Consider the following 133756-nt stretch of genomic DNA (forward strand, 5'->3'; position numbering starts at 1 on the left):
GTTAACATCTGAACCTTGTGCAGCTGAGCCACCAGTTGGACCATTTTGTATTGAAGAACTATATGCATCTTCACTTGTGGAATCTCATTTGGATCTGAAGAGTAATGCAGGTACTTCCACGGACAAGCAAGGATCTTTGTCTGAATACATAAAAGCAGTTCTGCAAAATTCAGGTCTCAATTGGGGTGAACTCTCTGGGAAATGTCATTTGTCAGACCAAATGCTTGACTCATCCTTGTCCGATAATGTCGAAGTATGGCCAGACAAGTCCTGTGCTGATCGTAGGCTGATTTTTGGCTACATCAGTGAAGTCCTTTTGGACATATATCAATGCCATTTCAGATGCTCTCCTTGGGTATCACTTGTCAACCCAAGACCTCGACCGGTTCTGTTATCAAAAAATGTGGTTCATGAGGTGTTAAGACATGTAGATTGGCTACTCCTTTCAGAACTACCCCAACAAACATTACAGCAACTTGTTGAAAAGGATTTGGCCGAATCTAGAGTGTGGATGGATACTGGAATTGATACTGAGGAAGTTGTTACCGAGTTAATGGACCACATCCTAGAGGATTTGGTAGCGGACATTGGAGATTGGCTGTAAACTTAAAGCAGTACACGTTGCTTCATGTGCTTCTTCCCAAATGGCATCCACGAAATGGAGGCAGCTTATGCAGGGCAACACAGCTAGTGTCCCATATTTATCGAGACGTGACCAGCCTCTTTGGATGTATATTCTAACCTCACGTTCACTCGTAACTCCTAATTTTGTGTGCAGAACAGCGTGCTGGCTCTAGAAGGGAGTTTTTTTGCTGGTTTGCAAGAGGTTATCGGTCTGGTCTGGTGCATGGATTCAGTCGATGGTCTGGACTCCCTATATACATAGTTTACTTAATACTATCAGTTACAGCTTTTAATTGATACTAGTTTAAATTTTCAGTTCCAAAAAGATTTCCAGCAAGACTGGATGAGCCAGTATACACATACAGCAATATTGGCTTATAGCTTGAAATTCCCAAGTAAATTATTCATTCCACTAGTTTACAAATTTCAGGTATATATTCGTTTTTCATGACATAACCTCTCTTATTTTTTGTCTTTCTTTAATATCTTTTTTTGGGTGAAAACCGGCTCTCTGTTTTGTCTTGATCAATACAAATCAATTCCATAAATGGAGAAAAAGAACAGAGCAGGCCAAGAAACACAAACACTACTATATTAGCCTTGAATGTTCGTTACCCCCAATTTTAACTGCTATGCTATGGTAATAAACAGCAATGTTAGGATGCATTGCTTTTACTGGCGACTTGCATCCCTGGATAGTTACCGTCTGCTATGCGGGCCATGGACATTGTTGCTTGTAAGTTTCAATGAAGTGATGGGACTTCAAAAACTCATTCCGCTTTTTGATGCCAAAGCGGCAGCAAGTCACTTTTCCTTTGGAAACAATATGAACAGTAGTGACAAATGTAATCAAGAGAACAGGCCAAGAAGCTCATTTATCAATCTAAACAGTGGTTTTCTTGTTTTTTCTTTTTTTTTTATATATATATTTGAATTTAACATCTTACTGTTATCGATTCACTGGGATTTGGGACTCAAGAAGAACCAGAAATGGCAGTTAGCAGAAGGCAGAAATGATGTGCTATTCATGTGTTTCAATTCAATTCCCATTATAAATATATACATTAACGGAAAGCTTTAGAGTGTGTTCATGTCCAACATAAACTGCACCATTTGACCTGCAGTCATCTTGGATTTCTTTGTAGTTTATTTCAAAAAATAGCTAGATATGTCAGGTATTCTCCTTATGGCTGGCAAAGCTAGAAGAATTTAATGTCCAACAGAAAATGATTACTAAGATTATTTTAGGCATTTTTTTTTTTTGTTAAGTATGGTATGTTGAACTTTTTTGGTGCATGAGTTGGGGTACCATATTTAATGGATATATGCTTAATGGTGGTTTGAATGGTTGGCTTCTTTCATGTTATGCTCTGAGATGATTAACCCTTAATAATTTGTCCAGACTAGTCATTCATTTGCGGGAAGCAATAATTTACATGTTATGGAATGTCTTAATTCTCTACATTAAAACAAAAAAAGTGAAACTTAATATCAATTTTCCTATATGAGGTAAACTTACCAGCAATTAGTAAGCAATAGCTAATTGGCATTTACTTGTCATAATTCTTAAGACAGAACTATACCCAGTTATGGAAGTGTTCCAAAAGTCATAACCTTTCATGTATTTAAACGCATGGCTGGACTTTGCAAGACAAGCAAGAGAGGACTTGCATCTGTTTCAATTGTTTCCTGACAGACCATGGAAGCTGAGTACATGATAATGCCTGCCGGATACTCTAGGAACTTCATGTTACTATTGCTTGTGCAGATAATGATTGCTCTCTTATTAGGAGCAGATGCAGTCCATGAATGGAGAACATTATCAGAAGAAGAAAACCTGGAGATGGAAAGACAGCTCAAAGTTATCAACAAACCTCCTATTAAGAGTTTCCTGGTGAGCTTAAAATGCAAAAGCACTGATTAAGGGGGTATTTTAGCATCTCTTGATATCTATGGTGTCTGAAAAATATTCTTACTGTTTTTTATTTGATAACAGACTGAATATGGGGATATCTTGGATTGCATTGATATCTACAAACAACATGCTTTTGATCATCCTTTGCTCAAGGATCACAAAGTTCAGGTCAACAATCTTTCCCCCCTATTTTCCCTTTCAAGTTTCATGTGACAATGGAACAATTAATATATAACCACTATAATCACTCTTTTGATAAGCTTTAATTGTGATTATAATACAGATGAGACCAACAAGAATTCCAAAGGATCAGATGATGGGAGGCAAATCTTCGATGAAAACTAAACCTCCACGCTTTCTGCCCAGGAACACAAGATGCCCACCAGGATCAGTGCTCATTAAAAGGACTACAAAGGAGGATCTAATCATGGCCAAGAAAGTAAAAGCTTTAGGATTGAATTATCCAACAACTTCCCGTTTTCACAGCAACGATGCTGCTCCGAATAGCTATGTTGTAAGCAAAATCTATCATAAAAATTCGTTACATATATATATTTTTCCCTTGATCATCAACATGTCTCCCAAGTAAGTTGTTTTTAAAGTTATTTCTATGGTATTCTCTCCACCTTTTTGGTGAGTACAGTCTGCTACTGCTGAATATACCAAGCACAACTTTGGAGCAAAAACAACCATGAACGTGTGGAACCCTAGTGTTTCACCTAATCAACTTAGCTTGGCTAGTATGTGGATTGCCAATGGCCCTGTAGACACACTCAATGTTATACAGTTTGGGTGGGGAGTAAGTAACTGTTTTGAACTCCTTTTCTTGTAGCCTTCAAATCAAATTTCATAGTCAAAAATTAAGGACCCAAAAGATTAGTCATTAATGGCGTTCCTATGGGAATTGATTTTCTGATGTTTTTGCCCTGGTTTCTGGCTTTTGCTTCCAGGTCCAACCACGTCTTTATTCCAGCAACTACACTCGGCTATTCTCCTACTGGACTGTGAGTTTTCCAACTTTCATTTCTCTTTTAACTCTCTATTACCCGTTTGTGCTAATTTTGTTTTATGGAAACAGGTAGATGGTTACAAAAAGACAGGATGCTATGATTATCTTTGTCCAGGATTTGTCCAAGTTAGCACTGAAATAAGCCTTGGTCTTGTTCTGAAGCAAATTTCTACTTATAATGGTACACAAGAAGACATAGAAATCAGAATAATTAAGGTGAGTTCTTTTCATCCGTTCTTTATCTGGGAAATTTCATCTTTGTAAATTTGGTTTTAGCAATTAATAATTTTAATTGTTAGCAACAAATGCTTTTCCTTCAAACAAATTCTATTTTCATGCTAGGATGGAGAATGGTGGCTCCAGTTCTACAGCAAAATTGTTGGGTACTGGCCAAAAAAACTGTTCTCTTATATGTATGGTGGTGCCAATTTTATTACATGGGGAGGACAGGTTTACAGCCCAGCAAATGAGCCTAGTCCTGCAATGGGGAGTGGCCATTTACCAGAATATGGCCATGATGGGAAATCTGCCTACTTCAAGCAGATGCAAATATGGGACAATGGAAAATTTGTTTATCCCGATGGCGACTCTCTAAAGGTGCATTCTGATAGACCTCAGTGCTACGATGCACAGACTACTCATGAAGATGGTCCTCCCTATCCAATGGATCTTTTCTATGGGGGCCCCGGCCACTGTTAACTTGTATGTAAACGATGAAGTAATAAGACATCATGCATTCATACAAAGAGAGAAGGTTTACGCAAATAATTGCTTAACCAATGTTGTTTATTCTAGTGATGATCTGATTTCTGATGAATGGTTTGTTCAACCTTGAAGGCTTTGAGGAAATGAGAAAGTGAGGGAAGTTCTTACTGGTGCAATTTCCAGGTCCACAAACTGTTCCAACGAAAGAACGATACAGAAATCTGGCAGAGTGAATGTATACCAAAACTCTTACTGTTGCATGTAATCTGAGAGGCAGCAATGGAGATTCAAGCGCATGTGCGCCAACACAATGACAAACTTCGAGATAAGTTAATAATTCAATTGCATCCCTAAGGAGATTTCACTGAACCTCCATAATTGATCAAAAAGATGACCCCTGGTTGAATATTTAGTAACAAACTGTGTTAACAGAAGGGCAAACGTCCCCTTTGCTTAAATGTTTTGATACGTTTGTGTTATTACAATGAATATCAACATAACTTCACATCATAATTAACTTTTTATAGTTTAATTGTTTGGATAATTAGAATTAATTATGGTTTACATTATAATGTATTTTGGATTTCTAATGTCATTAGAGATAGTAATTTGATGAGGCTGGATGTAGTGTTAATAGAATTACAAAAATTTTAATTAATAATAGTAATAGATATTATCTTCCAAATAATAATAATAATAATAGAGATTGAATCCCTTCCGGATTACTATCATTACCCGACCCGAGTTGAAAGAGTTGGGCCGAGCTCCAAGGCGCAACATACATAAAGAAGCCAGATTTCCCGGAAAATCCAAAAAGCTACCCGTTTTGAAAGCGCACTGAATCTCATAATTTATTCAACCCAATAAGGAAAAGAGTTTCAGTTAACACTACCTTACTGTAATTTATTTGTAGCCCCACTTCCCGCCAATCCCTCTACCTCACTTTCCCAGAACCCTAATGCCCCTCCGCCTTCGTCCTTAAACCCCTCGCCCACCACCACTACCTCCTATCCAAACAAAAACCATCAAAGGCCACATCCACAGCCACAGCACCACCCTTTCCCTTAAACCCTAAAACTCCCAATGGACCCAAAAGCCGTGAAATCGGACTTGTCCTGATCCAGACTTCGGTTCCCAATACACCCATCTCATCACTCGCCGTATCCGCTCCTCTCAATCTTCTCCCTCTGCATCTCCGGCACTTCCCCTTTGTCCTCTATCACGTCCCTCAACCCAAAAGTCGTTATCCTTTCCGGCGGACCCCACTCGGTCCATTCCGATGATTCTCCTTCATTCGCTGATGGGTTCGTTAAGTGGGCCCTGTCCAATGGGGTTTTTGTGCTGGGAATTTGTTATGGGCTTCAGTTGCTTGTTCAGAGACTTGGTGGTGAAGTTAGGGTTGGGGAAAGGCAGGAGTATGGGAGGATGGAGATTGAGGTTGAGAAAAGTTTGGTCTTTTTGGTGGGAAGAGAGTTGGGGATAGGCAGGTTGTTTGGATGAGTCATGGGGATGAGGCTGGCAGGTTGCCTAATGGGTTTCAAGTGGTGGCTAGGAGTCAGCAGGGGGCAGTGGCTGCGGTTGAGGATCAGGAGAAGAGGTTTTATGGGTTGCAGTATCACCTGAGGTAATTTTGAGTTTATGGGTTTTTTCTATTCGTTGAGTTTTTGGGTTTATTTTGTGTTTATTAAGGTTTGTTTTGATTGTGATATTTGCTATTTATTTTTTGCTTATTGACTTAAAAATAAACAAATGACTAAAATGCAAATCCAATCCCAACATAATTGTTTCTATAGTATAAAAATGTAAAATTATGCATCTTGTTCTTCCAAAAGTTCATTTCTTAATTTTACAAGAATATTAGTATTTGTTTTTTGTATGCAAATGCAATTTTTGCATTTTGAGTAGTAACAGCAACAAACAAATCTGACCTAATTTTTCTTTCTGAGGGTTTTAAGAGTTTTTTTTTTTTTTGGGGGGGGGGGGGGTGTGGGTGGCAGAGGCAGGCAGATTGTTGTGGTTTTGAAACGGTTGAATAATGTTTTGATTGTGTTTATTTAGGTTACACATTCGCCAGAAGGGATGGAGACTCTAAGAAATTTCTTGTTTGATGTTTGTGGAGTGAAGCTGGTTGGAAAATGGAAGATGTAATGGATGAAGAAATTAAGGTGATCAACGACACGGTAGGGCCTGATGATCATGTTATTTGTGCTTTATCTGGAGGTGTTGATTCCACAGTTGCTGCAACCTCGTTCACAAGGCCATTGGAGATAGACTTCACTGTGTTTTTGTTGACAATGGTTTATTAAGGTGAGAAAGCAAACAATTTTCCTTTTTTTTCGGCACTAATTATTGAATTCCCAAATGTACATTTTTGTTATAAGCTTCTATAAATTATTGCTTGTACATTTATTGATTGTGCTTATTTGCTGTAGGTATAAGGAGAGAGAACGGGTGATGGAAACCTTTGAAAGGGAACTACATCTACCTGTTACTTGCGTTGATGCAACTAATCAATTTCTTAGTAAGCTAAAAGGGGTTGTAGACCCTGAGATGAAAAGAAAGATAATTGGAAAAGAATTTATCTGCATCTTTGATACTTTTGCTCAAGAATTGGAGCATAAGTTAGGAAAGAAACCTGCTTTCTTGGTTCAAGGAACCTTGTATCCGGATGTGATTGAATCTTGTCCGCCACCAGGAACTGGAAGAACCCACTCTCACACTATCAAAAGTCATCATAACGTTGGAGGTCTTCCCAAAGACATGAAATTAAAGCTCATTGAGCCCCTTAAACTTCTATTCAAGGATGAGGTTTTGATTCTATGCCCTTGCTGAATGTTTACTTCTATTGAAAGCTTCTTCCTCTTTTGAATTAGTTTCCTTTTTATTTTTTCTAATTTATTAAGGTTCGCCAACTTGGGAGGATATTGAGTGTTCCTGAGCCATTTTTAAAGCGCCACCCATTTCCTGGGCCTGGCCTTGCAGTACGAATCTTGGGTGACGTAACTGAAGGCAATGCCTTAGATATTCTCCGTCAGGTATGAGGTGTTTACATAAGGAATTGCAACCTTGTCTATAATGTGTTACCTTTTATCATGTTTTTCTTCATGGACTTGTTTTTCCCAGGTTGATGAAATTTTCATTCAGTCAATCAAGGATGCTGGCATTTATGACTCAATTTGGCAAGCCTTTGCTGTATTTTTGCCTGTAAAATCAGTTGGAGTTCAGGGTGATCAAAGAACACATTCTCATGTTGTTGCTCTTCGAGCTGTTACAAGTCAAGATGGAATGACAGCAGATTGGTTAGTTCTCATTGCTCAGGTTAACGAAGAGTATATAGTAACAAGCATAAGCTGCAATGTGTCTCTGAGGTTGGGCTGAGTTGAAAATAATTTAACGCACATGGTTTGGCTATTTGCAAGAAGGGTTAGTGATTTGCTGAAATCGGTTGGTAGGGCTACATGATATGGTTTGTCTGACTGGAAGTACCAGAAGCAGTTTAAGTCGGAAATCGTTCAAAGGAGATTGTTAGCATTCTAAAGTAATGATGTTAAAATCTGGCAAATTCAATGTAGATTTTAGTCAGAGGCTTGATAAAATGGGCAACTTCCTAAGTTAATAAAAATGGATGTCCCTCCATCCTCGTAGGCATTACATGTTGGCAGAATATGTGTTGCATGTTACAAGTTTCTCAATATCTAGGAAAATTGCATTTTTCTTTGTCTTATTGACAATGTTTGTTTAGTAAAAAGCCTATGAATTAATCTTTGACTTCCTTTTCCCCCTCTTTAACTCCAAAATCCTGAAATTCTCATTTTTCCTCATGCAATTTTGGAATTCCAGGTACTATTTTGAGCACAAGTTCCTTGATGATGTGGCTCGAAAAATTTGCAACAGTGTTCGTGGTGTGAATCGTGTGGTGCAAGACATCACATCGAAGCCCCCATCAACAATTGAATGGGAATGATGCCATGTTGGATGTCAGTAACAATTCCATAGTTGTGTAGAGTGAAGGTGATATTCATTGTGTCATTGCTTTCAGCTCCAGATGGCAAGAAAGAAAATGAGTTTAGCAGGATTTCTTAATATGAGTACTGGATGCTTAGGGTCTGTGCCCATATCTATATCACCTATTTCTCACAATGAAATTTTTGTCAACACTATACTGTAAACATTTCTTCTAAAACTTCTATGATTATTAAACATTATACTACTTTTGGCAGTCCTATTTTATTTTTCTCTGGTGGTGAATGCTTTATAGTTTTAGCCAAATGTGAAGAGCTTATGTCTCTGAGTGTGTGTGGCCACATGTGTCAGATTGTATATTTTTGTCTAAAGACTGTATCATATGCAAATGAAGAGCTTATGTCTCTGACTTTAATTTATGGAGCTTCTTGGCCTTATGCTTAATTTGCATATGAGAACATATGCAAATGTCTGGTTTGTCCATGCACACATGCATATTCTTAGCTTGTTCTGGTACTTCATTTTTGTTGTTTCTTTATGTTTGTACTTAAAAAATAAAAATATTGGTAATTGAAACTGCATTATACTAAAATTCTTTGCTGACCATGCCACGATGTCTCTTTGTCTGCTGAAATCATTTTCGTCTCTTGGATTCAGTGGATGTAACTATTAGGTGCGTAATACTATTACTAGTGGTTAGTATCAGCTAGGAGGGTTATGTGGTGCTTTTGATCCGTGGTCTCCACCATTAGGTGATTGTGTTTTAGCTTTTAAATGAAATTTGTCTGCAAAAGATAGCTACAAAACTCACTCTCCACCAATCACTCTAAGTATCGTGGTCACCTTGTTGCCATTTTTCCTATGATGCATTTTATTATAATAGTTAGTGGTGGTAAATAATGCCTAATCTTTAACTAGCTTAATCATTTCTGGTATGTGCTAGTATGCTAATCTATATTCAGATTCTTCCACCCTAGATCCTATATGTAACCAACCTACCACTCTTAGACTGCAATCCAATTCAAGGATCTTGTTTTGTTTCCATATATAATAATGTCTGAACTGCAAGATTCTATAAAGCTCCCAGTATTAGATCTAACCCAACCTCCTGAACCCTCGTTTCTATCTTCCCTCTCACAAGCCTGTCAGGAATGGGGCTTCTTTTATGTTACCAACCATGGCATCCCCCAAAATCTATTTAACAAAGTTCGTGCACTTTCAAATGAAATATTTAGCCTTCCTCCAGATACGAAGCTCAATCTCGGTCCATCATCATGTATCAAAACATACACACCCTATTTCATAGCTTCTCCCTACTTTGAGAGTTTAAGAGTTAGTGGTCCGGATTTCTTTGCCTCTGCTAAGGCTTCTGCTAATGAACTCTTTGGCCAAGAGAAATCTGAATTTAGGTAATAATTTATTCAATGATTAGTCTCTTGTTACCACAATTCTTTTCAGTTTATTCATGTGCATTATTCTTTTGTTTTGTTTTGTTTTATCTGTCCTCTTCCATCTATAGTGAGATATTACAACAGTATGGAAACAATATGATGAACTTGTCAAAGAGAATCACTGAGGTCATATTAAGGAGTTTAGGAGATGGTTATGAAGAGAATTTCTATGAGTCTGAATTTGGTGACTGTCATGGATATCTGAGGATAGTAAACTACACACCACCAGATGATGTGGAAGAAAGGGAAGTTGAAGGACTTGGAATGCACACTGATATGAGTTGCATAACAATTGTGTATCAGGATGAGCTTGGTGGGCTCCAAATGAGATCCAAGGAAGGGAAGTGGATGGACGTACGCCCATATGAGAATTCCTTAGTAGTTAACATAGGAGATCTTATGCAGGCTTGGAGCAATGGGAGGTTAAGATCATCAGAGCACCGGGTTGTTTTGAAGCAGTTCATGAACCGGTTCTCTCTAGCATTCTTCTGGTGCTTTGAGGATGAGAAGGTAATCTTGGCACCGGATGAAGTTGTGGGAGTTGGAAACTCAAGGGTTTACCATCCGTTTGTTTGCTTGGATTACCTAAAGTTTAGAGAAAGTAATGAGGTTGGTAATTTTGACAAAATAGGATACACTGTAAAAGATTTTGCTGGGTTAAAAGTCGAAGTGCAGTGATTAGTCATGAATTCTTAAATATTGCTTGTTGTTTGTTTTCTCAATGTAAATGGAAATCCATCATTAGAATTGTGGGGTCAATAATTTACATAATCCAATTGTGAATCATGTGTTGTTGACTAGCAGTAGTATCCTAATGTATTGTTTTCTATTTATTATGTCGTTGGGTAAAAAAGGTGGGGAGGAAGGAACAAATCTTTAGAATTTCTACTTTTTCTTAATTGTATTTGCTTGTTAGTGGATTCGATGGCTTCTTTTGTTTTCCTGCTTTTTCCCCATTTCTCTTTGACAATGTAGCTTTATAGATAAATGTACCACTAATAAAAAAATTCCCCAATTGATACCTAGTTCAGTTCTCTCTACAAACTAAAGCTTTATCCCTTTGAGAGTTGTAGAATTGTCAATAAGATGGTATGAAAAGACTTCTTGGGCCCCAATTCAACGATCCCTGGTCGATATAGCTGGGGATTTCCATTAGGCTGCCAGCTTAACTGTCTGTGCAATTGCTTTATTGGGAAAATGAAACTCTCAGAAGATCCAACTGAATCTTTGTATCTTACTTCAAGTCAAGACACCAAGTTTGCCTAACTTTTTATATTGTGATTAAGATTTTTGATATACCATTAAGCTAACTGATTAGACATAACTAAAGATTGAAAGATCATTTAGTGGAAATTTGAAGGGGAATAATGGCAATCATCATGATTAACATTGCAAAAAAGCCTTCATGCCAGGGCCCCCACTTCACTGCAATAAGCAAAGTCTATTATATGCTCTCTTCAATCATAGTTTTGGGTTTCAAATGGAACAAACCCATTTTTAAACTTTTTTTTTTTTTCAGTTTATTGGGGAAAACAAAGGGCCACCAAGTCGTGCATGCCTCCATCTCTTTTACCCTCTTCTTTTTCAAGCCTTGACTTTTTGAGCTGCCCTTTATCTCCTTTGCCATGGCTATTGCTTCTTTCAATGAAGATGCCCCTTTGCCACCGAAAATTGTTCACCTTTATCACTGCCCTGATTTGGTGGGCCAATTCTCCAATCCTGTATATTCAAATCAAAGCATCCTAATATTCGAGGGAACTGAAGTGAATACACAGTAAACAAACAATCCTTTTTCCTTTTGTCGTTTAACAAACTTTGTTTTATACTTAATCAAAATTACAGCCAAAGGCATGATTGGGACATTTTAAGAGTTAAAAACTACTCATGGTTCTAGTATTAAACAATATTTGCTAGCCTGCTTGCTGAAACCAGAACTGCAGCTCTGTCGGTGACCCTGGTTCCTGTGTCAAGATTCATATTGTATTTAGGGTTCCCCTTGCTATCATTTAACCTGACCCTAAAATTTGTCAAGTCTTTGAAAACTTTGTCAGCCTTTTCTGATGATATTTCCATTTAAAACTCAACTCTTTTTAGACCTTTTGACTACCCAAACAAAGCCCCCTTCTTGCTTTGCTTAAAGCTAGAATACTTTACTTTCTTCGCCAAAGAGAAGTCACTATTTGATTAAACCGAGTTGCCTTTGCCTACCAAACTACATTACATTACTATGACAGGCTTTAGCACATGCAAATTGGCAATTTGAAATTGGACTTAACATCTTCACCCTCTTAAAATTCCATGAACACCATTATAAGTAGTAACACCACCTTATAATATAGTACTTCTGTCTCCAATTAGATATACACCTTAAAATGACTACCCTGAAACCATTGTTACTGGCGTGTGCCTCATGCTGGACAGATGATAATGCTTAATGTTCCTTTCCTGTTACAGTAATAAGGAAAACTTGATTTTGTTAGGTACATGGAGGTGGGAGGTGAGCGTTGTGCGATGGTTGCTCTTTTTTTTTTTTAATTTGGAAAAAAAAGTTCCAACCTTACTCTTTAAATTTACTAACCTTAATCCATTAGAAATTATAAGGCAACTCTTGTAACTCAAATATTCATTTTCTTTTCTTGATGTTATTACAAGCCATAGGTCAAGGTCTGTCATGTAAGCGCCAGATTTTGAAGAAAATTACAAAGGTTTTATTCCCCTTTATTTTACTAGCCTACAGGGAGGAAAAACCTTTTTCTTTGTGGCATCTGTCATCTACAGAACCTTCCATGACGGGATTTTACAAACGAAGCAGGGAAATCTAGACCAAATAACTCTATGGTTTGTCCGGTGAGAAGACATGCTTCAACACTTCCGAGCAACTCTTTGCAATGCTTGCTTGATTGTCCCTGCTGATGCAGCAGTTGATCCTTTGTACTGCAATAAGCACAGACACTTTATTTAGGGTCAATTGTTCAGAATACTTGCGAATGTCAATCATTAACGGATTTGGTTTCCTAAACGTTTTCTTATGAAGCACAAACTAAAGAGTCTTACCTTGGATTCTATAGTCAGGGAGAGAATCCCCTCAGTGGTAGATGACTGAACTGAGTGGCAATCCAAATTGAGAATGCTTAGTGCATCCATTATCTCAAGCAAAATCCCTTCCCTCCAAGGGCACCTAAACTCAATTAGAAAATCCTTGTTGCTCATACTGACAGTTATATTATCAGTTGAACCATCTTTTGATGCAACATAGTCAATCTCTAGCTCTGCTTCATCAATATCACAAGCTTTCCTTTTATTTAAGGATGGCTTCTTTCCATAGGTCATTTTGCTATTGCCATAGTTATCAGATGTTCGCTCTACATGATCCTGAGGTTTTCTTTTCGTTCTTGCCTCTAAATCTGTTAACTCTCTGCAAGATTCCAACTCTTCAACTCTTCTCTCAAGGTCTTGTAGGTATTCTATCGTATCATCTAGTATGGAAACTTTATCAGCCTGCACAAACAATGCCAGTTAATTTCGTAATTGTCATATTAGGAATAACTACGGAGAATGGAAATTTAACTACCTTGCTAACTGAAGGGACCAGCGATTTGAGAATCATAAATCGTTCATTGAGTTTTTCCCTCCGCCTTCTCTCTGACAACACATGGTTTCCACAAATTTCATCAGCTTCTGGTCTCCAAGCTGCATCTCTAATGCCATTATCTTCAGGAGATTCAAGTAACCCTTTATCATGCATCTGAGGAACTTCAAACAATATCTTCTTCAAAAACTTTTGAGCAGTTTCATCTCCTGCTTTCTGAGACTGCACCAAGCCATTTTTCTTCCACCTCATAAAGCTGGATTCCTGGTTAGAGTTTCGAAAGTGTGGCCCCAAAATCAACTGGTGGGAGGACTTTAATAGGGCTGAGAGAACCGTTTGGTAGTGCAGATCATCACTTCGAATATCTAAAGAGGTCAGTTTAGTCTGATTGCACTCTTGAACATCTTGCAAACCATTGTCATTATCATTTTCCCCCTTACAAAGAGGAACAAAGTTTCGATGATCCACAAAGGTTTGAGATATGCAGTCACTGGAATTCAAGGAATGGTGGACACAATTGCTGAACTCCTCCTCCATGAATTGCCAACTTTGTACTTGAGAAGCTCCACCATTTATCCCTTCAACCACAAATGAATCTTCTGCTGGTTGGTTAGGCTCAAAGCCATCCGAACTGTCATCGGGAGAAGCTATTTCTAGTTGTTCACAGCCTAAAAGTGGACTTAATTTGGTGTCAGGGATCTGAGGATCAAGTGCTGGACAAGCACGATCTTTGTCATTTCCTGTACTTCCAGCAACAGGGTTGGATTTATAAGAACCAATTGGGTGTGGAGTATCCAAGAACAAAGCTTTAATGCGCTGAATGAGGCTGAGGTCCTCCAATACCTACAGAAATAATTTTCAACATAACAGAATGACTTGAACCGAAATAAAACAGCAATGGAAGCAAATTTTTCAATGATAATAAACAAATAAAAGTATGGCAGAAAAGTTACCAAATCAGTTACACCAAGCTCAATCACACCTCCTGAAAATGGAAAGCATACTACAGTCTGAAATCAAGTCAAGTGTAAGGATATCATTCAGAAACATATACAAGGAATCTAATCATTCTAGCCCTTTCAAGTTTCCATGTCTACATATGAAGTATTATAATTCCACATTCACCATAAGGCAATGTCACTTGTAATTTATTTCCATGAGCAGTTAGGGTTAAGTTGGCGTGAGAAGGAATCACTGAATACCCTCAGACATGCAGTGTTGCCAAGGTGTAATACAATTATCAAACCAGTTCAAACAAAATTTATCTGACTCATTAACACAACCTTAAAGTCTCCGTTTACATGGTAACCTTTTTTTTTTCATATTGAAATAAAGATAAATTAAGGCAATGGAGAAACCGGATCAATACCTGAATAGATGCACTCTAGAGAGCCAGTTACCAAAGTTTCCAGCCATGGAAAAAGAAACCAAACTGTTATTTCTGAACGTATTAACTAATCTTAAAATTTAGCTAGCATAAAAGCACAGGCACCGACCTTTGCTAGCAGTGATCGACTAAACACTTTGCTCTCTGCATAATGAGCATTGCAAATCCAAATAGGTTGACCACTGGCCAATGTTCTTCCTGGCAATCTAACAACAATTTAGAGGAAGAATTAACAATCAGAAAAATTGATGTTTTCGGTTTGAACGGCTGAGAACAAAAGCATGGAAGAAAGATTACCCTTGGCCAATGTTGAATACAAATGACATACAAACCAAGTAATACCACTCAGTATCTGTAAGATCTTCTGGAGATAATGCTGCCGAAGGTCTTCTAGCCTGAGGACTGCTGTCACCAGCCGAGAGGGACTCATAAAGTTCTCTCAGTTGCTCACTTCTCTGCAAACCCAGTTGGTTGGCGTTCAGTTCTACAGCTTGAACTGTTTTCCTTGTCTTTATATCTCCATTGTAATAACCATCACCCCATTCCAACACCCTGAAGTGTTCACATTGATAGCAAACAAGAATAGGCAGAATCCTTCAGCAAAATACTAGATTGATAGTAAAAATTAGAATAGTTAGAAGGAGGTTCAACTCCAAATGTTTTTGAAATATTAGCATTTGTCATAAGGAAAAGCATAAAAGAATGTCAGAAAAAGAGTAATCTCAATCTATTCAAGGAAATTTAGCTCCTTAAAGAGTTTGACTCTGCACTTTAAACACTATGGCAAAATAAAATGATGTAGCATACTTGAAATTTAGAGAAAAATTAGAAAGAAACAAAAATGTTAAGCAGAAAAGTCCCAGAAGCAAACCCAGTGTTTTCAAAAAGCAGAGCTGAAATTGCTCCTCAAAAAAAAAAAAAGAAAGTGCATGTTAATTTTCTTCTAGAAAGAGGAAAAAAAAAAGAAAGGGGGCCAGAAAAGGGGTAAAAATGGAACATTTTGTACCCTGGCTGTCTAGCCGAAATGGACCAGAAAATTGCATAACTCCACTGAATATTTCTCACAGCAAGAGCAAGCTGTTTCTTCAGGTTCTCTGGCAGTCTCTCTTGATTTTGAACCTCAGTAGCCATTTGCAAGATATCTATACGTATAACCTACCCCAGCCCAATCAGATCAGATGCAAATTGATTCTTACTCTGATTGCTGACTCTTAATTCACCAACACCAGCTCCAATAAAATCCTATGGAATATTCCAACCAAAGCATTTCAATAAAAACATGTGTTGGAGCTCAAGTTCATGGTAGTTTTTCCCCAGAACAGCAAACCCAGATGGGTTTGTCTCATTACTACCCCAAGTTTCCTTGACCAGAAACAACCCAGAGCTCAAAACCCGCTTATTTTTGTTCTTAAAAAAAAAGCTAAAAACTTCAATAGCTAAGACCTAAAAGATGGTGTTTTGGGTAGCTATGAAGCTTGAAAACCCGAGGATAATGGGTGCAGAAAGCAACTGACAATGATCATTAACAGATATACAAAGCTTTAGGCTAAGTTGAAACTAATTTCCCGTTTGTGTCCAGAATAAAAAAAAAAAAAAGGAAAACACTCACTTTGATGGTTAAGAAAAGGGAGGAAAACAACAGAAGAAAGGGAGAAAAATAAAAATTTTATATATAAATGTAGTATCTTATTCCATTATCAAGAAATGCGAACTAAGTTTAATGAACAATGAGAAAGAAAATTCAATAATAAAGACTCGCTCTTTTCAATGGTGTGGGGGAAGTAAGTAAGTACCCAATAAAGGCACGCAAATACACGCACACACAAGCACAGTTTATTTTATTGCTTTCCTTGTTTTAGAGCTTTTAAAAAGAGAGGAAATGAAATGAAAAGGGTTGTAACAAAGGTCTGGGTTCTCAGTATCCTCCCCTAACCCGAGATACAGAAAAACACTTGGTCCTACAACCAGAGGCAACAAAGACACCACTGTTTGCCCTTTTCATTTTTTCTTACTTTGAAGTGGCAATAATTCTTTAAAACAATAAAATTAAAAAAAAAGAAAAGAAAAAACCCAAATAAAAACTAATGGTAATAAGTAGTAAAGCTTTAATGGGAAAATAGATTTAGACATAGCTATGACAAGAAACAAAAGTAAAACGAACTCCCTTTTTCATGGAGCTTCAAGGAAAACGTGTAAAAGAAAATAATCTTAAAACAAGTGTAGCTATTTGGGGGACTCTTTTCTAGTTTGCTAATTCACAATTTTGTTTTTGGATCAAAACCCAAAAAATATATGAAGAAAACAGCATCAGGAAGATTCTTTTCTTCGAAATTTGCTTGCCTTGATCCCAAAGTACAAAGAAGCGAGAAAAAGGAAGGACGGAGACAGAGAAAGGGCGAAGAACGTTGTACAGGAACAGTGGCCACATCAAACATTTTCAAGCAGTCGTCCGAATAATTTTTCTAGGTGGGATTTGGTGAGGAATAATAAAGAAAAAACAAGAATAATTATTATGTCTTGACGTAATGTATTGCTATGACTATGTACGTATTCTACATCAAATCTTTTTGGTCTAGTTTACTCCGTGGTTCCCAGAATTTCAACTCTCAACACAGTTAAACTTAAACTTTCTGACCATAAACTTGATAAGATGTCTATTCTTTACATGGAAACACAAGCTTTATGGATTTTAACAGCATCAACTAATTCACTGGGGCGGTATAATTAAGAATATTCGTTCTGATTCTAGTACTAAATTCCTGAACGTGGGTTGAGTTGAGACCTCCATTTGGTGTGCAAGAAGCAGCTATAAGGAGTGTATGGAGAAAGATTTAAGGTGTCCTTTGCTACAAAGAAAAAGAAAAGTTGCTCCATTAACTGGCTGTTGAGCGGGTGATTACTCTTTTCAGCATGTGCTGGAAATGTTAGTCAGCCAATTAGACTATATAAGAGACAAGCCTGCTGCCCCTTTGTCAACGCATCGCAAGAGTGAACAAAAATAATAACAACAATTATTTTTATATTTTTTCCTCTTTTTTTTTTATTTATCTTAAATATCAAGTGTTAAAGTCAACCTATTGGCACAGACATAGTGAAAACTGGAATATGGTAAAGGGTTCAGATTAAGCATGTGAAAGTGGGGGACAATAAACCTATATATATGAGGAGAGGAATTCATGGAGGAAAGGGGGCATCTTCTTCTCTCAATTTCACACTGCCAAATTCAAAAGGATATAGTGTAGTAGTTCAACTTTTTTATTTTTTGGGAGGTTTTATAAGCTTAATTTGCTTTAAAATATGATAAAATTAAACAGAAAAAAGGACCTTGTAAGAAGTACGTCTAGACACTTTCTTTTCTATACATGGAGATTGACACAAAATATATACAAGCACAAAACAGAAAAAAAAGTCTATAAAGCCTGTCTGGATTTACATAGTACCAAACTGGAGCTTTGCAATTACTAGAAGCATGGTTCTGAAAGATGCCTTGCTGTGGCTGAAAACCCCCCACATTGGGGTTTTGGACGACAGGTTTTTTAGCAAAGAATGTGTCTTTCATCATTACTATCCTGCAAGATTCTTTTTTGCCCTTCTTGTTAACTAAAATATCCATCAAAAAGATAAATTTATTTATAAATACACAATCACGAATGTACTGGTATCATAGACTTCCCCTGCCACGAACCCTAACCCCTGGTCTAACATATATTACTGGAGTATTTACCAGGGTTTGATCAATCTGTCAGGATAGACTAGAAAAGGAAAGAAACCAAAACTTAGCGTAAATGGTTTTCGGGTTTGTTTCCCTTTATGTCTATGATTGGTTTTTAACAGTTTTTTCAGGGCTATTCTCTGCTTTAATTTGTTTTATCCCTTAAAGAGGCCATTTGTTATGGAATCATGCATTATTGGTTTATTTACTATATTGAAACCCCATGTCAGTTCAGCCTACTCCACCCGCACTGAGATCCATTATGGTTACAAGACCTCTGATCTTTCCTTTTCTTTTTGGAGAGGCTAACTAGGTCGATCCATTCCTACCTAAGAGCTTACCTATTGCAATAACAGTACTTTGGGAGAGCAAAATATCCTTTATATTATTTATATATATATATTGCATAAAATACATGAAATCTATGTTGTAATGACATTTCTTTTTATGTGGTTGAGACAATGACTTTTTATGTGTTAACAAATATACCAGTGAGTTCCTCCTGACATTTAAGATTGATTTATTGGCCAAATTATTAGGCTTAATTAATTTGAATATTTTCTTTTACATTGAAATCATTGAAAAAACAGAAAAATGGGTTCTAAGTATGAATCAACAATTCGAAATGCTATTATTGCGTACTAACATTTATGTATAAATGTAGCAGGATCTATTTGGAAAGGATAAGAAGCCCCATTAACATATTTTCATGTGCAAAGAATTCTCGATGCGAAAAGACAGAAAACAAAGGAACGAACTTTAAACAGAAAAAAGAGTAAATCAGCCAACGTTCTATTGTCTTATGCACTTATTTTGGAATCATATCGTTTCCCTACCTTGTTTCAGTCCCCTGATCTCTACAACCTTGAACGTTCGAAAACTCATTATCACTGGTTTTTTCCTTCTTTTTCCCACTTCTTTTGCATTCGATTGGATAGACAATCTATTTACTTACCCCATACACTCAAAATACTTTTCCAAGACCCATTTTATGCCACAACTGTATATCTTCAAGTAATTTGATAGACAAAACATTCACGTGATAAGGAAAATCCTAGAGATACGAGCAATGACAAATTTAGTACAATAACTATTGTCTGTTAATTAATTATTCTATCAAGTCCAAAGCCAAGCAGTTGGTATTAGGTCACTTTCATTTGGTTTCTCTAATCTCAATTCTAATATATTGTGTGTTATATGGACCCTAAACCCTAGTTTCATGTGATCTCCTAGTAAATCCATTTCCCCAAGGGAAGTTAGGTCCATTGTTGACCCTAGCTCATCAAAATTTTAAGAAGCATGTCAGGTTCAAGGATGAAACCTTTTTGTCAGGTTTAAGCATGTCAGGTTTATGCCTGGATTAGAATCTGAAGAATACATACAAAGCAATTAAGCAAAGACTACAACTAAATGGTCCCTAGTGATCTAAACTTAATTTTACTGAAGTGGGGACGTTTCGACGTGTGAGATATGTAGAACCTGCAGCAAAAAACAAGTTCATAGACTTCTCTGAATACCATACAGCAGCTATGCTTATCGTTTCCCCAACCCTATACCTCTTGCATTGCCGACTCCGTGACTTTAATTTGTCATGTTTTGCTTATTGTTGTAACAATAGAATTTAGTGTGAAACAAAGAAAGAAAAGTACTGTTTTTTTTGGGGGGGGGGGGGTTGGTAAGTTGAAACCAGAGCCGACTCTCTCCATATACTGTAGAGCAACTTATTAGTTCAAACGTTTGTATATATTAGACATTGAAATGATCATGTGTGGGCAATGGCATCGAAGTTTCTATGAAGCAAAATTAAAGCTTTTTAGTATTGAAATTCCAGGTGGCTGCTATATATATATATATATATATGCACTTATATCATCATTGATAGCGATAGCTGATCTAATGTCACGAGAAGTGCTGGTCATGCTGACTCTTTTTCTGTGTATAGATAAGCAAGATAAGTCAGTTCAACGTGTATTTTGCTAGTGGTTTTTTGTTTTCTTATGCACTTCTTGAATATGGATAACCTTTACTTTTAAATGCTTGCTCCTTTAATCAAGTACAATTTGACAAATTTGAATCAAGGAAGGGTTCAAATCTTTATTGATCTTTGAATAAATCACAATCCTTGCACCTAATCATTACTAAGTTAAATGCTTATATGATAGTTTTAAATTCTTTTACAAAAAAAAATAATTAATTTAATAACATATGATTAATTACCTTTAACTTGTACTTTAGATCAATGATTTTTATGTTAAATTACTTTTCAATATTATAAATGTAAATTACAAATTTCAAATTAATTTTGGGGTTGAATGTTTACAAATTGGGCACCTTATAACCTTTGATTTGTCTATGAAAAAGTATCAATATATCATTGAATTTTGAGCTTGAAATAATAACATTAATTGTTACACTCCTGCCTTGATGAAGTAAATCCCCCCCCAAAAAAAAACTATGGTCGTTTTCATATTAATGGACCTCCAAACAAAAATCCAATAATTTTACGTGTATATATATATTATTAAATATTTAAGAAAAGAAAGAAAAAGAAAATCAATTTTTTGCTTGCACTAAATGTCAACTCGTACAAAATAAAAAACTTCCAAAAGAATTTATGAACTGAAAACCCCACTTTCCTAAATTGTGATGCAAGGACGACTGATAGGGGAGCGCACTGAAAGGCCTAAAAATTTAGTTTGGCCACAGCACTGAGACGTAGGCCAGTCGTACGTCAATCATAGAGAACTAAAGACCAAACTTCATTTATTACTCCATTTGAAACCCAGATATAAGTTTATAAATTCTATATCTTAAACACACGCAAATTCAATAAAATATTGATATAATAATTTTTGAATTATTTTCATTATCTGAATTCATGCATTTTTGTTTCCCCTCCATCCGTGTGTGACAGCTTTGAGCATGGATTGTTGCTATGATTTTTATATATATATATATATATATAATATTTTTTCTGGATTCTCCTTCACTTGTGTTGACATGTCTTCAATCAAAGGCCGGCCATGCATTTATGGTAGAATGCTGGAGTAGAAATTTTCCAAGCCTTCAAAGTTCCCATGTTTAACTGAAGGACCGGCTTTAGGATAAAGTCACCAAAGCAATAGTTTTAAGTTTCAAATTTTCATAGGTTTTATAATTTTATAATAATAATATAATTAATTATATTAAAAATATATAAAAAATTAAGATAATTTATAAAATATTTATTTATTCTCTCTTATCGAATAAATATTTATTTTTTTACTTTTATTTTTTATTAATTTTTAATTATTTATTCTCTTTTTTCTTAAAAATATCTAAAATTCAAAATAATTAATAAAATAACATATTTTCTCATTTTTGTAATTATATGCCTAATAAATCTAAATATTTTATCTCTTTCTAATTTCCACAATACTATTAATTCTCAACTATTTTTCCTATTCTCAATCAATTAAGGATAATATGTATTTAAAGATATCATTTTATTATTATTTTTATATAAAATTAATTTTTTTAATTTATAATATGCACTTATGAATTTTCTTTTCTCATTTGTTCTTTTTTTCTTAACTTCAATAAAAAAAACCTCATTTTCTTAATTTGACTTAATGCTCAAATAAACCCTTAAGCTATTTATAAAAAATTAAACAAATACTTATTCTTTTATTACATTCAATCAAATTTATGTATTTTTATTTTAAATCAAATAAGTCTTTATGATTAATAATTAATTAATTATCATTAATCAAAATATAATTTATTATTTTATATCCACGTAACATTGACATGATATTGATATGAAAAGTAAAAATTATCACATAATTTTATTATTATGTTTAAGATATCATGTCATCGTCATTTATGATATATCAATATATCACGTCATTAATAATTATGATATTTTACTATACAAAATTAAAATCGTGTAATATAAAAAAATAAATAATATTATAATTAAATCAATCGTTAATGATAAAAATTTATTTAACTTAAAATAAAAATATAAAAATTTATATGATTTAAAATAAAAATATAATAATTTAATTAAAAATAATAAAAATATAATAATTTAATTATTATACCTCTTAATATCTAGGCTGATTGAGCTTCGATTCCCTGTCTTCTTGCTCCTTCCGTTACATGCAGCAAGGATCTGGTACTTTACCATTCTGCCACTTGAAATGACAGCACAGTCTAGCTGTTTGAATTGCCTTTTTGGTTATTCCAACAGGATCCTTGGATTTATATGTTTCCAGCACTTTTCTTTTTCTTTGTTTTCGAAATTTAAATTATAGATTCCTCACTCGATCGAATGTATCTTCAATAAGAAAATGAATGTCACGTGATAGAGTTATCCCAATGGTTCATAAAGGATCAAAATTCATTGAATGATTGAATATATAGTTTGAACCCAGAATCAAATGAACAAATTTTATTTTATTTTTTTCTTTGAAGCCATCCATAAGGGTACGATCTACATCTTTTGTACAACATTTTAATATATAAAAGATGAAGTCCAATGTCGTATCTAAAACATAATAACATTTGTGTTCTGTTTAAAGAAAAATAAATTAGATCTCAACATGGGTTTTGACTCAATTGATAATTCTAATTAATTAATTAATTAATGAAATCACTTTATTCATTTAGCTCACCGTTGTAGTTTAAAAGAGTTTTAAAGAAAAGTTGAGGGTTTAACTTATTCATATTAATTAATCTTAATTAATTAATAACCCCTAAATGGTTCATAAAAGAAGATGGGTCCGAAGTGCCGTGTCAAAAAGGACATAAAGAAAAACAGCCAAAAACTAAAAATTGATGGGAGTTGTTATTTTCATTATCATCTACATGGCTTTGTTTGAATTAAGCAGCATGTGATCTCCCCCTTTCTGAGTACGGACACGACATTCATTTGCTAAAGGTTAAAGCAAATCAATGTAACGCTGGGACATTATTACAAATTCTTTTGATCTATATACGGTTAAATTTTTATGAATTAATAATAAAATTTTATTAATTAATTAAGATAATATTTAATCGATAAATTAATAATTTATTAATTTATACCTTAATTAATATAAAATTAATTTATCAATGTATTTTTTTAAAATATATATTAAACTTAATATATGTATTATGTACAATTTTCTCTTACCATCGAAAACATTATATTAGAGCTTTTTAAATTTTTTCAATTGAATCATATATATATATATATATATAATTTTAATATATAAAAATTTATTAATTTATATATACAATATACATTCAAAATTTCTTGATTGGATCCAATAATAATAATACACATGTAAAGCAGCACGTTCCAATCTAAAGAATTTGGTTTTCTTTCAATTCCCAATAAAAACGTTTTGCTAATTGGAACGTAGTTTGATGCTCACATGCGCGTACGTACAGACAAACAAAAATTGTTCGAGAGATGCGAGGTACAGCTGAATCCGATGGTGTTGGCAGGCAACAAACAGAGAGTGTTGAGAGAATTGAATCAGACAAAGAGCAAAAAGCTAAAGGGGATAGTGTTGTCTGATCTGGACGTCGACCGTAGACAAGACGTGGAACATATTTAAAACTATCATTAATTACAATTGTGGCCATTGCATGAGAGACCGACAATATTGTAGAAAGGAATATGATTTAACCAAATGTAAGATAGAAAAAAGAAGAAAAAAAAGTAGAAAGCTAATGCAATAATCCACCTAGGTAGTGTTACACTGAAGTTTGGAATATTGTGAGGTAGGAATCGGGCCACACCAAATTCATTGCCTACCGACTAGTCAAACCTGGAATTTGCTCTTGGATTCTGGAAGGCGGCTCCCATTGCTGATTTTGGGAGGTGGGTTAGGCTTCCACGTATCTGCATCATGTCACCGTTTAATCTTTCGTGCTTCCACACGTACCACATGTTGATAACGTGTCATCATTTGCTTTGCTTTACGGTAGCTTTACCGTTTGGTTACAAAAGAGAGGACTTTGTGCACATGCAGTGCGAATTGGTTTCCCATCCGTTTTTCTCATCCACCTGCATGCAAAAGGTGTTTTAATAATCTTCTTGTCGCAATCGAATTGTAGGTGGAGACAGCACTATTCGCTTCAAAAGTGAAAACGGTCCCCAAAAATGTTGAACTGTTTTTAAACTTGATTTGAAGTTTATTTATAGCCATCGATGATATCTCACGAGTTCAAAATATAAATATATGTATAATTTTGACATGTTGTGATTTTTAACGTCTCATGTTTGATGTAAATATGATTATTTTTAATATTTCATAATTACTAAGTTAATAGTTATATTTGAATCATTATAAATGGTATCAATGTTTGTATTAATCCGGGTTTGGCCATGCATTACTGAATTACTGAATTGAACTGATCATCAGCTAGAAAAACAAAAGAAAATAGCAATCAACTAGAATCTAATCTACTTATTACTGACTACTTAAACTTGTTATAACTTTCAATCTTACAAGGGTTTCCTTTGTTTTTGTTTCTCTATTACTAGATTGAAGCATACTGACTTTATAATCAACATGGAAACCTCAAAGTTGGCATAAATTCAGCATAGAATTGAAGATAGAATACCCATTTTATAGTATTCTTCAAGTCTGAAAAAGGTTTTAAAAGAAAGAAATTGGATTGGTCAGTGAAGCATTACCATGGTGGGCTTTTAAAAAACAGCATCACCATTCTTGGAGATGGTGTGCTTAATATATTTACTCTGCGGGAGCAATTTGTGCTGCGAATATTCCCCAACCTAATTTGGGTGCTTAATCCCGCATGCTTATATGGGTGTCAAATGTCAATCTTTGAACTTCCTATAGAACAAATGTGATAGTTTATCAGGAAATAGTTATAAGGTGCATAAATTCAGTCGATTAATGCAGTAATGTTTTAGAGCTTTAAGAAACATTGAAGGATGTTAGGTGTTAGAAAGGGATATGCTGGTTCCCATTACTCACAGATGAAGATCATTCGTTAACAACCAGATTGTTTTATAATCGACAAGATAGCATTATTTCAAGTGTTAAAAATTAAATAATGTCAAATTCGTTTCTTGAGTCTCGCTTTGGGTGTCACCTTTCAGGTCGGGAACGATCATGTCAGAGGATCTACCCTGCAAGGAGCTGTAGGAACTTGGAGAATTTGAAACACTGCTCCCATCCCATCCCAATGCTCCTAAACGATAGTTGATGCCATTTTCAGGTTGCAGCAAGTCGAGGGTCTCAGGCCCATGCTGATGAAGACACGTATATCTTACTCTCCATCACTCGTTTCCATTGCAGAAAGTTTCAAGGACATGGTAGTAATGTTGAAGGAGGCTATATAACAACCTGTTTCTGACCAGGACCTTCATCACGCAGCCAATTGAACCTCTCTTAGGTATCTATCACGCTCAGCTAAAGATCTCTCATGATAGACCAATGAAGGAATCGGTAGTTTTTAACATTCAAAAGTTCAGTATCGGGGGATTTCCCATTGATATACGGTGTAAGAAAGATCACCACATGTTCACTTATGTCATTAGTACGCTTTCATAATGCGTACGTTACATCAAAGGGGGGGTCCATCTTTGAATAAAATAAATAAAGGGTTTTATTATCTAGACTTGTTTTTCAAAGTGGCCATTAATTAGCTAATATTCAACCTTAAAATTAGATTAATTATTGATTAGGTAGGCACTTGATGATAGCCCTGACAAAGTGTATAATTAGGGAACATTGTGGCACATGCAACGGTCAGCCAATGCTATTGGCTTCTTAATTATGTTATCCACGCGATTTAATTATGCAGTTTTCAACACGAAAACAATATAATCTTTTGCTTAATTCGAAAAGAAAACTTTTTCCATCTGACGATGATTGAGCAGAATGCGTAAATGCTTTGCTTGCTGCCACTTCACCAAATTCTTTGCTAATTGATTACAAATCTCATCAAGATAAAGTGAAGCCTACGCTACCAAAACATAATAGATAAAATACACCATTTCAAACGGAGAGACTGCTTCATTTGTTGTTGACTTGTTACAATGGCTGCAGCCAATAAACCATGCCTTTCTATCATGGTAAAGGCAAACACTTTCCAAACATGATTATTCCCAATCGATATTCGAGTTCAAAGTAAGAAATTTATTGGTACATTAATCAAAACCTATGATGTTGGAGAAAGTATAAAGACAATGGGCGTTTTTTGTGGTTTTTTTTTTTTTGTATTAAATACGTGAGAGAGGGTAGACTAAGGAGTGAGTAAGGGTTCCTTATACAGAAATCCACTCGCTCCCACCGCTTTAGGCCGACAGGGTGGCTACGAGTCAAAAGGTTTATGATCAAAGATATTGCTTGCGTTTGTTTATGCGGGAAAAGTTACCCATTATAGCGTTTTGCAAGTTGAATTTTGTTCTTTCATAGTCACATTGGAATCCCATAAATTCGAAACTGAAACTTTTTCCTTTCTCAGCGGCAAGATGTATTAACATAAAAAGATTGGGGTCTGAGCCATTGCAAGCTGATTTCAGTTGAATGGGACTCATCGATGGAGCCATTAGTGATTCCTCCATATTTTTCTTTATCTTCACTATTGGTAGGCAGAAAGAACCAATGGTGGAAGGAAGGCAGCATAATCTAAGCCATACCATTTTTTATCCCTTTCTATTATAAGATCCGGGTTTCTTTTAAATTACATAAAAAAAAAATGTAACACAGCCGGAAACGAAGGGGCCAAACCACAAGAAGTGCTGCATCATTGAAAAGCATAGTTCAACCTTCCCCAGACAATGATTTCCTCTAGGCTTGGAGACGAATCCTGCAGATGATTGATGGGATCTTGTTTTTAATCTTGTCCCATCTATCAGATGAGACGTCTGCGTCCGCGACAGACAGACTTTTTTGAACTATCGATGACCTGCGGGCTGTTTGTCTCTTTTCCCACAAGTGTCCAAAACCTCAACAGGCTAAAGGCCCATGACAAAAGTGAGACTGTTAAGGACTTAACTCCGGCCCAAACTGAGCTCATGCAGACAGCCCAATTCCTTTATCCGAACAAAAGGATTAATTATGTGATCACTTCAAATCATTTATGACAGAGCTCTAATGGGCAAAATTCCCGCAGATTGACTTCCTCTCCAGGTAGAGAAATTTAAAGAATCATGTAGGTTTTATGGATTAGTTTGTGCTTACTTTTGACAATCTAATTTACCGGTACACTCGGTTTTTTAAGTTTAAAACAGGCTTTGATTAATATTAGGCATTCCAATAGTCCAAGGTAAAAATTGGTCCTACACAAACACATAAGACAAAAACCAAAGACCTCTTTGAGCAGCTCATCCTCATGAATCATGACGGTCGTAAGAGCTTGTTCACAGCCGTGTCTAGGGCATCTACATTCCTCCTCAGAATTTTTCTTCACAAGCATTAAGGAACCAAGAGAATGCCAAGGATTAAAAGGTCGAATCAATAAATTGAATGCTAACCAAGTTCAATAGTGGTTTACCAAATGCAAGGGCTTCTATGCACTTCAATAGTGGACTAAGGCATCTGCTGCCTCCACATTAATGGGAGAGAGAGAGATGGGATGTGTCCATAGGTCCATTGTGTAAACAGCTGAAATGAGTAGGCGACAAGCCTTAACATGCAAAGCAAGAACACACCAAGACAACTGAAAAGGATACAGCTGCGAAGCTAGACCGTCAATGCCCTTCATTTCCTCATTTAATCTGCAAATGGGCAAAAAACTGCATCAGGAATCAATACAAAAGGCATGATCTCACTACACTTGCTTGACCCAACACAGATCCTACCATCAAATCTAGGAAGAGAATGTTCTGACTTAGAATGAACTCTTCTTTATCTGGCACTCTAAATTATGAGACATTAATTACAATTGTGGTAGATATTTATGACCAATGTTTTAGCAGATGACATAAGTCTACACAAGTGAAAACTTCTATGAACAAACAGAAGATATAAAATAGTAGCATGTTGCATTGACCAATAAAAGAAAAAACTACAAAAGTGGTCAAAGAAACAAGGTCCAATAGTAATGCCCAGGTTCAAATAACAATTCGAAGTATATTAAAACTGAGATTTATTTGTAAGTGACTTTCCCACAAGAGGTAACATACTTATGTGATCTGCAAAAATATTCATATCTATTTCTTATTGAAATATTAACAATGACTGCTACAAGACCTCTAAATCTCCTTTCTCCTACCACCACCTAGAGCAATCTCCGCAAATATACTAGCATTGATGGTTTTCATTATAATGCATACCAATAATTGGATTATATGCTAGATTGATAGCTTCAATATGACATCAAACAGAATGCACAAACTAAATGACCAGCAGAAACAAATGAAAATTATGTTTGCTTCTAGTTTCATTTAATTTCAGTAGTTCCTCAAGCTTAATGCAACAACATCTAAGCAATCAATTGTTTGTATCACAGGTAGAAGATAAGAGAAATAACTGAAAATAAATTTACAGGTTATATTTCAATTTGTCACAACTTGGCAACCCCCGGCCCCCAAATTTTTTCCTCTTCCTTCTCATCTTTTCTCTTTCCCTGAAAAAAGGAGGGTCAAAGATACTACCTGAGACATGAATTTATATAACGATTTCCCTTCGTTGCTGCATCAAGGGCTACAAATCCAAATAACGAGAATAAGTTCAGATTTTATATCAGAATCAGATTATCTATAACAGAATGCAATATTTCTGGAGGGAAACTAAGCCACAGCAATAGCTATATCAGACTCCAGATGACCAATATGTTGAGCACAACGGTGATAAATTAAGTGACAGAGAAAGAACTCCTCACTCCACTTCAACTATATTCTAGGGAAAATGCACATTATGCAAATAATTAGCACAACTTTTCAAGTTAAGACTAATCAACTTAGTTTAGGATAAGAATACAATTAGCTCCATAATGAGTTGTGACAACTCTGGTGCTATGTTAATGATAGAGAAAATAGAAAAAGTAACCATAATTACCTTGGTTTAAGACAAGAAACCAAGGATGTCTATCATATTTTACAACAATGCTCAGTTAATACGCATGATACCAGATAACAAATTTGCCCCCTTATCATATAATAATCATATTGATAATTGAGTGAAGGAAGCATTATGTTTAACATTCTATTTACCAGATTCTTGAAGGCGCCCAGCTGCATCACCAAAGCATCGCATATGATCAACCGAGCCGCTAGTAACCTACCATTGAAGTATTTTTCACATCAAGTACTGACTAAAGAAAGGCATTTTCACATCATGTCATTTATCCCTGAATTCACATAATAGGAGAAACGAAGAAGAGTAGCATTAACAATACTCCAATTCATTGCCACTCAAACAAAGGAAGATATACCTTGACTTTCGATATACAGTCATGCATAACTTCAAAATTCAAAAACTTAAAACAAAAACAGGGGAAATCTACGATAATTTTTTAAATTTTTCCAGAAGTTTAACAGCAACAAAGCAGATTCTTCATGAAATTTGAATCAATTTCACATAAACAGAAAGTAATTTCCCCCAAACCTCAAATTTTCTCGAGAACTAAACAGAAAGTGCCATAAATTTTAAAATAAATAATTAAATATAACTAAATAAAGGCTAAATCAGACCTCAGAGAGAGCCAAACGAAGCGAAGCAAAGAGAGAAGAGAAGCTGTCGGCGATAGCCAGAGAGTCTCTCTCAACTACCTCTACTGCTTTCAAGATGTCGCTTTTGTTCAACAGCGGCTTTGATTCACTACCGTCAAGTCCACGGGCTTCTACTTCAGTCTCCGGAGACGTGGACTCTTGATCCATGTCTCGCCCCCTGATCGTAACTTCCTGTCCCGTTGATTCATCTCTCTGATCTCCCGCGGCAGCTGACGATGATTCTTCCATTTCCCCGCGAATTCTTTATTTCCTCAACTGTGCTATTTAGAGGAGGTTTCGCTTTTCGAGGGTTTTTTTTTTTAATCTTTTCCTTTTGACGTAATATAAAAGACCCCTAAGCTATTTTTAAAAAATTAAATAAATTTTTATAATTTTATACTTTCAAATTTTTATATTTTTATTTTAAATTAAATATATTTTTATAATTAATAATTAATTTAATTAAAATATCATCTCTCATTTTATACCATATGACCTTAATATAACATGTTAATATATTATAAATAATAAGACTTTGACATATCATATTGATACTAATTAGACATAATAATAAGATAATATAATTTTTTTTATTTTTATATCAATGTCAAATTAGTATCATGTAAATACAAAATAATAAATAATATTTTAATAAATATTAATTATTAATTATAAAAATTTATTTAATTCAAAATAGAAATATCTTGATTGAATACAATAAAGGATAAGAATTTATTTTAATTTTTTAAAATAATTTAAATATTTTTTTCAGAGCTTGTTTAGTCTAGCTTTTTTCTAGCTTAAAAACTCTTATGAAGCTTTTATAAAAAAAAAATTATAAGTTCTTTTTTATAAGTTATAATTTTGGTTAAAATTATTGTAAAGGGTGTTTTTTTTTTAGAGAGTTATATTATAATCATTTTTAACAGATAAGGATAATTTTGAAACAAAAATAATTTTTTTTTGTATTTTTAGAAAAAGAGAAGAAAAAGCTCTTTTTTAAAATTTTTATTCTTTAAAAAAAAATATTTTCTTTAAGAGTTTTTCAAAATTTATGTTTTATTTAACTTTTACTTTTAAGAGATAAATAAATTGAAAAAAAGTTAAGCCAAATAAGCACTCAGTATTATACCTTTCTGTTTTTTTAATATTAAAATTTTTACAATATTAAGTTTTGCTCTACAATTTTATATTAGCCTAATGCCTTTTAAGAATAATAGTAAAAGAAAAAGAAAAGGAAAAGTCCATTCCCTTATAAAAATCAAAATTGCTTTAAAGCAAAAGTTCTTAATTAAAAAAATATAATACTTGAAAATATTCATGAATTGTACTAGAGCATTTGACTCATTGGTTAATCCATGATCCCCTGCTTAAAGAATAAAGTTTGAATATCTCCTCTTCTAATTATTAAAAAAAAATTAATAAGTTTTTATTATTCTATTGTGTTTAATCAAATTTATATATTTTTATTTTAAATTAAATATATATTTATATTAACGGTGAACTAATTATTATTAATTAAAATATCACTTATCATTTTATATTCATATGAAACTAATTTGATATTAATAATAAGAGAAAAAAATATTAGATGAATATATTATTATACTATATCATTATTTATTATGACAGGTTAATATATTATGTTAGTAACATGTGATATAGAATAATAAATGTAATTTTAATTAATAATAATTAATTAATTATTAATGATAAAATGCAAGAATATGATTGAATTAAATTTTTTTAATATATTATTTTTTAAAAAATAAAAAACTCATTTATAAGTAACTATTACTGATAAATCTAGTTCTACAGGGAAAAGGTGAAATTATCTACGCCTCCCTATGTCTATGAATTCAGCTTCTATCCAACGTTGGTGGGTGGGTTAAAACCACTAAAACAAGGACTTTAGACTCTAAATTTAGAACATTTCATAATTTTATAATAATTTTATAATAAATTATATTAAAACATATAGAGTTAAGATAATTACTAAAATATCAATTTATTCTCTCATCCTTAATAAATATCTATTTTTCTCATTATTTATCTCATTTCTTAATAAATATCTATTTTTCTCATTATTTATCTCATTTCTTATAAAAAATAGGTAAAAGTTAAAAATTTAATAAAATAACATATTTTTTCACTTTTTTAATTATGTGTCTAATAAATCTCAAGTTTTAATAATAATATATATTTATATTTATTTATCTCCAATAATTATTTTTTATATAAAATAATTTTTTTATTTTAGAAATTAAAAATTTTAAAAGATGCATATATTGTTTTTAGAATAATGTTAATAATTACGATAAAGATTGTTTTTCAAAATTAAAATTAATAAAATATTATTTAAAATCAAATATGTCTCAAGATTAAATGGATTGACTATATTATCAATTGAAAAAAAAAATTAAAAAACCTTGATTAATTATAAAAATTTTACATCTCAAAAAGTTAAAAGAATAAAATTTTAATAAAATTTTATTAAAATTCCTCATTTGAATATTTAACCTTAGTTCTTCAAGATTTCTATCCCTCCGTTGCAGACAATTGAAACCTTGGACTCAGTCTTTTCTTCCCATTATTCACAGTTTCTGCATTTCATTATATTTTTTTTGAGATGTATTCTGCCGCATGCCATAATCAACTAGTTGATGCAAAACTGATCTGGTACGTGACACTGGAGACACCGGGATTCTTTATAAATTCCTTGTACACTCTACAAATTCAGATGGGGGAGCTTCCCTTTGATTTGGACGACGATGTCGCTGAGGATCCCCGTCATGAAGCTTTTGATGAAGAAGAAGATGATGATGATGATGCTTCAAGGCTGCAACTTGGAAAAGAAAATACCGGCAACCGGGATTTGGGTAAAGTGAAAACTGAAGAACCCTGCTGTTCTTCTGGTTTCCTTGGAAGAGCTTTTGCTTGGACCAGGAACTGGTGTTTATGCTTGCTTTCTTGGCTTGATTTAGTATAATAACACATTTTTCACATTCCACTTTTAATAAAGTATGTATAAAATGATAAGTGGTATGTTGATTAATTATAATTAATTTATTTATTTAATTTAAAATAAAAATATAAAAATTAAATAAAAATAAAACTTATTTAAATTTTTTTAATAGATTAGGAATTTTGTTAATATTATGTAAAAAGAATCTACTAATTAGGTTAATGATATTGAGTTTTGATAAAAAAATATTATTAGATATATTTAGTTTTGGACTTTTGGTTTACATATATATATATATATTTTAAGATATCAATTATCTAATAAGGGATGGACTTCAAGCCGCCGCCGTAACCTAAAGGGTTTTTTTCATTCAAGTATTGATACCTAAATACCTAACCCTACTTTGATTTTTACCAAAACTCTTAAATTCTTTGAACCCAAAATTCCACTCGCCATCTTCTTCTGCCAACTCTCCTATCTCTCCTTTTCAAAATATTCTCACTGTTCATATATTCCTTTAAAACATGTCTAATGAAATACCCATTGCTGCAACAAACGATTCAACGACAAGAAACGGAGGAGACTTTGTCTTTTCTCTCGCTCTGAATTCACTGGGACAAGAGACAACTCTGGTAATATCCGTATCACTAGGGTTCGAGCTTTGCATTGAAGCAGAACTAATAGAGTCAGATGATAATTCCATGGAAGACAGTAATAGTACTCTCGACAATGATATCGATGAGTTGTTGGTTGATATCGACTCAAGGATGCGGCCAGCAAGTAAAACAGTCATCGAAGGATTAGAGAAGGTGAAGATTAGAGAAGGGTTAAGCGATGAAAAGTTTTGTTCGGTGTGCTTGGAAGAGATGTCGACGGAGATGGAAGCTAGACGTCTGCCTTGCTCCCATATTTATCATGCTGCCTGCATTGTAGAGTGGTTGAAGAATAGTAATAAGTGTCCCTTGTGTCGCTATAATATGCCCGTGGTTGATTTTGATCTGAATATGTAAAGAATGCCTTGGTGGATCATAATCTGACTATGTTTTCTTTTCTTTCTTTTCTTTGAGTTTTTTTTTTTTGGTGCTCTAACTGATCAGCAATTTATTTGTAATTTTAAATTAATGCAATTAATTAGCTACAAGGCATTCTGCAATTCTAGATTTCACCATGCATGAGTTATATTCATAAATCATGACAGAAGCATCAAACCTTTGAGAAGAAGCCTCTGTCTTCCTCCCTTCTACTGTTCCATTGAAGCAGGTTTTTTTTTGGCCGTTATATAGAGGCAGTTAATTGACCTTTTCCCAAAGGCTTGGCTTAGCTCGTTCCAATACATTGCTTGGATTTAGTGGCGGGGCACCTAAGTAAGTTTACTTATTAGGCCTTTTTTTTTTTTATTTCTAGTGAAGTCATGTGTAAAATGGTTAATACATATAAGAAAAGATATCAATATATCAACGGAACTAGGGTATCAGTATACCAGCAGAACTATCTCCTCCTCCTCCGCTAGTTCAAAGATTCCGAACAACTTTAACAAGATTTTTTTCTTTTCTTTTTTGCTCTTTCCTTTTTTCTATCAAGAAACCCAATAACCCTAAACCCTTCCAAACCCCTTTCTAATCCTAAGTTCTTCTGTTCTTTTCTTTGTTATTGCTCTCCTGCAAATATGACGTCTACGTGGAACACGTACAAGAGGGTTTCGTGGTAATACTCAGACCCGTCTTCATTCGATATTAATGGAAGATGGTTCCGTCGATGGCTGTTTCAATGATGCTGCCATGCAGATGCGGCCTGCAAGTTAAACAGCCATTGAAGGATTAGAGGAAGTGAGGATCGATGGCACAATAGGGCAGTGTGCGGTGTGTTTGTGGAGTGGTTGAAAAAGAGTAATATGTGTTGCCTGTTGTAGATTTTGATTTGAATTCCAGGATGCTTGCTGATTTGAATGTAGAATAATTATATTAAGTTTATGTTTTAGAAGTATTTTCTTTCAAGTACAGAGGCAGCATGATACTAAACTTTTTTCTTCTCTCTAGCATTTTTTATTGTTGCTATATTATGTCGATACCATTACTCCTGTAAAGGTAAATTCTTGCAGATTAAGTTTTGTTATACTGTAGCTAAACTTAAACTATTTGGGGTCTAAATGTGGTAAACCTCTTCATAATTAAAGGTTATATAGCCTTAAGGAATCGTATAAATTTTGATTAATTCATCGTGACCTTTACCTCAAATACATTAAACAATTGAATATATATATATGTATACCTTTATTCTCGGAACCTTGTTCTTTGGAGTTGTACATATCCATCACATGGCATGAGTAACAGGAACTAATTAACCTTGATCTCCTCTGATGCCCATAAAACCTTTACTGTATCAGTGCCCCTTTTTCCAACTCCATCCCACTTACCTTTATAAACCTCTATCATCACTATTCAACGGGTTCCATTTTCTCCAAATCACCAGCAATTCTTATTCTTCAGCTGTGCAAATATATATAATTTGCAATTCTAAATGAAGGAGTGGAATAGCAAAGAATTTGGAAGAATATATCCTCAATCAGACTATCTGCCTTAACAGTTTTTGTTCCAATATTGCAGGTATGATTGATTGTTTGCACCCTTTTTCTCTTGTTTTATAGCTTTGCAGGTTGTGGTGAATTTTATACTTTCTTAACAGTTGGTTTCCGTATTTGTACTTCTTTCTAGCTAGGTTTTATTATGATACCCTGAACACTGGTACTTTATCTTAGTTAAAAAGGCTGGGTCAGGCTACATTTTTTCTGACCAATGATATCAGGCTAAATGCAAACTTCATGACTAAATGCTAGTGCTAGCATAAAGGTTCGGCAAAACCTTTCTCGTGAAAAGATGTTTGACTCATTACATTTACCGATCTTCTTCTTTCTTTTATTTTCGGTTGATTTGACTTCTCTCACACAGTGACTCTGCTCTCCAACACCCTAACGTATCCCCAACAAACTACTATTATTATTGTTATTACAAAAGAACGATGTCTTTTTCTAAGAGAGCTGTTTCATGGTAGAAAACAAGATTGTATTACTGTTACAATTCAAACACACACACACACACACAAAAAAACTTTAGACTTTTCATCAATGCATAAATTTTGTGCCTATGAAAGTGTCGGAACTCGGAAGTTATATGTTGCGTTGTCGTTGGCACATAGAATGTGACATCAAACTATGTTTTCAGATGGAAGGTAAAGGCCAATTGAAGAAAACATAATAAATGGTGGGCCAACTGGCGGTTGGGCACGGACAAGCCGGCCTCTTTATTTTTCCAACTTAATTTGTTGTTTACTAATTACTACTATGACTTCCTACTTCCTTTTCTATTTCTGAACCAACAGCACACGTTGGTCACCTTAGATTCTTATTTTTTACTATAATTATCATTTTAAATACTATATTTTATGACGTGGCAAATGATGCTTCAAAATTAATGTAAGTTTCATGATATTTTTGTTTGGGTTTCATTATTTGATTTATCAGAGAATTAGAGGCTGTCACGATATTTCAATGAATCTATATTAACATTGATTTTAATAAAATATAAACATAATTTATATTTATAATAATCAATAAAATAATTATTATTGGAAATATATAGAAAAAAGAATATTTCGAGGAGTTCAACTGTCCTAATAACATCAGCAAGTGAACAGAAAGACGTGTTATAAAAGTGAACTGTCACGAAACGATCTCCAATACACCGTTCCCCGTTGAGTCAGTTATTTTGTTTGTTTCTATAATAATTCAAATCCAAAAAAATAATATAAAATAAAGCAAATAAAACGACAAAAGCAAAAAACCAAAAGCACGAAGGCGGGAAGTTTACTCCAAAATAGCTGGGCCCAAATCCAAAATTAAACAAAACAACAAATTTAAAAAAGGCTCCGTTATAACCTTTTTTGATTTTTCAAAAAAAATATAAACAAACCCAAAACCAAAGGGAAAAACAAAAAAACGTTGCCAAACACCCTCGTACGGTCATTTCACTCGCTTTCCATTTTCCATTTTCCATTTTCCAACGCAACAAAAGCATTTCCTTCACTTGCCATGCTTCTCTTTACGGGGTAAGAGAAGGGAAAAAAAGAAATATCGGGCGGTTCGAGATTTCGAAATCGCTCGATTTCTGGAATTGATCTGCTTCGATTTTATTTTTGTATAATCACTGTTTGGTTTCTAATCTTTATTTTGTTCCACCTGAAACACTCGAATATCTTTTTTTTTTCCGAGTTATGAATTGTGTTAGACATTTGTTGGATCTTCGAGATCTTGATCTAGTCTCCTGTTAGATTCCTCAGGTTCGTGATTTTACCGTACATTTTGTTCGTACATGTTGTTTTTCTGTTGAATTTAATGTCTTGTTTGGATCTGAATGGATTTCAATAGCTTTCAGTTCAGTGTTTCACAGCTTTTTAAATTTATTAGGTAAGAAATTGCAATGGGAATCTTAATGCAGCATGACGGTTTGAAATTATGATTGTTTGGTTGCTAAGAAAGCAGTGAAGAACGTAACTCTGACTTTCTGTTCTTTTTTTTTTTTATTTTCTTGTTTTTTGGAGAATTGAACACATTTAGTATCTGTTTAGCAGAGTGATTTTATTAAGTTTACTTTATTTAGATGACGTGTAAAACAAGATAAGAATATCTGTTCTTTTATCTTTTTAAAATTTTTCACTCTTCTATCTTCCTTCACTTTCAGTGACAGAAAAAAGCTTGACATTCGAAATGAGTAATACTTTTTCTCTCTCTTAGCCTCCCACTTAATGCGAACAAAATATGTTGGAACTTCGATTCTCATGTGATATTATTTTAAGTTCCAAGGTAGTTGTACAAAATTTGTGCCTTTACTTTCTGCTTTTAGCCGTGAATGGATTAGTAATGCAATTCATTACTTTTTCACTAAGATAAATGTTATTTTTCCCCTTGTAGGACTGAGTCCTATGTTATCAGAAAGATAAGATTTCGGAGAAGTCAGCTTGAACATCCAGCTAAAAAGGCAGATGAGGGAAAACGGTACAGTTAATGGCTTGAATGGAACTCATTATGTAGATACTGAAGAAATGGAGAGTTTTGAAAGCGTGATCAGTGGTAAGTAATCATACCTTATAGCTCTTTCAATATTTTTACTCATCTTCCATTTATTAACTCTGAGCTTTAATTTTGCTAGGTGACTGGCTGTCTTCTCTGGTGGAGTGGTTAAATGGCATGCTTCCTGAATTAAGTTTGCCACTGGATGCAACAGAAGAGGAGTTGAGAGGGTGTTTGACTGATGGAGCTATTTTTTGTACCATTTTGAACAAGCTGCGTCCTGGTTCTATTGAAATGGTTTGATCTCTCTTTTGTTGATATGTTGTTTCTGTATTAGTTTGTCTTCTATTTAGTTCATTTTCCTCTTTTAGAGTTAATCATACATGTTTGCATCTTGTTCTGGGCATTGGACTTCACTATTTGAGCATGTTTTTTCTCCAACTTCAGGAAGGTGGTCCTGTAAATGTTAAGAGGTTTCTGATTGCTATGGATGAAATGGGGTTGCCCAGCTTTGAATTGTCTGACCTAGAGCAGGTATTAATTGACTTGAAGGTAGTTTTTATGTAATCAATGTTCTATTGCAGGGTGGTAGACATGTAAGGTTGGTTAAAACTGAAAACATTTTGCCTACTCATTGATAATGAGATTGTAACCATTTTGCCTAGACATTGATCTTAGCTTGTGTGTGAGGAGCAAGATAAGATTGGCCCCATTTTGGATGTATAATGTTGGTATATTCCTAATAAAAATGAACTGTGGTACTATTATATTTAGTTATTCATCAATCTCAGTGAAAAGTATGAGTGTGTAGGCATGTAAACTTCCTACTACAAACCCTTTGATATCAATTTTGTATTGGTTCTTGGTTGGAGTGGATTTTTTTTTTCTTTCAGATGAGTCTGATTCTTCTATCATGGAATTAAACCTCTATCTGGTTCAAGGTGTATGGTGAACTATCTTAGTTTTCTTTTTGTGCAGGGCCAAATGATGCCAGTATTAGAGTGCCTTAAGACACTTAGGGCATGTTTCAATTTTAACGGGGAGGCTGATAATGTCCAAAATCCTTCCAGGAAGAGATGGAATCTTTCAGGTGAAATTGAAAGCATCCAATTGAAGCAAGGATGTTGTGCTGATCTTTCTGATGCAACAATTTTAGAATTAATGAAATCTAGCAGTTTAGAAGTAAGGCCCTGAACTCCTTCACTGCACGCCTATATGTATTAGTGAACCCCATTTTGTTATCAGATTTTCCATAGCAACTCTTAGTTCAATGTATACTCAACCATTTTCTTTTGCGCAGAATGCCTCAACTCAATCACTGTTCAGTATACTGTACAGGATTATGGATGAAAGTATTGAAAGAAAGAAGGGAGATGTACCTCATGTATGGCTGTCAGAGTACATACAGATGCTTTATTGCCTTAGCATATGTGGATATTTTCATTGTTGTGTCTCTATATCTGTATTGGTCCTTGTGTATCTTCCATATTGTATTTCTTTCTAGTAACTTTTATTTGTGATTTTTCTATTATTATTTTTTTGCTCAGCGTGTGGCATGCCTGTTGAGAACGATTGTGCAAGAGATAGAATGGCGAGTTTCAACCCGGGCAGAAAACTTAAAAAATGTAAATTGCTTTCGGACTTTTTTCTCTCTTAGAGAATATTTTCTAATTTGCTTTGCATGAATAATTAATATTTATATTCTTGGACTCCTTCAGCAAAACAATGTTTATAGGGCCCGTGAGGAAAAGTACCAATCAAGGATAAGAGCACTTGAGACCTTAGCAAAGGGAACTGTGGAGGAAAATAAGGTACTTGACAAATTGTTTAAGGTGTGTGCCTTAGCTTTTTAAGTGTTTTCCCTGCTGATATAATCCTGGACCTGTTTTGCTGCCTGTAGGTTGTTATAAGCCAACTACAGCATTTAAAGGTGCAAGTCTTATTCTTTCCCGTTATACTTAATTAATTGCTAATTTTCAATATTAATTTCGTATTCTAATTCTGTGCCTTTATTTTCCTGAGACTTCCATTGACACATTGTTTTGTGGATTTAATGTCTGATGGTATTTTCTTGATTCTTACATCTGAAACTCAACTGCATCTAATTGTTTGAATTGCTTAACTTGTATTTGCTATTGTTTAAAGGGCAACAAGAATATTTGTGTTGTTTTTGTTCGTTATTTCAATTTATATCGTGTGTGAAATTCCATTAGTGAATAATAGTGAAGTGTTGATACAAAAGAACTTGAGAAGTGGATTTTTCTTGTGAAGGAAAAGCGATTTAGTTTCAGAAGAAAAATTAAGGGGATGATTTTAAATGTACAAAAAAAAACAGGTCCTTGTTTCATGTCTATTGATGTCAAAAGTAACAGAAGAATGAACAGAGACACCAGATAAAGGTGGATTTAATCTTTAAGACCAGCTGGTCTAATTACCTACACAAAAGCTGGAGTTTTCTTGAAGACAGTTATCAATAAAGTTTTCTAATCAGATACTTTTTGAGTGTCCAAAGTTCCACATTCAGGTATTCTCATCCAATCATACTGTCACTTAGAAGACATTGATCTAGTTTTGGGTTTCATTTCTTGTTTCTTATTTTCTAGTTTAGTAGTACTTGTTATTAATTAGGGGATGGGGGAGGCTTGACAGAACTGTAAACTTGAGAGAGCTTGGATTTTTTTTCAACACTTGTACTGAGCTGTGATACTTTATGTTAGCTTAATAAGGAGCTGCAGCAATAGACTATAGTGAAGTTGATCTGATCCCTCTTGTTTGGTGAAATTAAGCTAAGATTGACATGGACGATCTATCTGACTAGGAAACGTTTTTCCCATTCACAGTCTTGATAGTATGTCACTTTGTGGTGCTTTGCAAGGATTTGTTTCTTTTTTTATCAAAAGCCCTATTTTGTCCCTTAACAGTCTTAAATGATTGCTTCCTATATTTCTTGAGAATTGCAGATTGAAAAGAGTAAATTGGAGGAGAAGGGAAAAGTTGAAGAGCAGGATGTGCTTCAGCTTAAGAAGGAGAAGATTCAGAATGACACTGAGATCTCTAGGCTGAGAGAGGAACTAGAAAGCAGCAAAAAGATGCATGAATGGCATTGTCTACAATTGGAAGCCCAGGTTGAGGATGCTAAAGTTGAATTAGAAAAGAAGTTGAAAGAACTTGAGTGTCTTTTAAGAGATTCTAGGAAAGAAGTGGATGAGCTTCAGTCATTTTCTGAATCTAAACAAAAGATATGGGCAGATAAGGAGTGCACTTATGAGAGTTTCATTGATCAACAATTTGTGGCTTTAAAGGTTTGTTGTGTTTGCCATGTTCCTATAATGTGATATTGATGCATAGTCCTATAACATGAGGTTTTACACTGTTTAGGAATTGAGGGAAGCTTCTAAGTCCATCAAACGTGAGGTTCTGAAGACAAAAAAGAGCTACTCAGAGGAACTTAATTACTTAGGTTGTGTGGTTATTCTTGCTATTTGTTTTGTTTGTTTGGCTTGGTCTGCCGTCTCGATATCATTTGCTTATTAAATTGTGCAACTTCTCACTGTGTATTCCCTTTTTTCTTGAGTAGGAATAAAGCTTAAGGGACTAGTAGATGCTGCAGAAAATTATCATTCTGTTCTTGCTGAAAATCGAAGATTGTACAATGAGGTTCAGGATTTGAAAGGTACATTGTATAATCTTAGTTTCTTTAGATTTTGTATCCAAGTAGCTGATGCATATTTCTTATTTTCTCTGTAGGAAACATTAGAGTCTATTGTAGGATAAGGCCATTCCTTCCAGGGCAAAGCAAGAAACAAACAACAATAGAATATATTGGTGAGAATGGTGAATTGGTTGTTTCAAATCCCTCGAAGCAAGGAAAGGACACTCATAGGCTCTTCAAGTTTAACAAGGTTTTCAGTCCAGTAGCTACCCAAGGTTTGAAATTTCATAACCTTTTTCCATTGTTGATAATCAAATTCATCTATTAATTTAATTGCTAGATAGTTTGTCACGATAGTCATGTTTGCTGCTTATATATGAACATTTTTCAATGTGATATGTTTACAGAGGAGGTATTTTTAGACACCCAACCATTGATTCGGTCTGTTCTTGACGGATACAATGTTTGCATATTTGCTTATGGTCAAACAGGCTCGGGAAAAACTTATACAATGGTGAGCTACTTATTCATATTTTTCCATTTATCGTTTGTAGCTTATTTTAAACTTGTGGGCTATATCTGATGCATTTTAATTTTCTTTTTCCAGAGTGGACCCAACGTGTCTTCTAAAGAAGATTGGGGAGTCAATTATAGAGCACTGAATGATCTTTTCCAAATCTCTCAAAGCCGGAAAAGCTCCATTATATATGAAGTTGGTGTTCAAATGGTTGAGATATACAATGAACAAGTTCGCGATCTGCTTGTTGGTGACAGTTCTCATAGAAGATATCCTTTATTTTAATCTTTTGGATTTCAGTTTCTTCTTGTGTTTCTCAGTTCTGATCTGCAATTTGGCTCCATAAATTATTTTTTATTATTGTTGTTTCTTACTCATGGTTGATCTTTATGTTACCCTACTTATTTATAAATTTGCAATCCTCATTCTTAATTTTTATGTATTTGGTCAGAACTATTTACACTTTACTCATTTTCACTTTCTTCCTACTGTTAAATATGTTCTTTGTTTCCTTTGACTTGCACACACTTGGGATTTGGAACACCACCCAACCAAATGGGTTAGCTGTCCCTGAAGCAAGCATGCATTCTGTTAAATCAACCACTGATGTTTTGGAATTGATGAATATTGGGTTAATGAATAGGGCTGTAGGTGCTACAGCCCTAAATGAGAGGAGTAGCAGATCCCACAGGTTATATTTTCACATATTTCCTTTGTATATAACTTGTTACTTGGAGTTCTCTTCCTAATGGGTTTCAGTAAATTATTATGTGCAGTGTTCTCACCGTTCATGTTCGAGGCACAGACTTAAAAACTAATGCTGTTTTGCGTGGTAGTTTACATTTGGTGGATCTTGCTGGCAGTGAACGGGTAGATCGTTCAGAAGCAACTGGAGACAGGCTTAGGGAGGCACAACATATAAACAAATCTCTGTCAGCTCTTGGAGATGTAATCTTTGCTCTGGCACAAAAGAATGCTCATGTCCCTTATAGAAATAGCAAACTAACTCAAGTTCTCCAGAGTTCTTTGGGTACCTTTCAGATTTCAGATTTTAATTTTGCTATTGTGATTTCACAGCATCATTATGCCCAATAATATTCTACATATGTTATATAGTTTCATTTTCTCTTACTGATTAATTGTCCTTTTCTTTTAATATCAAATTGTAGGTGGTCAGGCAAAAACCCTTATGTTTGTGCAGCTTAATCCTGATGTAGAATCATACTCTGAAACCATAAGTACCTTGAAGTTTGCCGAGAGGGTTTCTGGTGTTGAGTTAGGTGCTGCACGGACTAACAGAGAAGGGAGAGATATTAGAGAACTTATGGAACAGGTCTTCTTCTTTTCTCTGCCTCTCCTCATTTTCCCTTTTCCAAAAATTAATATAGCATAGCTGTTGAAACTTAGTAGCAATTGTTACTACCTTGGTTATTTCCATGGGAATGGACAAACCATGAGTTACAGTCCAAAGTTTGACAATGAAAATCTCACTTTCACTAATGAGCCTGTCAACGAGCATCCTTGCAACAGCATATTTTAGTTTGCATTGCTAGCTTTTGTCAGTCTTGATTCTAGCCAAACAGTATGCATGAATGCTTGTTTACAAAGTCTGATTCTCTGTTGGTTTGTGGAGACACTTTAGGGTTTATCCTATTTCCTAAGCTCTAGATAAGATGTACTAGCTTTGGTTAGGAGGAGGAAATTCTTGCTTTTTCTGTCTGTTTCTTGAGGATGCTCAAGTTTCTTGAAGAAGATTTTAACCGTTTTAGATCATTTAATCTGTCATTTCATTTTCTGATCTGTTATTGATCTTGAAGGTTGCATTCCTCAAGGAAACCATCACAAAGAAAGATGTGGAGATTGAGCGTTTGCAGCTTCTTAAGGGTAATGGCAATGGTAGTAAGCACGGTGTGAGCTCACTGAGGTATGGATCTTCCTCTCCTAGGGGACACTCCATTGGGACTCCTCGAGAAAGCCGGAGCCTGTCAAGACGGCAAAGCTTGGGAAATTTTGAGAAAGCAGTTTTTGATGCGGACAATTTCTCAGTTAACAGCGATAAGCGTTCTGAAGCTGGCTCTCATCGGACAATGGATGACTCAAAGCTACACAATGAATCTTCTGTGCAGACAAACCTTGCAGGAAAAGATTTGGATCAGAATTTTGCTGATGATATTGAACTCTTGGGCTTTGGAGATGCAGATTCAGAGGAGAGATTAAGTGATATATCTGATGGTGGACTATCTATGGGTGGTACAGAAACCGATGGCTCAATCTGTAGTGTTGTAGAGTTCACTCTTTTCCCGGAAGTTTCAAAACCTTCTGATAAAGTGGAGAAAGTTGAGAAAGCAGACAAAGCTGAAAAGCCTGATAATATTGAGAAGTGAGTGTCTTTCATCTCCTTGGTTTATCATTTTCTATAGGATCCTGTTTCTGGATCTAGTAGTAGGAACTTGTTAACCACAAGAATCATTGCAATATTTTATAACTTGCTAAACCATCCTTTTCCTTTCCCCCTGTTCTCTAAATTCATGATTATATATAAATTGTTAGCTGAAGTGTGTGTAGCAGTATTGTGCATAATACATATTGCTTGGGCTTGAAGATTCTGTTAGTGAAGCAGGATATAGAACATTTTTTGATTTTTCTGGCTGGTTCATTTGTTGCTTGAAATTAGGTCCATTGCCCCATTTAAGCTTCCAAAGCTGCCTCAAAAAGTAGTGCAAACAAAACCTGTTCGATTGTCAATGTCCAGGAGCTCCTCAAAGGCTTCATCAAGTACGTAATTTTTACATATTCTATTATCTGTTTTAGTCATTTTTAAAGCTAAACTAGCTAAGTAGCTCTCCACTGCACTACTGCCAGGGCTTATTTTGCTGATTTGTGATATAATTTTATCCGAATACCATGTCTGACTGGACCCTTCTCTCTCTGTTTCTTAAATTTTATTTCTTGTCCTCACCCTTTCTTTTTCTCAAAATGTATATCAGGTGCGAGAAAAATTACTGCTGTTGCCACTGCCAGTTCTTCAACAAAGCCCTCGAAACGATGGCAGTGATTTGAATATATATATATATATATATATTAGATGGTAGAAGAAATCTGACTCGGTCTAGTTTGTAATTATGTTTACAGCTTAACTATGCTTATTGCCTGTAGGTTGTTCCTCGCTTCCATTTAGCTTATTGGAAGGAGTAATAGAGAACTGTTCACTTGTAACATACATTCTCAAGGGCCGATATCCGGTTCTCATTATATTGCCTATCTATAATATTGTCTCCCCCCACAAAACCCATCAGATTATGTCTCCAGATACGCTGTAAAAGGTATGGAGTGGGTGCAGAGGGGAAGGGAAGGGAGGAACAACCTCATTGATTGCTTATAAAATAACTAAGAATGATTTAACTGATATTGCATTGGAAGTTTACTATTTAGTTTTAGAGATTGAAACAAATTGCAAATATTATCCATGCGTATACGCTAATACCATATTGTTTGGGAAGAAAGCGGCTCCCAAAACTCGTCAAGTTATTGGTTTGAAACTGTATTCCTAAGGTGTAAGAATATTTTTACTTCTTTCGGTATTATATTAGCGCAGTTTGCTAGTGATATTTTGTGCGTTGCCGTCCGATGGAGGTTGCCAAATGTGGTCTGGAAATGAATATGAGAATCATATTAGAAGGAATGAGTAAAAGCTTTGAGACATCTAGCCGCTGCCCAGCTCCTTATTTATGGGTTGTTCAAATAACAATTAAGGCGAAGCAGGGTCAATTCAACCAGGTCGCCATGAGTGGGACTCCGACATTGCTTTTGGTAGTTCGAATTGAAGGGTAATTATCGACGTCTGGGTGGTGTAGTTGGTTATCACGCTAGTCTCACACACTAGAGGTCCCCGGTTCGAACCCGGGCTCAGACAAGATTATATTTTTATTCTTTTTCACAATTTGTATTTATCAACTAATTAATTAGTTATTTTTCTAATCTTTGTTTGTAAAGTATAAAAAATTTACCATTAAAGAATAAGTTTAAAAATCTTATCCTAAGAATAAACCTAAGAAGAAAAACACAAAAAACTTTCACAAATCATACTTCACCTATTAAACTTGTCTTTTTAAGCCAAATTTATTAACTTTTGATGATTTTCTTTTTAATTTGACTTAGAACAAATCTAACAGAAGAAACCTATTAAGGGTTTTAAAAAATTTTCATAATTTGCATTTCAAAACTATTTGTATTTATCAAACTAATTACTAATTAGTTATTCCATTTATCATAAAATTTAGGTAAAGTCCCTCTAACGTATGCATGTGCACGTGGTTCCAAAGGTATGCACATGGTTTCAATAAGAATCTGCCAATGACATGTTCATGTTGAGTATTTTGGAAAGTTTCAAAAATTATTATTAAAAGAATATTTAGAATTAATTTAGATGCTTTTTCAGATTTTTTTAACCTTTCACTCATCCTATTTACACTCATGAAATTCTGATATAACAGTCACAACAATTATAATAGTGCAGCACAAAGTTCCCATTCCTCTAGTAGTAGACAATATGGAGACCTTCAAAGTAGCTGTTTTTATCACTCTTTTGCTTTCATTTGGTAATTTTTTTTCTTTTTTATTTATTTTTTATACGGACAAGAAAGATTTTTTTTTAAAAAACTAAATGGTTAATCAAGTTTTGTTGGCAAGTCTACTGTTCTGAAATGTGCCATTAATTGAAGCTCAACAAAAACAGTTTAAATGCACAACTAACGATGATTGCACGAAGCAGTGTCGATCCAATCTTAACATTTGTGCTAATGGTTTTTGCAAATATATATCAAGATATCAAATTGTTGTTAAGGAACAAGTTTATTTTGATGTAATAGGTAAAAATATCATGTTATTTTACATGATGAAATAAATATTGTTAATAATAAAATTTATTTTACACGATGAATAGCAAATAAAATAATAAAGTTTTTTTTAATTTTATAAAATTCTGAATAATTGAGTTAAACATACAATGTAATAGAGCAACACAACAAAATTCAAAGGATTAAGAGTACCCATAATTACAAATTCACCTCAAAATTAAAATTTAAGCTTGTATTAATGAATTTACTCCACGAATGAACTTGAATTTGATTTCAGTTGTTTTCCTTTTTATGTTGAGATAAGCTCATGCCATTTACGGTTCTCACCTCACGACCATAGGATTTGTTGTTCTTCACGTGTGGTTCAAGTCTAATATATGCAATCGTCCGCACTGGATATTTCAAGCAATTTCATTATGGGCCACAGGCCCATTAAGCACTGGCAATATTGTATCAAACAGGGAAGGGCAGGGGATACGTTATTTTGAATTTATTTTCCCGTTCAAAATCTCCATATAGGCCCGGCTAAGACCAGCCTTAAACCCTAATTGTCTCAGGAAACAAACATTCCCCCAATCAATTTTCTCGAGAAAATGATTCTCGGCATTCAAAAGTCTCTCCTTCTCCCTCGTAATCAACCAAATTCGTTGAGGTCTAACCCTCTGCAGATTTTGCTTCTCTCTCTCTCTCTCTCTCTAGAACCATTTTAGAGCTTGAAATTTGATTTTCTTTTAATTTTCTTATCATCCAGGGATGTTGTATTGTTAATCAGCTTCTTGAGTAATTTGATATTGGAGGGCCTTTTTTGCTCAATTTACCTATAATAAAAAAGGGGACCAAGTATCTTGTAAGTTTGTTTTTATTTCATTTTCTTTTTTATTCTCGAAATTTCATGTTTGCTGTTTTCCCTTAATGTTATGAATATTTTTTATTGAAACTGTTATAAGAAAATTACTTTTTTGCCCATTGTTTAGATTTTTGGTTAAAGAATCTTTTAAGACTGTCTAGTTGAATAAGCAAGGTTAAAGTTTATTAGCTGTTGACATTAGTCTGTTGGCTGTAGATGTTTGCGTTTGACTGTCCTTTCTACTTTCTTGTTGGTTTTTACTTGTTTGCTTATATCTTTGTCAGAATTTAATGAGGGTTCTGTGTCTGTTGTTAGTTTTTGTTCAATGATCTGTTTTTCTTAATTCTAGGCTGCAGGTTCCTTTTATGCGAGATAATGTTACGATATCTGCTTTTTCAAGGAATTCTTGAAAGATTTTGAGAAAATGCCTGCCTCGAAAATGCCATGTAGAAGTGATCAACCTTCAATCAAATACAGGTGGAGCACAGATGAGGGGGCTTTCTTTGAGGTTGGTAAGCTTGTTCCTGAAGAATATGCCCCTTCTCTCCCTGATAAAAGTAGGAAAAGTAGAACAAAATCTGAAGCCAAGCAACCTGAAATACTGAGCACAGCTGAGCTCATCGCGTCTTTAAACCAGATATGGAACTGTGCAAGCCGTCTTGCTATTTTTCAACAGCAGGCGAATCTGGATAGAAACCATTTTGTTTCTCAGAAAGAGGACATATTGGTCAATCTGGGGAGGGAGAAAAATGGCACGGGATCTATTTCAGCTGATAGTAAGTACTTTTGTGTTGATTTGGGGACAGCTAGCCAACTCCCACCTGTTATGAAGCCAAACTTTGAGTTTGTCAAAATAACCAAGAAGATGTCCATGTTTGATTTTTGTAACAAAAATCCTAAGTGTTCATTTTACGAGGGGCTTCTGTGCTGTGGTACTGACTTGTCTAATGAGCCCTGGAAAGGAAAGGGGCTTTCAGCTGTTGGATTCTCATATAAATTTGGAAATGTATACAAATGGATGAGGGAGATGATTCCTGGTGGACTTAAGTATTATGTAAATGTCCAGACTGAGAACAAGAAATTGAGTAAATATTGCAATGTGGGTGGTGCAAGTAGTGATTCAGGACTCTGCATTTCAGCAGATAGAACTAATCCGACAGATAACTTGCCCACTGAAAATGCTGAACCTTATTCTCTTTGTATCAAATCTATAGATTCATCCATATTGCATGATGCGAAATTGGTTATGGATACAAGAAGAACCACCTCTCTGTGCTCAGATTATTTCCTCACTTCTGTTCAAGAAACCAAGGCAAATTGTAGTGTTTCAAAGACACCGGATTCTAATCTTTGTGCAGATTATCATATAAATGTTTTAGCTTCCTGTAATAGTATATACAAAGAGTGCCAACATCTTAGTGATGGTAATGAGTGCCTTAAAAATGAACAAAAACAACCTGAACTGTTTTCCACTGAGGATGACAGTAGAATGGAAAGTCACTCAACAGCAAGTGAAAAACCCCAATTTGCTCTTGCTAAGCAAGAGCATGCTTTTGCAGGGGCTTTTGCTGGAATATTTGTTAGTCTTTGTCTACATCCTGTTGATACAGTTAAGACGGTCATTCAATCTTGTCGTGCAGAACAGAAGTCAATCTGTTTTATTGGAAGATCAATAATTTCTGAAAGAGGTATATCCTTTGTATAAAATTGGAGGTGATTGAGACTGATCTGCTCATTTTTATTGTGAATTAGGCTTGCCCTGCTTGCTTTCTGCATATTAATTGATGTGATATTTACAGGTTTAACTGGACTATATCGTGGCATTGCTAGCAATATTGCATCTTCAGCTCCGATATCTGCCCTTTATACTTTCTCTTATGAATCAGTCAAAGAGGCTTTGCTTCCTCTTTTTCCTAAGGTAGCATGAATCTTTCAATGTGATTTGGTGTGGATCATAACTCATGGTGACACGCACCAAATTGCAACTGTGTATATTTCTGTCCCTGCATCTTATAGCTATTGTTTTTCAATTTGGAAAATAGGGGGGGAGATATAACAGGGTAACTCTCTAAGTGCAACATTAGCTCAGCCTTTTTTTCTTTTTCCTTTTTTGCAGGAGTATCATTCTTTAGCTCATTGCTTGGCTGGTGGTTGTGCAAGCATTGCTACTTCTTTTATTTTTACCCCTAGTGAGCGTGTAAAGCAGCAGATGCAAGTTGGTGTGCACTATCAAAACTGCTGGTATACCTCCAAGTTCCTGGTACTACCTTTGTCAAGATCAGAAGATCAATATGTTTAACATGTTTAACATGTTTATGTTTCTTTTCTGTTCATTTATATTTTCATTAAACAAGTTCTTCTCATTCTATGTGATTGCTATCAATTTTTCTTCTGGTGTGGTTCAATATTCTTCTCCCCATAATACTCATAATCTATTTCTGCAGGAATGCCTTGGTTGGAATTGTGAAGAAGGGGGGTTTGCCTTCACTCTACACTGGGTGGGGGGCTGTACTCTGCAGGAATGTTCCACACTCAATCATCAAGGTTAGGTCTCTTTACATGTTTCGGTTAATTGTGTTCTGTTCCACGTAACCATCATGGCTGGCTAAAAAATGGCTCTTCAAGTAGTAGAACGTTGGAAGTTCCAAGAGAGAGTGAAAAGGACCTTGCTCAACAAGTTAACATAACGTAGATATAACTCCACAAAGTACAATTTGGTTTGCAATTCTTGGTTCTTTCCCTCCACGACCCTTCCTATCTCTCTTCTCTTTAATATCCAGTAATTCCTTTAATTTTTGATTTCTGAGGCTATCATTGCCTATATGTGCAGTTCTACACATATGAAAGCTTGAAGCAAGTCATGTTGACATCATTGCAGTCCTCTGCTCAACCAAACACTCTACAGACAGTTTGTCTTCTAGGATCTTTCTTTTTTAAGATAACCTTGATATTTTGGCAGTTCAATCTTAGCATTCTTGGTTTCTGTCTTCTGAAATTGCACTTACATAGGAGGTGATGATATGATCTTCTTATTCTGCAGCTAGTTTGTGGTGGGCTAGCTGGTTCAACCGCTGCTTTGTTCACAACTCCCTTTGATGTGGTGAAGACAAGATTACAGACACAGGTCTACAACCTCTATGTATTATTTCATTATAGCCCCTGCATTTTGTTCTCTGCAAAACTAGGCCAAATACTCTTTGAGTGCAGGCTTAAAGGCTGTCTTTCCCAAGTAATTATTATATAGTTCTATGATTGCAAGAACATTTATTTGGATCTCAAATTTTGCTGAAGAGGACACTTTCAATCTTTGACATAAATTTAAAGTGCATAGATTTTATATGATCTAATCTTTCTCTGGCCAAAACCTTATAGTGTGCTTAGAAATAATGAAGTATTTGCTTAAGTTTTGGTCTTTTGGGCAATTTATACAATTAATATTCTTATATCCTACCGAAGTGCTTGTAGCTTTGTCATTGTACTAGATACTCCTGTTCTTTATGTGTTTGTTATAGTTTACTGGATTATTTGTGTTTCTTATGTGAAGGCTGTGATGCAGATACCTGGATCTTCGAGCCAATACAATAGTGTGTATCATGCCCTTCAAGATATAAGGGCACAAGAAGGTTTGAAAGGGCTCTATAGGTAACCCTCTAAGTCCATACGTTTTCACTATTATTAAGTTATATCAGTTTATAACAAAATTCCATTTATATATATTTGGGATAAGCACACACTCATTTGTGAGTCGAGATTGCTTGATATCTGACTTTGTAATTTTTAGTTACTTTTTGTTCAGCGCATCTCTTACAAACTGTTCCAACTGCTATTTTTCAATTACCCTACTAGAGTCCTGCATCCGGTTACTGCATGTATGAGGTGATAATTTTGTTTCTTAAAATGTCGGCCAGGGGATTGATTCCTAGGTTGGTTATGTATGTGTCTCAAGGGGCACTCTTCTTTGCATCATATGAGTTTTTCAAGCAGTTATTCTCTTTGGAGGTGCCACAGTTTATAATTCACAAACAGCACAAGGAAAACGAAGATAATTCTCCGTCACAATTACCATCGCCATTACCATCAGCATCAGCATCAACGGCAAGAAGGTCACCATCACCATCAGGGTTGCACAGTTTGCATTCCTAATTGTCGTGGAGGCATCGTCAGCAAGCTGATGATGACACAAGCATAAAAGCATGCAGAAAAGTGTTTTTGCTAATACAAGAGACCTTTTTGAGGTGATGCCAAAACTAATTGACTTAAGGCAAAGCCTGTAAAATAAAGTGACAAAGATTGTCATCTTGCCATACAGGTTAAGATTCTTTGTGCTAATAGAAGATGTTAATGGAAAATACAGTGCATCAGGAATGGCTGGTGCAAGCAGGCCAGTTATTACTGCCATGTTTTGAGAGAGTAATGAGATTCATTGCTGGTGGATGGCAATTAACCATATAATTGTATCATTAATGTTCCATCACTTTGTAATATGAGGCAACATTTCATTTATAGTCATCAATCAAACAATTTATTTTCTTTGGCGTTACATATTTATAGTGGAGTTATTATGGAAAGTTGTAGGTGAGGGTGGTATTAACTTTGTGTACAGATGCTCAAAGCAGTTGCAATGACTTACGCCAGTCGTTGCCCTAATTTTATGATATCTTGTTTGTATGATCGATATGGTTAAATACTACTAGCAATAAAAAAGAGATAGTTAAATACGATTTTAGCAATCTTTATCTCCGTTTTACACGAATCTCTTAAAGAAAAATTGACGCTCTCCCAATCAAGTCGTTGTAGTATAGTGGTAAGTATTCCCGCCTGTCACGCGGGTGACCCGGGTTCGATCCCCGGCAACGGCGTCTCCTTTATTTTGCTAAGGCTTGCAGGTTCCCACGTTCCTCCATTCTCGAACATTGGGATCTTTTGTAATGACCTCCCATGGGCTCCATTGAATCATGGCCATCAAATATGGTTGCACTAATTATAACCGTTAGATTTTAATCATGCACTGCAATCGGGAGGGAAAGGACTCAAAGCAAAAGGATTTTTCAGTGTGATGATGTATGCGTGTATTCTCAGCAGCAGTACTCTTCAGTCTTAAAATAACTCCGATCATTCACTTTCAATGAGTTAGGAGAAAAAGACAAAAAGTCCATTTCCGCATGGGAACATTTTTCCTTTGAAGTGAATCTATGGAGCTTTGGTGAATGCATCAGCTTCGCTGCATTTACAACATGATAATGGAACTGGGTACATCAGCAATCTTGGGGCCATTCATTTGGTGCTTGAATATACGGGAATGAGTCACGGTGATTCCAACACGATGAAGTCTGCAGTGCAGACAGACTGACAGAGTTGGTTCAGACTCCTGAGAAGAACCGCTCAGTGGTCAGCACAAAGTTTTTACATGTCCTGTGAGCACAACAGTTATTCTGGCAGACGAGTCAACAAACAATCTGAGAACACAGAGTGGATCTCTCAGAGTTGGCAGAAGTACTGAATTATTGAAAATGGGAAATAGTTAAAAGATAAAAGGATAGATAGGATAAAAGGTTAGAGGAACCGGTGAGCAACTTGAAGGAATATGAGAAAAAAAAAGGATAAAAGTAGGTTATTATTATGAAGGATACACAACTTTTTGTGAACAATGTTTTTCACTTTTAAATTACTTTGGCTCCAGACATAGTGAAAGACTTTCAGGCAAAATGTTCTACGATTTACTACTACCCTCAAAGCCTCCATAGCCTCAATATAATACAAGTACAATGAGAGAAAATTTCTATCTCCAGAAGTCTCAATAGCTACATGACTACTTTCCCCCTGCTATCAAGTTACAATATGGACAGTATGGTGTTTCTATTCTAATTCTACTTATAGAAGTGAAGAATGAATCAATAGTGCAGTGAAGAAATTCTTGTGCGAGTTTGTGGCAGAAACTTGCACATCAACCAATCTGTTAACCCATTTGACAGTATTCAAGACAGGCATTTCAGATTTACTGACTAAGATGTCGATCTATGCCGTTGAATATAGACATCCCTGTACAGTAACCCTCGATTGAAATGGCTGAATATTTCACCCTTCTCCATTTTTAGTGCTAACATTTCCACCCCTTCACTTGCTTTCAGCAACAGCCACTCCAAAAGCCACAACAGGTTTTATGGGGAGGCCATTTTAGATTCAACAAGCCAGTTGTTTCAAGTCTAAACGCGAGCAATTGGAGAGAACGGAGGGTTAATCACATAAGATGGTGGGATTGCTTCCACCTTCTTGCTGACTTTCTTCTTCTCCTCCTCTGTGACCGATTCTATTAAGAATTTCACTTCCTCCTCAATAAGCACTTTTAGTGAATTGCAGTGGGACAAATGTTTGCTTTGTGCCTCCCCAGCACAGGCGGAGGTTTCTGTACCATGCAATATAGCAACACAAATGGAAAATGCTTGTAATGTGGATAACTTTGCATGGAAATCAACTGCATACCCTCCCTCAATAGCTGTCATGGTCAATGCTGGTGTATTCTCTTTGGCACCCTAAACAAATATTAAAATTAAGTTAGTCTAGGGAGAGCTTAATCATATCTACAAAATGACCATTAATCAAAATATCTCTGAGAAGCAGAGTGCTTTCTAATTATAAATGTCATGGTAAATTCCATATCTTATTCACATGAGCATCTGAGCAACAACTCAAACCATCTTGATAGATGAGTGATTCAACTTTAAAGATATAACAGAAAAAAAGGGGTGAAATCATTTCCATTTGCTTTCTAGAACCCTGCTAAAAGACACCTAGACATTGTGTATACAAGCATATTTTGTAGTTCATTCAAACACAGTCATAACACTGAGCAGGGATAGAAATAGAGCCCTATCCAGACCACAAGCTGCAGATGGAGCAGAATCTCCAAGATCAAATCCTCTCATCTGGAGTCAGCATCCTAAACCATTTCTTTTAAAAGATATTAACATGATCCTTATCCAATAATCTGACAGTGAAATTTTCATCATGAGCTATGTTTGTGAGAAATTTTCTTTGGCATAAAACTAAAACCTTACCTGAAGAAACAGTTCAAAAGGCCGCTCACTGTCCACCAGTGGTTGATCTTCAGAACAATTTATACTGGGATTGCCAAAAACTACAAGGGGACAGGCCATGTCCCAGCCACCACAATCACAGCCTCCACCCATCCTCCACCTATCCAGTAGTGATGAAGGACCCTGGGTCTCAGAACTAGGTAAGCCATGGTTTCCAGTTGGAATAACCACCTTCACTTTTTCTTGACTCCCGCTGTCTTGTATCTTGCTTTTACTTTCCTCAACCATAGAGACATTGAGCATGTTCAAATGCCTTGCATCACCTATTTTATCCCCTCTTCTGTATTTTAAGCTCTCTCTCGTCTTAAATGGTACTTGAATGACTATGGCTGCAATTTCAAGGTTCGGATGCAAATCGGCAAGTAACCGTGGAGTTGATCTACTTGGGGATTCAAATTCATCACGGTCAGAAGCAAGATTTAAGTGATCTCTAAGCTTCACCAAATTAGAGCCATCATCTGATTCATAACATCCCATGGCCAAGCCTGGACTAGAACAAGTAGAGGTTTTATCAAACCCAGGGGATCCTTGGACTGAAACATGTTGTCTTGCATGTGCGATATCAAACAAAACAAACTCCGTAACCATGGAGTTGTCAAGAACCCCACCATCTTTAATTTCTGAGCACAAACAACAGGAAACTTGCATCTGCGCAACAATTGAAGAATCTTTGCTACTATCAATCAATCCCCATATGCTGGCATTGCTCTTCTTTCTATTGCCAATAGAGTGAAAGGTATACACCCAATTGAAAGCATTATCTGCCTTCCATGTTTTAGCAAGAAACACATCTTCTGGTTGATTCATTGAGAACTCAAAAAATGGTGCCCCATGTTTAACTCCCACCTTCAGACAACCATGTAGGTGAACTGGTGAGATTGCCACTGGTGACTGAACGCTATCTTTCTTGATAAACTGGGAATCCAATTCTGAATTCTGAGGTGAATGTGAGAAGTCATGCAACAAAGATTTTCTAAATGTCCTATTTCTTCTCATGTTTTCCATCCCAATAGTTTTGAAATTATCAGCTTCTGCTACATAACCCAAAGGACTTCTCAGAGACTTTGATTTCATGAATGGATCAAACATCTTTCTAATAGGGCTAAATCTGGCCCTTGAGCTGGCTTTGGAGAACCAATCACTTTCTGATGAAGAGGGTGAATAAGGCACTTCGACCTTAGCAGAGTGTGACTTATGCAGATTGCTAACACTGTCTTTTCCAACAAGGTCATTACCGTCATCTAAAGGACTGACAACAGGTTCACACCCAAAACTAATGTCCCTCTTGCTATCTGTCCCTACAGTTTCCGCAGACTGTTTTCCTCTCTGATTTGAACTTAGACAGATTTCAATGAAGCCATCTGATGTGCATGTTTCTAAGCATGGTTTGGTAATAGATGCTGATTTCAAGTTTGAGCCACAGGACATCACTGGATTTCTTTCTTGTGAGCTTTCCTCTTCTGAGTTACAAAGGGAATCGACAATTCTGAAGGAAAAAGAGCTGTCACTACTACACGATAATTCAATATTTCTCCTTCCCTCGACAGTATCTGTTTTTTTCATTTTCCTTACCTCTTTGGAGCTTTGGTATATGGAACCTCGCTTCAGCTCAGCATTACCTTCTGGCCCAACAGGTCTAGACGGAATGCTCTTACAAGAAGCACTGCAGTAGCGACGAAAGCTGATTTCAGTAAACGCCTCCTTTGCCCTCAATAAATCATCTTTATGACCAGGTTTTCCTTTTGGATATCTCTTTTCAATGTTTGAACATTGTCGAGGAGTAGGAAGAACAGTATTAGGACTCAGACCTAATGTGCAGTTCTTGTCTAAGTCTGAATCCATCTCTAGTCCCTTTGATACATTTACAGTCCTGCAAGAAATGCAAGTCATATAAACATAGGTTTGACATACCAGCTAAACAGAATATTAGCATCTTCACTAAGGCAGGGGAAAATTAATTTCCTAATTAATATTACCAAAGTAGGATCAAGATATGCCCCATTAATTGGCATATGCTTGACTACATATATACAGAAGCAGATTTGTAGTGAAAATTTTAAATCATGCATAATAACAATCAATATAAAATTGATTCATTGTGAACCAAGTCGCCCCATGCTATAGTCTCACGCTTATTTGACCATATCCTATAAACCACCAAAAAGACAATGTTTCCAAAATAGTTGAAAGAAAAACAGCCCTTGTCCTTGTACAAAAGAAAAAATAAAGAAAAGAAGAACAGAAAAATATCAGTAATGAGGCTTCAATTAAGATCTTAATGTTCAAGCAAATACATTGTCAACAACAAACTCAAAATCTCAGAATCACATACAAGCAAAACTGATATGTTCGTGTAAGAGAGAGAGGAGGGAAGAAAGAAAAAAAAAAGAATTATGAAACAAATAATCTCCAAATCTTCTCATCTTGAAGCAGTAGAATAGTGATCTTAACTTTAGAAATAACCTTCATTTGGAAAAGCATGCATCCCATCAACGACTTTAAACTTTAATGTCAGAAAAACTTGAAAAAAAACCTGGCAGTGATTTCATAAAACCAAAAACCTTAAACCAACAAGGAATCTCGTGATCTCTATACACACAGGAAAAATGAGTAAAGTGACAGGGATAAAGGCTATATACAATTATTAAAACAAAAAAAAAACTTTATTTTCACTTGCATTCTAAGCCAACAAAAAGTGGCAAAAAACAAATTGCTAGAGAAAATGGGCATACCCCACTAGATCTTACAGAAGTGATTTCAAAGGAAAACCCAACAAACTGTAAGTAGATGCAATCATACCCCTCAAAACTCTTGAGCTCAAAGTCTCTTATGAATCTACAAGAAGCAAAGAAGAAAACACCAACAACCCTTCTTTAAAGAAGACTCAGACATGACCCTCAAAGAGTACTTACAATTCTAAAAGAACCCAACAAAACAAAAGTACAATGTAAAAGCAAAAAAAAAAAAACACAACACAACAAGAACTGGTCCAATAACTACAAAAGCACAATAGATACAAAAAGTATGAGTTGTTTGAAAGAGAAAGAAACATGAGAGAGAGAGAGAGAGCATGCCTTGCCTGTGTCGTAGATTGTGTTTAGAAAGAGAGTGAGAGTGAGAGTGAAGTGTTAGTATTTGTTTTCTCTCACATGAGCTCTAAGGGAGACAATGAGCTGCTCAGTTTCTGTTCATGTCTTGTAAAAAAGCAATCTTGCTTCAAGTCATCATATGCTTGCTGGCCATGCTGTAGATGTGTGTGATTTTCTCTCTTTTAGCTTTATTATTCTATTTTATTTTTTTTGGCTAAATTACACCTTTTTCAGCTAAAGATTAGGGTAAGTTTTAATGAGGGCACCTTTTTAAAAAGACAATAATAACCAAAAAATGATATTGGTCTCATTTCATTATCATGGGTAGTTTTGGTTTTTCACTTCAGCCATTAATCAAGAGGATTGGTTCCTTGCTTAAAAAGAGGTCGGTGTCTGTATCACTGGCACAGTACTATTATCTTATAGCTTTGGGAACTGCACATTATCAAGACTCGATTCCTATAATTAATTCAACTGTTTCCAACAATTATAATCACTTAAATTAAGGCACTAATGTTATAAATCCGGATCTGCCCCACTGTAATTACAATAAACCCCCTAATAATACATGGTGTGGACCAAATTAATTGACAAAAATACCCCAAATATGTTAAAAGACTAATAATAATGTTCCAACGACTTGGTAAAGAGCTCTACAGTAAAATGGTCCTGGTGTTCAGTAATAAATTTTGGAACCACATTTGTCGTGACAAAGTTAAAGTTAATTATGTTTCAATGGGACAAGAGGATGAAGGATTAGACCCTTCCTTCCTATCTTTCAATGTGTCCTAAAATCAAATTAATGAGGTAGGACAAGACATTCAAGTCTCTTAAATTGAAAGGCAAAATTCAGCTGGATATTTTGTTTTGGGGTGGTAAAGCAATCAACCATGATTTGTTGGACAATTTAAGGACAAAATGCTAAAAGGTTTTAGTGTAAGGTAGACCCAATTTGATGCTTAACTTTGTTTCTGGAAAGACAAGGACAATTATTCAGCTTCAAAAGTAGTTGGAGAGAGAGATATGTGAGAGCAAGTGGCACTCCCTTATAGGAAGTGGGATGACTGGTGGTGAAGGAGGAAATGGTAAATTCAGGGGGCGTGCCTGTCATGGGTTTAGGCGGGAGGAAGCGAACGCAGGGCGGTCGATCACGTCTAACCCACGGGAATCTGCTGCCTGTTTATGTTGGGCATTTCTTTACTCTGATTCTTTGGTTTTTGCTACTTTCGATCGCTTATTTTCTTACTCTTTTGTTTTTTTTTTTTTGGACAAAATATTTATATACTTTATAATTTTTTATTAAAAAAATTTATTTAAATAAAAATCATATAACAATCAATAAATCAAATACTAAAATATATTTATATATTTTACTATTTAAAATCAGTAAATTATGCCTCTGAAGTTGAAATAATTACTCGAGAATTGAGATGGGTGCGGCGGAGATTGCAAAGGTTGGTTGCATGGCTGCAAGGCTAAGAGGATTTTAACTTTTAGTTGGTAAATGAAAAGAAGAAATTCTTGCTATAAAAGCAGCATTAACATTTCGCAATTGGCAACCAGCAGAAAACTGGGCATGGCCGCCATATTTATCCATGCAAAGATTTGATTGATTGCGTGAGCGCCAACCTACGCAACCCCACTCCATAATGTTAAGCCTTCTTCAGAAGGCTCTTGCCACGTTTCTTGGAAAAAGTTGAATAGAGAAAAAGCAGCATCCACTGTCATCCACCCCCATAAGAGAAATCAGAAGAAGAATTTGGTGAAAATGGGTACAAGCACAATGCAAATCATGACTGAAAATTAGTAAATTGATATTTAAAATCCAAGCTCCGGTAAGATTCAATGTTGTTACAATCACTTCGTAAAAGCTAAAGTGCTGCCACCGTTCCTATACATTCAGTCAATTGTAGAAATATCACTTAATTCAACTTGAGTTCTGAGAATAAATTCAGAATTCTTGCTGAAATCTCAATCTTTCCCTAACCTCCATATAGATGTATGTATATGCCTATAACGAAATGACTAACTAATGGTAAAAACCCTGCTCTTTGCTTAACTACAACACTAGGTCACATACACACCATTTAACTGTACAAGATCAAATTTGCTTCTAACACCCAGCAAAATTCCTATTCCACCTTTTTTGTTGATTCAGACTCCCGGGGGCTAACCAGCTTCTTCTCAGGAATTTCAAGCTTAGTCATGACTGATGACTCCCGAGGACTAACCAACTTCTTCTCAAGAATTTCGGGCTTTGTCATGGCTGATGCTCCCATGCGAGCTCCCCTGACAGAACTTGATGGCTCTATTGTAAGTGATGATGCCTCATCTCTAGAAGCATACCAGGAATTCCCACAAGCAATACATTCCAACTGAATCCCCAAAGGAAGTTCAAAGAATGTTAATCTTTAAAGCTAAAATGAATAACTGTATGTACATTCAAGAAAAAATTTACACTGTTTAAATAACCTGGAATTTAGGTTCTTAAACAGCGAGAGACTTTATAGTGAACATAGTAAATAGAGTACTAAGCTGCATGCGGTTACCTCAAGGTATCTAGTCAACATGGCCAGCATAAAATGATGCCAGTCCAACAAACCAAATACTTGCTAGAAATTCCAGTCATAACACTCATGCTTAAGTTAATCCATAATTGGCATCTTTAACTTTTTTTTGTAAGCTTAGTGTCTCTTAATCTCCTTCCCCATCCCTAATATATAATTATCCTTTTTTATGCTTATTATACACTATATGCTCTATCTTGTCAAATTTATAAATATTAACTCAATTAGACATTCAAAGAAGCAAGACCCATGTCTATATCCAATTCAGACAACAATGAAACTATTACAATACCATCTTGTAATTCTGATATATACACCTGTGCCTACATTATGCTCTTACAAGAAGTAATTTCTACCCAAAAAACAATGTCCTCTTGCTCAATAAGGTCAGTAAACATTTAGTCATCAGTCTCAAGGTTTGTACAAAATTCTAAAACTCAAAACACAAGCAGACAAATCTACAAATAAGCATGCATGATCCAGAGAGATGTTGACAACATTATGCATAGAGATCCAAACCCATGTCTGCAGTTTCACTTATAACATGTCTTATACATCAACAAATTCAATAATTAGTGCATGTAAATGTCTAGCTAGACGGAAACACAGAGAAAGAAATACTAGCCCAATCAACTAAGTACCATCAGAGAAATCACAGCTTCTTCTACTTAATAAAGTTATAGGGATTGAATGGGAGAAGAAAGTTTGAGATAACCTGATAGCGGTCTCCATGTCCTGCTTGAATAATGTCCCTTAGGCCGACTTTAAATTCCATGCATCTTGAGCACCGAGCATCAGTCATCTGCTTTCACAGTAATAGAACAAGCAGTGAGCACATGTCAACCATGCAACAAACACTGAGTAAATCTTATGCCTAAACAAAATTCCGGAAGAAAGAACTGACCTGCATGCGCTCTGATTCATCTGGCTCTTTTTTCGCTGTCTCTTCTGCGGTTAAACCCTCCTAAAATTGAAATCATTAGTCACTATATTTTTTCACTCATTATAAACCGACGTCCTAAAGGCATATCAATACAATAAAGTGAGGGATTAATAATTACATGCCATAGTTCTTTATAGAGTTAAAATTGACTATAGATGAAACCACAAATAAGATAAGTATCTACAAATGTGTGTGTGCGTGTGTGAAAATTCTATTTTCCAAACTTCTACAAGGTATATTTCATTGCATTTCTATCACTCTTCTAGATATAAGAGAAAGAATTAAGGTATATTTTGCAAGTAGAATTGGGTATGAAAGAAACAGTCACAAAACATTGTAAGTTTTAACTTTTTTCAGACACATGGCATGAAAAAGTCCTTCATATTGGCATCACTCAGTAGCCATGTTCAAGACATTTCCACCTACATGAAGTAGCTATCAATCTCTATAAAAAAAATCTGTTAACAAAGAGATATCAACAACCAAGTAAACTACACCTTTAACTCATTAGGTGACATGTTAAGTATTGTTGAAGGTTCCAGTTCTCCATTTAATAGACGTCTCGCCAGCAATGGATTGTTCTGCCGAACAGAATAAATGACAAAATCAATATCATCAGAAATGCAAGCAAGGAAAGATATGCATAGTGGTCCATATGTAGAGAGCCCTCTACCTTCAGATTGAACACAAGCTGGCGTAACTTCTGGTTATATTTCTGGAAATCAGAGGAAAGAGAATCATGTGAGGCCTTCTCAAGTGCAGTTACAGCAGGAACAGCAGCATCTGGCCACAGAAAAGACTTGCCACCCTGCAAATAAAAAAAGACAATAAATATTGTCTGAATCATAATATCTCTTTAATCATCAATTACCATTCAATCCTTATTAGTCATCACATCTGGAAAAAAACAAAATGTCCCTACTAGAGAAACTAAACATAGGCAAGAAAACACTGCACACATTTAAAGTCTTTTCTAGAGATCCATTCGCAGTTCCAGAACTCTTAGTGCCTTTTTCACGTTCCACGCTATCAGAACCACCTTTTCCTTTGTCATCGATATCAGGAGAACTACACATGTACTGAACTCCTTGGAGAAGCCTCTCCATCCACTTATCACGATGGGTTTCTCCAGTTAGGACCTTAAATTTTGACAAAATTGTGTAGTATTCAGTGGTATTACTTGTACAGCTTCCAGGAGTTTCAGCTCTGAGATGTTGATCAGACCTGGTAGTTCCTTCATCATCCCTCGAAACATCAAGAGGTGCCATGTTCTTTTTCCTAAGAGTTCTTTTTGCCTTCAACTGATCTTCCTGATCAATAACAGCAGCAGTATCGTCTGTCTCAATGTCAGGGAGATCTCCCAAACGTGATAAAGTTTTCTGAACAAGAAGATCAATCTCATGCTGTTTATTATCCTCATAATCTTTATCAGTTAGTTTCCAAAGCTTTCGCTCCACAGTGTCATAAACTTTCTGCACAATAAAACCTGGATGCTGTTTACGGTTTGGAAGTTGCTTGTGTATGGGAACAAAGTGCACCACACACTTGTGCATCACAGATTCTGCTGGAACCTCATCCCGGTGGAAGCTATAGAACAGCTCTCGTGTATCACGCGATTGCCAGCTTCCCCCACCTTTTCTCTCAGCCTCTTCAGGGCGATAAAACCACTGCCCAGTAACCATAATGCTCCCATCTTTAGTCTGACTAATGTCCTATCAATAGACAAAAGCTCCATTATATGCAAAGGAAAGTGACTCAAAAGCCTTTACAAAGAAAATAAAAAGGAAGCACCAGGCAACACAATTACCTTAATGATTGCGACATAAGGCTTCTGTTCCTTATCTTCAGGAACCAAAAGAACAGGATCCTCCTGTAGACCAGCACTAGTAAGCATAAATAATGACACAAAGATGCAAAGGTATAAATTAGCAAGAAATAAACCCATGTTTCCAAATTACTGAAGGAAACAGAAAAAAACAGAATGCCACCACAATGGGCCGGAAGAATCTTCAGTAGGTTTTCTCAAAGCACTTCTACAAGATAAGTCTCTTAAAATTCACAAAAGATTAGTTCTGCCAGCGTGCACAAAGACCACACTCTTTTCTCACCCTACTGCTATGAGCTCCATCCAGATGCACCAAAAAAGCAACAAAATAAACATAAAGGGCATATTGATTACATTTATCTACGAAGGTAATCACAAAACAAAAAAAAGGAAGCAAAACTCATTAAACCAAGAATCAGTATTTCACTTCAGCTTTCTTTGATCACGATCCCTGAGAAGCCACAGAAAGTATTAACACCATTCACAAACTTGGAAAGGCAAGAACAAATGAAAAATCCCAACATCTATGAAACAAATGTACAAAAAAAAAAAAAAAGCCTTCACTTTTCCCCAATTACAACTGAAAATAACAGAAAACACAAATTGCCAAGAAAGATTAAAACCAACAACCCTTTCCATCAAACTCTTCATAATTAAAAAATGAACCCAGGGCAAGCAAATAAAGCCACTCAAAAACGCAAAAGTACTTGATAAATTCATTAAAAACGTTGAAATCAACTAACCAATCGCACAATTAAACAACAACGAGCAAGTCAGATCATTAATTCATATAAACAGGAGTGAGAAAATTCGAAACCCTAAAATCCCACAAAACATATCAAACAATGCAGCAAAAATACCACAAATACTAAGAAAGGAAACCCCTGAATTCAGAAGGCAAAAAGTTAAACGAGATTCCCAAGGAAGAAAACCCTAAAAAACTAAAACGCAAAATTGCACTTACGAGATCATATCGATTGCCATCAAACTCAAAAGCTTCATAATGACTCCTCCTTCCTCTCCCTTTTCCAGAAACCCTAACAGATTCACCTATCGGCTTCGCATCCTCCTGTACTCCCTCTTCCTCCTCCTCCTCCTCTTCTTCTTCTTCTTCTTCATACTCGTCTCGCCTCTTCTTCCTCTTCTTCTTCTTTAATTCCCTCTTCTCATCCTCCTCATCGTCCTCCTCTTGTAGCTTCATTTTCTTCCTCTTCCTTTCTTGCCTCTTGTCTTCGGACCGAGACCGTCGAGTGGGTAACGGGGCTTCGTCCTCGTCGCTAGTGGACACCTGAGCGAACCTTCGGTTCCCCATTTCCGACCAAGGCTGTTGATTGTCACGGGTTTTTCAAGTGGTTTTTACAAGTGATGATTAGTGGGAAGTTTTGGAAATGCAGAGATTGTACAAACTATAAATTGAAATTTGGGCTTCTCCAATTGTGAGCCCGCCACGCCCAACAATTGCTCCCTTTCTGACGTTTATATAAATTATGGATTTTGGCTTCTGAAGTCGGGCTTTCTTTCTTTGTTATATTACGATTATGCCACTCCTTTCCAGATTCTTCCATAGTAATTAGCAGCTATGGTTACTGGTTAGATTAGACACCCTCTGTTAAATAGAACACGTTGATAGAATTTAATTTTAGGTCAAATTATATAATTAATCTTGTAGTCTGTCAAAATAATTAATTTAATTTATTTATAATAATTTATGAAAATTAAATATCATATTTTTTTTAAATTAATAATATCAATCTATTTTCTTTTAATATAATCTAATTATTTTTCATTTTTTTGTTAACATAATCGTATTTAATTGTAATGATATAATATCAAATTTGATAATATAATGATTATGTCAACGTGATGTTTCCATTCAAATTTCTATTTCTATTTTCCAGTTGATTTTTCGATCTTATCATAATTTAAAGTAATTTCAAAAAATCCAATTCGATTGTGGCATTAGTTTGAGGAATAATTGAATTTGGATTTTTTAATCGTCTCAATAAGCTTGTTCGAAAACTTTATGCAATTCTTGGATGAAGGCCACATTAGTACAATTAAATACCATGTCACATAAATAACAAAAAAAATTTAACAGCATTAATAGTTGGACTGACAAGGTTAATTTTAAAAAATCAATAATTCAAATTTTACAAGTTGCTGTACATGTATTAAATCCATCATTTTGAGAAAATATAAATAGTAACTAAAAATTTGACCTAATTTTATAATATCTAAAAAAAATTATTTCACATTTTTTTTATTGAAATAAATTTTTGAAAAAAAATCATTGAAAATTTCAAAGCCAAATTAAAATCATTAAATTTAATAGAACATCTAATAAGAGTCAATAAATTTCAAAAATTCAAAAATCAAATCAACATTTTGGGATAAATAAAAAACAATATATAAGCACTTAAAATGGTCATCTGAGAAGTTATAACATTTTACCAATCAAAATCCCATGATGATTCCAACTGCATTTGCCAATGTTCATGTATGATATAAACAAATTTCCTTCCTTTTTAACAAGCAAAGAAACTCATTCCAAACAACAAAATGCTCCTTGTTAAACTAAAACAGAGCTTTCTAATTTGCTTACAAAAAGAGTATATTACAACTCACTATCCTATGAACAAAACTTGAATCTATCTGTAATTGTGTCTCCTTCCAGTATTGATCTCCTGGGGATCACTTGTCATGAATCACAATAAAGATCATCCTACTTACAACAAGAATGGGATTCTAGAATTGGGAACGTTGCCATGATTGTCCTCACTGCTCTGAACAATTTCGCTAAGGCTCATCCACGATTTTCTCTTCCTTTTACTTGAAGTACCAACAGTTTTTCCAGCATCTAGTGTCGTGGCATTGTTTTCGGATTCAGCTGGTCTTTTAGACCCAGATTTGCTCCTGTTTCTCTTCTTCCCATCCAACAAAGTCCTACCTCTTGACAAAGGAGTCATTGGACCATCTGCGGTTGGATCTTCAGCAGCTATTGTTGGTAAACTTATTACATCCACCTTATTAAGCTCATCTTTGTTTGTTTCTTTACCTGAGCTGGTAACATTCTTAAGTCTGGACTTGACAACTTTGGGGATTGAAGATGCTTTCAACTTAGGAGGGTACACCTCTTTCATGTGGCCTTTTGGAGTCCCTCTTTTCAGATTCCGATGTGAACAGAAGTGGCAGTTGTAGACCACACTATTCTGAGTCAAAATATGAGGTTTCTTACGTGTATGCCTTGCTTTTGCTCGATTCTTTTCAATGCGGACAGTGCAATTAAAGCCAGGCTGAAGAATTGTCTCACATCTGCAAAACATTAAAGTGAAAATCAAGGGCAGCACATATTTCCTACTGCATACAACATGACAGTAGAGTAAAAGAGAATAGGTTAAGGAAAATTCAATAACCTAGATACTCAAAGTCAAGAAACAGATCTGCCAATCTAATTTTGATATTAATGTCTTTATTCCTTAACAGTAAGTATCGATCAAATCTAAAAGGCTAAAAGAAACATCTAGATAGCATTTCTCTAGCTCATACAAGATAAGACTATAAATAATAAAGTTGTCACCAATCAGTTGATCCATTGAAATGAATGCTCATAAGGAACCCAACATGTTAGTTTATTCGCTTGAAGATCAACATGGGAGAAAATAAATTGCAGATTATGTCAACCTGATTGACAATGAAGCATTATGTATAAAGTTCAATCTAGAACAGACATTTAAAATAGACACGTATGCCTAGTATCAATAAGTAAACAAGAAAGCAAGGCAATAGTTCTTAATATTTTGAATGACAGGGAACCCTTTTTTCCCCTTGCATGGAGCAGATTCACTCATTCAAAACCAGTCACATCTCAGCTCAAACTGGTGCACCATGAACCTCCCTCAACAGGACTTACAACTAGCAAACCCTGCATCAAACAATTTACAAACTTGAACTGGGGAATCCAACAAAGAACCTTTTCCAGGTAGTTGTCAATTTCATGTAGCCGATGCATCTTACCGCGATAGTGTGCATACCAAGGTCTAAAGAGTAAACGCTAAGGTCTATCTAGTGGTTACAGTCAATTGCATTCTGCTATTGAAGTTGAAGCTGATTCAAGGACAATGCAATCCGGAGCATCTTAAACAACTTTTATTTACTTCTAGAAGTTGGATTCTAAAATTTCTGAAGCACATGTAGAGTTCAGTGCCAGAAGATACAAACAAATTTGACTCTTTGAAACTAAAAGGAAAAGAAAGAAATAGTAACCTCTGGCAAGGAAAGAGAGAAGGGTCAGGGGGGATTGATGAGGCCTCCCCATCAGCGGCCAATTGGTGCCCAAAAAAGGAAGCCAAAGAAGGGATTGAAGCTTCGCCACTTGCCCACACCGCTAGCTTTTGCAAGTGCTCGTGTTTCAATATAGCTTTAACGTTGGTCGATCCGCCTTTGGTTTGCTTCCTGCCGCTCGCTTCTTCTCTCAGTGAGATTGTCTTTTGGAACTTTGATGGCCTGTTTGCTGCTCTCTTTACGCCTCCTCCTCTCTTCCCCATGTTTCCGCTTCCTTTCTCCGAAGAATTTCGTCGAACAGTTAATAGTCTAAAGATCTCCGTAAGCTTTCCCAGCGTCCTTCTGTTCGATTTTTGTTTTTAATCTGAAACCTCACGAGAAGTACGCCACGTTAGAAAACAATCTGTTCGTAAAACGACGCTGTCTATAAAACGTGTCGTTTTAAACGTAGTGCAAGCAGGAAAGCGAAGCTCTCATCGTGGAGAAAACGATGTCGTTTCATTTTTCTGCTAATTAAAATTTTTTAATATTTTATATCAATTTACTTGCATAATGTGCAACGTATCAAGATATTCCTTTTTTTTTTTTTTTTTACTTTTCATACATTAAAATATTGAACTAATACTTTTATGATTATTAGTTTTCATTTATTTAAGTGCTTAATATAACTTTCACAAATGATTTTTTCACCCGATTAAAATATACGACATAATCTAGATGTTGTAATAACATAAAACTAGTGAAGCAAGGAAGATCTTGTGAGTACGTCCAAAGGGTAGTTGGCGGAGAAATATTGCGTTTACGTGGAAACCTTTATAAAAGATAAAATCAACAAATTCAACATGCTGTGATCAGCTGACCATAGAAATTGCCGGAACACAAAGCAATTTAATATACCCAAATGATCCAAGCGTGGCACCATTAATTAACTTGAGAAATGCCAGTGGCGATAGATTTGCATGGGGAGTTATGATTTTTGAAACAGTTCATGCAGATAGTGAGCTCATCCCCTCATCTTTAATTTGATAACTTTTTGATGATCTGTTTTTTGAATCCTCTCCAAATTTATTTCCAGGCATTATCTGTGTGACCCCATGCAGCAGTATATCTAAGGATGTTGGGATACCTTCTCAAAGCTTGAATTTCTCAGAAACTATCCCGCATATTTTTCTTCAAGATATGTCATCACATTTGGACGTGGGTGCTGCGTATTGCAGGAAGAGGAGGAGAGGGGGGGAGAGGGTTTTCAAGTTCAGGAGTTTCGGTGAGAATGGTTGTCCTGTTGAGTTCGACGGGTCATTCAGGGATAACGTGAAAGCACTTCTAGAATATGGGCATCTAGAGAGCAATCTATGCAATGGAATGTTGAGCTGGTCGTTTCAGCTCGAAGTCCACCGCCATCCTCCTTTGCATATACTGTTGTTTGTTGTTGAAGAACCGATTGAGGCATCGATTAGCCTTTATTGCAAGCATTGCCAATATGTTGGTGAAGTCTGAATTCTCTCATCTCATTTTTCACTTTCGTCTTTTCTTTATACTAATATATCCACTAAATTGAGCTAGCCAGGAGTACTTCTTTCACATTAATTACTTAGTATGTAATAATTAATATACAATACATAATCAACAATAAAATATGTACGAACATAATATTAATTTAGAGTTTTAGTCACATAGGATCAGGCTGTTGTTATTCATAAATAAAATTTAATTGATTATAAATAATGCTGAATGAACTATCAATTAAATATACTTATTAATGATGAGAAAGAATTTTTATGCATTATGATCATTATCAACTCATTTTCATTCTTTCTTCCAAAAGATTGTTTCCATTGTATTATGATGGATTTTTTGTAACGTAAACAATTGAGCTGAAGTAATTTGTAATTCAGCAAAGGAATTTAATGATATCCTTTTTCATGTTAGCATAAACAAATTGTAAGTAATTTCATCATGGCACAGGCTGGGGTTGCCACATGATCTGCAATAAGAAGTACCATTTCTTGCTACCATCTAAAGACGCCGTAGCTGCATGTTTCAGTTGTGGAGAAAGCAACCTTGATGACCCAAACCCAGAAAAGGGTAAGTTCAATTTAGTGGAATTACAAGGCCATATAATGCACGGTGTCTTTCATTCAAATGGATTTGGGCATTTGCTATGTGTCAACGGGGTGGAGATGGGTTCGGACTTGGCTGGCTACCAGATCATGGATTTCTGGGATCGTTTGTGCACCGGATTGCAGGCTAGGTAATTAGCTTGTTCTTGTACATTTTCTTTGCATACCACTGAGTTCATGAAAAGTTAACTTGGAAAACTGTCGTTGCATAATTTCTTAGGAAAGTGAGTTTGAATGACACCTCAACGAAAAGAGGCATGGAATTGAGATTGCTTCATGGAGTAGCATATGGCGAGCCATGGTTTGGTCGGTGGGGATACAAGTTCGGGCGCGGATGCTATGGCGTGAATGAGCCAATTTATCAAAAAGCCATAGAAGCAATCCAAGGGATGCCTTTGTGCTTGCTAAATCACCATCTCAGCATTTCCTATAATGACATTTCGGTCATTTTCTCCAGGTATCAAGCATTAGCTGACCATTCCATGGTGACCCTGGGAGACCTGTTTGATTTCATGTTAGAGCTGAGGTCACGACTTCCAAAAGAAAATTCTTTTGATTCCTGTAACCCTGCAATCCTGGTGGAGACTAGCTGCAGATGGTCTCCCAAGCGAGTTGAAGCAGCCACTCGGGTGATTGTTGAAGCTCTGAAAAGGGCTGAGTTCAGGTGGGTTTCAAGGCAAGAAGTAAGGGATGCTGCACGAGCTTATATTGGTGACACAGGATTGCTAGATTTTGTTCTCAAGTCACTTGGAAATCACATAGTGGGAAACTACTTGGTTCGTCGTTGCTTAAACCCTGTAACAAAAGTACTGGAATATTGCCTGGAAGATATTTCCACAGTATTTCCAAACCCAGAAACCCTCCTTTTAAGCAATTCCAAAGTAATACCTAGCTGTAAGATTACAAAGGCTCAACTAATGAAGGACATTTCTTTTTTGTTCAAGCATATCTTGAAAGAGCAGAAGCCAACACTGAGCACAGGGATTTTTTCTGCAATACCAATGGCAGCCAGGATAATTCTTGACACCAAATTTCTTGTCAAAGAATATAGTGAAGAACTTTCTATGAAAGTCAAATCAAGCTTGAATGGGAAATTCAAGCTCTTCTGTGCAGTTATATTGAGAAACGATGAAGAGATTGATGAAGGGTTAAAGAAACCAATGCTCCCATGTGAATGTGTCACTTTACAAGAAACTGCTACAATCAAAGACCTTAAGCTAGAGGTGGAGAAGAATTTCAGACAAGTGTACTGGAGACTAAGGAGTTTTGCTGTGGAGACCATAGTGAATTTGAATGCCAAGGGATCAGATTTGGTCCTTGGATCCGTTGAAATGGGTCAGAAAATTGTTGTTGTCGGCAGCAACGATGATCAAACAGGAATGATCATGAATGAGGTAATGATGTGTGAATGGGGACTAAACAGTCGCATTGTGGAATGCCCTTGTGGAGCCAAAGAGGATGATGGTGAACGGTTAATCTTATGTGATATCTGTGAAGTTTGGCAGCATACCAGGTGTGTTAGAATTCCAAATAATGAAGAAATCCCACATGTTTTCCTCTGCAAACAATGTGAGGAAAAGATTATGTTCTTGCCTTCTCTACCATAAACGTAACCCTACACATGTTTTAAGAACATTTATACTATCCTATTTTCTAGCTTTTGAAGTGGAAAGACCCACAATTCAATTGTCTTCTCCAATGTAATTTTTTTTATAAATACTATACAACAAAGATATACGGAGATCATCTTTTATTATATTTACTGTAAATTTAAACGTTTTAAACAAAACAAATACTGCTAAATCCCAAGAATATGTACTAACATAGAAAAAAAAAAGCAAAAAAAAAAAATTTCCTAATGTAGTGAAAAAAATCTTTCCTAGTTCAAGTATGTAAAAATGAGTTTTTATTACCGACAGGTGTACGGCTAGCCGGTCACTTCCACCGGCTTTCTTTTCTACTCCTCTTCAAAGATTTTAAACCACACGCCAAAAAAACGAAATATGAAAAAGAAAAACGAAACCAACTTCTTCTTGTAGGAACAAATACAAAGGGAGATTCACAGATTCTTAATTAAAGAATCTAGTTTCTCTGTTTCTGTTTCTTTGTCTCACATTGGTCCGCGCTTCTTTCCTTCCAGGTTATTCTTTATAATCCATTTTATTCCTTTAATTTGTAATAGCTATAATAATAGCAATCATTGCATGTTTTCTATTTATATAATCTTTTTTAGCCTTTCTCTTGAATTTTCATTTTTTGGGTTTTTATTTGTATTGCTTTTTGTACTTGTTTTTTCTGTTTAATTTGAGAATTTGGTTTGTTTGTGATTATGGGTTATGCCTAGTTTGACTTGACGGGGATGTTAGAAGTATTAGCTTGATAATGAAGTTGGCATTTTTATTGGGAGAGGAGCTGTTTTATTCTTTACCCTTTTATGGTCAAAGAGAAAGAATCATTTGAGAACTTCTTTTGTGCAGCTTTTCCCAATAGCTTGGTCGTTTTTGGATGTTGATGTGTGAATTGGGGTGCATATTTGAGGAAAGTTGAATTTTTCTGGTTCTTGATCAATAATTACCAGTTGCATTCTGCAAAGAACCAAGAAAGATCTGGTGGCATAAGGGGCATTTGTCAAGTTTGAGTTTTAGTCGGGGCTGGACATACTATTACTTTGGTAAACATGGCGGTGATGGAGTCAATTGCAACAACATCTCTTCTTGGGCGTCAGCCTTTGCATGGTAGAATTTCTGTTAGGGATATTTCCTGCAAACAGAAATCAAGTAATTGTCAGTTCCCAGTAACAGAATTTATTGGTAGAAGAATTGTTCTTTCTCATCCTTTACCAAGATTGAAAGTTGATAGGTTAGTTAATTCATTGGTAAAGGCTCGTGCAATAGAGCTGACAAAGGAGGTGCACGCATATAGAGAGGAAGAAAGAACTCAAAGGAATCGGAACTATGGAATTGACACTGGTAAAGATCGAAAACCTAAATTTTGGCCGCCAGAGAATAGAGCTGATCGTCCTTCCTTACATAACCCCTTATTTCGTCAAGAAAGGATGGGTTGTGGTTGGTTTGCTGCTATATTTGAATGGGAAGGAGTTATAATTAAAGATAACCCTGAGCTTGAGGAGCAAGCCTGGTTGGCTCTCGCTGAAGAAAAAGGCAAATCCCCTCCTCCAGCGTTTACACTCAGAAGAATAGAAGGGATGAAGAATGAGCAAGCAATTTCTGAAATTTTGTGCTGGTCAAGAGACCCGGCAGAAGTGAAAAGAATGGCTGCAAGGAAGGAAGACATGTACCAAGCTTTGCAAGGTGGGGTTTATAGATTTTGTGCTGGTTCTAGTGAGTTTGTGAATGTTTTGATGCATTACAAAATACCAATGGCTTTGGTCTCTACTCGTCCAAGAGAAACTCTAGAGGCTGCAATCAGAAAAATTGGAATTGAAGGCTGCTTCAATGCCATTGTGGCAGCAGAGGATGTTTATCGGGGAAAACCCGACCCAGCAATGTTTCTATATGCTGCACAGCTTCTAAAATTTATATCTGAGCGCTGCATTGTCTTTGGGAACTCCAATCAGACTGTTGAGGCTGCCCATGATGCGCGGATGAAGTGTGTGGCTGTTGCAAACAAGCATTGTGTGTACGAGCTTGGGGCTGCAGACCTGGTGGTAAGGCGTTTAGATGAGCTTTCAGTTGTTGATCTAAAGAACCTTGCTGATATAGAGTCAGCTGAATTTGGGTTTGGAGAGCCAAAGTTGGTGATGGAGACAGAGGAGGAAGAAGATAGCCCATCCACCTCAACAGCGGTTGATGACAGTATTTTCTAGTAACCCCCGAAAATTGTACAGATTTAAAATGTGCTTTCTATGATTCTTGATGGTTATTGTTCCATTTATGTGTACAGCAACAGTAGGAACAAAAGGAAGAAGAAAATAATAAGGGTGGTCCGCATTGGACAACCACAAGATTGCCATGGATGTATGGTTTGTATCAAACATGTTTAGAACTTCAAATACCTGTTGATGCTTCTTTCTATTTTAATTCAACATTAACTTGCAAATTGGCCAATTTCTCCATGAGAACTGCTGATAGTGTACAAAAAAATCATCTGCAATTTCTTTACTTCTTTATTTAAAACAAAAAATCCCTATCAATCATTCAGGATCAAACGAATAGTAATTCTGGAGCCCAACTATCAGGGCAGATTGTCAAAGGCTTTAACCTTCACTAACCCAAGTGCAATGGTGGGAAAGTTGCAGCTAGCCATCTACTTGGAGAGCAAAGCAGAGAGCCACAATGTCCTGCCACGTTCCTAATGGAACATTAGCGTTGACTTTTTAGCATATGACTTTTGATTACCGCATCGAATTGTTCAAGTTTGAAGATCGCAAAAGGGCTACGACGCATGGGTCTCTGTCTCTGCCCTCTTTGCTAACGACGTACAATGAATGTGAGCGTGTATTTGCCGCCACAGAAGAGTGGAAGCTACAATCTTTTACAATCAGAAGCAGCCGATTTGTTTTCTCGTGTGACCAAGTAACGTGCACGTAATTACATCTGACACCTACAAAATAATACTTGCTGTGAGTTAAATCATTTGTTCTTCGTAAACGAGTAGTCAATTTGCTATCTCTGCCAATATCTTCTATTATCTGCGCTATCATTGCCCTGCTGCTTTGAATCTTTCCTAGTTTCTGTCTTTTTCTTTTATGGGAGCAGGCAATCTTAATTTCTAACTATTTCATTACTTCAATGCCATGCCACTTTGGTACATGGTTTTTCTAATTATAGTTGATTAATTTCAAGACTTCCCATTCAAATTCGTGACAAGAGTCTTGGTACATTAAGTCTTAATTAAAATCATTCAATTGGGAATTTCAACTTTCTTCATTATCATTAATAATTTTTCTTTTTGAAATAATATTTGAAAAAAAATGTAAAAACTATTTTAAAAATTTTAAATAAATTTTTATTTTTTATTACATTCAATTAAATCTTTATATTTTTATTTCAAATTAAATAAATTCTTACGATTAATGGTTAATTAATTATTTTATATCTATGTAGTACTTATGTAAAAAATTAAAATTTTAAATTAATATGTTATCATATCACATTAATATATCATATTATTTATCATCATGACATATAATATATTACGTCAATACTCTATAACATAAAATAGTGAATGGTATTTTTATTAATAATAGTTGATCAATTATTAGTTATAAAATTTATTTGATTTAAAATTAAATTATAATATTTTAATATAATAAAAAAATTAAAACTTATTTAAATTTTTCTCAATAGTTCAAGAATTTTTTCAATAACATGCTTAATTTTTATTTTAAATTTAAATTAAAAAAATCGTTTAAATTTTAACTATTTGAATATCTTCATAATATATAATTTAACAGTAATTATAACTTATGGTCAAAATTAAAAGTCGTTATTAGTTACCGATTAATCATGCTGTAATCAAATGTCTTTAGTTTCCACCAAACTTTTAAAAGTTTTAAGCGAGCACTTAATTAATCAAAGGCATGATTACGTCTGCGCTTTGGCTTGTTTTATTCCCTTAAAAATTGTCCTAGTTGCAAATTTTGAAACTGCCATCTTTATCTTAAAAAATTGCAGCTGTGATTGTTTTTTAAATTCCACGTGCTTTTCCGAATATTTTCCACTGTTGGTTTTGTACTTTTTAAATCATTTAATTTTGGCTCTTACTTTACATCATGATTCCTAAGTAATTACATTTACTTTTTAATTGCACATTGCATCATCCAATACCTCAAGGTTTCCTGTCTTCTGCTGAATAGAATTATACCTCAAGCTCATTCTTTTGTTGCTAAAAAAAAAATTATTATTTTTTAATAAATAATACGAGAAAAAAATCATAATTTTTTATAAATGAAAAAAATATATATGAAAAAAATCCTTTTGATTTTAACCCAATAGATGGATGATAAGATGATATTTTTCATTTTAAAGATATGTACATCTTATATTAAAAAATAATAATTTACCCTTTTAATCACCCGAAATAAATTCCAAGAGTATAAGTCTATAAATTCTTTCTATATTTGTCTTGTAATGATTTTCGAATGGTTAATTGCAATATTTCTTTTCGGAATATTAGGGGAAAAAAAAGGAAACATATGCGAAATTATATATAAAGTCTTATTTATGAAAAAGGAAAAATAATTCGGGTTAGAGCTGACGCGTCAGCAGCAGAGACAATGGACCATGGAGGAGGAATAAGGTGCGGCAGTATTTAATCAGCCCCCTCCCCCACTCACTCTTCCATAAAAGGCTGAAACCCAAAAGTGAAAAACAGGACTTTCTTTCTTCTTTTATTCGTTTCCACCAAAAAAGTGTTAAGTATCTTTCTTACATTTGCACCTCTCTTTTCCATTTCACTGCGAAATCAGTAAAACTCAGCTCCAAGAACCAAAAACCAAAGAGAAAAAACCCTAGAATTTGATTTGAATCTGTCAAAGGAAAAGGTAATATTACGCCTCATAATTTTTTTTTTTTACTGGGCGTGGATTTGTATATTGACTTCCTTACCACTTAATTACACGTTCACTTCGAAAGGTTTATGTAATTTGTTGCCTTGTTTTCTGCTTTTTATTTTTTGCTTCGATTTGCAGTAATTTTGATATGGAATTGTGTTTTAAATGCTGCATTTGATTTTTTATGTGGTTTTTGTTGTTATGGAATATTGAACTGAGAAATTTTAGTGGTCAGTACTATAGGAGACGAGTTTTAATGGAGAAATTCCATTTCAGTGTTACTAATGGATCATGAATGTAGCTTTTAAGAAGATTACGCGTCTTTAGATAATTATATAAAATATTTAGTTAGAGTTGTAATATATATATCTATATATAACAATACAGATTTATATAATACAAGATTTTCTCTTCATCTAACATGGTATAGAGCCATTCGCAGTTTCACATATTGAATTAGTTCATAATTAGTGGATAATGGGCTGGGTAGTTATTGGAGCTAGGCTTACTGGTTGAATAAGGTTTTTCTTGTGAATATTTGATAATAGCTAATTGTGGTTCTATAACTTGTCACTGAGAGGCTTCAATTGTTTGTTTTCAAGGGACATATCAATGTCACTTTTTTCCAAGGCAGGATCATCATATTGCATCCCTAGTGATATAACATGGGGTAGAACTGGACAGAATGTGGCTTTTGGTTTGGTGAACACTCTTGAGGCTCCTATAATGAAGGAAAAATCTGTCAGTTTTTCTACCTTATTGTGCAACAAGGCCAAGATAGCACGGATCTTCCCTTTAGAAACTGTGGGGTTTGGAAGAAAGAGAAGGACTAGTGTGATTGTTGCAGCAAGCCCTCCCACAGAGGATACTGTGATCGCTACAGAGCCATTGACGAAAGAGGATCTTGTTGCATACCTTGCATCTGGATGTAAGCCTAAGGAAAAATGGAGGTAAAACTTCCCCTTCCTTGTTTTGTTTGGATTAGAGTACTTTCTTCTTTCTCTTTATTCTACTTGAAGATAATAGTTATCATTTTACCATGCATTTGATCCTTGACATGTATTTTAGAATTTCCAAGCTCTTATACCCATGTGTTGCTGTGGTACCTCATTAATGGAAAAAATTGTATACTGTATATTATTGTAAAGTTAATATATTAAAATATAATGTTGACGTTAAATGATAAATAATGAATATTAACATTTTAATATTACGTATTTAAAATTAAATTATTTAGATTCTTTTTTGTTTTTGAATTTTGAACTTTGAAGTAAGTTAATAAATGTTATCAACTTCAATTTTTTTTCTTTTTGTATTTATGTTATAGGCTACAATATTATTTCTAAGATGCAAACAAAATACTTAATATCATCTTTGATTAAATCCTTTTATGATATTGAAATAATCATTAGCTCTTTAAAGGCTATATGATTTAACCAAACTCATAAATTTAATCATCTACAATTTAAAATTAACACTATCAATACTTTAAAAAGTATCCATATAAACTCTCAAAATTGAATTTTTGAACTTTTATTTACTAAATGTTATATACTCGTACACTTATCTTATCAATGATAGAACACATTTTAATGTTATGTTACTTTGAATAGTTAATAATAGTATGTGTTAAAATTATTAAAATAAAAAAAATATAAGATTATTTGTTGGATTGGGCCATTGGATTTGGGGGTTAATGCCTAGTGGTTAAGGAAGAGGATAAATGAGCAGCAACAAAAAAGACAAAAGAAAAAGGAGTTGGGCTTTGACTTTGCCTAACATTCACTAGAAAACCCAAAAAAAAAAAAAAAGGCAATGCAAAGTGAGAAGGCTGGCGGAGATGTGGGGGAGTAAAATGGGAAAATACTGTTGTGGTCACAGTACATTTTTACTCCTCTTTAGCTATATGCTATAATATTGAATTTTGTGCTAGTTTAAATCTTTTAGTTAGCACAATGGTCCCTCATCCTATATCTGTACTTGTTTGCTAATTCAACTATTTGGTTTTCTCAGGATAGGTACAGAGCATGAAAAGTTTGGTTTTGAGTTTAAAACTTTGCGACCTATGAAATATGAACAAATAGCAGAATTGCTTAATGGTATTTCGGAGAGATTTGATTGGGATAAAGTAATGGAAGGTGACAATATTATAGGACTCAAACAGGTAAACTGATTCTCTTTACTTATGATGTTTCATTATGCTACTATTAAATTAATGGCAATGCTTAGCAATTCTATTTAGTAGAGACTACTAGTTCTTATTTTATTTTATTTTTCTAAAATGTTTCTGTATAACAAGCTAGCATCATATTTGTTTTCATGTTGGCTATCTATGGAATTTCTGTGGAACTCTTACTTTTTGTGTGCTAGGGGAAGCAAAGCATATCATTGGAACCTGGAGGGCAGTTTGAGCTCAGCGGTGCACCTCTTGAAACTTTGCATCAAACATGTGCAGAGGTCAATTCACACCTTTATCAGGTCAGTGAAGGAAAAAAAATAAAGGCATATGCATGCAACTGTTTAACTAAGTTCTGCATTCTTAAGAAAGTGCATGCAGAAGTAGCATTCATCAAGAATTCAGTACTATTCATAAGCTCAAGACTTGTGGCCCTAAAGATATGTACTTTGCATGTAACTTTTAAATTACATTGAAAAACTTCTAGTACACTCTATGTCTCCTAATACTTTTGCTATGTAGATGCTTTTCAGAAAGTAACCACTTCTAAAAGTAATTTCTAATGAAGTATTTCTTTTCTTAATTTCTTTGTTCATGCAATCTTTACTTTTCCCAATAAACTTAAAGAGTACACCATGCCTATTACCTTTTACTAGGTTAAAGCTGTTGCAGAAGAAATGGGAATTGGATTCTTAGGGATTGGCTTCCAGCCCAGATGGGGAATTAAGGACATACCTGTTATGCCCAAGGTATAACTGCAATTACTCTTGTGGCTATCAAATTGAATGAAAAATTAGAAAACACAAATTGTCTCATGTATGTAGTCCGAGATTTGTGTTTTCCCCCCTCGTTTCTTTTTTCACCTTTGTGATACTTGATAGTCACTGTTGCAGCTTTAACGTCCTATCAATCTGTTATTGCCTGACATAGTACTTTTGCTCAGGGAAGGTATGAAATAATGAGAAATTACATGCCTAAAGTTGGTTCACTTGGACTTGATATGATGTTTAGGACATGCACAGTTCAGGTAAGATGGGTTTTACATTTTCAGTGATTCAGCCTTTGTGAAGCGGATCCTTTAACTTTTGACACTTTTGTAATTATGATAGGTTAATCTGGACTTCAGTTCTGAAGCTGACATGATCAGAAAATTTCGTGCTGGTCTTGCTCTGCAACCTGTGAGAACATTAATGCTTTCTTTTTTTCACTGAAATTCTCTTCTTTCCAGTTTTCTAACTAGTCAGCAAATGAAACAGATAGCAACAGCTCTGTTTGCAAATTCACCCTTTACTGAAGGAAAGCCAAATGGTTATCTCAGCATGAGAAGGTTTCAAAAACTTTCACTATAAAGTCTTTTTTTTTTTTTTTTTTTCATTTTCTTCTGTTTTCACCAATTTATTGATCTTTTTTTAATTGTGAACAGTCAAATCTGGACTGATACTGATAAGAACCGTACAGGCATGCTTCCATTTGTTTTTGATGACTCCTTTGGGTAAGCTTTATTTGTGTTGCATGATACATAGTAGTGCTCTGTTTCCTAACTTGAAATTAATTTGCTTAGAATTCTATCCTATCTTTATGAGCATTTTCCATCAATTAGATAAAAGATACCCCTCTCTGCATCTAGGTCAATAACATGATGTTAATTTACTTTTGTTGCAGGTTTGACCAGTATGTTGAATATGCTCTTGATGTTCCAATGTATTTTGTCTATCGGAAAAAGAACTACATTGACTGCACCGGGATGACATTCAGGGTTTCCATCTATCTTTGATAGTCTCGTAATTTGAAGCTTCTTCTGTAGCTATTTTTTTCTTTACTCATGGAGTCAGGCCTCCATGTTGCTCTCACATTCTTTTCCATAAAATCTTGATAAACATTGATGTGAAGTTTTTTTATTTTGTCAGAATAACACTGCTTATTTTGCAGGATTTTTTGGCTGGAAAACTTCCATGTATTCCGGGTGAACTGCCAACCCTTAATGACTGGGAAAATCATTTAACAACAATATTTCCAGAGGTCTATTACTTAACTCAAAAGTGATTTGCTTAAACCTTATATTTTCCTTATTATTTTGCCTTATTAAGCTACATGTTATTCTTTCCATTCAGGTTAGACTAAAGAGGTACTTGGAGATGAGGGGTGCTGATGGAGGGCCTTGGAGGAGGTTATGTGCTCTGCCAGCATTTTGGGTAAGTGGCACTTTTGGTGTGCTTATGCAGAATCCATATGTTGTGAAGGATATGGAAGTGTATGCGGAACGAAAGTCAGTGTGTTGACAAGATTATAAAAATTGAAGAACATTATTTGGGTTTTCAGCTTTGGTTGGTCCCATATGGATATAGCTGTTTAGTTGATATGTTTAATGGTCCTTTGCATTTGGGTACTAGATATATTAGGAAACTGTATAATGATTTCTCTAGCGTCTCTTTTTCAACATTGCTATTATAATCATGTAACTTGCACTCAAAAGGGTAAGTTTCCTTTCATGTAATTTTGATTCAAGGGGGCTTATTTTGTGCCTATATCAATTTGACACTGTACATTTTTATTTTTCTGATGATCCATATCTTCATATCTAAGATGTCTGCATGTTTGTGGAACTTATATTATTAGCTGTGTTATTTCTTCAAAATTTGCTCATTTTAAGTTTCTTTCTTTCTCAGGTAGGTTTGTTATATGATGAGGTTTCACTCCAAAATATTCTAGACATGACAGCTGATTGGACTCCTGAAGAAAGAGAAATGTTGAGAAATAAGGTAATTGAAACACTCCCCTGGCAAATAAATTGCATGTCCCTTTAGGAGGGTAAGACATAAGTGTAATACTCCCCTTTTTCTTATGAATACTTGGTGTCCTAAGACGTGCTAGACTTGTATTTAGTGTCAGTCATATCAGCATAATTTTATGCTGATTAATGCTTAGGCCCCCCGCACCCATGCAAGATCGTGTTCAGTTTACAATATTAAGATACATGCATACAGCTTTTCCTTTGTCCCTCTGCAGTGCTAAGACTGCAAGTCTAAGTTCAAAGATGTGTTTAGTAGGTTCCAAAGACTGGTCTAAAGACACCATTTCGGGATGGATTCCTGCAGCATGTAGCAGAAGATGTTCTAACGTTGGCAAAGGTATTTTAGCCATTATTATTACTCTGTTTGAGATTGTAACCTAAGGTTTGCTCTTTCTGCTGCTGATATGGTAGATTTTATTGCTTTTACTGAGTCTATTATCATGTAGGATGGCTTGGAACGAAGAGGCTTTAAGGAATCAGGGTTCTTGAATGCGGTGGCAGATGTGGTTAGAACAGGTACCCAGTTGAGAGCTGGTGTATTATTTACATTTTTTTTCTGTTATTTCTGTTTGCCAAGTCTGAGGTGTGAACCCAACTGAGAAAATATTTGAAAAATGTCTTCCATGAGAGGCCAAAGCAGGGATTGTTTTTAAAACAGTTTATTCCCTGAGATTAACCAGAAGTTTGAAAGCTTAAGTTCTTTGTTGTTTAGAAAATTGATGGTCATGGCTTATAATAATTTTGCGGCAGGCGTAACACCTGCTGAGCAGCTTTTGGAGTTGTATCACGGGAAGTGGGGACAATCTGTTGATCCTGTGTTTGAGGAACTGCTCTACTGAGTCGAAATGGATTCTCATGAAGCTTAATTCACCTACTTCAAAGCTTTCCTACTGAGATCAGTCAGATTCTCCTGGCACCTCATAACGTTTTTTTTTTGTGTGATTTGCAAAGTGACTTTGGATGTAATCGTTATTGAATCCTTTTCCGTGCTTTGACAGGAATAAATGATGATGTAAAAAATCCTTGTTACAAGGATTTAATGAAACTTTGTCCCAACTTGGTTTCGCCATAATGTGTATGGTGATCCATTAGTCTGTTTGCTTTAATTTGATGTTGGTGTCCAAGACAGATACAGTGACTATTACATGCGTTCTTGTGGACAAAGATGTGTGGACTTTGGGGGATTGGTGAGGATCAGAGCCATGGGGGTGTCAAATGAGCATCAAGATGTCCAAGGCTCGCTGTAATAGTCCAGATAGGTGGTCGTTTCAAAGGTGAGTTGTTGCTTGCAATGATGATAGTGGTCCATATTTTCGAGTTCTTTTTTTATCTGTTGGTAGCAATTAGGTGCCCTTCCATCCCATTGGCTTCGGCAACAAATTTCTTTCTATCTGTATTACCATCTCATCACCCTACAGCCCCAGTTCTGGAGAACCAGTCTAATGTGGCAGGGAAATGAAGTGAAGCTAAGTGGAATAATGTATCTAACTGGAGCAAAAAGCCTGAGTGGTTGCTGTGGAGGGAACAATTAGACATAATTTCTGTATACCAGAAAACGACCTCTTACCATACTTCTGTCTCACACCAATCTTTGATATATATATATAATCACCAAAGCTTTGCTGCATCAGTAGTTTAAATGTCCGTAGACATACTTAATTTTACCAACATAAATAAGATTCAGATTAAGACAAGGGTTTTCCTTTGTTTTGTTTTTTCCTACTTGTGACAGAACATGGCTATGGAATGGATACGGTTAAAGTGTGGGGTAAAGTGTTTGTCATGCGCAGGCAGGGTAACGCCATCAAAATTTGCTTTAAAGTTTAACGATTACCCAATTGTTCCAACAAATACAATAGTTGTAGCTTTATCCTAGTCATGTAAAAATGGAAGTGCTTTGGAGCATTATCTTTGGCCGTGAATAGGTTTGATAATATGAATACATGATGGAGTGGGGTCGAGCATTGGATTCCAGCAAGTAGGCAACTATTGCTTTGCGCGAGGCTGGAAAGAGGGGCCAGACACATTAGTTTTATTTGAGAAGAGACAGACTAACTCTCCCATCCCTCTCCAATAATTGGAGCTTGACAGACCCCTCCCTCGCCCCCCCCCTTCTGCTTACTTTTTTTTCAATCTTATTCTTAAGACACCTAATTTTGATCCTTAGATCAGACATGCAATCTTTTAATGATTTCAAGGGCATAACCACCTTATCAGATTTGGCACTGCTTCCCCTTCTCCAAATATTGTTATTCTAAGTTTTTTTCTGATCACTGTGATAAGAGTTTGTCTATGCATGATTGCAAGTTAATTAATACAAGTTCTATTGAATTATTAAATCAATGACCACCAACAGTGACTTCTAGGTAAGAGTTATAAATCATAAACAATGCTGTGCTTTCTGAAATTCAGAGAAGTCAAAGAGAAACCCAAAAATGCCCTTTTAATGAGCATCCTCCTCAGTCCTGAATATATACAGATAGCTTCAAAAATTCCAGCATATTTTCACATGGAACCATTAAGATTTTCAAGCACTTGAGTATTGAGACTTTCAATTAGAAAGAGATGCAATTACCAATTAAGTTATATGTAATAATTGTATGGATGTGTTTGTGTATGGGTCATGTTGGTTGCTTCACAACCATATATGTTACAGTAATAAGCATGCAAGTTGTGAGTTCTGTTGAGTCAACCATCCATAGGAAAATAAAGCAGAATGAATTGAAGGTGTGATTGTGTGAGGAAGAATCAAGTAAAGAAATGGGTATTTGTATTTTAGTAATCCTATAACAGCAGATGGGGAATCACATTGGAGGATGGGTTGGTCATTTTCTTGGTTGAATATGGCCAGAGCAACCAACATGCATCTCGTTGTCTCCTTCAATATCCAGCTCACAAACTCTCATTGAAGTTTGACAAGGCCTCTTCCAATAGAAAGACACATGATACTATTTAATAATTAATTATTTTGTTTTATTATTTGACAATAATTATAATTTTCACTATTCAACATATAAGAAAAAGAAATATCAGTGTCACAATCTTCACACATCTCCTCCTATCTGCTCTTTGCCTTCATAAGGCCACACCCCTCCTCCCAAGCTTCATTGTTCATTGCTCTCTCTTCCTCTTTTCAGGTTCTTGAGATTTTAGAATATCAAGAAAACCCCATTACCAAATTCACTTTTGAATCCCAAAGGAAAAAAATGAGGGAAATTCTCCACATTCAAGCTGGTCAGTGTGGTAACCAGATTGGTGGGAAATTTTGGGAGGTTGTGTGTGATGAACATGGCATTGATCCCACAGGGAACTATGTTGGTGATTCTCGTGTTCAGCTTGAAAGGATTAACGTTTACTACAACGAAGCCAGCGGCAGACGCTACGTGCCTAGAGCTGTGCTAATGGACCTTGAGCCAGGGACTATGGACAGCTTGCGTACCGGTCCTTATGGTCAACTGTTTAGACCTGATAACTTTGTTTTCGGCCAGAATGGAGCTGGTAACAACTGGGCCAAGGGACATTATACAGAAGGAGCTGAGTTGATTGATTCCGTTCTTGATGTTGTCCGTAAAGAGGCTGAGAATTGTGATTGCTTACAAGGTATACTTCACCCCGTCTGTACTCTTCATTCAAGCAATAAAGGCCAATTTCCTTGACAAGATATTTGATGTTAGAGATGTTCAAATTGCTTCACCATGCCTTTAACATTGAACACTTTTCAGAGTCATTAGTACATTACCTTTCCTTTAGCATTTGCCTTGTTTGGGGTTTCCTAATGGAATCTTACATGCAAGTACATATCAGGGTTTCAGATTTGCCATTCTCTGGGAGGTGGGACTGGGTCAGGAATGGGGACACTGCTGATATCAAAGATCAGGGAAGAATACCCTGATCGGATGATGCTTACTTTCTCAGTCTTTCCCTCACCTAAAGTCTCTGATACTGTGGTCGAGCCCTACAATGCGACCCTCTCCGTTCACCAGCTAGTGGAAAATGCTGATGAATGCATGGTCCTTGACAATGAAGCTCTCTATGACATCTGCTTCAGAACCCTCAAGCTCATGAATCCCAGCTGTAAGTTGAAAAATCTTTACTACTATTTCCTTATAATTCCGAATAATTAATGTATTATTCGTGATTTATGTTATATTTATAAAATTAAATATTAGGTGAATCAAATTGATAAGTGAATATATTTTATTGCTATTATATTATAACTTTATCTTAATACATAACTTAAAAATAATTTTACAATTAAACGTTATTCATAATATTTCTATATATATATATATATATATTAATGGGATCTTTCATGTATTTAAATAATTAATAGTAATATGATCATATTTTAGTGAAATCTTTCCTGCCAGCTAAAGAGGTTTGAAGACTTTAATAACTTTGTATATCAAATTGCAAAGCGATCAATCTCTGAACATGACATTTTTCACTAGACTTTAACAAGCAATAATGTGACCTTTTTTAACATTTTGTGAATGTAATATGAGCAGTTGGTGACTTGAACCATTTGATTTCAACCACCATGAGTGGAGTAACCTGCTGCCTACGCTTCCCTGGCCAACTCAACTCTGATCTCCGGAAACTGGCTGTGAATCTAATCCCATTCCCGCGCCTGCATTTCTTCATGGTCGGGTTTGCACCCTTGACCTCCCGTGGCTCGCAACAGTACCGAGCCCTAACAATCCCTGAGCTCACTCAACAAATGTGGGATGCCAAAAACATGATGTGCGCAGCTGATCCTCGCCATGGAAGGTACTTGACTGCCTCAGCTATGTTCCGAGGCAAAATGAGCACCAAGGAAGTTGACGAACAAATGATAAATGTGCAAAACAAGAACTCCTCGTATTTCGTCGAGTGGATCCCTAACAACGTCAAGTCGAGCGTCTGTGACATTCCGCCGACTGGGTTAACAATGTCGTCGACATTCATGGGGAATTCCACGTCCATTCAGGAGATGTTTAGGCGTGTCTCGGAGCAATTCACTGTCATGTTCAGGAGGAAGGCATTTTTGCATTGGTACACAGGGGAAGGAATGGACGAGATGGAGTTCACGGAGGCGGAGAGTAACATGAATGATTTGGTATCGGAGTATCAGCAGTATCAAGACGCTGTGGCGGACCAGGATGGTGAAGAGTACGAGGAGGAAGCAATGGAAAATTAAGGGGATTTTCCCCCCTTCTTTTTTTGCTTTGAAACCTCTAGCCATGGCCCTGTTTTGTGATTGTCATTTGATGGTTAATAAGAAGGCCATGTTTCAATTGTGTTGGGAATTTGGTGTCCTTTTATAGCTTAAGATTGTGATTAATTATATGTAAATTTGGAGTGTACATCCGGAATATCTTTTGAGTGTTTAATTATATAAACTGTTCGTTTAATTATCTTTGAGTGTATAAATTTTGTATGTTTTCTCAGTTTCTGTTTGCCCAGACAAAGTGTTTGCAAGTCGATGGAAGAAGGGAAAAAGCCATGATTTGCATCATCATACTGTTTTTGGGTTAAGTTTAGGTAAATTGGTGGTGCATATTCTCTCTTCTGATGGGACGTGGGAGATTGGTGGGTAATTTCTTTCGATCAGCTCACAAATCATGAGCCATTTCAATCTTTCCATCCAATTTCATTTCACTCAAATCATGAACCTGAAAGTCAAATCTGATGTTGGAAAAAAGTATAAAGCTTATTACGTAAATAATAATTACTTAGATGAATATAGAACTTGTTGGCAGGGACAGAAAAAATCATTCCTCTTCTATGTAATATATAATAAATGGGCTCCACCCGAAAGTAATCCAATCTTTCAAAAAAAATTAATAATAATAATAATTAACAACATACAAAAACAGCCAATTTCATCTCCAGATGAGCAGCCATAATCAGTAGGTACTGTACATAAATTACAAGCATGACAACATCTTCTATTCACCCTTTAAAAATGCAAGTTTTAAACAACTAAACCCTTCTCTACAAATATATAATCTGTTCCCTAATTATTCCCCCAAGTTCATTGTGTTGGGAAATGTCAGGAAGAGTGAAAACATGGGTAGATAATATGGAGCTGTCCCACTACCCCTGTCAAACTGAACAAAACCAACCCACATCAAATATCTTGTAAAAGAATGTTTCATGCTGAACCATGAACCAAACCAGTCATGCACAGAGACAAATCAACATTATATGCGTTCATCATACCCTGTGGCTTCCTTTTGAGGTTAAAAGTCTGTGATCTTTCTTGCCCGAAAACTGAGAGGCTTATTTTTGCCAATGGATGTTCAGATTCAGGTTGATGTGAGAGTGACTTATTTTAACTTTGATCTCAAGCAGTTGTGTTCCTTTTAGTTTCAAGCGCAGAAGAATCCCTAAGAGCAGCTTGTGCCTCATCCTCCTTTCCTAGAGCAAATAAAGCAGCAGCTTGCAAGTAGGATGCAATATGCCAAATAGGAGATACTAGTTGAGCTTGCGATGCATCATTGAAGGCTTCTTGGGGCATGTCACTCATGAGGTAAGACAAACTACGCCGAGCATAAACCGTTGGGGAAACCATGGTTCCAACATCAATGAACTGTGGCATGAATGTACTAACTGTCAGCTTAATTATTTGATTATGATTCTCATAATTTATAAAACATTTAAACCCTTTTAGATCCACCAACCATGGGACAAAGAGTTCCAAAATTGACAATTTACTGAAATTTATCGCTCTCTACCATTTTCAGGACACTAATGGCTATAAAACTCCTAGACACACTTTTGCAGTCTGGATGATAATAAGAATCATAATAAATAAACAAGCAAAAGAGGGTATAAAAAGTACCGTACAACATAATTCTGAACATCCCAATCTGCCTCCTAAAACTTTAACTAGAAAGGAGACAGCAGTGGGTAAAACCTTTTTGAAATTCAGAGAAGAACAGAAAACTTATCTAACCTGAGTATAGCATTCAATGGCAGCTCTAAAATCTTTATGCCTAAAAGCAACATCACCCTTTTTCTTTGATGTCAATGTTTCCTGCATCTGGTTCGTCCACATCTGGAATGAAAGCTGCAAACCAAACCAAAAAAATAGCAGTGAGAAAAGCACTCACCATACAGCTGAAATGCGCAACACAAAACCAGTGGTCATTCTACAAGAAAAATTTGAGATAAAGATGCAATCTTAACAAATTAGTATAATTTAAAAAGCTAATCAGAATTTTGTTATATCAATGCATTCTAATTGATAAAGCAATGGCAAAGACGTGTAACAAATTGAATCATATATGAATAAACTGAAAATATTTGTATATAAAAGTAGGCCAACATTTAATGCATTTATATGTCTATAGATATACATGCACTTATTTATATACATATGGATGCAGCAAGCTAACTTGAACCATTAATTCTTTGCCATTAACAATAGTGACTCTCAACCTAATCACCAGCACAAGAAAGAGCTCTTACCAGATCTTGCATTCTTGTGGATCGGCCACCCCAAAACCAGAAAGACAAAGACCAAAATATTTCAAAGCCAAATAATGCCAAAAACTTTAAGACAATAATTATATTGAGAATTTAAATTGCATCACTACAAATGATATAGAAAAGTGAACATCCTTGCCACAGCAACCAGAAATTTACATAAAGAAAACCACAACTTCTGACAGCTATAGAAACAAGTTTGAAGGCCAAATTTCTTACTTTTAGCACATAAGTAAAAGTTGAAGGGAGTAAAGGGATTTTAAACCTGACCTTATACCTCTCAAGGAGAAGTAACAACCACTAGACCAAGTTTGAAGGCTAAATAATGCATGAAAAAGCATTCATGTTTCTGACAAGAAACGAACCTCAGTAGCAGCACCTTCATCATCTTTATATCCAAGCTTCTCTAAGACCTCATGAATGGCAGTCAAATCCATTCTTAAGCAGGCTTCCCCAAGTGGTGATAGAGGTACAGCAGCAGCACCATGAAGTATACCCATTAATACATGAGAAGGAACCTGCAGAAAATTTGAGAAAAGCAACTCCTTGTTAATGGAAAAATATTATTCAACTTTAGAACAGCTGGGACCTAATAACTCTGCACATAAAATGGCATCTGCATCTATTTTGGGTTGAATTGATAGCATATGTCAGGATGACCAGCTGCATTTATCGTACTCGCATATGAAAAACATAAAGGGATGCAAGTAACAGAATGAGGGTTTGTCTCTCTCTGGACCAAACAAAAAATCAAAAGTAACTGTAATTCCTATTTTTAACAAAAGCAAAGGGCTTGAGAACACAGCACGACTTCCGGTGGCTGCCATATATGCTAAAATGATTTTAGAAGTGTAAAATTTGGAAATAATAAAACGAATTTATGAGAAATAAAAGACAAACAACCTCAGTGTCCCTCTGCAGAGGATTTAGCGCCGTAACTAATGACTTCGGATTTGGCCGTTCTCGGGGTTCATATTGCAAACATCGTGACGCTAGACGAACTAACTCAGTCCCATCATCATTTGAGAATTGCCCTTCCAAACAAGAATCTGTCAGCATATGAATGTTCCTATCACGTATAAGGTCCAGTGCCTGAAGGAAGTAAAGCATCTCAATGTTAGGTATACAGCAGTTAGCATAACTACCACATCCTAATATCAAAAACCAACCAACAAAATTACTATAAAATTCATCTTGGCAGACACAAAGAGGCACTCCCATAAGAACAAACTCTCAAAAACATAAAAACATCATTAAAAAAAAAAAAACTGCTTACAAAGTTTTCTTCCATCAATAACATATGGACCTAGACAGTAACCAACTTAAGTGGTGTCATTTCTAGGTTCCGGCCTCAATCTTGACAAGGGTCCAGAAAAAAAAACTTTTGATGTAGTATTACTTTAAGAAAGTTCTCACCAGAACCATTTTTCAAATTTTAGTTCTCTGTTGCCCATACCATCGATCTCTGAATGGAAACCCTTAAAAGTATCAACTAACAATCCTAAAATTGACCAGCACACTTCTATATCACACATCATCTTTCAAACAGATGCAGAATAAAAGACATAATACCTCTCTTCATGTTGGACCAATGACAACGCCCTAGAAAGAATATAAGAAAACAAATTTTCTGCAAGAAGTCTGTTGCATCATAATGTGCTCTAGTATACTTACGTGACTTGGAGGAATATGTTTTCCACTGAGAAGATCAAGCAGAAGGGTGCCAAAACTATACATTACACTTTCTGGTGTTACTCTTCCTGCAGAAGGAAAACACAAGAATAATTTAGAATACTAAACAATCCAAAAAAAAGTGTATATATTAGTAGTATGAGACTGGACATACATATTGCATTCTAACAAAGTTCTTAAAGCCACACAACTCAAAGGTGAGAATGAACAGCATTAACAGATTTTACCACATCTTCATTTATAAACATTTTGCAGTCCCATATAAATAGTATTTCTGAGCAGAATTCTATCACAAATTGGTATTATACAGTATCTAATTTTCAACAGCTACCTTTGTCACATCAATCAACATATAAAGCCCAAAATGGAAATTACTAGCAGTGAACAAAGGAAAATCGTAATTCTCTACATATAGGCCACAAACACATCACATGTTGCATAAAGTGATCATAGACTACACAATAACGAAGAAAAATCCAAATTCAAAGAAGAGGTCACAGGTAGAAATCCTACTTAACAACTTGATTAACAAAATAATAACTGGTTTTACTTCATGGGTATTCAACAGCCAAGTCTATAAATACATTGATCAAAAATCCAAATATGTTGCTAGTAAATAAAGATTGGCAGGCAAGAAAACAAGCTTATGGCTTGTTCAAGAGGATGAGCACCTGTTCTCAAATACTCAGGAGGAGTAAAAGCGAGGTTTGTGCTGTAACTTTTTCCATCTCTACTGTTCTTCATCAGACCAAAGCATGAAAGTCTAGGGTTTCCCTCCTGAAATAAACATGCATAACTAATAAAATAATACTAATTTCTAACTATTGAAGAAAAAACAAATTAAAATAACATACTTACATCGTCAAAAACAATTCTATAAGCATTTAGATCATGGTACAGGGCACGTCCTTTGCTGGTGCAGTATTCTAGAGCTTGTGCAAGATGCAAAGCAACCCTTAGTCGCATCGCCCATTTCATAGGTTGTGCTTCCCCTGAAAACCCATCAGTTCAACTATAAATGTAAGTCTGAAAATAACATCTCTATTTACAATGATCAGCTATTAAGAATGAAAGAGATAGAAACTAACATGCTGCAAAAAGAAAGAACCATATTTCAACTGATATTGACAGGTTTTAGATTCATTTCAACCATATCAAGCAGCTTTTAAAATAGAAATGAGAAAACTTATACATAAACTAAAAGCTAAAGCTGATGCAAGGGAACCAAACATGAACTTACAATGGAATAGGTGCTTTGCCAATGTGTCATTAGGCATAAATTCTGCAACAAGTAACCTCTCATCACCTTCGCAGCAACAACCAAGTAAATTTGCCAATCTGTGGTTCCGAAGCTGACCAACAGCTCTTGCTTCTTCCTAAAGTCATAGATAGCTAAAGTTAGAATCTAGAAGTTTTATAATGCAAACCTAGGATTTTACTATGTTAACAGCAATTTTACACAATAGATTTAATGACAGCAGGAAGAGACACACTCTAGTTTGACCAAGTATTTATGAAGGTTGCAAATAAAAGTCGTTTGATAAATAAAACATGCATACAACACATCAGCATGTGAACTGAAAGAGAAAAATCCCTCTGCAAAGACAACAATTCTCAAACAACTTAACTTCATAACTTCAATGTCTACTGCAAATAGAGAGACTTCTCCCTTTTTTTCTCCTTTTCCTCTGCTCTTGTGATGTTCACAGATGAGCAACCAAGGGATGACTGAAATGAAAACTTGAAAAGAACAAACTACATGTTCAACACTTTCTTACCAAGAATTGCCGGGCATCAGGCCATGCAGACCTATTAAATCTTTTAACAGCAATCCGCCTTTGATTTTCCAACTTGCCCTTGTAAACTACATTAGGAGCCTTCTCACCATGTTCTGAAACTATATTCTCCACGGCAAATCCAGATGTAGCCATCCTGAGTGTTTCAATCGAGTATTCACGGAATGCAGGCAAATCATCAACTTCACCCTTGTCCTCATTTTCTACAAAACGACATAATTAAATATTAAAAATCCAGCCTCTATTAGCATAATCAACAACCAAAACCCAATAGGCCACTACAGATACTTACCAACATTATCAGCTTCAGGAATTGATCCATTCTGATCTGAACTCCAACAACAAGCAGACAGTTTCGAACACCGACAGCCCATCCCAATAACTCAATGGTTCTCCTCAAACACTAACAAATCGATTGAGGCTCCAAAATTTCCAAACTTTTTGTAAGGTTTCAATGTGTACACACAGCTTCACAAACAAGTGTCATCCAAGTAATTTTCACTGAATTTCACCCATCTTAACCAACTATCCTTTTATTTTTTTAAAAATGCTGTCTAAAGCAAAACCCCAATTGACCTGCAACAATCAACTTGGGTTCAAATATTCCATTTTTGAAATTACCTGTACCAAAAGAAAAATAAGCTAAAGCTAAGAATTCGAATCTCAGAAGTCACATTCAATTTTATTCTTCCACTAAAAAAACTAAAACCTAGAAACTTAATCCCAATTAAAACTATGTCGTTTTTACTCAGCTTAATTTTCCGTTTCATTTCAACTAAAATAACACCGAACAAGAGAATCGTTTTCATTTAATTCAACACTATTTTCGAAACACTTTTCTCTGGCGGAACTTTCTCAGCAACCAAGCAACAAAAAGAAAAAGGAGACACGGAATAGTAAAATCACCTTTACCAGCAGCGAGTTCCTCCGCTGAGTCAACTCACTTACCCTTCAGTGAATGAAAAGCTTAGCTTCGTAAAACTTCAACTTCTCTGTAACTTCGAAACAATTCCTCTAATCAAATCAAAGCTAAAACACATAAGAAAGAACAAAAAAAAAATAAGAAGGGAAAATTTAAGAAGAACCTGAATCTGCCAAAGAGACTCTCGATTCTTTCAAAAGAAAAAAAAAAGTTAAAACGGATTTGTTTCTTTCTGTGTGTGAGTATTTGTTTCTTTTACGATTTTTCTCATTTTATGAAGTAACGAAAGCTGTCTTTGAATCTGGGATCGTTTTGAGTTCTTTCAGTGTTGAGCTCTCTCTCTCTCTCTGGGCTTTGCGAAGGAGAATTTTTGAGAGAGCGTTGAAGATTCGGATTAGCAAATATGGATATATAAATATTTATTCATTTTTCAAAAAATTAACCGGAAATTTATTTATTATTATATTTTTATCTTTTCATTTTATTTATTTTTCCACCGACATGACCTCTTCTGTTTTTCTAGTTTTTCCATACCTAAGTCCCCGTAAGCCCATAATCAATTGCCTACCCGTTGTCTTCTTTGGAAGAAATAAAACCAAAATATCAAATTGTCTTTATTTTTTATCTATTAAAAAGAAAAATTAAACCCATTGTTCGGATTACTAAAAATATGACATTTAGTAGTTTTTTTTTTTATAGTTGAAAAATAGATAGAGCCTCGGTGACAAGATAATGTAATAAATAGAACCTTGGGGGACCCTTCTGTTTTGAGAAACATAAAGTACATGTTATTTTTAAAATGATGAAAGAAATAGTAATAAATCTCCATTGGCTTCGTGGATATTTTTTTCTCGTTCTTTCAGTAGTATCAGATCAGATAAGATTGATTAGGTAACTCATTTCCTAATTATATTTTTTATACTATTTATCAAAAAAATCCCAAAATTAATTTATAATCAATAGCATTGTGGTCAAACTGGATTTAATATGGTGAAACCCGCTTATGTAAATATAATTGGACACATAAATTCTAAATTGATTGTCAAGCCGCTTCGCTAGGTGGTCTAAATCATATTAAAGCACAAAATAATTTAATTTTGATAAAGTTAGTAACTCAATTATCCAAGTTGATAGTAACAACGATATCTCCAAACTTATCCATTTCTTTTACTCTTACGTTATTATTATATATAATGCAACCACTCATCATTTTGATTATTATTGTATTATTATTAAAAGAATAAAAATGTAGACATTAATTACTAAGTTACAAAGATGTTATTTTTTTTATTTGGTATATATATAATTATCATTAAATCATAGTTATATTATAATTTTTTTGTGTGTGTTATTATTGTTATTTACTGGTAGGAGGTGTTGAGTTTCAGTTAGCGCGTCCTAAACAGTTGAAAAGCACCACTGAACTTGATGATGGTTATTATTGTTAAAAAAGTGATAATGAAAGGAGAAACAAAGCATGTTGAGCAAATGGATACACAATCATATTAGTAATGCTTATAGGTCATTGTCTCAGACAAAAAAAAAAAGGGGGTTAAGGTTAAGCCGCTTTCGTCCATTCCATCCAGCTAGCTTCTACTAACATTTTATAAGCCATTTTTAATTAAAACTTCAAAAAAAAATGTTTTTCTTAAATCCCACCTCAAATCTGTAACTAAAGGTTTAATTGTTTAATTTTTTTTAATTAGAATAAAAAACTTAAAACTTTGTTATTCACCACCAAGAAATATATGCGGTCACTTATCTTATGTTTACATGAAAACATTATTTTTAAGTTTAAGCAAGGTCAACTTGGTTAATTTTCAAACAATATCGTTTAATTACTAAATTTTGTTGAGCAAATATATAATTATATTTAACTAAAAAAAAAAAAGGGGGAATGCCAAATTGGAGTGCAATTTGTTTTGTTTTTGTTTTTTTTTTTTCTAAATGTTGGGCCACACGAACGCTTTACAACTCAAACTCATTTTCCTTTTTTCTGACTTTAGATATATCGTACAAAAGAGCCACACGTACACTATACAATTGCTTGACAGATGAAGAAAGGGTCGACCCCTGATCCTTGATATCTCCATCTAACATTGCTTGATTGCAGTTATAAACATTAAATTCTTGAAAGAGACGTGAATTGTACAATGTCAAGGTGCTACCGAACATGTTCTCCACTCCTAGTGTTTACCCAAATATAAAATTTTCAAAGGTTTTTACTAATAAATTATATAAATATTCTCTTACATTAATTCAAACAGTGATAGATTCACAATTTTATATAAAAAAATAATTAAAAAATAATTATACATTATTTAATGATTTAATTCAAAACAATTATTAAAAATTAAAAAGTTAAGTCGTCAAAAACATGCATAATAGTAATATTTATTAAAATAATCATATGCGATCATAAATTAAGTCAATAATTTGATTTGAAATAATAATTAAAAATCGAAAATTGGTAACTACCACTCCATCACCATTTTCAATTCAACATGCATAATAGAAGTATCTGCTAGGTTTTAATAAAATTAATATGTTAATTACCATTTCTTAATCTTAAATAAGCCTAATAAATATAGCTCAGTTTTCTATGTCATTTTTTCAAATCTTGGTTTTTTATATGTTATATTGTTTGATTTAAGTGTCCATGATGTAATACTTGTTCCATTGTTTAATGGTTGCTGGATAATATAAGAGTATTCATGCCATTGCAATTTGACATTCACATGGTCACAAGTCGCAATCCTCACGTGAGCTCAAAGCTTTTTTGGATGATTTGATACTGTAAACTTCGATAGTAAGGAAGTGAAATGATTGACTCGGAATTGAAATGGTCCACCTTTGGGGGAAAAAAAATGGACATGAATTATTGTTTAAGAATCTAAATTTTTATTTTTATGCTTTTTAGGGAAGTGGAGTCTCAATTTGATGCACAAAGTGACAAAATAATTTGAATACAATACAACTTTTAAAAAGTTTATTAATTTTTTAAAATTTTTATTATTGAAAATAGTAATTTGAAAAATTTATTATAATACCTTATCTCACATCAAGTGATTTTTAAGATTTATTTAAAAATTTAAGTTAATCATTACTAATAATATAATATTAAATTTTAAAAATTTATATAATTTAAATTTAAAAAGTTACTGGATCAATGTTTTTTGGACTTTGATTATTATAATTGGCCCACATCATGCTTTTGATATATTGGTTTCGTGAGGATTAACTTAAACTTAAGGAAGCATAGTATTTAGACTTAGTTCGTTACATTTATATAACAATAATTTTAGATTAACTAAGAGTAATTAATTCCTTATAATTACTAGGAAAGTTTTATTAACGAGAGAAAATGAAAGCGATTAACTTAAGCTTACGGTTTAAGCTTGGTGTTTTCACTTGGGTCATTACATTTATATAACATAACAATAATTTTAGATTAACTAAAAGTAATGAATTCCTTATAATTACTGAAAAAGTTTCCTTACCGAGAGAAAATGATTTTCAAAATTATGTATGATAGGCTTGTTTTTGAGACAATGCATACGAAAATATGTTTTTTTTTTTCGAATTTGTAGACTTTATAAACAAATCTGTTTAACCAATCCAATTATAAAATCATAATATATATGATTTTGACTTTTACAGGAACATGTCAAAGAACAATGGATTTTTATTTTGAAATTATTAATTTAGTAAAAATTGAAATTATTGCTACCTTTTAAATGATTTTATTATTAATTATAAAGTTGTTTTTTTATTTTTTAGTTGGTGATCTTTCTTTTTTATGTGTTACAAAATATAATTATCAGATTATTAGTTCAATAAAGAATATTAATTATAGAAAAAGAGAGGAAAGAATACGAGGAAAAGTACCCAACCCAGAAAGCAAAATGAAAAGCAAAAATTAAGGTATGTTGGCTAATCAACAAGGTATGTATTAGTGGGCCTAATTCATTGCATATAGGCCAAACCCAAGCCCAATAAGAAAGAAACAAGGGTCCATCATTAAATATCTTTGACCCAAAAAAAATCAATCCAATTACCTTGACAAATAAATTTCTTTTATTTTTTGTAGACTTTCATAAAAGAAAATTTCTTCTCTGATCAAGAACTGTAGAATGATCATCACCGTTCATCTAACGTCAACGTCTACCAATTTCTCCATCAGATGTTCCAGCTGTAAATATCCCTGACGCGTGCACACGAACGGTAACATGGAAGCCAAAATGTTTTACCAGCGCCACTTGCGATAACGAACTCTGTGGACACGCAACTAAATCCCTCCGTTCCTTTGACACCTGAACCGTTCTCCTCTCGATCACCTCACCCGTGCAGTCCCAACAGCGCGTGGATATTTTCTCCAAAACCCATAGATACTAAACACAATTACGACGACAGATCCGTCGTCTCCGATAAAAATGTCCAGGAAGTGAATTTACCCTTTTTCGTAAATTTAACAAAGGTTAGATCCTCTTTAAGTAAAATCACATTCCTCTTCCATTTATAATTAACAAACTTTCATTTTGTTTTAGAACCAAATCTTCTACGAAACTTACTCCTTTTCTTTTCTCTCTCACTGACAAAGAGAACCCCAGAGTCTCCGCTAAAGGTACGCTTAAAACCCTAGAAAATCTTATTTATATATTTTTTAAAATTCTTTATTACTTGAATTCGAAGCTAACTGTTTACTGTTAATTATAGTTTGTGAAAAAGAGTTGTGTCATTCATTTTTATGTGTGCATGGTGTTTTGTATAGATTGAATGTACATGTTGGAGTGGTTGTGGTGATGGGGAAGGGGAGACCTAGGGCAGTTGAAACTGGGCAAAACTTGAGTGTTTCATCGAATGGGTCATTGAATATACCGTCGGGGCCTGTGTATTACCCTAGTGAGGAGGAGTTTAGGGACCCATTAGAGTATATTTATAAGATCAGGCCAGAGGCTGAGCCGTATGGAATTTGTAAGATTGTTCCACCTAAAAATTGGAACCCTCCATTTGCATTGAATGTGGATTCTTTTACTTTTCCTACGAAAACACAAGCGATTCATCAGTTGCAGGCTCGCCCTGCTTCTTGCGATTCCAAGACTTTTGAGTTGGAGTATAATAGGTTCTTGGAAGGGCATTGTGGTAAGAAGTTGAAAAAGAGGGTGGTGTTTGAAGGAGAGGAGTTGGATTTGTGTAAATTGTTTAATGCAGTGAGGAGATATGGGGGTTATGATAAGGTCGTACAGGACAAGAAGTGGGGGGAGGTTTTTAGGTTTGTGAGGTCAGGGAAGAAGATTTCGGAGTGTGCTAAGCACGTGTTGTGTCAGATGTATAGAGAGCATTTGTATGATTATGAGGGTTATTATAAACGGTTGAACCGGGAGAGGGCAAGGAGTTGCAAGAGAGGGATTCATGAGGATCCAAAGAATGAAAATAAGGTTAAAATTTCTAGCTCCAAGAGGAGACGGAAGAATAGTGACCATGAGAAAGCTAAAGTCTGTAAGGTAGAGGAGGAGGAAGAGCTTGACCAGATATGCGAACAATGCAGAAGTGGGTTGCACGGGGAAGTGATGCTATTATGTGATAGATGTAATAAGGGGTGGCATATATATTGTCTATCACCACCATTGAAGCAGGTCCCACCAGGTAACTGGTATTGCTTTGAGTGCCTGAATTCTGATAAGGATAGTTTTGGTTTTGTGCCTGGCAAACGGTTTACGTTGGAAGCTTTTAGGCGTTTGGCTGATCGAGCCAAGAAGAAATGGTTTGGATCAGGGTCTGCTTCAAGGGTACAGATAGAGAAAAAGTTTTGGGAGATAGTAGAGGGATCAGCAGGTGAGGTTGAAGTTTTATATGGCAGTGATCTGGATACTTCTGTTTATGGGAGTGGTTTTCCACGTTTGAATGACCAAAGGCCAGAATCTGTTGATCTTAAGGCATGGGATGAATACTGTAGGAGCCCATGGAATCTCAATAACTTGCCCAAGTTGAGAGGGTCAATGTTGCGGGCTGTTCATCATAATATTACTGGTGTCATGGTTCCCTGGCTGTATGTTGGGATGCTATTCTCAGCTTTCTGCTGGCATTTTGAAGATCATTGTTTTTACTCAATGAATTACCTGCACTGGTATGTCTCCTCTAATGTTGTATGCACTTCTTTTGTTAGTAGTGATTTGTGCAGTTATATTATTAATTTGTCTAGGCTTTTGCCTAGCACTTGGGCATATATTTAGCCAGTCAAAAAGTTAGCTAAAATTTAATGTAGGTAGCTAGGGTAAATTTGAATATTCGGAGGATGGTCAGGTTGTATCTGCGGTAGAGGTGGGTTATGCGTGTCTATCTGTGTTCAGGTGCACTCCATGCATCTATACTCTCTGGTCCGTTGACAACTTATCATGCTTTTCATCTAGAAATTCTCCATTTTGGTTATTTTAGAATCATCGAATAAATTACTGAGGAGAGTAATCATTGTCTCAAGTATATATAGAGGATTTTGGTGGCACTTGTTTCATTTACCTTCGTATTACTAACATAATGTTACTGAAAGAGGACATGGTAGAATAAAAATGTCTCTTTTCAAATTAGAATTCTTTTCTGTTTTCTTATTTTTCTGATGGTCTTGATTGATCTGTACCACTTTCATGCTTTACAAAATACATGCGTCAATTTTAATTGATTTTATGCAAAGTTTGATGGTCTTTCTTCTGTATTTGCAGGGGAGAGCCCAAATGTTGGTACAGTGTCCCTGGTAGTGAAGCTAGCGCTTTTGAGAAGGTAGTGTTTTATAAATTTAATTCAATATATTGCACGTTGCCTTGTAAGTCCTTTAAAATTTCTTTCTTTTCCTGTTACCATGCTCTTCTTTTTTGTTTTTGTTATTTCCGTATTTGATACAATAGCGATATTTAAACTTCTACCAATTGTTTCCTGACAAATACATTTCCTTTTGCTATTTGATTTCACTCATTTTGCCTTTCTTTTTGTTGGATGTGTGGTCCTTTTGTTAGTAGCCTAGCTGATGCATTCATGGGTATCTTACTGGCATTTTCATGAATTTGAGTAATGGTCTCTTGTTCTCTGAAGCATGTAAGCAGCTGACATTGTCCAATTTTGGTAGGTGATGCGGAATTGTCTTCCTGATCTATTTGATGCACAACCTGACTTGCTTTTTCAGCTTGTTACCATGTTGAATCCATCTGTCTTGCGAGAAAATGGTGTTCCAGTCTATAGCGTGCTACAGGTTTTCCTTTTCTTATTTTTAATTTATTTTATAATTGGGTAAAGAAAAATGCTCGAGTCTTTTGTTTGCTCAAGTTTATTGATTTTTTTAATAGTGATTGTGGTTTTAGAACATAGTATGCTGGGGTAATTAGATGTTCAGTGCATGCAATCCTGTGTGTATGCTGTTTTTGTTGCATGATTCTCTGAAATTTATGGTGGAAGTTATTTTTGGTGCATTTGTGCTTGGTTCATGTATATATGATTTGTTTTTGCTTTCCATGTGAACTCTGAGGTGGATGTTTAATGTCTTGCTTTTAAATTATTGTAATTATTGTTATTTTTGTTTTGGTGCATGTTGATTCAATATTGTTCGTTGCCCTAGATACTTTTTATAAAATAGTTTCATACTTGCCTTATCCCAGGAGCCAGGAAATTTTGTCATTACATTCCCTAGATCTTATCATGGAGGATTCAACTTGGGTAAGCTGTCATAAACTTTTTGAAGTTCGTGATTTCTTAATTTAAAGGTAGGATATAGTTTGTACTTAAACTTATAAAGAATCATTTGCGGTGAACTTTGCTTTGCCTTTTCAGGTTTAAATTGTGCAGAGGCTGTAAATTTTGCTCCTGCTGATTGGTTACCACATGGTGGGTCTGGAGCGGAGCTGTATCAACTATATCATAAAGCTGCTGTGTTATCTCACGAGGAGCTTCTTTGTGTGGTGGCCAAGGTATAAGTTCCCTTATCTGCTGTTCATTGTTTCAAGTATAAGTGTCATTAAAGAAAATAGTTTAATGATCTTATAGTTATTTGTGATAACGAAAACCAAGATGAATGTGAGGCTAATGAAACTAGCGATCGTGTTAAACTGAACCTATGTGAATGTCGAATCAGAGCCCAAATAGTTCCTAATTATTTACTGCATTGTTGTTTTTGAGCAGAGTGGTTGGGATAGCAAAGCAGCAGCTTATTTGAGAAAAGAATTGCTCAGAATATATACTAAAGAAAGGACATGGAGGGAGAGGCTATGGCAAAGTGGCATAATAAGATCATCTCTCATGTCTCCTCGGAAATCTCCTGAATTTGTGGGTACTGAAGAGGTAATACTTATGGATGGAGAAAGAACTCTGATTTTTGCTTTTTTCTTTAAATGCATGTATAACAAGATAATATGTGATCATGATGATATCTCCTGGTGGCTTTTGTAGGATCCAATGTGCATCATATGTAAGCAGTATTTATATCTTTCTGCTGTTGTTTGCCGCTGCAGGCCATCTGCTTTTGTGTGCGTGGAGGTAACTTAAGTTGGTACTAATAGCTTCTGATCTTTTAATTATTGAACTATTTACTTAAACTATATTCCAATCTGTTTCCATCATCTTTGCTAATCTCTGCAGATACATTTAAGTTCTTGAAACAATATTGATATTTTGAACTTTTATTGGTTGGCCATGGAGGAAGATCTGCAAAATTCACTATCTATACTTTCAAAAGAGTTTCAGGGTGCATAAGCTTTTTTTTCTTTTCCATCATATTTGCCCATATTATTGAGTTTATTTTCTCCTGATGCTAGATGATTGGAGGCTTTATGGATATTAAAGCCCCATCCATTTTGTAGATATATGGTTGGATTTTCAATATACAAAGCATTCTGTTGGTTTTCTATTCGCTAATGCTAGTGCTTCCTTGTGAGGCTACTTTTGTAAAATGGATTTGATTCAAGAGTTCAGTAATGAATGTGCTTGGGGATCATCCTATGTTGTAGTCCTTCTTTAGCGTTGAAACTTTTATTATTTCAATCTGATTTTGTTGACTGCATTTGTCTATCATGCAGCACTGGGAACACCTTTGTGAGTGCAAATCCAGGAAACTTCATCTTCTTTATCGTCATACTCTGGCAGAATTGGCTGATTTGATGCTTATAGTGGATAAACATGCTTCTGAGGAGATACCACCAAGTGATAGTTTACAAAAGAAGAATATCTCATGTTCCAATGAATTGAATGTTTCAAAAAAGAAGGTTTAATCAATTTTCTTTTGGATATTTATTCAAGATTGTTCCAGTTTCATTTAGTGATGAGTTTTGGTGATACTATATGTTCTTTGCCCTTCTGTTAAAGTATAAAGTAATATGAAGGCATAGTAGCTTTAATTTGAGTATAAGCAATGATTTGATAGCTGTGTGTTGATTTGCATTGCATTGTTCATGGGGAGAAATAGTAGTCAAAGAGCGGTCACTGAAGATTTGTTTCTTGTGAAATGCGTCTTGACTGACTCTGGTTTGGGTAGTGGGTGTAGCTTGTGGTATCCTTTGTGATTATCATGTTCTTGAGTTGCTGTTAATGCTAGAGATTCAAGTGAAGGCTCTTCAAATTCAGATTTGGAAGCCACTTGGACTCTGATTTGTGAAAGTATTCTGCTTTAATCCTTGTAATGCCATAGTATCCTATCTGAAAATAAAACCACTCTCACCTTTCTGGTTGTTGGAGTTGTATGCCCTGTATTTTTCATTGGATGAGTTATTTCTCATTGTCATTGCCTTGAAAATTTTCTAGCTAGATAATTACTCTACTGCTTGTTGAAGTTGTTTGTTCTTTAATGCACTTCATTAACAAGCGTACAATCTCTGGACATAAAAAATACTTCACAATTTAGTGATTTTCAGTTTGTTGTGGGATGCATTTCATCTTTTTGAAGCTAAATTACTGAACTAATATAACACGTGTAGGTGAAGGATGCCCATATTACTCATGCTCAACTTGCAGAACAATGGCTTTCCCACTCGCGTAGGATTTTACAGAGTCCTTTTTCAGGTGATGCATATACTAATCTGTTGAAGGAAGCAGAACAGTTTCTCTGGGCTGGTTCAGAGATGGATTCAGTAAGCTACGAGCCTAAACTGTTTCATTCGTGTATTGCTCTTCATTTCTGAACATTATGATTCTGATAGCTGAAGTAATTACTTTTCCCACTAATGTAATATAGGTTCGGAATGTAGTAAAGAATCTAACTGAAGCTCAGAAATGGGCACAAGGAATAGGAGACTGCCTTTCTAAAATTGAAAACTGGTCTCCTGGAGGTGGTTTAGAGAAAGTGCCACTTAAATTGGTTAACAAATTGCTTACTGTTGATCCTGTGCCTTGTAATGAGCCGGGGTATCTCAAGTTGAAGGTACATTACCATAGTGATTGTTGTTATTTGCCTTTTTGTCTGTGGATGTGAACTCTTATAGCTGTTTATTTTGTGCAGGAGTGCGCTGAAGAGGCTAGTTTGTTGGTTCAGGATATTGATGCTGCTCTATCAAAATGCTCTACGGTACCTCTAGACATGCTTTTACATCTTATTCCAATCACTTAACTTAAATTTAACCTTTTTGATTATTAGAAGAACTTATTGTTTAGTCTGGACTGATGCTTCTCCTCTCTTATTATCTGGACTAACATTTTCATCGTTTAAATTCCAGATCAATGAGTTGGAGTTATTGTATTCAAGAGCTTGCAGCTCACCGATCCATGTGAAAGAAAGTGAGATGTTATCACAAAAAATCTCTTTGGCAAAGGTATATCTTTTAAATAGTCATACTTCGTTGTTGTTACCTATGGAGGGAACATTACTCTGGATGACATTTTTACCCATTCATACCTGTCATTAAATATATTTAATGTTCCCGTATAAGGTATAAGTGGTTCTTTTATTTTATATATATTCTTTGATATCTTGATATCTCAAGATTATTTTGAGTACCATGCATATATCAGAACGAAAATGAGTTCATCATTTCATTGTGAATTATGGATTCAGATTCTTCATCCAACTTTTTACTTTTTTGGGTTGGTTATTCCTTTCATCAATATTATATGGAACATAAGTGGCTCTGTAATATCGGTTTTCATTCCTGATCCACTTTCATCATTGAGGTCCTTTAGGTCTGGATAGACAGCGCAAGAAAATTTATCTCAGATAAACGTCCTGCAGCAATTGAGGTTGACATTCTTCACAAGTTAAAATCAGAGGTGATTGAATTTCTTTATCTTGTGAAAGAGCTGTCTCCTTGGAAAAAGAGAAGGACCTGGTATTCTGATTGCAATCTTCTTTGTATTCAATATAATCTTTGATTATTATTTGGATAGATATTGGAGCTTCATGTCCAAGTTCAGGAAATGGAAATTCTTTTTGATTTATTAAGCCAGGCTGAATCATGTCAGACCCGGTGTAGATCAGTATTGGATGGCTCTGTTACTCTAGAGGTAATCGCTTGACTCCCTTTTTTCCACTTTCAAATATGCCTGAATATCTAAGAACTTGAACTTTGAACTTCTGACTTATGCAGGATGTTGAAGTGCTTCTTCAAGAAATGGAGAGTTTCACTGTTAACATACCAGAGTTGAGACTTCTCAAGCAATACCAGATTGATGCTTCTTTGTGGATTGCACGTTATGATAATATTATGAAGAATGTCCATCAGCGTGAGGATCAACAAAATGTTATTGAAGAGTTAAATTGCATTTTAGAAGATGGAGCATCTTTGAAGATTCAAGGTTCTTGTGATATCTATGCATAATTGTTATTTTGGTGATTTTTTGGAGTAATTTTTGTTATTGATTTATCTTTTCTTCTGAACAGTCGACGAGTTGCCGCTTGTGAAGATTGAGTTGAAGAAGGCTTGTTGCAGGGAAAAGGCATTGAAGGTAATGTTATTTTTTCACTTTCGACTTTTATTTGTTAGTATGTAAGAACACATGCATTATCAAAGCTAATGTTTGCAATTTACTAATTTTTACAATTGTATCAGGCATGTGATACAAAAATGGCTTTGGACCTTCTTCAGCAACTGTTGGCAGAGGCTGTTGTGTAATGCTTTCTCTCCTTCATGTCTCTTATAACTCATGGCACCGGATGTTTTACTTGTTACACTTTTTGTACTTTTAAAAGTCTCATTCAGTTTTTTTTTTCTCCTTTTTTCTATTTCAGATTGCAGATTGAGAGAGAGGAGTTATTTCTGGGGTTTTCTAGAGAACTTGCTGGTGCTCTGCAGTGGGAGGAAAGAGCAAAGAATGTACTTGCATGCAAGGCAGAGATGTCTGAATTTGAGGATCTTATAAGGTTTGATGACCATTTACTATTATCTCTTGCCTCACTGAGTTCTTCTATATCTTGTTCCCTTTCTTGAGTATAATCAATACTGAATTTGATCTTTTAGGACATCGGAGGACATAGTTGCTATTACCCCTTCTTTAGGTGAAGTCAAAGATGCAATATCAGCGGCAAAGTCCTGGTTAAACAATGCCAAGCCATTTTTAGGATCTGATTTTTCTGGGTTTTCTGCATCTTGTTCTTTGCTGAAACTTGGGGATCTGAAGGTTCATATTGTCTCCTTCATTTGGTATGTCTGCTGAATTTGTTGAAACAAATTTGAGAATTGTGTTTTACATTTTTCAGGAGTTGGTTTCTCAGTCGAGGTTTCTTAAGATAATGTTGGAGGAGCAAAGTGTGCTTGAAACAGTTCTAAAAAATTGCATGGAATGGCAGCGGGAGGCCTTTTCTGTACTGCAAGATGTGGAGTGCCTATATGGTGTGACTGACATTGGTGATGGTAGGAGCAATGGTCTTATTTCAAAAATAGAAAGTCTTCTTACCTTACTTGAATCTGTCACAAAAGCTGGTTTATCTCTTCGTGTGGATTTTCCTGAGACTCCAAAGCTTCAAAATGCTTGTTCTACTCTGCGATGGTGCAATCAAGTTCTTTCTTTTTGCTATTTGATTCCTTCTTATGAGGTAACAATTTTTAAGATTTGTCTTAATGTTGATTCTTCTTTTATTTTGGGGGGTGGCGGTTAATGATGCTGATGAGTGTTGCATAAAAACCGAATTAGACCTTGTTTTGTTTTGTTCTGATTATTTGATGTTTTCTCCTCTCTTCTTCCCTCCCAATAATTGTCCATCTTCTTATTTTTTCTTTTACTCAGAAATCTTCTTAATTGCTTTGTTTCTTCTTTATTGGCCCCTCTAATGGTGGGTCTTCTTTCTGTTTCACAGCATGTTGCGAGTGTGATGGACATTGCAGGCCAACTTTCTATCACGTGTTCTTCAGGGAATCTGTTGAGTTCATTAATTTTTGGAGCAAAATGGCTTAAGAATGTCTCTGAGGTGATTTCTGCACCCTCTAAGTGTAAAGCATGCAAGTTGACTGATGCTGAAGAAATGCTCACTGAATATCAGGTATTTTTTTATCCTTGCATTTCCTCTCTGTGCTTGTAGGAATTTAAAGCTTCCACATACACAGTTGGGAATTTATTTGATTAATCCTGGCATTCAAACTTCCGTTTAGAGTTTATTCGTATGTCTCCTATGCAGGGTATTAGCATCTCCTTCCCAATGGTGGTTGCACAACTTACAGATGCTACCTGCCAACATAGGTGGGATTTTGAATGTTCAACAACTGCCTATTCAATCTTTGAAACTATAATTTATCTTTTGGATTGTCTGTATTTTTTTTTTTTAAATTTTTGTTTATTTATAACTTCTCAATGCTATGATAAATTGTTTCTGTATTTTGGTATATAACATATCTGGGCTCTTAATTTTAAACTTGTTTCTAAATTTACCCCAAATGCATGTAACGTCCTCAGTTTACACTACGGCTTAAGTGCAGCCTTAAAGACATATTCTTCTTGTTTTGATGATAAGGTTTTTGTTTCTTTGCCTTTGCTTTGGGTTTGAAGGTGGTGAATTGTGATAATCTGTACATATGCATGTGTACATGCATGCTTGTTGCTGTGGCATCTTGTATGGCTTTCATCTTGATAATAGAGATGCAATTTGTGTTAATTCTTGATTATTTGTTTAACTGTAAATGTAGGTTGTGGCAAGAACAAGTGCATCAGTTTTTTGGTTTAGAGTTGGCGGAGCGGTCTTGGTCTCAAATAGTGCAGCTCAAGGTATGCCATGGATGTGTGCTGGGAAAAGTTTGGGCTGGAATTATTGATATTACATATCACACTTTACTGTTTTTCTTGAGTCTTTTGTTAATATTTGCTCTATGTCTCATATTGTGGTTCTTCATGTAATACTCAATCTTGCCGCTAATCTTATTTAGTAAAGTTTTTCTAGGAAAGTTAAAAATGAAAAAACTACTGCATGTAACTTTTTCCCCGAATAAATTTAATCACATGTTAGTCTTTTATTCTCTTTTCACATTATGATTTTGAAAGGAATGGCATTTTACAATGAAATCATCTTTTCTCTTTCCTGTTGGTTCCTAGTCTTGTGAGAGTAATAAATTGTTTAAAAACCTGGCTTTGCTTGTTATGTATTTGAGAATTTGGAATGTCTTGTTTGAACTGGAAATTTTGGCTTTATCGCTGATGCTTATTGTGGTTAGCTTCCCCTAAAAAGTTGGTATGTATTTTATATTATTTAAGCTTAGAAGTGATGATTTGATTTCTTATAAACTTCACATGCAGGAGCATGGGAAAGCTTCATTTTTTACATGTGCAGAGCTAGATATGGTCTTGTCTGAAGTTGAAAAGGTTGAAAAGTGGAAGCAACGCTGCATGGATGCTGTAGCAAACTTTGCTGGAGATGAGAACACACTGCTTGGTGCCTTACAGAAGGTTTTGGTCCTATAATCATTTTTGTGTTTCAGAAATTTGAAGAAATCATTTCTTATTAGGTGCCTTAAAGAATTTTTGCCAACATTCTCCAGATCAAAGAGTCCCTCGATAGATCTTTGTATGCATATGAAAAGTCACAGGGTTGTGAAGGAGTATGTCTTTGTATGTGCTGTGCAAATGGTTCTGAAGATTTGGAGTTTTTAGCATGTTCAACATGCAAGGACTGGTAAGGTATTTGTTTGGTGTTAAAAGTTTTCCTACTTGTTTATTTGTTTCTCACTTTTAAATTATATAGAGTTTGCTGTGTTGTTATGTCTATAGTTCCATATTCTCCTTATTTTGTATGCTCACTCTTTAGCGTCCCCAATTTTTTTAATATCAGTTGTAATTGATATGCCCTGTTCATCTCATCCTTTTGGTATCTTTTCCATGAACAGCTACCATTTGCAGTGCATAGGATGCAGAAATCATGCTGAAGTGTATGTATGCTCTTATTGTCAGCTTCTCATGGGTGGATCAATACCTAACAAAGGAGGTGGCATCTTGGTATGCATTTTAATTTGTTTGAATTGTCTTTTAGTAGAAGCTTGTAAATCTATTAACAGCTTCCCTTGCTTGGCACAGAGGCATAATGGCAAGTATTCGGACGTGAAGCTTCTATCTGAACTTGTATCTATTGATGAAAACTTTTGTGTAAGGTATACAAGTGATAATTTAAATGCTATTTTCTAGCGTCCAGTATAAAATGTGTGATTGATTTTCAAAATTATGTTTTAATCTACTATAGTTTTACTTTTTCGTCCCTGTAAAAATTTGGAATTATCAATTATGATAGTGGGTTTTGTCTATTGAAACAAAATTTTTTAGGAGAACTTATAGAGATGCCGGAAGAACGTGGAAATCGTTTATGAAGCTAAGCAAAAAACATTGGAAGGAATTTTTCTTCCATGTGCAACCGAGGGTTCTATGTTTCTATTTGGGGTTTTGGAAAAAAAGTCCATATGTAATAATAACTAATTGTTTCACTTTCACTTGAAACTGATTGCCAATTGGTATTTGCCTTGACTGTTTTCCATAAACTGGAAGTCCTTGTCCTATAATTTTTGCAGGATATGAAATATCTACAATTGAAGAATATGAAATATCCTTTATTTGTTGTTAGTTTTATTTATCACTTTAGTGGGTTTTTTATATTTCCAATTTTTGAATTTAAATACTTACTTTTGTTGCATAAATGTTGCAGGATTGAAGAGAGAGATAAATTACAACAAATTGTGGACCAAGCTTATGCTTGCAGAACATGCTTGACACAGATAGTGGATTTTGAAATGTCTTACTATGATAAACATCTCAGTGTTGTCGGCAAAAAACTCACTACTGCATTGAAGGTTCTCTCTTTTCTCCCTGTTGTCATCTGGTTTTATCATCTTCATATATTTTATTAAGGCAGAATATAGACTATTTTTGGACATGAAATGCTCTTACCAAGCATTGAAAATTGAAATGATCCCTCTGAGTTAATTTGGTTTTCTGGGACAGGCTATTGGAGTGGCAGGTGTATATGATCATCAAAGTTATTGTGATCTTGAGCGGGCATTAGCAAGACACTCATGGAGAGTCCGAGTTTCTAGATTGTTAGATGCTTTAGAGAAGGGTTTGGAGAAGCCTTCAATCCAACAGATTCAACGGCACCTGAAAGAGGTATGTACTACTGGAATATGCTTGGCTTTTAAACCATTTTAAGTTTTAATATAGAATTATTCGTTTGAACTTTTCTAGCTCATTCAAATGAGATGAGACAGTGTTAATCAAGTTCCCCTCTGAGATTGACGTAATTTCTGCCTCTAACTTTTTTGCTCGTGTACTTAAGATATGAAATGGAAATGACAACAACAAACCATAGTTATAAACTTTCAAAAAAAGAAACAATCCATGGTTATAAAGTTCTGGCTGGTATCAAATATAAACTGTTAGTCTCCATTTCTGCCCGTTTCAGATTCTTTCATGCTCTTGAAGACTGAAGCCCTGCAGTTTAAAATATTGATTGTGTCTTATCTAAATCCGTGTTGATAATCTATTAATGTTTCACTTTTCATATAGTTTTGCAGTAGGTTAATTTGCTTTCTAAAACTATTAAGCAAATTATCTAGGTTGACATTATGTAAATTGTTAGAAGGGAGAGAAAAATCACATGACTTTGTATTGTTTCCATCCGATTTTCTTTTCAACCACGGACATTGTCTCTCTAATTGTTTAGCGGTGTTTCTGGATGTATATGTCATTGACATCATGAAGGTATTTGCATTTGTGTGTGATTCATCTAAAGATGGTTTTTTGGTAGGGAGAGGCGATGAACATTTTACCTGAAGATTACTTCAGACTGAAACTTTCTGAATTGAAGGACATTGGATTGCAGTGGGCAGATCGTGCTAAGAAGGTTGGCATCCTTTCTCTGTTTGCATGTGTGTGCTACTCTAAATTAGCCATGGCCCACAATTTAGCATGTCTGTTTTCTGTACAGGTTGCAGCAGATTCTGGGGCACTTGGCTTAGATGGAGTTTATGAACTTATTGCAGAGGGGGAAAGTTTGCCAGTTTGCTTAAAAGGAGACTTGAGGTAAAAACACATCTTTCTACAACTGAACAGTGCAAACTTTTTTGATGCAATTATGTATTGTTTTCTTAATGCAGTTATTAAGAGCTCGAAGTATGCTTTATTGCATTTGTCGAAAGCCCTATGATGAGAGATCAATGATTGCTTGTGGTCAGTGTGGTGAGTGGTACCACAGTAAATGTGTTAAATTACTTTACCCACCAAAGGTTTATATCTGTGCAGCATGTATGCCTGGGACTGAAAACCTGGTGTTCACTTTACGTCCATCAGATCATGAGAGGTATGTTAATGGAATTTATTGTTGCATTATTCTTGATTTATGGATTGCTTGAGAAGGTATTTATGTTATACTTAATACATACAAAATCTATTTCTGTAATTGTGTCTATAGCACTAGTTCTTATTAGCGCCCCAGTAAATTTTCGACTTAGGAATAGTTTTTGTATTCAGGAATAAGCATAATTTCTTTCTTGACCTTCTACTGATGGAGCATTGCAAATGTAGAGGACCTAGCCATTGTTTTAGAATGGAATTATCATCTCAAATATTTCTCTATCATGTCTCAAGTTATCTACATGATAGCATTTTCTTTCATGACTTGACAGATCAACATATGCGAAATCTGTGGAGCCGAAAACCCCCTCTCCTCGACATGCGAAACCAAGAATGGGCTGAAGAAATCCGAGTGTAGTCGCACTCAAAAAATGCTTGCAATTACAAATAGGGATGGTAATTTTGGTCGTTCCAATGGGATAGATCGTTTGTGGTGGCGAAATCGGAAGCCTTTTAGAAGAGTAGCTAAAAAACGTGCTGAGCTTGATAGCCTTTCTTCATTTTTCCATAGACAATCACCATCACAACAATAGATCGTTAGCACGTAGCAACTCAATTTTAGCAGTTAGCGATCATTTCATTGATTCAATTGATTCTTGTGGCTTAAGCCCTGTAATTTTTGCCAGCCCAATAATCAATGATCGGCAATTGTCACCTTGTCCTGGTTTCTTGCTTCTAATCGCATTGATTGCTTCTATAATTTGGTTTCAAATGTGACTTCCCTGACATAAAAAATCAGGTTTATTAAGCTAATTAGCTATAACCAAGTTCCAGTTGGTACTTATTTATATCAGAGGAGGTATTGTGCAGTCGTATCGAAGAAAGAGAGGTTGTATGTTTTGAAGGCTAGCTAGAAAGCCTTACGGAAAGAAAGTGAAGACATTCTACAGGGGAAATGGTGATTAAGATAAAAAATACTAATCAAATGAACCCTAGATTGAAGAGGGTGTTTCAGATCATTTCCTATTTTAGTCTAATTTAGAGCAATATTTACGCTTGAGAAGAGTCAGCCTAGGCAGCTGTACAAGCCATCCTTGGCCATTTCAATCGCAGCCTCGCCTCATCCCGGCGCCGATAAACATCTGCCAAGACTCTCCTCGCGCCTCAGCCTCCTGAGCCATATTCTCCCTCTCAGCTATCAGATAGCATGAGACGCCCCAACATCAGCCCATTTCTGTTTCAGCTCGTTAATGCAATTTCCTTTGGTCTTCAGCTCCTGTTCTAACTCTTCCAACAGAGTCTTCTTCCCCTGAATCCTCTCTCTCAAAGGACCAATCTGTCTGGTCGCATTCCACAACTCAATTTCGATCTTTTCTTGTACCTTCATCACATCTTCCACTTTAGCGCATATCTCATCGCTTTGAGATAAAATCCCCACCAAAGCTTTTTTCTCCGCCACCTCATTTTCCATTACCGAAACTCGCATTTTTCCCGTGATAAAATCCTCAACGGCTTTGTATAAATCCTCGTAATCTGCTTGTAGCCCATCCAGCGAAGTGAACGCCTTATTGGCTACGTCCATCAGTGAGTCCACATCCTGATTCTTCCCCGACGTCAGGTCTGTCGCCAGTGCCTCCTTCACCAACTGCACGGCGGCCGCGTACTTCTCGCGTGAATTCTCCGAGAGTTGAGTTTTGATTGTTGATCCATTGGCTGGCTTCTTCAGAGGGTGGAGGTTTGATAACGGCAACATAATCGTGTCCTTCTGTTCCGGTGAAGAAGGAATAGCAACCACCTCAATCTTAGAGCCTGCACTTGGTGGTGGCGAAGAAGACAAGTATGGGTTACGCCGTTTGCTTCTGGTTCTCGCCATTTGGTAGGAATCACGGTTAGGGTTAGGTTTGGTTTTTTAGGGGAGAGGTCGGAGGAAGTAAGTAATCACTAGAAAGCAACAAAACTGCAAAAGCAGCAGCAGGGAAAGTACGAGAGACATAGAAGGGTTGAGTCTAGAAATACTCTACCCTTACAAATTTTGATTATAATTTAAATTAGTTTTGAAAATAAACATTTCGTCTTAGATAAATGACATTAATACTTAAATTAAAAATATTTAAAATATTTATTTTTCCAAGTTAATCGATGCCAGAGCTGGTAGTGCAATGTCAGATCCGACAGTACTTCTTTGGAGATCACTGGTTTCGACTCCTCAGGAGAGCACAATCGGCCGTTTACAACGGAGCACTGTATTGGTGCTTTGTGGGGGAGCACCACTCGCCCCTTCAAAGGACCACCGATCATCTGGCGGTAGAATTTTTTTTTAATACAAAAAATTTAAAAATTAAAAATTATAATTTATATAATAATAATTTTTAAATTTAATAAAAAGTAAATTTGTTTGAAAAAAATTATTATTTTATCAAATTAATAAAAATATTAATAATTAATTAACAATTATACTTATGTGTCTAGTGAAATAATTTTTTTTTAAATAGATGATTTATTTTTATTATTAATAGATTTTTGTAGAATTATAATCAAAACTTAAGATAATGAAGATATTTTATTTATTAATTAATTATTAGGATAAATGATGTCATATGATTGTTTGATTCGAGCTCTTCTTCAGTTTATTTATTTTTGAAGTTGAGTCGAATAGGACTCATAAATATTCTTAAAAAAATATATTTTTTAAAGAATTAGAAAAAGGTCATGAAAGGAGTTTTTTTTAAAAATTATGTCAATTTTTTAAATTTTTTTTAAAAATGTGCTCATTTATTAAAAATAATCATAATATTACTCTCTTAAAAGAAACTTTCTTTTCCTCTATTTATTTGATAATTTTAATTAAAATTAAAATATATAAAAATTATTTTACTAAATAATTTATTTATTAAAAAAATTTATAAAAATAAATTTATCATACAATTTTAATTTAATTTTAAAAATAATTATTTTTTTTAAAATTTCATAATAAATTTTAAATTAAAAAAATCAAATCAAATAAACTATTAAAAATCAAATAAGAATAGACTGTGTGGACTCTGTTAAAGTCAAATACTAATAGACTGCATGGAATTATAACCAGAAGCTAAGGCTTTTCCAAAAATAATAATAAAAAAAAAGCAGAATCTGAGGAGTAAGAAGTAGGGTCAGTTACCCTAATTATTAATTAATCTATTAAATTCTGAGCGCGAACTCAATCACTTAAAAAACGTTGCGTTTTGAGCTGCCGAAGCTGCAGTACGCTTAGCGTAGGTAAAGGTCAGTTATTGCGTAAGAGCGGTGAGGCGTTACCTGAAAAGGAAAGCGTAGCGTTTTTGCTTGCGTGTCTTCTTCTGCTGCGTTCCCAAATTACAAAGACGCTATTTTTTTTTCCTGTAAGTTGGCCAGTCTGCTTCCTTCCCGTTTCCCGTTCTATTTTGGCTAGTTGGGTTACCTCAATATGGAATGGCTAGGCCACTAGCTTTGTGACTGCTCTTAAGGTGTTTGAGGAAATGTTTATTTGAATTCTTTTTCGTTTAGTCTTGTCTTTTAATGTGATAATATCTAACCTTAATGTTGATTTCATGATTTTATAGATAGACAGATGCAGTATGTAAAGTGTGTAAACTTTTTCCAAGATTTGCTCAAAGCAAAAGCATTGGAACGAGGACGGTTGCTTGGTTTAGATGTCGGTGATAAGTATGTTGGACTAGCTGTCTCAGACCTCGATAACAAAATTGCCACACCTTTAAGGTACGGGTTTTTTTTTTTTTTTTATATGCGGCTGATCTCAAGTATTTTTCAACTATTGGGTCTCAATGTTGAAACAAGCTTTGAGGGTCTCAGTATAGAATTCATCATTCGTAGTCCCGGTATCATCAAATAAGTAAAAAATGTTGAAGTGCTTTATTTTGGTGATGCTTGTTAATATAGAACCATTAGAAAGCCGATTAATGTTTGTCTTTTTTATGCATCTATGCAGTGTTTTGATTCGGAAGAAAACAAATATTGATCTGATGGCTAGTGATTTTCAAATCCTGGTGAGTTTGGTTCAATTTTCTTTCTTCATTCTTGGAATTAAAATTTAATTTACTTAAAGAGTTTTTACAAGGAAGAACAAGTCTCATGGTACTAGTTAAGGATAATAAGATAATACATGTAAATGTAATACCCCAAGATTTTGTTGTCAGTGAATTAGCAGGGCGGGATGTTTAGGGTGGAGGAGGTGGACTGGAAAGAGAACCTAGTTTTTGTTTTCCTGGATTATGGTATTAGGTGGGAGTACGTCTCTTTGTTTATCTTTCTCCTCCTTTCTTTTTGTGAAGTTGGGGTTGCAGATGTGGGCCCTAGTGTGAGTTCTGCTTGGATGATGTAAGTTCAACAAAGTCCTTTTCTTCTTTTGCTTGATTTGTGTTTGGTGAAGTTGTCCGTACCTGGAACTTTTGTGTACTCTGTGACTGCTTCTATGCCGATACATTGTTGTGTGGAATCTTTTAAGGGAGTTGTGCTCTTTCATTTGTTAATCCTTAGCTTTGGATGCTCCTTTTTTTCCCAGTCAAGGAGTCCCATGATGTCTCTTCCTTAGAAGGACCTAAACATCATAATAATAATAATGCACCTTTGGGTCACAAATCTTTTCAAATCAACCTGTGGTCAATGCAATCATGATCGTGTTGTAGCTAATATTGTTTATTTGTTTCATTGGACAACTGGAACAGAACTTAGCTTGCTTTCTGTTTGCAAAATATATCATGGATGTATTAAGGGAACAACTGGTATGAGCTGAGTTATGCATACATCTGAGGCCAGGGATAATGCTGATCGTTATTGAACTTTGAGCTATCTTCTGTCACAACTCTTGATCATCTTTGCTCTGGCCTGTATGCAGATCTCTGAACTTTCTTTGGTGGGCTTCATTGTTGGCTACCCATTTGACAGACGACAACGTGCTCCTGACGTGCGCATTTATCTTATGTTCAGTCACATAATCTCTAATTTGCTCCCTAAATCTTGTTTTTGTTTTTGATTTTGATCAGGCTGTACAAGTGAAGCTATTCATCGATGACCTGTCTAAAACAGGAAAGCTTGATGGAGTTAAGTACACGTTTTGGAATGAGTGCTTTACATCAAAGGTAGGTGCTCGTGGCTATCTCATAGAAACTTCAAAATGTTAAAGCTGCATAATTCACAATCTTTCTTACGTGAGTAGATTTGTAGACCTGAAATACATGCACAAGGGTTTAATTAATTGTCAAATAAGATTCGTGCTCTTTCATTTTCATGTATGTAAATATATTGTTGTTAATCCTGGATGCATAGCATAAACTCATTGCTGCAGCAATATATGACAAGCAGTAAGGAATCTCATAGTTTGTCTTTTCAACAGAATGCGGATTTGCTGCTAAAGCCTTTGAACTTGCACCCAATAGTATCGAAAACTATAGTTGACAAGTTTGCTGCTATTCAGATTCTTCAGGTATTTTCTTAGTTTCCATCCTAGGCAAATTTGATAAGTTTCTTGTTTATACGTGTCTTAACTTTAGAATTGTTAGTTTAAAGGCATTGAGTTCATTCAAATCATAAATAAGGTATACTGTTGATTGGCAATCGAGGGAATTATATTAGAATCCCACACGTCAAAAATGACGGAGGAGAAGCCTTTCAGGCATGTTAAAGTTTTTACGACATGTTTGGTTGGGAGAATCCTCTGTTTCAAAAAGGATTGACTATTCTTCAAAATTTGATAAAAGCTTGGAATAGCTAATACCACCTTTTCATGATATTAGCTAGTCCACACCATGGGAGTAAAGTCCAAACATTTTAGATTAAAATGTCCTTATTTATTTTTAAAAATTACAAACTTAAATTTATAAAATTAATATTTTAAATTAAAAATTAAAAAATTAATTTTTTATATTTTAATTATAATATATTTAATTATAAATAAAATAATAATATTTTAAAATATTAATCTTTAAATTATTAAGTGAAAATATAAATTAAAAAAAAAAAAATGCAAATACAGAAAAAATAAATCTTATTATAATAAAGAGGTTAAGTTATTAATTATATATTATAAAATATTTTGAATTTAAAAATTAATTAAAAGTATTAATATTTTAATCATAATAATATTTAAATTATAAATTAAATTACCAATTATAGTATTTTATAATATTAATTATTAAATTATAAATAAAATATTAATACTTAAATAATCTATTATTAATATTTAAAAAATATAAATTATTAATATTTAAAAGATCAAATTAAATAAAAATAAATAATCATAATAACATTTAAATTATAAATTAAATATTATTATTTTTAATATTAATCATTAAAGTATAAACAAAATATTAATATTTAAGCTATCAATTTTGAATATTTTAAATAAATTGTAAATTATAAATATTTAAAAATAAAAAAACATAATAACATTTAAATTATAAATAAAATATTAGTATTTTATAATGTTAATGATTATATTATAAATAAAATATTAATATTTAAAAATAAAATAAAATAATTAATTATATAATAAAGGGTAGTTTTATTTTTTTCTTATTCCAAAGTTATTGTTGTCAATCAAATATTGTAATAAGTTATATTAATTATTTTTATTCCTAATATTAAATTACGTAATAACAATTATATGTTATTATTATTTTATTATATTTTTGTATAATAATTATTTTATTTTATTTTCATCTATTCAATGAACCAAAAGTGCTACTGGTGATCTTCTATTGGGAAATGATAATGTTTGAGATGCTGAACCAAATTATTCTAACTTTTGATTTGAGTCAGTGGTCAAACTTGCTTTTAACGTAAAATGTATAGATCTTCATTTTTCTGGTAATTGGCACTCGGCAGACGTACCTGGATTATGGGAAGAAGAATGTAAAGTTGGAAACAGCTGGATGAGACCTTATCAAATGGGTCTGTACGTTATGTCATCTGTTTCTATTATGCATCCTAGCTTTGTGAGTAAAAAGTGCTGCTGGAGTTTGGCTGTTTGCCCGATGCTGGTTCACCTTCTCCAAGTTCTGAAAAAAAAAACATTTTATTGCCAACGCTCTGACATAACAGCTCTGGCATAGCAAAATTAAATGTTTCTGTCAGTAATTGTACTCCTAATATCTTAATCTTGTGTATCACTGCAGGTTTATTAATTAGGTAGCTGTACAATTTTTTTGAGCCTTTGGATGCATATGATTTTTGCTAAGTCTGGACTAACAATCTCTACTTGCTCAGTGTTCACTTGACTTAAATTCTACTAACTGTGTTATATTCGTGGGCAATATGCTAAGCGTGAGAGCTTACAGTGGACAGATCCTTGTCTTTGGGTGGTAGAATCTATATCTTGAAGCTTGGAAGTAGCACTTTTCAAACCATTTCTCGTGTAAAAAAGTGGTACACCCAGAGTTACTGAGAAATACGATTGGGAAAGGCAGTAGCCCAGCCATGGCATCCAAAATTACAGCTGGCCTAAAAGGACCTCAGCTTATCTGAAAGTGGACTTACATGTTTATACCACTACTTGTCACTTGGCAGCTTTCCAATAAGATGTCAAATCTAAAACGACATCGTTGAGGGCACTTTCTCTTCTGGGCTGAATACCACCAAACCCTTCTAAGAAACCAAGACCAACGTTATTTTCCTTGTTGTGAAGCAAAATGGTTCCTTGGTTACCTCACATCCTTCTTTTTCCTCATAATAATATTATATAAAATAAATATATGGGCATTCTCCCTCTTTTAGAGGCTTTGTTGTTTGGATTCCTTGACCATCTCTATCTTACTCCTTGGCTCAGTTTTCATCAGGGTAGTGTTAGTAGTACTGAATGGAAAAACCAAAACCAGAAAAAGCAGCCATCACCAGATGGACACTCAATTGAAGCAGAGAAAGAAAACAAAACAAAGTACTCTTCTTTGATGCAAAAAGAAGGGGAAAAAAATAAGGGGCTCACTGCCCTAAGGAATGGCAATCTGATAAGGACATACACACTGTAAGGGAGTTTTGGGGTACTTTTTGTGGGCCACTCACTGTCCCTCCCAATACCATCACTCAACTCTTTCTAAAGTCTTTGGTCAGAATACGAACACCCCCGACTTGACTCTTTACTAAACAACCCCAAGAAACAATTTTATTTTAAAAAAAAAAAAAAGGGGAAAAGAAAGGTCTTCTACCTCATACACCTTTAATTCAAAAGCTCTTCATTTTTCAAATCATTTTTCCTCTTTGTCTTTTCTTTCTTTCTGTCACTCTTTTCTTTTTTTCTTTCTTCTCTTTTCGTTCTTTTCCTTGTTCTTGCATTTCTCTTCTCAAAACCCTAGGTTTTCAAAATCTAGGGTTTTGTTTTTCTTGATGAGTTCGGGGCTCTGAGTGCAAGAACTTGTTAGGAGTTTCTAGTCTGTCTGGGTCTTTGAGCCCTTGCTGTTCAGCATTCTTTTTGTTGCTCAAGAGCTAACTTTAGTGATGGGTTCTTGTAGAGTGAAAAGATTTAACCTCTAACTCTTGTTGTTGCTCTTGTTTATCTGGGTTTCGATTGAAGCGTCTTGGGGTTCTTAAATTATACTCATTTAAAGAAGAAACCCCTGAAAAACCCTGTCTTTGAACATCATTCTCTTTGCTTTAGAAGATTTAGGGTTACAAAGGGGCTTCTTTGAAGCAGAGGTTTCAAATTCTGTTGTTGTTAGACTATTTTCTCTACTTATTGAAAAACCCTGGTAAAACCCTTTTGTCAGAGCTTCCTTTTTTGTGCTTCTTCTTCGTTACAATTTTTAATCAGTTTATTATTTGGGGTTAAAAGGCTTTAAAGAAACAACTTTTAGGTGCCAAAAACAGAGTCTTTTTTATTTTCTCTGCTTAAATTGTGATTAATTCTTCAATAGTAAATGCATGGATGGGAGAGAAGCTATGGCATTATCAGGCGGGTCAACTCCTTATTATATTCATAGAGCGGTTGGTGGGTCTAGTTCTGGCTCGGTAACACACACTGGTATAGCAGCATTTAATTCCCAACCGGGGTTCAGGCCCTTATCTAACCCTCAGGTTCAGGTTCAGTCAAATGTTGGATCAACATTTACAGGAGAGCCTAAAAACGTCAGTTTTCCTCATGGCATTAACATGGGTGTGTCCTCTGGGATGCCACCGGGCGAGCCGGTAAAGAAGAAGAGAGGGAGGCCCCGAAAATATGCTCCTGATGGGCAGGTTTCATTGGGACTTTTGCCTATGCCTGCCAAGCCTAAGCCTTCATCAGGATCAGATGCTTCTGGCCAAAAAAGATGCAGAGGCCGGCCTCCTGGGACTGGGCGGAAGCAGCAATTAGCCACTCTAGGTTGGATTTTTTTTTTTGGATTTTGACGTTTTAATTGGATTACAGCTAGGATCTTTTGGTAGGAAATAGTTCTGTGCCTCTTTAAGCTTTGATTTTATTATTATGCTCAGTGATCTGATAGTTTTAGGCTGCAATGCATCTTTGATGTCGCCTATTATGTTATCTGTGCAGTAACAGCTAATTACATCTTTTCTTGCATGTATTTTACCCTAGTTCTGTTGGCTGCTTCTGCTCATACTTACATTGTAAGAATCATGAGGATAGGCTAGAATTTTTTGGAATTTAATGTTAAGTAGAATAGAATGCTTTTATAACCACCTGTGGTGCGAAATATGCTACTTGGTTTCTGGATTTGTCTTTAAACGTTCAGTTGTTTCTGATATAGGTGAATGGATGAACAGTTCAGCAGGACTGGCCTTTGCACCTCATGTTGTCACTGTTGGAATCGGAGAAGTACGCTACATCTTTCTAGTTTGTTTCACATTTAATACACAATATGAATGATCTTGAATTTACTTGGTTTGCAGTTGAATACGTTAATAAGAATATAGCTTTAATTATAATATAGCTACTGGGATAGATGATTTGAACACAAAGATCTTTTCTACAAAACATGCATTACTGAGCCTGTAATGTTTGCTTTCTAGGATTTAGTTGAAGCCTGTAATTCTTGTGACTTCGATGCAGATGGAGTTGTGATCCCCTCCTTGTGAATTTTGAGAGTAAGAAGGCTGAGATAGATGGCAATATGCTTGACTAACCTTTAGGATAATACACTTAAATACTTATTGGAGTTAACAGCTCATGCAGTTGTATGGTGATTACAAGCATGCCCATATTCAATGTATGTGTCGTTTAGGTGATATGAATTTGAAAAGTATAGATGAAGACGACTACACAATTCATGCATTTTCACATTAGTCCACTGTGTTACTGTCCATTCTTGTGATGCTGTTCCTAATAAGGAAACCTCATTTTTTTATCTCTCTTCTGGACCAGCTTGTAATGACTAATTCATTTAGTGGTGGGGAAACCTAACAGGCAACATTGTTTAACTTGTTCAAAAGGGCATTGATTTTTGCATAATGATAACTTTCACACAGTGGCATCATTCTTTTTGCACTTCTGAACTGTGAGTGTGAGTTGTTGTCCCCACTTCAAGTAAACATGAGCCCCTACGAATTTGTGTACTATGTACATAAGCCCTCATATATGGTTTAGATTAATGTTAATGTGTTAACTTATATGATTTAGTTGCAAATAGCATCTGCAATTTCCTAGGCATGTAGAACTAAATCTTGACTTGGGAATGTGCAATTTTATCTTCTTTTTCAGGACATTGTCGCAAAAATGTTGTCCTTTTCTCAACAGCGGCCAAGGGCTGTCTGTATCTTATCAGGCAGTGGTACAGTTTCCTCAGTAACTCTTCGTCAGCCTGCATCTTCTACTCCTACTGTGACGTATGAGGTTGTGGCACTCAATGCTCCTTTTGTTTTTACTTTTACAAAAAATTGTAAAACTTTGTATGCCATGACCTTTTGAATGCCAGAACATCTTTGGTAGCTTCTTTATTCGAATTCTTAGAATTGCGGTTTGAAATGTGGCACACAAATTCCATGTGTTTCTTGCCATCCTGTTTAAATACATTTTTCAAAATCATAGTAGCCTGAATTATGTATTGTTTTGTTTTTTTGTTTGTTTGTGCATTTCATATTATTGTACATGGACTTTATGCGCATCACTCTGTTTTGTAATGTATACTTATGCTTACAGGCTTATAGTACCTCTAAACGTGAGTTCATAGTGCTTAGTGGTTCTCTGCTTAGTTAGTACTACTTGTGAAAGCATAGGATGGTGGTCTAGCTCCAAAAACATAACTGCCAGGATGAATTTGGACTTGATTTCGAAATTCAACATTCACCTGGGCCTGGGGTTCAAAGATATGGAAAGAGCTTTTGGTTAAAGGTTGGCTTAGCTTTGCAAACAAAGTCAAATGCTCTATGAGCAAAGTGAGTTAGTGTTGGGGGTTGTGCATATGTCTCTACATGAGAGAGGTGGAGAGAGACATGAATTACACTTCAATGTCTTTGTCACACGTCATAGATAAGGTGATACTTTTCTGCAAACGAAGTCCCTAGTGTGTTTTCAATGGCCTGCATTTTAGCTTATGATGTCTCCTTAGTTGATTAGCCATAGCATCTTTCTTGGGTCTATTTAGTCTTTGACAAAAAGGAACAAGTTTTTAATTTCCATAGGTTTAGATCATAGTGCAAGTTTTTGGAACACAATTGACCTTTCCATTTTATGCATTTATCCTTTTGAACCTTTAATGATATTTGTGCAGCTTGGAGGAAACTTATTTGATCTGTTTTAGCTTTTCTTAGGGCCGTTTTGAGATATTATGCTTGTCGGGTTCTTACTTGCTTGCTGAGGATGGTGGACCCCGCAGTCGAACAGGTGGCATAAGTGCTTCTCTTTCTACACCTGATGGTCATGTCATAGGTGGTGGGGTTGCAACCTTGATTGCATCAAGCCTAGTTCAGGTATTTTTTTTGTTCCTCATAAGTTTTACTTATGACTGTAGTTGCTTACATATGATGTTGAGCTTCGTAGCATGCAAGTCTTATTGCTATTGTTGACTTTTGATTTTAAAAAATAGTACCAGAGGGAAGATTTTGGGCACAGTGATATGGCATGCACAGTGCATGTAGCACTGTGTTATTTAGATATTCTAGCTTGTTATGTCCGGTGGTGTGCATACTGGAGGAGATGTGCGTGGTTGAGTGCTTGGTAAAATTAGTTGAGTCTGAAGAGGTTCTTGTTTGCATGCATGTAAGAACGGAGAATCTATATCCTAGTATGATGTTTTTAGTGAGTACTGGTTGGGTTTAGTGAGTTTGAATAGGGGTACCAAAATCTATTTGTGCAACGTGAATTTTGTTCTATGTTGCAGTGGGTCACTGGTGGAGGCTGTGGCATGAATTTTATTCATCTGAGTTTTCTAATGCATTATACACTTGCCGCAGCTGGTGGTATGCAGTTTTGTCTATGGAGGATCTAAAACCAAGAACAAACAACTCTCCAGCCCAAAAGGCAGTAAGGATTCCCTACCCCAGCTCAGCAATAAATCAGCTACACAAACTGGTGCACCTTCAACTCAAAATTTCAGTCACCCTTCTATGGGTGTTTGGCCTGGTTCACGGCATGTTGATCCGAGAAACCCTCACACAGATATTGACTTGACGCGAGGATGATCAGGGTATTTTTGTACATATGTGTTGTTGTACATGTGCTGAATCGTTGAGAAGTATGAAAATTTAAAATCCTCCCAATTCGCCCAATAGGGGCAATTGGTTTGTGCTAACTTAGATTGTAACAAAGTCACTGAGTTTCTCTAGTGTCACTAGTAAACTTGTTGAAAAATTATGTAGTTTGAGCTGAAGGAACGTTAATATGTAGCTGGAAGAGATGCCCATTTTAAGGGTAACCAGTATTTCAAGCAAACAATGGTTGCCATATTTTTGGCCATTGGATTGTGTTGTAATTGATTATCTACAAATTTAAGCTGAACTCTATGGCGTTGTGGTTCATACCATTTCCCAGGTGGGAACACCACGGGTTTAGGATATGTATAGGATTGAGGACAATGTAGCATGAGATCGATAGAGTTGGACCTGGTAATATACCAAATGCTACATTTTAAACTCTGTATTATAGAGAAAATCAATTCCCAACCTCAGGTTAAGCTCAAATTTTCCGCGAGTAAGTAATGACTGATGCTTCCCTTGGTGGGGGGAATTTCATTGTTTCAGTGACAACCAGTTCAAATGTTGAACATATTGAATCCATCTACAACCACAGCAGAGAGTATTCGCGGAAAGCCAAATTGCAAATAATTAAAGAGGTCGACCACCATACAGGTCACTATCAGCTAGTTTCACATAAAAAGAACGTAGATAAAGGCAAGTCTTACATCTGATAAATAATACACTGAGTTTTGGGTCCCCGTTTAACCAAAGTTTTCTCACATGGCATTCTGCAACTCTTATATCTCTCAGCACTAGTGTGACAGCTTCATCCTCCCTCCTCTTTCTCACTAATCATTCTTGGCCAAGCCCCAATAGTTTCTTTATGTCATACTGCAATAACACCATATAAAGCTAAAGATTTAACTCACTTCGTATAAGAACAGTACCTCAATATGAAATGCCAAAAAGGAACTTGAAGCATGAGAATGGCAAAAGTAGTTTCACCTCAAGACTAAGTGGAGAAGCGGTGGGGTAATAACGATGAACAACTTGGCCATCCTTGCTGACCAGGAACTTGGCAAAGTTCCATTGGATATCGTCTCCAAAAATTCCCCATTTGCCTAACTTTAAGTAGTTGTACAGTGGAGAAGCATTATCGCCATTTACTTCAATCTAATACCAGAACAACAAGGAGATATGGTTCAATAAAGTTTTGCACATTAGATCCATACCGTTCATGGGCAGAGTTCTCAAAAAAGATTGAATCAATTAAATATGTATGTTGCAAGCATGTTACATGTTTTGTACTTAAAGTATGCCAATCAGGCTAGTTAGCTGATCATCAACTATGCCTAAAAATCCTCAGTTCAATATGTAAAGTTTAGACCTGCTAAATCCAAGAGCTGTAGGATATGGTCACCAGCAACAATACTCAAGTTTAACTAAGCTTCAACAGTACAGAAAGTGCAGCATGATTTTGGTTTCTCAATCTACCTTGTCAAAGATGGGAAATTCTGATCTAAAGCGGGTGCAAACAAACTCAGCAATCTGATCATTTGATCCTGGTTCCTCCTCACCAAATTGATTGCATGGGAAAGCCAGTATCTCCAAGCCTTTTACAGAAACAAATGCAAATTGAGTCTGTGCAAGCGATGCGATGACAATATAATCTTTGAAGGGGGATTCATTCATCCCAATACTCCACAGTCTAACCCACATCAGAATATTAGTAGAAGTTCAAGAAATACATGCCCACATAAGGGAACAGTTCAGGCTATTGTTTTAAATTATTATTAGTGTATTAAACAGTTCAGGCATGGGGCAAACTCAAAGGTTCAAAATGCAAACCTTGATCTTTATACTTCTCATGTAATTGATTCAGTTCTGTGTAGTTTGAGTTTGTCATTCCACTGCCACAAACAACCAAACAGAGAATCAGAAATATAGATCCTAATTGGTGAAAGAAACAAATAACAAGGATGAAAGGGAGCAAAGGACTGAGAAACTGATGGCTATAAATCATTATCAGTTGGCTCAGTTGCAAAGAAGAGACGTCCAATATTGATCACAGAATAAGAAAGCAGATACCATTTGGAAGCAACATTAACAATCAATAGCACTTTTCCTTTGTAAGCACTGAGGTCCACAACATTTCCCTTAGCGTCCTGTCAGCGGAAGGAAAAGGATCATATAAATATTTCTTCTTTTCCTGAATATTCTAAATTGAAAAAAAAATACACATAATATTCTTTTCTTAATCCTTTTCTGGAAATGAACATGAGCCAGAGACTGAAACAGCATGCTTCACAGTTAATTGTCTTTCAATCTAGCTCATGTGTCTCTCTTTCTAGTGTCTTTCAAATAGTAACTAAACAACCTTAACAAAAGGTAATCCACAAAGACAGCTCTTACTACCTAAGTTAGAATTTTAGAACCAAAGACATGGAAGGAGTCAAGCAACCATCAAAATTTCCCAATTATATATATATATATATATATATATATATATATATATCTAAGATGATCAGCTTAAAGAACAAACAAAGGTAGCTAACTTTCTCTTTTCCTTCATTTCTTTGCTTCTCTTTCGTGGAATTGCATGACAAGGAAAGAATCAATGGACGGGTAAATGGACTGAAAACTTAATAAAAGAGCTTAAAAGCGTACATAAAAGAACTAAAGAACAAGAACAAACCAACCTTAACAGTAAAATCATAGATGGACTCGGGGTTCTTTGTGCTTTTGCTTGCCATTGGGTAATCTTGTCTTGTCCGAGAGGAAATGGAAAGAGAAAGACTATCTTTTGAAGAGGAAGTGAAGTGAGAGAACCATGAAGCTTGCCGTTCAGCCCTGTGATGCTGGGAAGCTTCAATCTGCTTACACGTGTACAAGTTTTAATTCTTTGATATAAGCCCATTTTAACGGCTTAGTGGTAAAGCCCAATTGTTTCCTTTCGTTGCTCGATCCTCTAAAAGTCAGGTAGCGTTAACAAACAAAGAATGTAAAATTGGACGGAATTGCCCCCTTAATGGGCATGAGATTCTAGCATTTTGTTGCTAGTACTAGCCAAAATATGTAAAATACGATCTGGACGAAATATGTAATTATCCATAAGTAAATTAGGGGTACAGCTTCTAAATTCTAGTACAGTCTAACCCATCTTTGTAGATTGGGAAACAAAAACAGAGAAACGTCCTTGTAATACTAGCTTTTTATTCATAAAATTATCTACTTTATTCACTATGAGCTGAGGAAGCAACTTCCAGCATCAAGCCAGCAGTTTCTTTACATCCTTCTGCAAAATTGAAACAGCATCAATCAGGAGTTATTACTTTGCTCAATGTTTCAAAGTTAGTAACAGAATACATGAAATTGGCTTTTACCTCAATGCTAAGAGGAGAAGTAGTGGGAGCATAACGATCAACAACATTGCCCTCTTTATTGACTAGGAACTTGGAAAAATTCCACTTGATGCTGTCCCCAAAGAGTCCACCTTTGCTTGACTTCAGGAATTTGTATATGGGAGCAGTCTTCTCACCATTCACATCAACCTGTATGAAGATCATGAGAATGAAGTCAGATCTAAAATACTCCCAACTCCAACGAAAAGTACAATGCCTAAAATCACATGGAGTGGAGAGGAAGATCTGATATGTTAGTACATCCTACAAGTTGAAAACATTATTAACTTCACTATTTCATTGAAGCATTCACAAAGGCTTGCACACACCATATTATCAGCGAGGCAAACTGAACAAGGAATTTTGCAGACTAACTAAAAAGACTGGCTATGCCAGTAATAATGGTTCAGGTTTCAGATGACCCTACAATAGGCTAGAGTATGAATATTTGACCTATTCTGAGTTCAATTCTGGAGTCTGTTTATACAGCTTTGATTTTTAAGACTAAATTTTGTCTTGCGCGGCATAAGCTGGGGTGAGACGTTCCTAAGCCATCTTTGGTTTCAGATTATCTTTCAAGTACAAACGGAGCTGTCATTATATTTTCAAACAGCATACCTTATCAAATATGGGATATTCAGCTTTAAAGCGAGTGCAAGCAAACTCTAAGATCTGCTCATTGCTCCCTGGCTCCTGACCTCCAAACTGGTTACATGGGAATGCCAGAATCTCCAAACCTGCCCCAGGACAGAAACAAGTGATATGGTAGAAAGAGTTAGGAGAAAAGGAATAAATGAATTAATCAAATAATAATTCCTGGAATGTTTCAAGCATTGTCTACAGCCGTACTTCACGGAAAAAACTGACAACTGGAAGGTCCTGTTCGGTTCTCAGCATTCTGGTAAAAGATGGTAGACATGTAATCTATTAATTGAAAACACAAAGCTAGAAAGATGCTAAAACAAACCTTGATCTTTATATTTCTCATACAGTTGACCCAGCTCAGTGTAGTTGGAATTTGTCAAGCCACTGCATCAACATTTAAGCAGCAAATTACAAAACTATGTCTAGAAGTTCAGTTAAAAAAGAAGGAAAAAGGCCAAAGTCCAGCATTATCAGTTCATCAAAAGACATATAATCCAATACACCCTTATTAAAGAAAAAAAAGATTTAGTGAACAACTAAAACTTGAAAAAAGTCTTTTGGGTTATAGTCCCAAAACTGAGAGTTGGAGGTACCATTGTGATGCAACATTGACAATCAAGAGGACCTTGCCCTTGTAAATGCTTAGATCAACATCATTTCCTCTTGCATCCTATAATCACCGCAATACAAAAAATAGTAAATATTCATATCATCAGAGGGAAAAAAGAAAAGAAAAGAACGCATAAAGGAATAAATCAAAGACAAACTAAATTCGAAGTCAAAATAACTTTTATCCATGGGGCATAAATTTGAAGTCAAATATATCCAAACCAACCTTAACAGTGAAGTCATGGATTGACCCCTTGGAAGATTGGCCAGCCATAGTATGATCAAATCTGAAACAACCCAAGAAAGACCTTGACAACCCTGTTTCGATTGACGGTGAAACCAAAGAAACTGGCGAAATCTGAGGAAAACTCAAGAGGGTTTGTTTGGAGCTCGGTGATAAACGCTTAGACAAAAGCAGAGAAGCAGAAAGAGCAACCGCACTAAGATTTCGTCGAAAGAGATACGTCGGAGAACAGAGCATCGAATATATTATTACAACTAAAAAAGGAAAACCTTGGAGCGTAATTTATACGACTGTGAAACTAGGCTAACAGCTTGGTCTAGCCTGCGTGTTGAGCCAGCATAGCATTTCTAGGATAGTGAAGATGCCTTTTACACGTGGACTTTTTATATGTTTACACGTCTGCTGAGTCGGGGCCATCTGTTAAACGCTGAATTGTAGGGTCAGAATCTTTTGCATCAGAGAATACGTCATGGGCTCTTTTGTTTTGGGCGTGAGAACCTTTCCGGATTGCCGATTAGTGCTTGGGAAGCGAATTCAATTTGGATTGGGCAGCCGTCATAGTTCCCAGAGAAGATTGTCGATGGAATAACTTTGGGCCTAAGGTTAAATATTTAATTGAGATTTTTTTTAAATTAAGGAAATGAGGTGTTTTTTTTATTTTTTTTGAAATTAAAAAAAAAGAAAAAAATTTATTAAAATAGTTGGAGATCATTACATATATATTATTGTTAATTGGTTTGGAATAAGAGAAATAATTGATAATTAATATTATTATGGAAATTGAAAAGTGATAAAAAGTTAAAATTTATTAAGCACATGATTAAAGAATTGAGAATATATCTTATTTTATTAATTATTTAATTTTTATATATTTTTTATGAAAAATAACATAAAGAGATCAGAATTAAAAAAATATGAGAAGTGAGAGAAAATAAATATTTATTAGACATGAGATAATAAATAGATATTTTATAATTATCTTAATTTTTATATTTAATTAATATAAATTAATTATATTATTATAAAATTATGAGTCTTTGAGGCTGGGGTGGTGAGTGCTCATGATGCAGGGATGGTTTTTGTTCACCTGCTCTTTTGTATTTTGACTTGCTTAAGGCATAAAGGTGTAGTATTTCAAAAAAATATGTGAGGCCTATTAAAATTTGGGGCCTAAAGCGAAGGCTTTGCTTGCCTTACCCTAGAGCCGGGCCTGGATGAAATCAATGTTCACAAATCTCATGGATTTTTCTAAGCAATTTAGATATTCCTATGGACATTTGTACCAGAAGTTTTTGGAAGATTATTCTATTGAACAAAATTTGATTTGATAACTGAAACAACTTGAGCAAGGCTTGGGTACACCAGTATGTTAAGAGAAGTTGTGAACATTTGATGAAGCTGATGATTGGAGGAATACCGATTGCTCAAGAAGTAGTTCTTGAACTAGTTATTGCTATTTATAAATTGGGTTAGAAGTTATAACTTGAACTTTGTTCATGTTTAAAGACAAAAAAGAAAGGGAAAACAGAGAAAGACTGAACATTGACTCAAGTCTCACGTCAATGGCAAGTCAGTTACTCCCCCACACTATGAACAAGAAAGCAATATGAAGTAATAAAACCCAGTTTTAGAACTCATTCTATTCTATTCACCCGCTCAAGCAAGTTTTTCATTGTCATGGAAAATGCGTCTTGAAACTTCTCAAGCTGAGAATTTGAGTCTCCGTATACCAAACCAGGCAATAGTTCATAAACAATGTACCTCCTCATATCGTCTCTTTCCCTTGCGGGAACCTTCGTGAGCCTTTCTACCACATTTACCTTCATCTGTCTCACCTCTTCTTGGTCTATGAACACTGAATATCTGCTATGATCCTCTGGTAAATGCCATGGATATTGGTAGTAAGCTGTGAATGGATCAAAGAGTACCGGAATGCAACCTGAGACAAGCGAATCAAATAAGGATTTTCTTGTTGGGCTATCTCCAGGGGGTTGTAAGCAAAATTCAGACTCCATAAAGTGCTCAATAACAGATTCAGGCTGATCACATCCTCCTGAACTACAAGTCAGAAACCTGCATTTCCTTTCATCTGAGTTGCACTGATTGATCAGTATTGACCTTATGTTTTCCGGTGCATCTGGCCTTGCCGCCCCAGCGAAACTGACTAGGCTCTTGCGATTTGTTCGGATAATCTTCAGCTGCCAAGTGATGATATCATCATCCGAATGGGGATGAAAATAGGTAGGATGAGGAATTCCAATGTCATTGATGTGCCAGGGTTGGCGTTCGATCAACAGCTTCACAGAGTTCTGCATTTGATCAAGCTCTAGCAATCTAGTCCCCCATGAAGCATCACTTTTTCTCCTGAAATCCCAAGAAATCTTTCCCAACACAAATACATGATCCTTACCAGAGTGTTGAAGCCATGACTTTTTGTTCTCGAGCCACTTCACAAGTTCCAGCGCCAAGGTATCTTTAACATCATTTGAGACATTTTTGAAATGCCACCTCAGGATATCTAAGCCACCATAAAATGGGACATAGAACAGCTTTGCCTCGTTTTCATTATAAACCCTGCAAGGATGCTTCAAAACCCTTGTGTGAAATATCAGCTCCAGGGCGTACTGATGAGTGTGATACCATCCTTTTCCAAGCTTTGTAATAGGCTCCCCCATTGCCTCGTTATTGAAATACTTACAAAAATTTGTCCATGGAATCATATCTCCACATTGACCTACCAAGTCCTTATTGAACTTTGATGGCAGATCATACACATAAATCCCCCTTCCATCACATGATTCCGCATGATTCTTATTCGATATCCATGATCTTTGAACTTGTAGCTGCGCTTCAACAGCCTTCACAGCAATCGCAACTTCTCCACCACTGTCATTATTGTGAACCCTGTTGCTGACGATTGAATCTGGGTCATCCCGGACGATGTTGACCACGTCTCTGATACTGGCACTTATGTTTGGACTAATTAAACTATTGTTATGAGCTGAAATTGGGATTTCAAAGTTCGGTTGGGCACCTGCAGAGAGACAGTACAGATTATTGAGCTTCCGCGACGAAATGCATACACGAACAAATTTCCCAGAGATGATAGTTGTGGAAGAAGACCAAAGGAAGATGAGAATTAACAGGAGGATTGCAGCAGGGATACGGTAGAGAATTTTAAACAAAATTGTATCAGCAAAATCATATTGCTTTTGTTCTACTTTTTTTGATGCTTTGGACTTCTTTTTGGACATAGAGATTGCCATATCGGTGGAGTTTCTCTCTGTTCATTGCTTTTGTTTCTGGTTTTTCTAGTGGGAGAAAGCTGCATCTTCTCCTAAAGAGAGTTGCCTCTGGACATGGTTGCACGTATTATGGGCTCCAAATTTGAGTGCACGTTTATCCTGCACACAATAATTATTATTAGGTACTACATTCACTAGTTGACCAACTTATAAAATAGTTGTAAAACATTCGCTCCATGAAAGGTCAATGGCATGAACATGACAGCCCTGAATGCTGATGCAGCTGAGCTTTTGGTTTAGCTGGAATTCGGATGTTCTGGTTTTGGTTCAAATATTTTTTAATAATAGGCGACCAGTGGGATTTCTATTGCCTCTGTAATGGTTGAAAATGCAGTTGCTCTGCAGGCATCTTGGCTCCTTCGTTCATATGGGCCCCCGAGACAATTGGAATGCAATGATATTATATTATTGCTGAGACTTAAACAAGAGCATTGACATTTTTCACAATGACAAGTTTGCTACTCGGTTTAGGAAAAAGCATATAATTAGGAGGTCAAAGTGGTGGCATTAAGCTATACAATTGGAACAGAATTTATAAAAACGTATATTCATATATTGTCATTATTTTTGTGAGAAGAAACTGAAGAGTTTATTCCCTTCAGAGACACAAACTCACTAGACCACATGCAAGGCATGAATGTTATATAGGTAGCGTGTCCACACAGGATTCACCCATGAAAAGATTGTTTCCATGCTTTGCTTTAATGAGTAGACCTAAGTAATTATTTGCATGTTTCCACAATAAAACCTGTCCTAGATTATTCTGAGGGGGATAAAGGAAGGGAATAAGAAATCATAGAAATTTTAGCTGTAAACTTCAAAGATGTACTAGAACGATTAAAACAACATAAGGATACCAAAATCTTGTGTTCTTATATACGCCATTTTTTCTTCAGTTTCATTTATTAAGCTATGGATTTTGGGTGTATTCCATGTAAGCTATTTGTGATCAAACAAGAGAGCTTTAGATGAATGAAATTTTAACGTCTGCCACTGTGATCCAAGAGTAACGGAGAGAACCTGTTACAGTGTTACTACAGTTGACAAAAAATCTAATTACGGAACTTGCAACATAAACCATTATGTAGCACACGTATATGATTTATGTGCTAATAGTTGCTTATTATACAAAGATTGTAGCCTCTATTTTATAAAGAAACTCAACACCACAAGATCCTGTGATAAAAACAAGTAATGCAGTTTTTGCTCATCACATTTTAGAGAGTAATGGCTTTTTCATGCTAGATTCCGTTCCATCATTTGATGCTCCCTTTAGTCGCTGAACTTGTAGTTTTTCTTTGACTTTGAAGATTACCTTATGCACTTCATCAAAGTGAGGTCTCGTAGCATTTCTTGTATTCTCAATCCACTGCTGAACTTTCTTGTGTGGGCCCAGTAACCTAGTGCGATCCTTCTCCTCCAAAACCTACATCCAAGAAATTTTGTTATCGAAATCTCGATGTCTTTCCATATAATTCCATTCCCTTGGCACATATATAGATTACCAAGCCAAGAAGGAATAAAGATTCTGAAATAACAATCATAGTCATAACATATATACATAATCTTTTCCCACTTAGAATTGTCACCAAATAACATGTAGTGGAATTGTGCATATCTCAGGGAGCAGTGCAAGTTAATTACGGGCACCTTATGAGCAAAACAGAGATAAATCTCTGACCTAGGTTTCAGTTATGTTCAAAAGAAACAGATTAACATGGCAATCTATTCCACTAAAAACAGTACATGAAAAAGTATGAGTGAAAGCCCAAAAAATTAAACTAGGCACATTTTCCATTTATGTATAGTTAATAAGCAGAAAATTCATGAATATCACTGTCAGACCTGCAGATTTGTGTATATTTTTCCTTTCCAGGTTAGAAACCTAACATTGATGCTCCCCAATAAAGAACTATGACTCAGGTGAACTAGCTGAGAGATACCATGCCAGCTTGTGTATTTCTTTGCATGAGTGGTTGTGCATGTCAATAGGAGGAGAGGCAGACCAAAAGATGTATGGATAATAACTATAAGAAATGACCTCAATTTTTATTGAGCT

At 35.3% G+C, this 133756-nt stretch overlaps 23 protein-coding genes, 2 non-coding genes and 1 pseudogene across 56 annotated transcripts in view; 16 read left to right on the forward strand and 10 right to left on the reverse strand.

The window, feature by feature from the left end:
- TRM12 (uncharacterized) overlaps positions 1 to 1180 on the forward strand; it is a 5181-nt gene extending 4001 nt beyond the window's left edge. For 3 of the 4 annotated variants that reach the window (XM_021439401.2, XM_021439394.2, XM_021439410.2), the window contains exon 7: positions 24 to 1179. In XM_021439401.2, the coding sequence (XP_021295076.1) occupies positions 24 to 604 (581 nt within the window). In that variant the 3' untranslated portion in view covers positions 605 to 1179. Of the gene's footprint in view, positions 1 to 23 lie in introns of all 4 variants that reach the window. The other variant, XM_021439419.2, reaches the window with a different exon arrangement.
- Positions 1181 to 2191: 1011 nt separating this feature from the next.
- LOC110420924 (protein neprosin-like) lies at positions 2192 to 4247 on the forward strand. The gene is made up of 7 exons (XM_021434340.1): positions 2192 to 2518; positions 2621 to 2707; positions 2823 to 3053; positions 3183 to 3338; positions 3490 to 3543; positions 3618 to 3764; positions 3891 to 4247. The coding sequence occupies exons 1-7, from the start codon at positions 2324 to 2326 to the stop codon at positions 4245 to 4247; spliced, it is 1227 nt and encodes a 408-aa protein (XP_021290015.1). The 5' UTR covers positions 2192 to 2323.
- A 1089-nt stretch (positions 4248 to 5336) lies between these two features.
- LOC110423175 (GMP synthase (glutamine-hydrolyzing), putative / glutamine amidotransferase) lies at positions 5337 to 8463 on the forward strand. Its single transcript, XM_089783660.1, is given in 11 exon segments — positions 5337 to 5368; positions 5370 to 5419; positions 5422 to 5700; positions 5703 to 5887; positions 6312 to 6372; positions 6375 to 6497; positions 6500 to 6560; positions 6686 to 7061; positions 7157 to 7288; positions 7377 to 7552; positions 8094 to 8463. Coding segments are annotated over 11 exon segments (1599 nt in total). The 3' UTR covers positions 8218 to 8463.
- Positions 8464 to 9223: 760 nt separating this feature from the next.
- On the forward strand, positions 9224 to 10531 carry LOC149527693 (gibberellin 20-oxidase-like protein). The gene is made up of 2 exons (XM_089784635.1): positions 9224 to 9625; positions 9736 to 10531. The coding sequence occupies exons 1-2, from the start codon at positions 9270 to 9272 to the stop codon at positions 10343 to 10345; spliced, it is 966 nt and encodes a 321-aa protein (XP_089640761.1). The 5' UTR covers positions 9224 to 9269; the 3' UTR covers positions 10346 to 10531.
- A 1723-nt stretch (positions 10532 to 12254) lies between these two features.
- On the reverse strand, positions 12255 to 17082 carry EGL3 (basic helix-loop-helix (bHLH) DNA-binding superfamily protein). 3 transcript variants are annotated; one of them, XM_021426198.1, is made up of 8 exons: positions 16984 to 17082; positions 14941 to 15195; positions 14753 to 14849; positions 14626 to 14640; positions 14210 to 14266; positions 13239 to 14099; positions 12722 to 13165; positions 12255 to 12601 (listed from the first exon to the last, which is right to left on the reverse strand). In XM_021426198.1, the coding sequence occupies exons 1-8, from the start codon at positions 17076 to 17078 to the stop codon at positions 12530 to 12532; spliced, it is 1896 nt and encodes a 631-aa protein (XP_021281873.1). In that variant the 5' UTR covers positions 17079 to 17082; the 3' UTR covers positions 12255 to 12529. The 3 variants fall into 3 exon arrangements, with proteins under 3 accessions (XP_021281873.1, XP_021281882.1, XP_021281869.1); XM_021426207.2 differs by having other exon boundaries at positions 16437 to 17001; XM_021426194.1 differs by lacking the exon at positions 16984 to 17082 and adding an exon at positions 15650 to 16430.
- A 9981-nt stretch (positions 17083 to 27063) lies between these two features.
- On the reverse strand, positions 27064 to 30343 carry LOC110429003 (uncharacterized). Of its 3 annotated transcripts, none has more exons than XM_021444936.2 (5): positions 30078 to 30343; positions 29520 to 29586; positions 28962 to 29010; positions 27860 to 28082; positions 27064 to 27769 (listed from the first exon to the last, which is right to left on the reverse strand). In XM_021444936.2, the coding sequence occupies exons 1-4, from the start codon at positions 30264 to 30266 to the stop codon at positions 27884 to 27886; spliced, it is 504 nt and encodes a 167-aa protein (XP_021300611.1). In that variant the 5' UTR covers positions 30267 to 30343; the 3' UTR covers positions 27064 to 27769; positions 27860 to 27883. The 3 variants fall into 3 exon arrangements, with proteins under 3 accessions (XP_021300611.1, XP_021300610.1, XP_021300612.1); XM_021444935.2 differs by having other exon boundaries at positions 27076 to 27769; positions 30000 to 30343; XM_021444937.2 differs by having other exon boundaries at positions 27080 to 27769; positions 28038 to 28082; positions 30000 to 30343.
- Positions 30344 to 33506: 3163 nt separating this feature from the next.
- On the forward strand, positions 33507 to 33992 carry LOC110429004 (uncharacterized). The gene has a single exon (XM_021444938.2). It carries the CDS (start codon positions 33507 to 33509, stop codon positions 33990 to 33992), a length of 486 nt encoding a protein of 161 aa, XP_021300613.1.
- Positions 33993 to 36953: 2961 nt separating this feature from the next.
- LOC110429002 (P-loop nucleoside triphosphate hydrolases superfamily protein with CH (Calponin Homology) domain-containing protein) lies at positions 36954 to 45601 on the forward strand. 4 transcript variants are annotated; one of them, XM_021444932.2, is made up of 22 exons: positions 36969 to 37314; positions 37716 to 37837; positions 37946 to 38104; positions 38184 to 38341; positions 38492 to 38578; positions 39023 to 39226; positions 39345 to 39428; positions 39592 to 39669; positions 39763 to 39855; positions 39945 to 39974; positions 41005 to 41346; positions 41423 to 41504; positions 41622 to 41717; positions 41792 to 41971; positions 42104 to 42210; positions 42304 to 42482; positions 42740 to 42904; positions 42990 to 43243; positions 43383 to 43546; positions 44031 to 44593; positions 44888 to 44988; positions 45201 to 45601. In XM_021444932.2, the coding sequence occupies exons 3-22, from the start codon at positions 38017 to 38019 to the stop codon at positions 45266 to 45268; spliced, it is 3123 nt and encodes a 1040-aa protein (XP_021300607.1). In that variant the 5' UTR covers positions 36969 to 37314; positions 37716 to 37837; positions 37946 to 38016; the 3' UTR covers positions 45269 to 45601. The 4 variants fall into 4 exon arrangements, with proteins under 4 accessions (XP_021300609.1, XP_021300607.1, XP_021300608.1 ...); XM_021444933.2 differs by having other exon boundaries at positions 36970 to 37083; XM_021444934.2 differs by lacking the exon at positions 37716 to 37837 and having other exon boundaries at positions 36954 to 37083.
- Positions 45602 to 46052: 451 nt separating this feature from the next.
- TRNAV-CAC (transfer RNA valine (anticodon CAC)) lies at positions 46053 to 46126 on the forward strand. Its single transcript has one exon. It is a non-coding gene; the product is annotated as a tRNA-Val (tRNA).
- Positions 46127 to 47563: 1437 nt separating this feature from the next.
- Positions 47564 to 52476, forward strand: LOC110425021 (Mitochondrial substrate carrier family protein). Of its 6 annotated transcripts, none has more exons than XM_021439780.1 (10): positions 47564 to 47721; positions 47821 to 47916; positions 48266 to 49604; positions 49716 to 49834; positions 50033 to 50157; positions 50361 to 50460; positions 50747 to 50824; positions 50957 to 51040; positions 51461 to 51558; positions 51825 to 52475. In XM_021439780.1, the coding sequence occupies exons 3-10, from the start codon at positions 48341 to 48343 to the stop codon at positions 52057 to 52059; spliced, it is 2103 nt and encodes a 700-aa protein (XP_021295455.1). In that variant the 5' UTR covers positions 47564 to 47721; positions 47821 to 47916; positions 48266 to 48340; the 3' UTR covers positions 52060 to 52475. The 6 variants fall into 6 exon arrangements, 4 of the variants coding, with proteins under 4 accessions (XP_021295455.1, XP_021295473.1, XP_021295482.1 ...); XM_021439798.1 differs by having other exon boundaries at positions 51473 to 51558; XR_002445979.2 differs by lacking the exon at positions 50747 to 50824 and having other exon boundaries at positions 50033 to 50176; positions 51473 to 51558; positions 51825 to 51877.
- A 227-nt stretch (positions 52477 to 52703) lies between these two features.
- TRNAD-GUC (transfer RNA aspartic acid (anticodon GUC)) lies at positions 52704 to 52775 on the forward strand. The gene has a single exon. It is a non-coding gene; the product is annotated as a tRNA-Asp (tRNA).
- Positions 52776 to 53532: 757 nt separating this feature from the next.
- Positions 53533 to 58216, reverse strand: LOC149527694 (bromo-adjacent domain protein, putative (DUF3527)). 7 transcript variants are annotated; one of them, XM_089783461.1, is made up of 3 exons: positions 58090 to 58216; positions 54972 to 56880; positions 53534 to 54446 (listed from the first exon to the last, which is right to left on the reverse strand). In XM_089783461.1, exons 2-3 carry the CDS (start codon positions 56850 to 56852, stop codon positions 54120 to 54122), a joined length of 2208 nt encoding a protein of 735 aa, XP_089639587.1. In that variant the 5' UTR covers positions 56853 to 56880; positions 58090 to 58216; the 3' UTR covers positions 53534 to 54119. The 7 variants fall into 7 exon arrangements, with proteins under 7 accessions (XP_089639585.1, XP_089639587.1, XP_089639586.1 ...); XM_089783460.1 differs by having other exon boundaries at positions 58085 to 58216; XM_089783468.1 differs by lacking the exon at positions 58090 to 58216 and adding an exon at positions 57810 to 57996.
- Positions 58217 to 59892: 1676 nt separating this feature from the next.
- Positions 59893 to 64896, reverse strand: LOC110429243 (ASI1-immunoprecipitated protein 3-like). The gene is made up of 8 exons (XM_021445184.2): positions 64399 to 64896; positions 63417 to 63479; positions 62569 to 63321; positions 62283 to 62417; positions 62107 to 62190; positions 61571 to 61630; positions 61382 to 61468; positions 59893 to 60474 (listed from the first exon to the last, which is right to left on the reverse strand). Exons 1-8 carry the CDS (start codon positions 64744 to 64746, stop codon positions 60232 to 60234), a joined length of 1773 nt encoding a protein of 590 aa, XP_021300859.2. The 5' UTR covers positions 64747 to 64896; the 3' UTR covers positions 59893 to 60231.
- Positions 64897 to 65879: 983 nt separating this feature from the next.
- Positions 65880 to 68107, reverse strand: LOC110418917 (RNase P Rpr2/Rpp21 subunit domain protein). The gene is made up of 2 exons (XM_021431737.2): positions 67698 to 68107; positions 65880 to 66746 (listed from the first exon to the last, which is right to left on the reverse strand). Exons 1-2 carry the CDS (start codon positions 67976 to 67978, stop codon positions 66161 to 66163), a joined length of 867 nt encoding a protein of 288 aa, XP_021287412.1. The 5' UTR covers positions 67979 to 68107; the 3' UTR covers positions 65880 to 66160.
- Positions 68108 to 68894: 787 nt separating this feature from the next.
- MS1 (RING/FYVE/PHD zinc finger superfamily protein) lies at positions 68895 to 71442 on the forward strand. Its single transcript, XM_021426802.1, has 3 exons — positions 68895 to 69201; positions 69681 to 69966; positions 70056 to 71442. Exons 1-3 carry the CDS (start codon positions 68895 to 68897, stop codon positions 71440 to 71442), a joined length of 1980 nt encoding a protein of 659 aa, XP_021282477.1.
- Positions 71443 to 71810: 368 nt separating this feature from the next.
- Positions 71811 to 74399, forward strand: LOC110415226 (5-amino-6-(5-phospho-D-ribitylamino)uracil phosphatase, chloroplastic pseudogene; annotated as a pseudogene). 2 transcript variants are annotated; one of them, XR_002445084.2, is made up of 3 exons: positions 71811 to 71975; positions 72313 to 73817; positions 73997 to 74399. The product of XR_002445084.2 is annotated as a 5-amino-6-(5-phospho-D-ribitylamino)uracil phosphatase, chloroplastic pseudogene, transcript variant X2 (transcript). The 2 variants fall into 2 exon arrangements; XR_016351310.1 differs by lacking the exon at positions 73997 to 74399 and having other exon boundaries at positions 72313 to 73902.
- Positions 74400 to 76139: 1740 nt separating this feature from the next.
- On the forward strand, positions 76140 to 82637 carry GSH1 (glutamate-cysteine ligase). Of its 2 annotated transcripts, XM_021435438.1 has the most exons (16): positions 76141 to 76340; positions 76952 to 77299; positions 78363 to 78513; positions 78720 to 78827; positions 79182 to 79274; positions 79469 to 79552; positions 79635 to 79703; positions 79782 to 79852; positions 79949 to 80017; positions 80188 to 80281; positions 80455 to 80544; positions 80637 to 80717; positions 81192 to 81284; positions 81573 to 81653; positions 81763 to 81832; positions 82067 to 82637. In XM_021435438.1, the coding sequence occupies exons 2-16, from the start codon at positions 76962 to 76964 to the stop codon at positions 82153 to 82155; spliced, it is 1581 nt and encodes a 526-aa protein (XP_021291113.1). In that variant the 5' UTR covers positions 76141 to 76340; positions 76952 to 76961; the 3' UTR covers positions 82156 to 82637. The 2 variants fall into 2 exon arrangements, 1 of the variants encoding a protein (XP_021291113.1); XR_002445667.2 differs by lacking the exon at positions 82067 to 82637 and having other exon boundaries at positions 76140 to 76340; positions 81570 to 81653; positions 81763 to 81817.
- A 1728-nt stretch (positions 82638 to 84365) lies between these two features.
- Positions 84366 to 86712, forward strand: LOC110419009 (tubulin beta-7 chain). The gene is made up of 3 exons (XM_021431865.2): positions 84366 to 84916; positions 85121 to 85390; positions 85825 to 86712. The coding sequence occupies exons 1-3, from the start codon at positions 84523 to 84525 to the stop codon at positions 86493 to 86495; spliced, it is 1335 nt and encodes a 444-aa protein (XP_021287540.1). The 5' UTR covers positions 84366 to 84522; the 3' UTR covers positions 86496 to 86712.
- A 414-nt stretch (positions 86713 to 87126) lies between these two features.
- Positions 87127 to 93612, reverse strand: LOC110411076 (serine/threonine-protein kinase BSK7-like). Of its 4 annotated transcripts, none has more exons than XM_021421109.2 (12): positions 93363 to 93612; positions 93184 to 93269; positions 92570 to 92853; positions 92260 to 92480; positions 91722 to 91857; positions 91340 to 91473; positions 91153 to 91258; positions 90464 to 90549; positions 89693 to 89881; positions 89155 to 89307; positions 88257 to 88370; positions 87127 to 87890 (listed from the first exon to the last, which is right to left on the reverse strand). In XM_021421109.2, the coding sequence occupies exons 3-12, from the start codon at positions 92649 to 92651 to the stop codon at positions 87645 to 87647; spliced, it is 1467 nt and encodes a 488-aa protein (XP_021276784.1). In that variant the 5' UTR covers positions 92652 to 92853; positions 93184 to 93269; positions 93363 to 93612; the 3' UTR covers positions 87127 to 87644. The 4 variants fall into 4 exon arrangements, with proteins under 4 accessions (XP_021276784.1, XP_021276769.1, XP_021276792.1 ...); XM_021421094.2 differs by having other exon boundaries at positions 92570 to 92898; XM_021421117.2 differs by having other exon boundaries at positions 93184 to 93275.
- A 3969-nt stretch (positions 93613 to 97581) lies between these two features.
- LOC110409065 (transcription factor jumonji (jmjC) domain-containing protein) lies at positions 97582 to 111657 on the forward strand. Its single transcript, XM_021418292.2, is given in 35 exon segments — positions 97582 to 97823; positions 97971 to 99326; positions 99916 to 99973; positions 100317 to 100439; positions 100843 to 100900; positions 101015 to 101151; positions 101363 to 101521; positions 101630 to 101716; positions 102256 to 102441; positions 103150 to 103302; positions 103407 to 103592; positions 103671 to 103736; positions 103885 to 103980; positions 104348 to 104434; positions 104552 to 104668; positions 104752 to 104959; positions 105045 to 105109; positions 105214 to 105272; positions 105393 to 105524; positions 105622 to 105781; positions 105861 to 106196; positions 106458 to 106640; positions 106776 to 106837; positions 107281 to 107359; positions 107885 to 108034; positions 108127 to 108260; positions 108472 to 108580; positions 108659 to 108732; positions 109278 to 109422; positions 109574 to 109735; positions 110376 to 110471; positions 110556 to 110644; positions 110718 to 110927; positions 111253 to 111314; positions 111317 to 111657. Coding segments are annotated over 34 exon segments (5550 nt in total). The 5' UTR covers positions 97582 to 97823; positions 97971 to 98001; the 3' UTR covers positions 111514 to 111657.
- A 2302-nt stretch (positions 111658 to 113959) lies between these two features.
- On the forward strand, positions 113960 to 119921 carry LOC110423701 (Polynucleotidyl transferase, ribonuclease H-like superfamily protein). 5 transcript variants are annotated; one of them, XM_021438028.2, is made up of 7 exons: positions 113960 to 114297; positions 114499 to 114655; positions 114885 to 114942; positions 115791 to 115859; positions 115939 to 116034; positions 116289 to 116378; positions 117746 to 118077. In XM_021438028.2, exons 2-7 carry the CDS (start codon positions 114507 to 114509, stop codon positions 117827 to 117829), a joined length of 546 nt encoding a protein of 181 aa, XP_021293703.1. In that variant the 5' UTR covers positions 113960 to 114297; positions 114499 to 114506; the 3' UTR covers positions 117830 to 118077. The 5 variants fall into 5 exon arrangements, with proteins under 5 accessions (XP_021293703.1, XP_021293693.1, XP_089639033.1 ...); XM_021438018.2 differs by having other exon boundaries at positions 113962 to 114402; XM_089782907.1 differs by lacking the exon at positions 117746 to 118077 and adding an exon at positions 118231 to 119807 and having other exon boundaries at positions 113964 to 114402.
- On the forward strand, positions 119807 to 123789 carry LOC149527695 (AT hook motif DNA-binding family protein). Its single transcript, XM_089782902.1, has 5 exons — positions 119807 to 120245; positions 120631 to 120698; positions 121581 to 121712; positions 122630 to 122788; positions 123272 to 123789. Exons 1-5 carry the CDS (start codon positions 119807 to 119809, stop codon positions 123497 to 123499), a joined length of 1026 nt encoding a protein of 341 aa, XP_089639028.1. The 3' UTR covers positions 123500 to 123789.
- A 167-nt stretch (positions 123790 to 123956) lies between these two features.
- Positions 123957 to 126424, reverse strand: LOC110423729 (putative glutathione peroxidase 8). Its single transcript, XM_021438063.2, has 6 exons — positions 126193 to 126424; positions 125582 to 125658; positions 125342 to 125403; positions 124988 to 125106; positions 124499 to 124666; positions 123957 to 124384 (listed from the first exon to the last, which is right to left on the reverse strand). Exons 1-6 carry the CDS (start codon positions 126244 to 126246, stop codon positions 124346 to 124348), a joined length of 519 nt encoding a protein of 172 aa, XP_021293738.1. The 5' UTR covers positions 126247 to 126424; the 3' UTR covers positions 123957 to 124345.
- Positions 126425 to 126567: 143 nt separating this feature from the next.
- LOC110423720 (putative phospholipid hydroperoxide glutathione peroxidase) lies at positions 126568 to 128708 on the reverse strand. The gene is made up of 6 exons (XM_021438052.2): positions 128375 to 128708; positions 128133 to 128209; positions 127862 to 127923; positions 127513 to 127631; positions 126877 to 127044; positions 126568 to 126788 (listed from the first exon to the last, which is right to left on the reverse strand). The coding sequence occupies exons 1-6, from the start codon at positions 128627 to 128629 to the stop codon at positions 126762 to 126764; spliced, it is 708 nt and encodes a 235-aa protein (XP_021293727.1). The 5' UTR covers positions 128630 to 128708; the 3' UTR covers positions 126568 to 126761.
- A 1318-nt stretch (positions 128709 to 130026) lies between these two features.
- On the reverse strand, positions 130027 to 131658 carry LOC110426145 (Exostosin family protein). Its single transcript, XM_021441281.1, has one exon. It carries the CDS (start codon positions 131656 to 131658, stop codon positions 130027 to 130029), a length of 1632 nt encoding a protein of 543 aa, XP_021296956.1.
- A 1008-nt stretch (positions 131659 to 132666) lies between these two features.
- The window catches only part of LOC110411842 (glutathione S-transferase T1-like), a 3363-nt gene continuing 2273 nt past the window's right edge, over positions 132667 to 133756 (reverse strand). Inside the window, exon 7 of the mRNA XM_021422178.2 lies at positions 132667 to 133123. Within this exon, the coding sequence (XP_021277853.1) occupies positions 132908 to 133123 (216 nt within the window). The 3' untranslated portion in view covers positions 132667 to 132907. The remainder of the gene's footprint in view (positions 133124 to 133756) is intronic.

This window comes from Theobroma umbraticum, unplaced genomic scaffold (genome assembly GCF_002168275.2).
Source record: "Theobroma umbraticum cultivar Fairchild unplaced genomic scaffold, ASM216827v3 scaffold_30.0, whole genome shotgun sequence".
Classification (NCBI taxonomy): domain Eukaryota; kingdom Viridiplantae; phylum Streptophyta; class Magnoliopsida; order Malvales; family Malvaceae; genus Theobroma; species Theobroma umbraticum.

Coding starts and splice junctions, on each gene's coding strand:
- LOC110420924 (XM_021434340.1), top strand. CDS start 2,324: ATGGAAGCTGAGTACATGATAATGCCTGCCGGATACTCTAGGAACTTC. Junction 2,708..2,822: donor TCAAGGATCACAAAGTTCAG/GTCAACAATCTT, acceptor ATTATAATACAG/ATGAGACCAACAAGAATTCC. Junction 3,054..3,182: donor CTGCTCCGAATAGCTATGTT/GTAAGCAAAATC, acceptor TGGTGAGTACAG/TCTGCTACTGCTGAATATAC.
- LOC149527693 (XM_089784635.1), top strand. CDS start 9,270: ATGTCTGAACTGCAAGATTCTATAAAGCTCCCAGTATTAGATCTAACC. Junction 9,626..9,735: donor CAAGAGAAATCTGAATTTAG/GTAATAATTTAT, acceptor TTCCATCTATAG/TGAGATATTACAACAGTATG.
- EGL3 (XM_021426194.1), bottom strand. CDS start 15,774: ATGGCTACTGAGGTTCAAAATCAAGAGAGACTGCCAGAGAACCTGAAG. Junction 14,100..14,209: donor AGCTTGGTGTAACTGATTTG/GTAACTTTTCTG, acceptor TTATTTCTGTAG/GTATTGGAGGACCTCAGCCT. Junction 13,166..13,238: donor TGGTCCCTTCAGTTAGCAAG/GTAGTTAAATTT, acceptor TTGTTTGTGCAG/GCTGATAAAGTTTCCATACT.
- LOC110429003 (XM_021444935.2), bottom strand. CDS start 30,266: ATGGAAGAATCATCGTCAGCTGCCGCGGGAGATCAGAGAGATGAATCA. Junction 29,587..29,999: donor TTCGTTTGGCTCTCTCTGAG/GTCTGATTTAGC, acceptor CTTCAATGGTAG/GTTACTAGCGGCTCGGTTGA. Junction 29,011..29,519: donor TGGGCGCCTTCAAGAATCTG/GTAAATAGAATG, acceptor TTGGATTTGTAG/CCCTTGATGCAGCAACGAAG.
- LOC110429004 (XM_021444938.2), top strand. CDS start 33,507: ATGTCTAATGAAATACCCATTGCTGCAACAAACGATTCAACGACAAGA.
- LOC110429002 (XM_021444934.2), top strand. CDS start 38,017: ATGAGGGAAAACGGTACAGTTAATGGCTTGAATGGAACTCATTATGTA. Junction 39,975..41,004: donor GCCAACTACAGCATTTAAAG/GTGCAAGTCTTA, acceptor TGAGAATTGCAG/ATTGAAAAGAGTAAATTGGA. Junction 41,718..41,791: donor TGAGGTTCAGGATTTGAAAG/GTACATTGTATA, acceptor TTTTCTCTGTAG/GAAACATTAGAGTCTATTGT.
- LOC110425021 (XM_021439780.1), top strand. CDS start 48,341: ATGCCTGCCTCGAAAATGCCATGTAGAAGTGATCAACCTTCAATCAAA. Junction 49,835..50,032: donor TGCTTCCTCTTTTTCCTAAG/GTAGCATGAATC, acceptor CCTTTTTTGCAG/GAGTATCATTCTTTAGCTCA. Junction 51,559..51,824: donor GGTTTGAAAGGGCTCTATAG/GTAACCCTCTAA, acceptor AATGTCGGCCAG/GGGATTGATTCCTAGGTTGG.
- LOC149527694 (XM_089783459.1), bottom strand. CDS start 56,900: ATGACTTGCATTTCTTGCAGGACTGTAAATGTATCAAAGGGACTAGAG. Junction 54,447..54,971: donor CTTTTGAACTGTTTCTTCAG/GTAAGGTTTTAG, acceptor ATATTTGTTTAG/GGTGCCAAAGAGAATACACC.
- LOC110429243 (XM_021445184.2), bottom strand. CDS start 64,746: ATGGGGAACCGAAGGTTCGCTCAGGTGTCCACTAGCGACGAGGACGAA. Junction 62,191..62,282: donor AGCTTGTGTTCAATCTGAAG/GTAGAGGGCTCT, acceptor TCTGTTCGGCAG/AACAATCCATTGCTGGCGAG. Junction 61,469..61,570: donor ATGAATCAGAGCGCATGCAG/GTCAGTTCTTTC, acceptor CTGTGAAAGCAG/ATGACTGATGCTCGGTGCTC.
- LOC110418917 (XM_021431737.2), bottom strand. CDS start 67,978: ATGGGGAAGAGAGGAGGAGGCGTAAAGAGAGCAGCAAACAGGCCATCA. Junction 66,747..67,697: donor TCTCTCTTTCCTTGCCAGAG/GTTACTATTTCT, acceptor AATGTTTTGCAG/ATGTGAGACAATTCTTCAGC.
- MS1 (XM_021426802.1), top strand. CDS start 68,895: ATGTCATCACATTTGGACGTGGGTGCTGCGTATTGCAGGAAGAGGAGG. Junction 69,202..69,680: donor CAAGCATTGCCAATATGTTG/GTGAAGTCTGAA, acceptor ATCATGGCACAG/GCTGGGGTTGCCACATGATC. Junction 69,967..70,055: donor TGCACCGGATTGCAGGCTAG/GTAATTAGCTTG, acceptor ATAATTTCTTAG/GAAAGTGAGTTTGAATGACA.
- GSH1 (XM_021435438.1), top strand. CDS start 76,962: ATGTCACTTTTTTCCAAGGCAGGATCATCATATTGCATCCCTAGTGAT. Junction 79,275..79,468: donor ACATACCTGTTATGCCCAAG/GTATAACTGCAA, acceptor ACTTTTGCTCAG/GGAAGGTATGAAATAATGAG. Junction 81,654..81,762: donor ATGTTCTAACGTTGGCAAAG/GTATTTTAGCCA, acceptor ATTATCATGTAG/GATGGCTTGGAACGAAGAGG.
- LOC110419009 (XM_021431865.2), top strand. CDS start 84,523: ATGAGGGAAATTCTCCACATTCAAGCTGGTCAGTGTGGTAACCAGATT. Junction 84,917..85,120: donor GAATTGTGATTGCTTACAAG/GTATACTTCACC, acceptor AGTACATATCAG/GGTTTCAGATTTGCCATTCT. Junction 85,391..85,824: donor CAAGCTCATGAATCCCAGCT/GTAAGTTGAAAA, acceptor TAATATGAGCAG/TTGGTGACTTGAACCATTTG.
- LOC110411076 (XM_021421109.2), bottom strand. CDS start 92,651: ATGGGCTGTCGGTGTTCGAAACTGTCTGCTTGTTGTTGGAGTTCAGAT. Junction 91,474..91,721: donor GGCAAAGCACCTATTCCATT/GTAAGTTCATGT, acceptor ATGGGTTTTCAG/GGGAAGCACAACCTATGAAA. Junction 89,308..89,692: donor CTCTGCAGAGGGACACTGAG/GTTGTTTGTCTT, acceptor AATTTTCTGCAG/GTTCCTTCTCATGTATTAAT.
- LOC110423701 (XM_021438028.2), top strand. CDS start 114,507: ATGCAGTATGTAAAGTGTGTAAACTTTTTCCAAGATTTGCTCAAAGCA. Junction 114,943..115,790: donor CTAGTGATTTTCAAATCCTG/GTGAGTTTGGTT, acceptor GCCTGTATGCAG/ATCTCTGAACTTTCTTTGGT. Junction 115,860..115,938: donor GACGACAACGTGCTCCTGAC/GTGCGCATTTAT, acceptor GATTTTGATCAG/GCTGTACAAGTGAAGCTATT.
- LOC149527695 (XM_089782902.1), top strand. CDS start 119,807: ATGGATGGGAGAGAAGCTATGGCATTATCAGGCGGGTCAACTCCTTAT. Junction 120,699..121,580: donor TCACTGTTGGAATCGGAGAA/GTACGCTACATC, acceptor CTTCTTTTTCAG/GACATTGTCGCAAAAATGTT. Junction 121,713..122,629: donor CTCCTACTGTGACGTATGAG/GTTGTGGCACTC, acceptor AGCTTTTCTTAG/GGCCGTTTTGAGATATTATG.
- LOC110423729 (XM_021438063.2), bottom strand. CDS start 126,246: ATGGCAAGCAAAAGCACAAAGAACCCCGAGTCCATCTATGATTTTACT. Junction 125,659..126,192: donor TCTATGATTTTACTGTTAAG/GTTGGTTTGTTC, acceptor TTCCGCTGACAG/GACGCTAAGGGAAATGTTGT. Junction 124,667..124,987: donor AATTTCCCATCTTTGACAAG/GTAGATTGAGAA, acceptor TTCTGGTATTAG/ATTGAAGTAAATGGCGATAA.
- LOC110423720 (XM_021438052.2), bottom strand. CDS start 128,629: ATGCTCTGTTCTCCGACGTATCTCTTTCGACGAAATCTTAGTGCGGTT. Junction 128,210..128,374: donor TCCATGACTTCACTGTTAAG/GTTGGTTTGGAT, acceptor CGGTGATTATAG/GATGCAAGAGGAAATGATGT. Junction 127,632..127,861: donor TGAGAAATATAAAGATCAAG/GTTTGTTTTAGC, acceptor GTCCTGGGGCAG/GTTTGGAGATTCTGGCATTC.
- LOC110426145 (XM_021441281.1), bottom strand. CDS start 131,658: ATGGCAATCTCTATGTCCAAAAAGAAGTCCAAAGCATCAAAAAAAGTA.